The following is a 129191-nucleotide window of genomic DNA, read 5'->3' as shown; positions in this document are numbered from 1 at the left end:
AAAGTAATTGTCGACCAATTTTCTATAATTTTTAAGTTTTGTAATAATAGCAATATAGCAATATAATTAGCTGAAAGTTTACTTTTCCTGCTGTTATAATATTTTAATCGTGTGACATTTGAACTTTGTTGCCTTTAGAATCGTCGTGTTTTGACACCTCCGCACAGAAAAAAGTCAAAAAGTTAATTTCCAACATATGTGTGTGGGTCCACGTCTATTTCGTTAAATATCTCAGTATAGGTAAACATTAGAAACCGAAATTTGCACGGTAACTTGTATAATAACGGACACGGAGACGGTTCAATTTTGATGGTTGAAGGTGAAAGGGTAAAAAATAGAAGGATTTCGTGGACAGTCGGTCTTAATGAAGATTTTACACGTTATTAGCACTTACAATTTTGTATACAACGCATCCGTATTTTCAAGATTAAGCTTTGTATTCTTTGAGTGTATGACGTAGACAGATAACGTATAAATGTAAAATAAACGCTTGTATTACAATGAGATATCGTGAACTAAATTCGAATTTTTTTGTTATGTGAAACGAAACGTAAATATAATTTTTCTGTATATAAACTCATTGGAATTATTATTAACATCCGATATATTTAATAGAAGTGGTAGTTTGCGCCTGTATTCAAATCTACTCGAGAAAGGAGAAAATTTGTGGAATGTGTGCAGATTTTTCAATTAATAAAGCTTATCAATTGTTGTATTGTGTGTGCAGTGTTGGCTCTATTATAACTTGCAGCTAAGGCAAAACTGATTTTTCTTCTCATGAAATATATATACAGTCGACTCCGCATAAGTCGACACCATCGGTTAAGTAGTCACTTTTCTGTGGTCCCGGCCCTACTAGGCATCAGTGGCGTGCCGTCATTGGAAGCGGTGGAAGCGCTGCTTTCACCTTCCAATGACCTTCCCTTGTAGTTTCTAAAATGTAAATTTTCATATTTTAACGTACAATACTTTGAATTAATTAAAATTAATATTTTATTATAACCGCATTATGTATCTTATTACAAATTTCTATACTACATGTGAAAAAAAAACGACAAGATTGCTATTGTATATTCGAATATCAGTGGCGAAATGGAAGCGCTTACGAGACAGCTTTCACAACGAGAATAACTGAATGGTTTAAAGCAGCCAGAGGGCATTGGCGCATATGCTTTACAGAGTACCAACCTCAGACGGTTTAGCTGGTGGAAACTACACACGTGTGACGCTTCCAACGATTCTATCCCTTAGCCACTGGGTAGGGAGCTAGCTTACTAAGAGTATTCAATGTTATTTTTATGTACGTTTTTTTGCAAAGTTATATTTAATTACAGTATAATTAAAAGAAAATTATAATTATATTGACAGATTTTCAGACATAAAATCTTTAGAATTTTTATCACTTTTAGATGTTTTTCATAATATTAAAATTATTAACAATTTTTCTAAGCGTGTTTTAATTCTTTAAATTAAGTAAATTTTATGGGAAATTTTTTGATTTATCTAAATTACGTAGTGAATCGCAATATTTATATTCGTGTCCGGACTATATTGACAAGTAACTCTTAAACATAAAACATATTATAATTAATGTCGATCCGAACAAAGACGTACTAAAAGAATTATATGATTTAATATCATTAATTTTTACGGATCCATCTACCAGTGCGTCTGTTGAGCGCAGTTTTTGGACCACGGAGCAAATTTATACATGGCCAGGAACACTCGGTGGGAGGAAAAATTGTCGTCGCTAGCGTTGCTTTCGATAGAAAAAGTGCTTTTAATTACGTTGATGGAGTCGACGACCAGCGACTTTTATGATAAAGTAATTAACGACTTTGCGGAAAAAATCGCCGAATAGAGTTAGTTTATAAAAAATTAAAAAACAAGTTTTTCTATCATTGTTTGTATCGTATCAATTTGTATTACGTATGTATTATTTGTATTTTAGAACTAAAATACATAAATTGTTTATTTTTGTCATTTCCAGTATTTGTTTAAAACTTCTATGGAAATGTCATGTACCGGACAGGTGTGACCCGTCACGAAAGACGCGAAAAAACGGTTAATTTAGAGAAAAATTTATTAGTTTAAAAAAACATAGGTAAAAGTCGTTCATAGTCGAACACCCATTGTTTATATCAAACTGCCAGGCAGAAACCATAAATTGTGGAAGGAAGTCGTCCTATGATCGGTGAAAGATCGAATTCGTCTTTGATTTTGACTTTTCTCGCGCTCCAGGCAAGAGTCTCGTTACGCTCAGTAACGAGGGACCAACCACTCGGGAAGGTGATTGAGGGAGAACGACCAATCAAAATGGATAAAAGAAAGAACGGAGATTGATATAATCTCCGACAATCGAGGACACCTGGCACTCGGTTAACGTTCCGAATAACCAAAACGGCGTGTGTCAACGCGCAAAAAAAAAAATAAAAAATAAAAAAAAGTCTATTGTGCCAACCTGTCACCCGTGCCACTTCGTACTTAGACCGTGTCCCGGACGCAAACAGAGGAAGTCTCCCCGTATCCTACAGACTTGTAAACGCCATTGTCCCGGGGCCACCTTCGATCGACCATCGAAGAACCACATCGAGCATAGGATGTCCGAACGGCTGATTGTCCTAAAGCAAACTATTTTGTACATAGTATATGTTTATTTTATGTTTCTTTTTTGTCGGTTTTTGTCAGATACGTCTCTTCCGCCACCACGCACGTACGAATGGATCCTAGGCCATCACTGACGCGCAATAGAGAGGTTTCAAGGTCGCATGTCACGTGATAAAACACACGTTTGCTCCGCCCATTCGTCATTTTTGTGGTAGTTTTCGCTCGCTTAGCTTGCACGTGGTCTGTTATTCGACGTCTTTTTTTAGTTTAAACGTACAAAAATACTGCAGTTCTATTATCATGGATTAAGTTAAAAAAGATTCTTTTTTTGCGGGCTATTCTAGCAGTCTAACAGGACGAAATGCAGCTCTGTACGAAGAGAAAATTTCGTTATTTCAAGGCGATCCATACGAAGCCAGTTTATCAGACTTCGTCGTAGATCAAGAGTTGTAGCCGAAAGTACAATTTGGTGACATTATAAACTATTTGGTTTTGACAACAAATTTCTACACCCTGTCACAAATGAAAGCTTATAAATGTTTAGAGGCCCATAACTATTTAACAAGTGGCTGGGTTTCTCCTGATATAAAAGTAAAAGTAATGAATAACACGAAGTAATATTTCTCGGAAAGATATGTTTTCTTTTGTTTGTTTAAACTCGTGTTTTTACGTATTTCTTAACTAAGAATTTTTGTCTGAAAGTAAAAGTCTAATTAAAAACAGCTGTGGAAATTTTTTAATTCAAATTGTTCAGTACCTTCATTTTCTAGTTGAAACAAGCATATAATAAGCCTCTTGCTTTTAGTTTTAACGTGTAATGTTTATAAGTTTGCACTAGCTAAAGCCTGAAATTACATTAGTTATTCGTTTATAAATGCACTATATCTAACTAAATTAATATAAGCAAATCAGTAAACTCTTTTAGGTTTTAAAATATAACTTAGTGTTTATTAATGTAAATATTGAAATGAAATGTTTCTGACAAACTCTCGTATTGATATTCACTTTATACGTAACGAAATTTTTCCGGTTAATTCTCGAGAGCCATGCAGTTTGCCTTCGTCGTGAAAGCTCCTCAGTTTGGGATCCTTGATGACAAATGATGCCGGGAATTTTAAAAAATGATGTTCCTTTGTTCTTGAGTGAACTAGCATTACACCCAATTACACAACAAATCACCATAGTGATATTCGCGACGAAAAAAAAACAACACGAACTCCAGTTAAAGCGTACGTGAACACACACAAAACGTAAACAAGTCACAAAGATGGCGCCGGACAATTGCGCATGCTCATGACGTCACTCGTGATGTCGACGTGAAACCTCTATTAACTGATTGCCCCTGGAAGTCGGCTGCTTACAGAAACACAGCTTCCCTATCATCAAATGTCACGGCACGCCACTGATAGGCATTAATGTTAAAAAAAGTCCGGTTTACTCGAACCGTTTAACTCGTCACACCAGGATAAGTCGACATACTTTTGCTGTCCCACACTCTGATAAGTCGTCACCTCCTCCTGAAAAAATAAATTCACTCCGCACGTGTGGTGCGAATTCATTTTTTTCAGGAGGGGGAGTTGATTTATTTATCAATATATAATTAATATATTAATATATATATACATATTAATAAAAATGCCTTAACATTTTATGTATTTTTATGTATAAAATAATAACAGATAAACAAAAAGAAAATATACAATCTACATGAACGTCACACCAGAATCCAATTTTGCATTTCCTCACGCTAGAGCGAGGACTATATACTACAATATAGGGATTTTCTACAACATTGTAGAATAGGGATAGCCGGATCCCTATTCTACAATGTTAGCCAGGAATGAGAAGTTAGTGACGTCAGCACGAGACTTGACCTCTTTGTTTACGTATAGCAGCGTGTGCACGTGTTTAGTTTTCGCTTTAATATTCGTCCAATTTTGTTATTAACGAAGTGATTTATTCTAATATTTCTGTAATTGTTTATTTGACTAAGTTGTTTATAAGGTAAGATGATTTAAATATAAGTCATTAAATATTTAAAGCTATATTTTTCAGTGGCGTGCCGTGACATTTGATGATAGGGAAGCTGTGTTTCTGTAAGCAGCCGACTTCCAGGGACAATCAGTTAATTGCGCGTCGGTGATGGTCTAGGGTCCATTCGTACGTGCGTGGTGGAGGAAAAGACAAGGACGACAAGTAACTGACAAAAACCGTTTATTTTAACATAAAATAAACACACTATGTACAAAATTGTTTGCTTTAGGACAATCAGCCGTTCGGACGTCCTAGGCGTTGATGTGGTTCTTTGATCGTCGATCGAAGGTGGCTAGGCCCACTCTAGGGGCGGGCATCCCGGTCATTTGTCCGGAGCGCCAAAGTTTAGGGGCAGCACTTTAGCCGTAAGTATGAAAAAATATTGATGTGTTAAATACTCAATTAATAGAAATTTTCACATATCGATTTTTTCGTTCTCTAAAAATTTACAGTGCGTATCGTATTTATATTGTTTATGTTTGAAAGTTAAAAATATTTACACTATTATTGAAAAATTAACGCAGAATTGTAAAGGAGACGCTTGAACTTGTTTGAACACGCATAGACTCGCTTATACTTACCTCTAAATATAAAAGAGCGGTTTCATTAGACAATAGCATTATTCTTGCTATTAGGTCTGTAGTGATAACAAGTGGAAGTACATAAAATTTACTTAAGAGCGATTTCTTAATGTTAAAAGGTAAGTACATTTATAATTAAGCTGTTGTTTAGTTTGATAGATAGATACTAGTTTATCGTAAATCGATTAGCGAATCGAAACAATGAAACCGTTTTTAAATAATATAAATATTTAATTTATCCAAAAAGGCTGTTCATTTAATCAATAAAATATTGGGTTGATGCTACCTTAGGTAGCCAAGATGATGGCTCGTCTCTAATTTCAGCAAGGAAACAGTGGGACGCACGTTCTAACCTAACTTAACCTATTCTAATAATTTGGTTGCTAATAATTATGGTAATTTATTAGAATAGGTTAGAACGTGCGTCCCACTGTTTCCTTGCTGAAATTAGAGACGAGCCGCCATCTTGGCTACCTAAGATAACATTATCCAAATTTTAAATTTGGATAATGTTAATTATGGATAATGTTGGAAATTTGAAAGTATTAAATTTGAATGCATTCTATAGGTATAATTATTTATACTTTTGTTTTATGAAAATAATTATTTGAATCAATAATATAAGATATTTATTAAGTTCATTGCTTCGATAAAACGCGTTTTATAAAAATATATTTGAATAATTGAACTGAATAAAATCTCAAAATCGAGAATTATAAAATTGTTTTTAATGACTATTTATGGTTTGCTGAAATATTTGTTATTATAAAATACATATATAAAAACACTAGACTTTCTCTACGTTCACAGGATACGAAAAATATTATGTGTAAGCCATAAATATTGTTTACGTCCATTGACAGAATATAATTATGAAGTTATGTTAATTACGGTTTTAGCTTATTTAGAACAAGGATAAATCTTTATTTTTTAAAAATATTATTTGATAGTTTACATTGTTTAATTTGAGTTATGGGCGTGCCTCTTTCAGAATGTCTAACGGTCAAAGAAAACTGTCTGGTTACCAGTACAAAAAAAGGCGAAAACAAGCTGGCGCGTTAAAAAAATATATCTAGAGTTGTACCAAAACAAATGACGACTCTGACAATCCGACATGAAGTCCGGTTATAAAAGAAAAAACAAAATCGTCAGAGGATGAGGATGTGACAAACAAATAGACAAAGTTTCTAAATCAATTGGAACTGACGACACTCTGACTCTATCATCGCCAGATGAAAGCATTGAAAAAATTGACACCAACAGAAAGCGTTCTACAGACTTTGAGTACAGATCCAGCATTGTGGCCAAGATTTTAGGAGACGCCGAAAGAAGATTTTTAGTAAGACAAGGTCCACCTAAACCATTGCATAATTATAAATTTCTTTCAAAATGACACTGGTCGACACTTTAGCGTAAATTATTATACACGAATTTTAAGCAATAGAGAGAAAGTTTACGAGACTGGCTAGTGTACTCTCTTTCACAAAACTGCGTTTACTGCTTCTGTTGCAAAATTTTCGGCTGTATAGTTAGTTGTCTTTCAGAGGAAGGTTTTAAATGTTGGAAGCACCTCGGCGAAACCTTAAAAGATCATGAAATTTCCAAAAATCATATTTAGGCTCAAATATCATGGCTACAGATGAACCTGAGGTTAAAGTGTTGTAAAACTATAGATGCGGCCTCTCAAAGAATTATTAATGCCGAAACAAATCATTGGAACGAAATGCTTCTAAGCTTCGTAGCAATTACTAAAATGCTTGGTAAAAGTGGTCCGGCTTTTCGAGGTACAAGCGACAAGTTGTTTTAAGAGAAAGTTTTGACTGTCGATATATTTTTTATACGAGAACAAATATGCCAATAATAATTTATTCTAGCGTGTAAACTCTTTCATCATCTCTGTTTGCTTTTACATTGACAGCTAGCGGCTAGCCGTTTTAACCCAGTGGTCCTTAACCTTTCTGAAGCCACGGAACACCATTCATATACTTTTTATTACACGAAACATTAGCATCAATACATTCAAAAATTGATAAGTAATTCCGGGATTACTATTCTCGGCAAACAATGAAGCAATAAAGAAATGAACTTTAATATATTAAATAAAATAGAAACATGAAATTATCTAGCAATATAGCAATGGAAATAAATTTGAATAGAAACTTAAAATCTTTTGTTTCGTGGAACGCTCGAGGTAGGTTTGCGGAACACTGGTTAATTAAGAACCACTGGGTTAAGTGATTTAGCGATAGTGACTCCATACACCGCACTGTTTGTTAATATTCTTCACTTGTATATCCATTTTTTCATCCCCTCACTAATGGCCAAATGTATACAACTACCGAACATTGTATTCTCAGCGTGGCTAATGGGCTGACTGCGTGATGTTTTCCGATATTTTTTATTCTCGTGTCTAACAACTAAATAGAGACTGGTTTTTTCATATAAGACCTTCCTGCAGGCATCTTTTCCTTTATAGACAGCACATATATATCGATGCATTAAACTGTCAATCCAGTATTTATTTCTCTCATTAGATGATTTATTTGTAAACTCTTAATTTACTAGAAAATATTCAACTAGTTATGAAACACAATTTTAGCTGAACACGGAAGACACTATCGGGTGATGTGGAAATCAACAAGCAAATTCTGTACCAAGTAATTAAACAAATAATAATCGATCAACGTGTCTCTAGTACTGGAAAACGATTTTCCTTATTCGGCAAGAGTCAGTTGCATCAAGTGACAAGTCTATGTCTTAGAACATTGAAGTCCTGCTCAGGCTTTCATAAGAGCGAGCAACAGAACAAAGTAACTACCGACAACATTTTCATTTTCTGGGATTTGATAAAAACATGAAGGAGAACGGTAATAGTCTAGTAACTAGACTATTACCGTTCTCCTTCATGTTTTTATCAAATCGTTTTATGTCTCGTTTATCAATTTATTAGTTTCAACAAGACTCTAGTTGAAACTAATGAATTGATAAACGAGAGATCTCATCTCAAGCTAAAAAGGGTGAGGAACCCATAAGACATTTGGGATATGAAAAACCATGACTACACCTTGAAAATTTGCCGGGGGAAAAAAGGAAAACGTAATTCTTTTGAGTAACCTTCACTCGCGAGAGGGCATCAGAACAGACAATAAAAAGACATCAGACTGGGCAATCTTTTCCAAGACAAATTACGAAGTAGACGTGCTTGATCAAGTCTTGAGATAGTGCAGTGTAAAAACACGAAGTTCGTCATTAGGCTATGCAGGTTTGACTACGCTCTCGTAAACACGGGGATCCTCAACTTCAACTAAATGGTAATGGAAAATGTCAAAATGCGTGTTTTGCAAGGATTGTGCATAAATAAGCTTGGAAGAAAAACATTTTACTTTCTTCCATTTTTATGTGTTTATATTGATTTTTTCATAATTTTTTAATTTAATTACGTGGATGCATAGGAAAAACGAAGGATGTTTCAGAAGAATGTATATGCTTCTTAGACAATAAAACTTGAAAATATTACCCAGAACAAATGCCACATTTATTAACTAAGATCATTTTTCCGTTCAGTACATTCTGCAATGACTCGGATTTTTCGGGAACGCATCTGTTAATAATAATATCCATTAATACAATAAAATTAAATTGTTAAATAGAATACGAAGCTATATAGCACGAGTGTCTGGAGTAAATAAAATGCTTGTTGCATGCAGCGCCAAAAGTGCCAAAGCGATGTGTGTTGGTAAAAATATTCGTACGTCTTCCGCGTGTCCCGAAATATCACCATACAATGTTTGGTTGCATTTGGTTGCAATAACAGTTGAAGCTAATAAAAGTTATTAAACAGCTCTAGCTATCGTTAAATTTAATTACGATTAACCCTTAAAGTCAATACTGTACGAAGGTTTTTATAACGAAACAATACCGTAAATCCGACAATAATTTTCCTTACATTATTTACAGTATTTCTCACATTTAAAATTGATTTAAGATAAATGGATCTGATTACAGTGTTCTGCAATGACAGACAACAGATCGATTTCTCAAAATCCATTTTGTGTGAATGTAGTGATAGATTGAAATTCATGCTACTTCCTTCAAAGAAACCATCAGTCTCTCTTTACTTACCGTACTCCTCGGATATTTTACAACAAATAAAAGAGTGAGTTTCCGTAATTATCTTTTAAATATTTGCGTTGGCATATTCTAATTTGCATTAATATTGTTATCGGAAGAAGGACGAGAAACTATAAAATCAATGCAGAATGCAACGGACATATTCTGCATAAGCAAACGATTATGCCTACGTAATTTAAATAAAGCATGTCGAGATTTCATGACCGATCCGTCAAGAGTTAAAAACGTGTGTTATGTACTGTACATTACCGAACGACAAAATTTTCTCTAACTCGGAACCGACGCCATTTTGTCATTACAGATCAAACGAACTCATCATCTCCACCGATACTACTCGTATCCCTCTATTACTAACGTCGTTTGGTAATCAGGGGCGTTGCTATTATTAATTTGCATAATAAGATATGATACTTCACAGCTCCCTCTAATGCTAACGTCATTTGTTACCATGTTTCGAAATTACCGGAAGCGCCGCCATTTTGTATACCTAGGGTAACATTAACCGAAAAGGGTATGTTCATTCACTTCGAACTGTAACAAAAATATAAGGGAGATATACATAAATGAAAATGAAAAGTAAAAAGTAAAAATTTTTATTGTATAAAAGAAATTATACAAAGATATATGGAGAAAAAATTACATAATCAACTTAGTTATTGTACACTTTTTTTTTCTTCTCATTTAATGTAATTTTCTTCAAACAAACATTATTTGATATTCTATAAGGGAATATAGAATTCCGAAGAGGAACTACGAAGAAAGGAAATTAAATTCTTATTCATTGTAAAAAATTTTTGAAAGTTATTTTAATTTTTCATCCCTATGAGCACTTAACAGGGCCTTTTCATCAGGCCCATTACGGGTTCGGTCAAACCTAATCCACGGTAGGACAGACTACTAGTGAGGAATAAAGCCCGATATATCTGAACGGCCCACCCCCCAAAAAATTCAGGGAGTTTTTCGACCTGTTCGGATTCGATGTGGTGTTCCCTAGCGTGATAGGCTGATATCTATCTCTATCAGACCAGGCTTATATCTATGCAAAGAAGACAATTGCCTATGTCGCAGATCCGATAGGATTCCTTAAATCCGTTTGCAAATTCACATATAAACAAAAGTATACGAATTTAAAGTGTACTGTACAATGAACGAATCGAACATAGTGACATTAAATTAAACTATAATTCTTCATAATAAATGTAACAAAACAATTATTTTTTGAAAGTCCGCATTCCAAGCTTTGTCTAGGACTCGAAATGTTCTTAACCTGGAACTTCCTGTAGAGTAATTAAAGCACTCGGAGTACGTAAATATTAATAAAATAAATTATCTTAAAAGTATTATGTCGGAAAACTTACCATAGAATGATTTTTTTATTAACTCGTGTCGACTTTCGGTAGTGTCGAATCTTCAGACGAGAATAAAACTGATCTTTCAGCTGTTAAAGATTCAATGAAAAACAACTTTATGAATATTAATTTTGAAATTTTTATCGGGCAACGAAGTTTATAGAAGATATCTAAAATAATTGTTCTGTAAATACAAATTTTCCAGATCAGATCACACGAAAATCCTTTCAGTATAAATTTATATTATATTGATAGAGTTTTATTGAAATTTATAAATGTGAGCTGCTGATAAATCCGTTAGACTATTATTTTGGTTTTCTTGAAGGATTTTGTGCGAGATAGGGCGTGGCAAGTCTTGTGAGAAAAGTATGCGACGGCTGTTGGAAAGGAATTTCATGTAAGTAGTGGAATTTCAAACTCCAATTTATGGGTTTGAGAAATTCCACAACAGTTCCTCAAGAGGGTTCCACAAGAAAAGTGAATGTGTGAAAAGATCAAACAGCACCCATTCGAGTCAGGACTGACATCACCTGTGACTTCTGGCTCAAACAAATCTTTCGATAAACACGCAAGAGGTCATCTAAAGATAAAAACGTTTTAGTAAATGTGTGGTTAGCTTGAGAAATCTTATGTGAATCTTACGAAAACTTGCAATTTGCATTGTGACTTATGATTTCGGCTTCATTACTCAATGTTCATTTCTGACTATTGACTTTACTACATTATAAAGCAGATAATTTGAAGTTTATTGCATAATAGTCAGCAATATAATTGACAACAATTTAGATCACTGCAGATCGCAGTTAATCCATTTCTTGAATATACACAAACACACACTATATATATAGATATTATAGGATTAATACAATATAATTTGTTTCTGAAAACACGTAAAAAGTACCAAATCAAGTTTATATACCTTCCCACGATGCTGTTTAGCTGTAGACAACCTTCACAGCATCATGCATATACAAAGCTACGATGTATTGAAATTAATCATTCAGTCATACAAATTAAAAAGTCAAGAAACAAGTTGTGTAACTTCCTCGGTTGTTATGAAATTTTATTTAAAATATAACTGTTAAATTATTAATCCTAATTAATAAAAGTTTGTATGGCGCTATCTATTATTAGATTTTATTTTAAAAATTTGATATTATTAATTGTAATGAAATCGCAAAAGGCTTAATTTTGATGATAGAGATAAGTTTTAAAAAAATTATAAATGCTAACAATGAGTAAATGTTCCTTAAGTCCAACCTCTTTCGAAGGATGAGACATAACTCCCCTCTATTTCTCCATCCGCTGGATCTGTAAACAAAAATTTAATAACATCGATGCCCCTCAAATGCAAGCTACCAAGCCATATTTCGTTTCTTAATCATTAGCCTATCCTTGGGCAATCTGACAAGTGGGAAAGACTCCCGAGAGGAGTTTTTATGGGAAGCCAGTTCCTATATACGTATTAGACCCGTAAAGAAAGTCCAGAAAACTTTATGCGGTCAGCCCGTTCTTTAGGCGCAAACCGTACCGTAACCAACTACCAGCGTGAGTGGATTTATCAACTCGGCCACTGCTGGACTCCTTTCTGATATTGAAAAATGATTTTAATATATTTTAATAACAAAAAACGTAATTATCGGGTAAAAAGTTTTATAAGAGAACGGAAATTCGTATTGCTACAAGGACACGAACAACACTCATAGAAGACACGAATAAAACTGATAGAAGACATAATTAAGAATAACATTGAATAATATAATAGTTTCTAATTATATTCCGATTATGTGACGTGTAGAGATAATTTGTAATGATATCCAAGATCACAAGAAATACTCAAAAGCAATACAAAAAATAGTTTAAAACATACGAAAATAAACAAACAATAATTCAAGTAATAATAATTACCTGTATTTTGTGAATCGTCGACGTCATTACCTTGCATTCGAATTTTGTTGAAATTACTCTTTATAAAACAGAAAGTTAAGGAGAGAAGACAACAAAATACTTGAAATATTCCATAAAAGAATGGAAACAGCATAATTGATGTTTGTTTCTAAGTGTAAAGTCTCTTTTAGTTAAAAAAAATCAGAATCTTACAATCTACGATATAAATCAAAGACATACATACGGAAATATCGAAGGATAAAGCAATAATGCCGAATGCAACAACAAAATTCTGAATCCCGCTCTCAATAGCTATTGCCGTGCAAGCTGCTTTGGAGTTTTTACTGGCGAAAGCTATGACGTATCCAGTTATAATTCCAGTTATGGGAGATAATAAAGAGGTTATAATTACTTTCCACGATACTATAGTAAACATGTGTTGAGAGGAGATTATCTCCATTGACACGAAAATTATAATCAGTATCATACTTGTTGCACTTCCCCACTATTAATTAACAGAAACAAAAATGTAGTTTAATAATATAATATAAATGATTAAAATTAACACCTTAACCATTTAGGAAGTCATGTTTTATACCTTAGTTATATAAGAAGACACTTTAGGAGCTTTCCATTTTATTATCATACCCAAAATCAAGGGAGGAACAATTATTAATAGTGATAATGCAATATTGTCATAAGGTATTTTTAAGTTCTTGGCTTCTGTATTACTTGCATATATCCAAAGGTTCAAAGGCATCAAGCCTAGGGATGCTACGATAGATATTGTAGTCATAGTCACACTACGAAATGGTAAATGCAAATTTTATGGAAAATATTCTTTGTAGCTAAATATAGTAAAACTATTCCTACATACCTCAGAGAAACATCACCATCCAAATAATATGTAAATACATTAGAAATTGCACCTCCGGGGCAACATGATATAATAAGCAAACCAGCCGCCAGACTCGATTCGAATTGAAATATAACGTTATAAATAAATCCAATCAATGGCATTATAACAAATTGGCAAAAGAGACCAATAGCTGGACCAACGGGTTTTCGGATTCCTTTATAAATCTACTAACATAAAAAATGTAATATTTACCGTTAATTAAACAAGAGATAAAGAGAAATAAATGTTAATACCTGATCCCGAGAGATGTCTGTACCCATAGCGATCATTATAATTATTAGGGAACCTATCGTAATCACATTCTTAGTCATTTGAAGATCTTTGTTAATGTAATAACTGGATGTAGCATTAGATGTTGAATTGCTTTCCAGGAAATCCAATGTATTGTTTTCCATGTCGTATTCACAATACCAAACTTAACAAATAGAATTATACATTTGCTTGAGTTATAACTTTTAATACTTAGATGTTTACGCTTATCTATTATTAAACAAGTTTTTGCAAAGATGATGATGATAATGAGGATGCGGGGAATATTGAAAAGAGCAAAACGGAATTTCTGTTTTATTATTGTAAAAAATAACTGTTATTTTTCTAGTAACGTTATAAAATGTAAGCACAATTTATGAAGTTATTAACATTTGTTTTTGCTCTGTGAAAGAAAACAATAAATTTAATATATAGTCCTATATTTTCTGAAATAAATACAATTGTAAGCATTTAAGTCAATTATATAATTATTAAAATAAATGTTTTATTTTCAGTTGTTTTTTTGGAAAAAGTATCTACAATTGCTTGTTAATGAGACATTAAATTTATTGATATAGGCCATACATGCCAGCTTGGTGAGTCTTAAGGTAAACTCACAGTTGGAACAACCGACGAGCATTGGGGAGGGAGGACGGAGGAAAAATTCGCTTTCTCATAAGTCATGAAGCTAATTAAATCCTTTTTGAGGGGCACAATTAATTTTTGCTCATTTCTTCTACCACGGCAGATGCGGCTTTAATTTGAGTGCAAACGAAGAATTACATAGGACTAATTTACAGCATCATCATCCAATAATAGGCGATTCAGCTCAGCTAATTCTTCGCAGATGTTACTTACATCGAAATAAGTTACGTCTGATATTTTCAATATCTTTTGCTGTAAATTCTAATCTAACCGCTATTGCAACATGCAAGAGAAATTTAAAGCGAAACGTTTTATACTTCAGAAGTCAAATAGCCATAATAGAAGAAATAAGCACAAATGACAGTGGAGATTTGGACAGCTGGATATCTGCTTTAGTCCCCTTTCTGTGTCGAGACGGACCAGACCTTAACTTTTAATGCACAGGAATTATCTTCTCGCCGTCTAAATGTGCTTTTACCTAATTTCGGTTACAGAATGGGATGTTTGGGAAGTCAATAAGTATCTGTATCACGATCGTCTTTAGACGAGGTAAACGGAGCAATTTGTTTTCCTTTAGGATCGAGTAAAAACTTCCACGAATTATAATCATAGATGACTGTGATGCCTTCTTGCATTCTATCATCTATTTGTGAAAACCCGCTAAAAAATTAGATAATGTAATAAAAATTTCTTGATGTAATTATTTGTCTCCAAGCCTTGTCCTCCCGTGGAAAATTCTGCCAACGTCCATTATCTGTACTATGCTTTAGATTGACATTATAATATCTATATATCCTATAGGAATAAATATTTAAAACACAAAGATGTTATGGTATTCTAATTTTACGTACCTTTTCCTTCTTACAATATGTTAAAATGTTTCGTGAAAACAATATTTATATATATGTTACACCATATACTTAGCCCAGAATTCAACCGTGCAGAAAAATTGTATTACTATTATTAAGTGATTATTTTTGTTTTATCATCAAATATAATTGACGTTATTTCGCAATATATTTAATTTTTTATATAAGAGGACAAGAGTAAAGCCCCTTTCTCCTTTACCCTTTTTACCCTCTTAATCGAAAATAAATAATTGGAAAAGGTTTTCCCTTTACTTGTGAAAATACATACGAACAGAAAGTAAAAGCAGAGAACACTAGCATTATTTATAATCGCTTAGTTATTGATCAATTTTAAATTAGCCTTAATTTAGCTTTGATGAAATTATTATGAGTCATCAGTATCACGTTGCATGCCATTAAAATTGACAGAATGCCGAGTTCGGTATGAAGACGTCAAACGAAGATTACACAATGAGCCACTTATAAAAGAATATCAAAGACAGAAACTTTTTCATATTCTTTTTTAAAAGCGCATTTTTTTATACAAAAAGTTTCACCTCTCGTTGATCTACTAGCCCGTAACAAAAAAGTTAATTTGATATTGTTATTATGCAGTTATTAATTTGTTGCGATACACAACAACAGCGGATAACGAAGCGAAATTCGTTTATTTTTCACCTTTAACATCGTCGATTCAATTTCATATAAAAAATATAATACTCGAATTTCGTCAACCTATTCCTTCAACACGTAAGGCAACACAGGAACATCATATTATTTACTCATAAATAGTTGATTGGATATAAAACCACTAAATATTGTAGCTGGTTTCGGGCCCTGACCAATTGCAGGCACGTGACGTTTACCGAATTTACTGTCCGCGTCTAACATCTAAACACAACAGTCACCTTACAATAGGAAATCTCTCCCTGCAGATACACTCCTTCGCAGATTGCACTCGTCTTACGTTACGCTACCTCACACAACAACACTTTATTCACTTAAAAATCGCCAAATATAAAACAGTAGTAAAAGTAGACCAAGTATAAAAGTCCCGAACATAAAGTCAGAGAAAGTCAACCGCGGATCAAATTTGTTCCTGTTTCAATTCTATATAAAGAGCTGTAATTCGACTGTAATTCGCAATACTAAATTGTTTCACCCAGAATCTCCCGCTGAAGAGGGAACGTTAGAAGAATTCTTTTACAATCTATCAAGGGAAGGCATTGCTACAGCCCTCAACTACAAGAAATGCATTCACAATTTCGAAATCTCTACTTTCTCTTAAAAAGTATTTCGTCATGCTTATCAAGGGAAATTGTAATATATATATATTCAGTACAGCAAGAAGAAAAAATACACCTTAAACATAAAGTTACTGTATATATATGTTTAAAGCTTGTACGTTTAAATTATATTTTAAGCTCAAAAAATGAATTATAATTTATTATTTTTATAGTAATTTTTATTTACCATTGAAAACTATAATACTATTATAGAATGACTTTAGATAATTTTTGTGAAAAAGCCGATTTAATAATTCATTCACAAACTTTCATTCAAAAGATTTAATTTATTAAATACATCTTTTTAACATTAAAACATCACATATTTATTATTCAGTTAAAGATTCGGGAAGCAACTGAACAAAATAAATCAAACAAATGTCGATAAAATTCACAAATTTCGCTCAATGTAATTATTTTGGTTTGTAAGGTCCAATAATCTTGCGAAGTTCATCCAATTCGGGAATTCGTTCCCATTTTTGATTGATCGTAATCAGCTGGAAAATATATGTATATGTGCTTAGTTAAAATTTATATTTAAATTTCACTCAGAATTTATTCTTCAGATCGTTTCAAAAAGTCATTTTGTTCATAATATCTGTTGAATAATAATACAATTAAGACATTTTTAATTTAAGTGCGTCTACACTTTTTTCATTCGTATTATTTTTTCAAGAGGAAAATTATTGATCTTACACAATTCTAATTATCGCTTTAATCTACTTTACACTTTGAAAGTGGTATTTAAAAATAAAAAAAATTGTAATAGAAAATTCATATTAAATATAAAGTAGCTATTATACAGGAAACGTCGAAGGAAAAATGCAGAACGGTCAACTTTTAGATTAATTTCAATATTTAAATAGTGAAGAATCCGGAAAAGGGCCTATTGTTCTATTTTTTAAAAAATAGATTATTTCTATAACAGAGCTTTTCTAAATAAACTGCACTTCATATAGTTAATAAATCAAACTTTTTAAAACGAATAAAAATCCATATTAAAATCCTACCTTCTGTGGTTTCTCGGGATCCACCAATTCCCATCTCGGACAGCCTCCTTTTACAAATCTGTAATTTTATATTAGAATAAATTTGTTATTTAATTTATAATCTTATACATTTCTAATTAAAAATATCAAAAGTAAATATGAAATGAGACATAAAAAAAAACATTTTTAGTGTAATAAACGTTTTGTGTATTAAAAGAAAAACGTTCAATTCATTTAAAGTAAAAACATGTTCAAAGGAATTTTACATTTTATGAATCGTCACGTACAGTACCTTGCATCCAAGTTGTAAAATAAATGATATATAACAGAAGAGACCATTCCTGCCGCAGCGCCTGCCGTAATAAAAACTAATGGAACGAGCTGTAAAAAATCAAAAAGTCATTCACGTTTCCTTTTATTTAAGCAATTTATGATAAATATTTCAATAATAAATCATACAGAAATAAATGAAAATATACAGCACTAAAGAGTTACTACGATACGATTTATAAGATAATTGTTTTTTACCAGTTTGTATTATAAAAATAAAAAATATTAACGTCGTTTATTTATTTTAAAAAATCCCAAATACAATTCATCGATAAAAGAAAACATCATCGATGACTTCTAAAGTTACTAAAATTATTTCTATGACTGCATTGTGAAAACCACGGATTAATATACTCAATAAATAAATATTTATGTGTTCGTCATAATTTAACGATATTTTACATATAACTTTCATACATTCTAACTCAAGTAAAAAAGTATTCATTCCAATTCACTCGTTTTCTTTTTACTTCGATCATTTAAAAGAGGTTTAGGAATAAGTCTAGAATATCGAGTTTAATAACTATTTTAAGTTGTAGCTAGTAACATTTTTCGGGATTTCAATTATCTTATAAATAAACTGAAATACATACCTCCGGATGTGTTCTCATTGTGCGCAGAGAAAATAACTTTCTGAAACTGTCCATTAAGGGATCCCGCCCGGGACAGGTACCACGAAACTTTTCAAAGCCCATTTCAACTTTATTCTATAATTTAAAAGAGTATTGAATATTAATTTATCGTCAACAAAACATTTCTTATTTAAATTGCTTATGTCTAATATATTTCAATTATCTACATAAATTTTAAAATTAAACTTTTTCTTACGTATAAAGCCTACCGCGCACTAAATTCAACGTTTATTTACGAATCCGAACTATGTAAACTGTCGCTATTCAGAGGGAAAGTACAGGAAAGTCTATTGTCAAAAACACTTTAATTTCGAGTTAGCTAGGTACTGTTCACAACAGTTATGATACGCGATCCGCGTTACAAATCGTACTGCAGCAAAAAACGTGAAACTCGGATTCAGAAACTAATTCAGAAACTCGCCATGCCTTAGCCTATCTTAAAATTATGAAAGCAGACATAAGAGATATATAGAAGAAACTAAGTGAATTGATACCTCTTGTCTCAAAATGGTGAGTCTTCGTTGGCGATCTTCTCGTCGAACGTAGTCCTACACACGAATAGTTTTCAATAAGTGGCTCGTATTTACCGGTCCACCGGTATATATCCTTCTGTCCAGCTTCCCCCGCTGGGTTTATTGTCCCTCTAGGCAACATATCGCCAATACAAAAGCCATTAGGGAAGACACGAAAGAGTACCACAGAACATTCTAGAAATGTATATGAACAACGAACAATGGTTGCGTTAACTGAAAAAGCCTCTTTGTTAAAAGACAGTTAAGCTATTTCGCTTTAAGTTCAGTTAGCAGCCGTAGCGCTAAATGGTTAGCAGGGAGGTTCACAAGCGCCGAAGACAAGTTTGGATGGCTGCCACCGTAAATTATACGCATATTACGTACTATGTGTCCAATGTAGCTTGTCACATACGAAATTCCATTTTAAACTGGTTATCGGAAATATTAGAAACGCAGTTTTTCGCATAATCGGGCATTAATATATTCCGATTTATTAGTAAAGGCGCATGTTCTATTGTTGTTGTTTACAGTTTTACGCAATTTCGTATTTTCGTAATCGACTGACTGCCTACGATATTTTACAGTCTGGGCGACAATTATGCATCGTTTTTGACTAAATATTTTACTCGTTTAAACAACGTATACACAACAATAACCAGTAACTGAAATGTACAAGTGTTTCCCACTAAAAGCGGAAATTGCTTACAGCGCCTCCGGCGGCTTAACTAAAGTAGCTTTACGCTCCATTATCTTTAAAATCGAAAACAAAAGATTTCATTAATCATTCAATATGCCACTTTGAAATCTGATTGAATGCTGAAATGTCGTTGTTATAATTTTTTAAATAAATGAATATTTATAAAAACACTATAGAATAGTTTTGAAACATTTTAAATTATATTATAATTGAAAATATTTTAAAATAACTATTATTATTATTAACGCTAAAATTCCCGAAAATATCTGCCAATATTAGAACATTGCTTTTAACATATAATACAGAATATTCCTCGTGTTTCTGAATTTATCCCATTTTGACATTCTTGGTTGTGATCCTTATTTCAGCGGCGCACTCAATATTTTATCCTGGTGAGTCGAGTTCAATGGACAAAATATTCTTTAATGCGAATTCAATAAAATTATCAACTTACTTGACAGCCAATTAATACCTAATATAGAAATTGAACACACGACACAATATAAATAAATAAATAAATAATTTAATAAGGAAATGACTTCTGGAAAATTCACTAGTGTTTCTTTTTCTTTTACTTCGTAAAGATGTCGGGGTCCCTTTGCCCGTCCTTGTTCTCCACGGGATTAGTCATGCTGAAGTTATATTTCTACGAAGCAATTAGTTTTAGCGATTCCAATTCTTTTCGAATCTTTTTTCAGCTTAAGTATTGTAATTGTAACATCCTGGCTTAATCGCTAATATCGTCAGCTGTACTTAATTAAACCGACAATAAATGTCGCTTTAAGACGCTTCTGAAAGGAATGTGGCAGAGGTTGCAGCGATATCGCAATACACTTTTAATATGAGAAAACTAATTATTAATTTTATATTAATGGCTCCACCATACACAAACGTCACTTTATAAGACAAAGCTGTTTCCACGGAGATTCCTTTCTTCGTATTGAAAGTTAGTTTCCGGTGGCAATTTGCGCAGAGTCGGATTTACATTTTACATTTTACGTTTACCAAAGAATTACAAGACCTTCGCCAATAGGTATAGCCTTGGAAAAGGAAATATGAAGGGTTATAACAGAAGTGAGAAGAATGAAGAAAAGAAAAAGAATGACAGGAAAGTGTGAAACGTGAGGCTTCAGAGCACCCAGCCGATTGCCAATTATTTAAAACATTATATTTAATAAATGTTTTATCTTTATACAGGTTATGTAACATTGTGACAAGAATTCTTCTGTGTATTTACTAACGTATAGAAGTAATTGATAACAAGGAAATTGTAAAGTATATATTATTGTCGGGAAAAAATGATTATAAATTTAATTTTTTTGTAAATTTATTTTAGCACCATGTTTTTGTATATCCGCCGAGGAGGGACCAGAAGGTCCGAAATACAAAGAAAGTGTGTAAAGTGTGTACCGGTATAATACAAGTTGATCGATAAAGATTGTTTGTTTTCTCCGAATAAAGTTTTCCTCTATTGCTAAAGCCAAAACAACATTGCAATACGTCCTATTAATAGGCTAAGCCCTAGGAGACAAAATATATAATAAACAGAAAATAAGGACATAGAGGCATATTAATTAATGCGTATTAATTTTCTCCCGTGCAGTTGGCAACAATTCTCTGTAGTCTTAATAGAAGAGAAGGTTAAAATGGTGTCCGGTAGACTCAATCGTCGATTTGGAGACGCCGAAAGTCCTATCAATTATATTCAAATAGACGGATTGGTAAATTTTTCTTAAAATGTTAGATTGTAATTATTATATATTTAATTATTTATTTATAAGAAAATATGGTTATTTACAGTTTATATATTTACAGTTTAATATATTTTTCAATTACGTGTATCTATTTCAGGCAAGCATATTGTCTCGATTATTGTTATAATTGAGGAATATAATTGATGTGTACATTCTCGTTACATAAATTATTATCTGTACATTTACCTTTACCTTAAATTTAGATTAATATGTTTTAAAATATAATTTTAATGATCAGTTTGCAAGTGTATATATTCCAGTGGCGTGCCGTCATTGGAAGCGGTGGAAGCGCCGCATCCACCTTCCAATGACCTTCCCTTGTATTTTCTAAAATATAAATTTTCATATTTTAACGTACTTTGAATTAATTAAAATTAATATTTTATTATAACTGCATTATGTATCATTAAAAAATTCTATACTACATGTGAAAAAAAACAATAAGATTGCTATTGTATATTCGAATGTCAGTGGCGGAGTAGAAGGGCATACGAGACAGCTTTCACGGCGAGAATAACGGAATGGTGTAAAGCAGCCAGAAGGCATTGGCGCATGCGCTTTACAGAGCACCAACTCAGCCGGTTTAGCTGGTGGAAGCTACACACGTGTAACGCTTCCAACCATTTTATCCCTTAGCCACTGGCAGGGAGCTATCTGATTAAATGAATTGTTTAAGATTTAAAAAGTAAAGAGTATTTAATGTTATTTTGGGGATACTATAGATAACCACCTATGGAATTTCGGGTCTTTGAGTACATATCTGAACTCAGGAGACCGAGACGAGTTCAACGATACCCTACTTTTGGACCGGAGACGAAAAATAATAAAGTTATCATACTTTTTCCAGCGATCGCGCGATGATAGGGAGTCGCGTCGCTCTCCCCGCTAAGTCGGCCTCGCTATCGCGATCGGGAGTCGCGTCGCTTGCCGTTAAAATTGCCTTTAGTAGACGTTTTCCCCCTTTTTTTACTTTGTTCAAGAACTACCGTGAATCAATAACTAGTGACGTTTAGCACATGGCAGCCTGCTGGCGGATCCTCTCCGGGAGGTCAGTCGGGAGCACGAACAGTGGGAACGGTTATGTTCGCTGCCATAAGTAGCATTATCCGAAATGGCAATCGCGCGATAATCGGAAGTCGCGTCGCTCTCTCCGCTCTCGTATCGCGTGTTTAACCCTACTGGAGATGACCGTAGTCCGACGTCACGGTTTGCAGACTTTACCGCAAGATGGCAGTACTAGCAACTATGGTGCCGTCTTTATGAGAGCATTAAAAAAGCATGGTAACTTAAAAAGTAAGATAACTTTTTTACTTTTCGTCTCCGGTCCAAAAGTAGGGTACCGTTGAACTCGTCTCGGTCCCCTGAGTTCAAATATATAATCAAAGTCCTGAAATTCCATAGATGGTAATCTATAGTACACCCGTTATTTTTATGTACGTTTTTTTGCAAAGTTATATTTAATTACAGTATAAAAGAAAATTAAAAGAAAATTATAATTATATTGACAGATTTTCAGACAAAATCTTTAGAATTTTTATCACTTTTAGATGTTTTTCATAATATTAAAATTATTATACACTACATGGTACAAATATTCTTCAATTGTATGACTATACTTTTAAAGAAAATTATAATATCGACAAGTAACTCTTAAACATAAAACATATTATAATTAATGTCGATCCAAACGAAGACGTACTAAAAGAATTATACGATTTAATATCATTAATTTTTACGGCACCATCTACTAGTGGGTCTGCTGAGCGCAGCTTTTTGACCACGGAGCGAATTCGTACATTGGCCAGGAACACTCCGTCGGGGGAGAAATTGTCGTCGCTAGCGTTGCTTTCGATAGAAAAAGTGCTTTTAAACACGTTGATGGAGTCGATGACCAGCGACTTTTATGATAAAGTAATTAACGACTTGGCGGAAAAAAATTGCCGAATAGAATTAGTTTATTAAAAATTAAAAAATCAAGTTTTTCTATCATTGTTTGTATCATATCAATTTGTATTATGTATGTATTATTTGTATTTTAAAACTAAAATACATAAATTGTTTATTTTTGTCATTTCCAGTATTTGTTTAAAACTTTTATGGAAATGTTATGTACCGGACAGGTGTGACCCGTCACGAAAGACGCGAAAAAACGGTTAATTTAGAGAAAATTTATTAGTTTAAAAAAACATAGGTAAAAGTCGTTTATAGTCGGACACCCATTGTTTATATCAAACTGCCAGGCAGAAACCGTAAATCGCGGAAAAAAGTCGACCTATGATCAGTAAAAGATCGAAATCGTCTTCGCTTTTGACTTTTCTCACTCTCCAAGTAAGAGTCTCGTTACGTTTAGTAACCAGGAACCAACCACTCGGGAAGCGTGATTGAGAGAGAACGAACAATCAAAATGGATGAAAGAAAGAACGGAGATTGATATAATCTCTGACAATCGAGGACACCTGGCACTCGGTTAACGTTCCGAATAACCAAAACGCCGTGTGTTAACGCGCAAAAAAAAAACAGTTTCTCGTCTACTGTGCCAACCTGAAACCCGTGCCACTTCGGACTTGGACTGTGTCCCCGACTCCAACGGACGAAGTCTCCCCGTGCCTTACAGACTTATCAACGCCACTGTTCCGGGCCATCTTCGATCGACCATCGAAGAACCACATCGACGCTCAGAACGTCCGAACGGCTGAATGTCCTAAAGCAAACTATTTTGTACATAGTATATGTTTATTTTATGTTAAAATAAACGGTTTTTGTCAGATGCTTGTCGTCTTTGTCTCTACAGCCACCACCTATGTACGAATGGACCCTAGATCATTACTGACGCGCAATTAACTGATTGCCCCTGAAAGTCGGCTTCTTACAGAAACATAGCTTCCCTATCATCAAATGTCACGGCACGCCATGATATATTCCTTTTCCCTTTATAAGTGGCCATCTCTTGGTACAATTGCAGATGTGTAAGACACCGTTGGGATCTTAACCGAGCTGTAGAGCATGCCCATTGGAGCAAAAAAGTCTACGGAACCGTACCACTCTGTGACCCTTTGCGAGATGTAGCCCCCTGAAATTAACTTATTTCCGGGTGTGATTGCGTTACGTTTCACGCTTCACTGACTATTGCGTTTAACTATTCTGTCCAGGTGACTATACCAGCTTTCGGTAGTCCCCTTGACTGTTCGTGGATTACTTGGACGTTATCAGCCGATTGCAGAGACAACGTTTAGACGCCGACAGCGGTTTAGAGATCGGGTAGACTGAGTTCAGAAAAATTTCATTGCAAGACAGCGTTTCTGTTACAGTGAAACCTTTCTTAACGAGCGTTTCGCATAACGAGCAAAATAAATTGTGAAAAAATTATTTGCTTAACAAGCGAATTTTCGCATAACGAGTGGCTAGGACAGCATACGAGGACGCACAACGAGTAGCTAGTGGCATGCGCAATATCCAAGACAGGAGAAGTCCTGGATATTGCGCATGCTCCATCTAGCACTCGTTCAGCTAGCATCTTAGTGTTGCTTGTGATCACACATTTTTTCCAAACTTTTTCCAACATATTACATATAAACATCAACAACCATAGCCCGTTATATAATAAACACGCCAAACGATATGCCAAATTCTTGGGCTACGTAAAGGCTATAAATAAATATTAGAAATTAATTAATTTGACTAGAAGTAGGCAGTTTTGCTGCCATCTCTTATTAAATTTAATGACCAATTCCAAATTAAATTTTAGAAACGTCTGAATTAAGAATTAACTATTTATAATTATTAAATTTAATACGAGATGGAAGCATAACTGCCTACTTCTAGTCAAATTAATTAATTTCTAATATTTATTTATAGCCTTTACATAGCCCAAGAATTTGACATATCAAATGGTGTGTTTATTAGTGTTGCAACGAATAGTATATTCGGCCAGGAGCGTGGCCGAATGGCCGAATATTCGGTCAAACTATTCGGCTTGATTAACAGAGAGAACTTTTATCTTCATTTTCTCAAAATACTAATTTTGCTTCTTATTCCTTTCTTCCACAGATCTCTTAAATTCAAATATCACATCATACGGCAATTAATATCTGTCAGATTAATTAACAAAACAATAAAAAAGAAAAAAGAAAATTACTAAAGTTCACATTAGAGAACTAAATTTAAAATAGAGCCAACTAAGGTTTTATAACAGAAGATTGGTTAGAATGCAACACATCACTATATAATTAACCACAGAAATTAAATTGAAGCCAGCCATTTCTCTTTCCTCCAGGGTATTGTTCATTTCTGGAACGAATAAAACTTTGTACCTGGCGGCGCAGTAATATAGGTAAATATAGGTAACACTACACCCGATCACACAACAGTTATTTTTTGAAGTTTTGTGTGGCAGAAAGCTGTAGTTCATTATCACAGGAAGAAAACAATCACCGCGTTTCAGTACGTATCCAACCCAAAGACGCACGTGTTTTCCCGAAGCAGTTTTCTTTGCCTGCGTACAGGTGGCGCTCAACTCAGTTCCACTAGCCCTATAACACGGTGCTTTTATAGCACGGGTTCACTCTAACACGGTTCGGGAATTAGGTAAAACCCTCGTACAACATGAAATGTATTAAAAACTGTTACCAGTTGATGATTCTCATGCTCAGATCATCATATAGGATGAATAATCTCTGGTAAAATATTTACTTAAATAAGTATTTTACCCATAAAAAAAATCTACTATATAAAGCTGAAAAACTGGATTCTATCACTGTATGCCAAAAATGGCCACTAGGGGCGCCCCTAGCAATTATTTAAATTAATTTAAATTAACAATATAAATTATTTTATATTTTTACAGTATAATATTCAGTATATTATTATTTTTAATTGTAATTTTGTATGCCCCGATGCAGGCAATTTTGTATGCCCCTTTTGTGAATCATAAATCCGATTTAAAGAAGGATTTATTTTTTAATTTTTGGAACCTAACTTTCCCTTTTTGCATTAGTTCTTAGTTTCGTATAACACGGATTCGCATAACACGGCAATTTTTTGGAACGTAATTCCCGTGCTCTACAGGGGTTACCTGTACTAGAAATTTTTTTGTTAAGCATGACGAAATACTTTTTATGAGAAAGTAGAGATTAGAAAATTGTGAAGAGTAGAGATTTGAAGAAATTGAAAAATATTTGCCAATATTTTTTCAAATAAAGCAGTCTATACTGTATGTTGTAACACGAAGAGCAACAAAACAAAATTTCACCTGGAGTGGATAAAAATAGTAGGAGTTTTAAAGATTTCACTTACGTACACATGTCCTTTATATTTAAGTAATAAAAAATCTTATACAAAATTTCTTTATGCACTGCATTCTGAGTAATCACTCTATTGCAGGGATGGCGTATTTCTTTGAACTCGCGTGCCATATTCGCCTTTTTCGTGAACTATAGAGGGCGCTGCATTTTCACAAAATGGCTACTTTATCTGGGTCACTTGTAACTAGTAATGTAAAATTAATCATGTATTACTGTTTGATATAATGATATATGCTGCTTGTATCCAGTGCTGTAACTAGGGCGGTGCCATCGGTGCCCAGGCACAGGGCACAGTCCCTCCAGGGGCGTATAAATGACTTGGACCAAGTTTTATATCATAGTTTTGGGGCGTAGTTACAGACGCTCGCACCGGGCGCAAAAAAGACTAGTTACGACGCTGCTTGTATCAGTATATCGAGAAATTTTATAGTAGGAGAACAATTATTGCTAGCGGGACACGTCATTATGCGGTATCGAAACAAATAAGCGAGATCGTTCTATACATATTTGTGACCTTTGTGTTAAAAAACATCATCTTTGACATTGTCCTATCAGGGCCGGATTTACAAGTAAAAAGCTACGTAAATTGTTGCTTAGGTCTTCGACTTTCAAGGGGCCTCAAACATTTGTACAAGAAAAAAAAATTAAAGTCGAATTTTGTAAACATTTTTTTACAAACCCACAAAATATACTTCATTTTTAATTTTGTTTAGTATTTCATTAATTTTTTTTCTAAGAATTAACACAAGGTCTTTAAAAAAAATTGATAAAACTAATTTTAAAAAAGATTTTTAATGGAATGGATATAAAAATTTAATTAAATTCAGTTATAAAACAGAATACTATTGAAACCTCGCATCTTTTATCTTCCAATAACCGTATTGAATCAGAGAGATAGTCTGATTTAATTCTTTTCTTTTTATGATTGACTTCTAAAATTGTAAAGGGTTGGTAATGGGACTTGCAGAGTTCAGCTTTTTGTTTTTTTTTTTTTTTTTATAACTCTTTCCGCCCTGTGGGCACTAAGAGGGCCTCTTTTAGTAGGCCCATTATGGGTTCGGCCAGGCCCACAATGGGGCGACCGGGTGGTGAGGGACGGGGCCCGACATATCCGAACGGACCACCCCCGAAAAATTCCTGGGGATTATTCGACCCGTTCGGATTCGATCCCGGGTCCCCCAGAGCGGTAGGCTGCCACCTTTGCCGCTCGGCCATCCGGCCGTCTGAGTTCAGCTTAGGGCTTCGAAATGCTTAAATCCGACCCTGTATCCCACACAAAATTACTGGCATTTTAAACTTTAAGAAAATATCTTTTAAAATTGACAGCATAACTTGTTCGTGTAAAGTTGGACAATCGGGAACCCGCCAATTCTTAACAGTCTAATCCACACTTTCACAATTCGGTGCAGCTCATAAATATAACCGACCGATTTCCGAATAATCATCTGTTTTTCGTGTGGGAATAGACGAAAACTTATATTAGGCTCCTCTTCGTAAGTCTTTTAAATTGCAATTTGGGACGTTGCTTTTTCTATTGCTATTCATCTTTACTGTTGTAATACATAAGAATTAATCAAACGACCCAGATAGAATAGTTTTGTTTTTAAACATCAGAAGGCGAGCATCCGGTGAAAAATGCGAGTAGTAAACATACTTAGCTTTGCAGATGTTTCTGTGTATCAAAGTTTTACACTTCGTAAGGAACCGCTACCGCGATAAGAATGTCGTCGCCTGACTATGGTCTGCCTTAAGTGGAGGGCACAATGACCCCCGCTCTTTCCTGCGATCTGTCAGGATGACGCGAGAAGTCTTTTGGGCATATGGGGGGTAGCGGTTGCAGGACACAGAGACTCACATGGAAACCGGAGTAACAAAATTATTTGTGTTTATTAAGATATAAGACACGCTTACATATGTGGTACTACGGACGTTTCGTGGAAGGTGATCACTCACAAATAGAAGAATGTTCATCGACGACAAAACTACGTTAGTTAGATGAGCGATAACACTCTAAAGGGTTCGCTAGATCGTCACTTCTGATTGGATAATAGAACGTTACGTGGTGGCTATGGAAAGTTTTTTTTTTAAATTTGTTATAGAAATGACAGGATGCAGCTATCTTTTTTAAACTAAGTGCGATCACCGATCCGAAATGGATAAAACGTTTATTCTAAAGTTAATATTCCCGCAAAATAAGTAGCCTATACCTTCCTTCGGAATATAAAACGAATGTACCCAATCTCACTTGCGGATGACGTATTGCTGTTTTATTTTGTTTCACGTTGCATCCATTGTTTGCATTGTTTTCCAGAGTGTACGTGTATCCAAGAGTAGCCTATACTTAGGAAATCTTGTTGCAAATAGTTTTGCCTTATTTGATGTACATTTTTCACATTTCGTAAACAGTAGTAGTAAATTAATTTGATAAAGCATTTGTAATTTTTGAAATTTGCCGTGCGAATTAAACAGAAAGTTTACATAAGTGACATCGATCGAACAATGTCACTTACGACAAAGGGAAAATGAAATACAGAAATTGAATTTATCTATTGAATTCCAATTGTAAGGTTGTCAATAATGTTAAGAATTTCACAAACTTAACTTTCTGTTTACATTCCTTCTGTAATTCCACTTCCCTCTTCCTGTTTGCAAATGGCAAATTTCAAAAATTGAAAACATTTCTCATATTCTACGGGATTTAATAATCGAAAATCAATATCAACATTACGAAATACGTGTATCATTCTATAAATTGAACAAACGTAGCTTATTTATATTGAATGAATAGTTTAGTCGATCGAAAAGTAATCTCCTTCTGAAGAAGTAGCTGCAATTTTAGTTTCTCCAATAAGAATTTAAACCAGCCATGTGCATAAATTTGGTGAAGAATATGCATTAATTAGATCACCACAGAATTCATTTGTTATCGTAGTTGTATCAACAATTATCAAGATGTACGCAGGAATAAAAGAAGGAATTTGTATGAGCTGCTTTCTAAAACCATGCAGGATGATGGCTTTCGTCTTCGGTGTGGAGCCATATTTCATTTGCAAATGCCAAAATATTTCATTTAATATGGAAAAATTTAAAAATTTCTACATTCGTTTTATCTTATTTTGGCAATATTCCGTCTTCTTTGTCTTGCATACCATTCCTATTGTAAACGAGTTTGTGTTTTGTGAGGGATTATATTTATTCATCAATGGAAATGCAATAAAAGTATCTTTGACAATATTTTATTTAATTTATTTATCCACTTTGATTTTCTTCAAAAATAATAAAGCAGATCTTAATACAGAATTGCGAGACAAATACTTTGAAAAGAAAATGATAAACGGAAATTCTGTAACGAGGAATTTCTCTCTCCTCTTTTCTTTCGTAATAATTCTATTTATATTGTGTATACAAATCTTGAATTTATTTTATCATCCCTCATTGATAAAGAAGCAGAAATTCAAAGGGAAAGCTGCATTGTGTAGTGTTCAGATTGGTCTAAATATGAATCTGGGTATAGGCGGAACTGCCTACTACTTCTTGTTAGGTGGTGTATTGTTATTAATTGCTCAGAAAGAATTTCACCGACTCGTTTGCGACTTCACTATATTAAAAAGAAATACGAAGAACCTGACTTCTAAACTGAATGAATTGGTAGCGCATCGACACGAATTGTGGAATTTTGTCGATCAATTCAACACCAAACTCAATTTCCCACTCGGTGTCATTTACTTCGGTATTATATGGAATACGAGCTTTTTTATTATTTCTATCTGTTTTTGGAATTTAACAATTTCATGCGATATTGGTTTATGCTGCTGGTGATGTTTCACTTTCATTTGTATAATAGCCGCCATTTTGTTATGTTCGTTTGCATTTGCGGTATGCAAATATGTATTAAAATGAAGATGATGCAAGGAAATTCGCTAGGGAAATAACATTTTCTGCATTTCTTTCAGATGAAGAATGGCTTTCAAGATATAAGACAATTTGCTGTTTGCAAATTAAAATTGGAACAGAAGCTAAAGGTAAGCTTTCGGAATTTATTATTATTATTATTTTTTAAATGTTTATTGGATTAGATTTACCTTCTTCTTCTTCTCTCTGGCCCTCATAGTTCTTGAAGGACCTTGGCCTCATCCAGGATTTTCATCCATTCCTCTCTATCTTGAGCCTTCCTTCTCCAGCAGATCACACCCATCCTTCTCAAATCAGCCTCCACATCCTCATCCCATCTTTTTCGTGGTCTCCCTCTCCACCTTCTCCCTTCTGGTCTTTCTATATACACTTGAGACACAATTCTCTCCGGGTCCATTCTTTCCAAACGCCCAATCCATGGAAATCTCCCTCTCTTGATTTCTGTCACAATATCAGAATTTTTATATAAATCTTCAAGTTCTTTATTACTTCTTATTCTTCACTCTTCTCTCTCTTGTACTAGTCTTGATTCTTCTCAAAATCTTCCTCTCAAATCGTCTCAACTGTTCTTCATGTTTGCTTGTCAGTGTCAAAGTCTTGGAGCCATACTGATTACTGGTCTTATAATAGTTTTATATATTCTAATCTTACTGCATCTTGATATTTCTTTAGATGTTAGAATTCGTCTTAAACTATAATAGCTTTTATTTCCTGCTGTCACTCTTGCCTTAATTTCTTCATCAATTTCGTTCTTTTCTGTTAGCTGAGTTGAAATTTATTCACCTGTTGAAGTTTATGCTCCTTTATATGTAGAATTTGTCCACTTGGCCCCTGACAATCTTTTCTAATTAACTTCATATATTTTGTTTTTCCATCATTAACTGTTAGGCCTTTATCTATTGCTACTTCATCCATTATTTTAAATGCCTCTTCGATTACCTCTTCAGATCTCCCCAATATAACTATATCATCCGCAAATGCTAAGCACTGTAAATGTTTCTTAAAAATCGTTCCTCCTGCATCTACATCCATTTCCTCATTTACTTTTCTCATTACCATCTCTAATACTAAGTTAAATAAAATTGTAGAAAGTGCATCTCCCTGTTTGAGTCCTTTCTTTATTGCAAATGCTCGACATATATCCCTGGATCTTAACTTAACTTTAGAGAAGACGGAAAGCAAACTTCGTTATATTTATAAGTTTTTGAGGTATTCCCAATTTCTAGAGACTCTCCCTTAGATTTACCTTAGGTAGCCAAAATGGCGGTTCGTCTCTGATTCCAGCAAACAGAAGAAAGGAAACAGTGGGGACGCACTGTTTCCTTTCTTCTGTTTGCTAACCTAACCTAACATAACCTATTCTAATAATTTGGTTAGTAAAAATTATGGTAATTTATTAGAATAGGTTAGGTTAGGTTAGAACATGCCTTCCCACTGTTTCCTTTTTTCTGTTTGCTGGAATCAGAGACAAACCGCCATTTTGGCTACCTAAGGTAAATCTAACCGTTTACTGTACTTAATAAATAATTAATTTCAATTTATTTAGATTTTGAACTTTATGAAAAGATTTGGAAGAGTTTCATTGTATCTTTCGATAGGTGGTTTCTACATTATCGATAAAAGAATTCCTTTTAAGGTAACTGAATAAATTTTACTTCAATTTCTTGACTCCATGATTTCAGCAAAATTGAAATAAATGACGAAAGAGATTCCTTCAGATCGAATTTATGAAATTCGTTTTGAAGGAATTTAATGTGCCTATATGTTGTATAAAACTTAAGTTCTTTTGAGATAGTTAAATTTGATTTTTGCCATACTCTGAAAAAATTTTACAGAATAATCTGTATGTAGGAACGAGTGATGAATTTGTTTTTCAGATGGCGAGTACTTTATATTCTGTTTTTTCTGGGATGTTAAAATTGAAAGGAGTGTCTCGTTGGAAGAACTGTGATAAGAGTTTCACTAACTTTACCGAAAATAATTAATATATTTAAAACTGTATTATAAAAAATTGCCTTTGATGTGTTTTCTTTCACTTTTTAAATTCCTTGTAAGATTTATCTTAATAAACAGAGCTGAGAACAGATATGCCTATTTTAATTTTTTATTCTTTTCACATTATTGACAGTAAGAAAGGCTTTCAAAATCATCTCCAAAAATTTGGAATTGAAAGAAAAAATTTAGAAAGACAGAATATTTTGTTTGGCATTCACGTGGTATTTAAACCAAGATAAACAATATAAGTCTTAAGATCAACCATCTCTGGTTGGGAGCAGAATTTGAAGTCAAAGTAAACGTCAACATCGATCTCTACCGCAGGTTGAATTGAACTCAAATTTCCCCAAAAGGACTGTAAGTCAAACAAGAATCCAATTGTCATCAAGGTGATCGAGCGCATCAAAAACATTGAGCCTGTTCACTGGTAAAGCAGCTTTAATGCAGGTGGCTAAGGATAATGTTAAACATTCTGGCCACATAGACATTGTCCTAAATACGTTATCAAAAATTCTTACATTACTTCAATAAATATGTCATGACAATGAACATACAAGAATTAAGTTCGAAATTAATTAATGAAAACAAGCAACATTGAGTGTTAATTCATACGTCTTTATGAAGAAAATAAGCTAAGTAGAAATGTTATCCATCGTTTGCTGTTGCATGCACAGTTATGTGAGTAAAAAATATTTTTAAGCATTATAATTTTTATAAATGTGTGTTTTAACTTTATACAGGTTTTGTTGTATTATGATAAGAATTCTTCTGTGTATTTATTTACATATTGGAGTAATTAACAAAAGAGAAATTTTAAGTCGGGCTAAAATCTATATATTATTGTCGGGTACTCTTAATATATTGTATTGTTGTAAATTTTTATAAATTTTGTTTTTAGCACTGTGGTTTTGTAAACCTGCTAGCAACTAGTATCTCACCTGTACACACTTTATTTGTGTTTCGTGACCCGAAGGTCCAAAACACAAATAAAGTGTGTACAGATGAAATACCAGGTGAACAATAAAGATTGATTGTTTTCTCTGAACAACTTTTCCTCAATTGCAGAAACCAAACACCATTATAAGTCATATTAATACGTTCTGTCCTAGTAGACATTTATATAATAAACATTGAGTAATTCTAATTAAATGAAAAAAAATATAACTTTATGAAAAACTTATTCTTTCTCACTTTCTTACTCCTTGATAGCAATAAGATAAAACTGTAATTAATTATTCTCAAAATTTAGTAAATTATGTATGAAAAAAGAAGGTGAATTTTCTGTTTTTCAGTGCTTTTATATTTCCATTTTATTAATCATCTGACAAGGTATAATTAATAATATAAGTAAATAATTAATAACTGACAATTTTGTGAGCAGAGTAAGCCCAAAACATTGTCAATTTAATGAAAAAAATCTCTTCAACTGATGGGAAAAATGCTACTGTTTAGTTTGAATTTATAAAAGATTACATTTTGGAAAAATTATTATATTTTGATATTAATTTACTTATTGTATACCTTTCTTTCTAAGCTTAATTTAAAAAGCAATAGTTTTTTTCAAAACTTAAACTAGTAATTTATTCTTAGAAAATGTATTTTGTCTTTCAACATTAGTCATTCAAAATTTTTTAAATTATTATAAAATTTGTTTTATTCTAAATTGGTAATAAATACTTTTAAATTACAGTAACTTTATTACTAATAAAAGTTAATCATCTATATTCTGTGTTCTATGAAACTGCCTCCTTTGTCTTCTCCTAATTGATAAATCAGAAGCTTCTGTATTTTCGTCTCTAAATAAATTTAAATAAATCAAAAAATAATTTGATTAAAAAATAAAATAAAATGCAGTGGAAATTCAACTATCCACAACAATTTTCAAAATACACGAGCAATTATTTATTGTCACATCATCACAATGCCGGGCTGCAATTTTTAATCATATTTTTAATTTTTTAATTTAAAATATATGCTCTCCACCTCAAAACAGTAGTGGCTTGCCCCTATACATGATACTTTTCCTTTAACAATAGAGTCATGCCAATCATTAGGGGCAGGAGGCCCCGATTAACTATACATTAGTTTCTGATACAAACCAGAAGTCGCATTATTTCAATTCAAACATTTTCCCCTGAAAGGAGTTAGTTAGATGACTGGCATGACTCTGTTGCTAACAGGAAAAGTATAATGTACAAGATACTACTAATTTGAGGCAGAGAGCATGTATTTTGAATTAAATAAATTAAAAAATTGCAGCTTGGCATTGTGATGACGTCACAATAAATAATTGCTCATTACATTATAGTATTTACTATTCTTTCAATGTTCTTTAAAACTTTAAATAAACAGTACTTGATGTACCCAAAACAAACACAAATGTGTTCTTTTCTGTATTTTGGATTTGTATTGTTCGAAACTTCATTTATCTGAAAGATTCCTAGTCTTTTGGATATATGTAAGACAAGGAGTCATCAAGTTTGGATAATCAAGTTTCCACTATAAAATTTTATTAGACTTTTCTGAATGTTTTTTAAAGGAACTTACTGAGAAGTATTTTGTTGAGAACTGTCTTCCGGAGCAGATATTATTTCTAAGTTTCCTGTTTTTGTAAGGACGGCAGTAAGCTGAATAAAAAGCGTAATTAATTAAATAAGTGGTTCTTAAATTTTAATTAATATTAAAAATATTCACAGTTTTTATATTCTAAATTGTAAAAATTTTTAAATTCTATTTTAAAACAGCATTACTTTGAATTTAAGATGCATCTTTAAAAACAGACTTTAAAGAAAAAAACCTTGGATTATACTTATTAGAAAATATAGTATAAGAGAACTTATTAAAGAGCAAAAACATTAATAACACATTTAAAATTGAGCATAATTAATAAAAAAAAAGAAAAATAAAGCAAAGATTTAAGATTCCATCATAGATATATCTCATTAATATGGCAGCTTTGGTTCACATCATCACCATAAAGTGAATATCGCCTTAAAGCATATTTACATCATCATTTATTAAGTGTACAATAATTTTAACATAAAACAACTGATGCAAAAATAACAAATAAATAAAAAAAATATGTCTTAAGCAAGACAAGTGCAGAGAAAATAAACACAAACAATAAAAAAGTGTCATATTAATATATTGCTTTAAAGCAAGATAAGTCTATATATGTACTGTACATTTTTTATGGTGACAATGAATACCTGAATAAAAAGGAACTCCAAATCTTTAACTTTGGAAACATGTGAGGAAAATACATCTTAAAATCAAAGTAATATGGTATATAAATAAAATGTCAAAATATATCAATTATTACACAGATCTTTAAACACAGATGATCTAATTTAAATTATGGATATTCAATTATTCAAAAGATTCTTGTCAAAACGTTTAATTAGAAATATTTACGAAATAATTCCTAAATACTTATGTACTTTTTCTTCAGTACATAAATTTAATTCTGATTTTTCTAGTCTTGAGATCTGATCTTTACACTGAATTATATGAAAGAGCCCAAAGATAATTTGCTTTACATAAAATAGTTCTCTCTTCTAACTTTAATAGTAATACAGTATTTTCAGGTACCAATGTTTCTTTTCTTATTTCTAAATCTAATGATATTCCTTTATTATAATGGGCCAGAACTATCAAAGAAAGCAATTTTTTCATTGTATGATAGTATATCAGTTTAATAATTTTAAAACGGTCAAAAGACTATGCATTAAAAAGTGTATTTTAAAGTGCATAGAAGTCAAATTCTATCAATTTAAACATTTGCTTAATTTAATATTTATAACATCTTGGCCATCTTGTATAGTGGTTATCAATGATCACTGCTATATAAAATGGTTTATTTATCCATATCAAAATAATAATAATAAATTATATTTATAACATGACATTTGCAAAAGTATTTATTAATCATATTATTAAATAAATTACAATATAATTTTAGAAATAAACCACATAATCATTTTTTAAAAAATCTAATTTTTAAGAGGTTATTAAGTTGACATTAATCAGACTTTGAAATTAAGAGATTACCATATATTTCCATGGATAAGACGACCTTCAGATAAGACAAGGTATAAATTTTCGTCAAAGTTTTATAGTTTTAGCATATATCTATCTATAAGACAACCCCCAAACTATCAATGGCCTATGAATTTAGTTTAGGTCAGTGATCAACATCTGGATAATAATACTGTATAGCATATACGGAATTATGTCCTATTCCGTAATTTTTCGAGTGAACAAATTTTATTTTCTGCCTTGTTATTGTAGCAAACGTTCGCATTAATTCAGGCATTCGGGTAATGACCTTGACTATTCACAAAAATGTGGTATGGGCTATTCTATTTTGTGGACATGCCCTACTCTCTACTAGTAAATAATTATGGTTTTAATTTATATAAATTTCAATCTAATTTTTTTGTATCTGTCCTATAAAACGACCCCGGATTTTTGGGGCCTTTTTTTATGATTAAAATATCATCTTATCTGTGGAAATATATGGTAAATTATTTAAATAAATTTCGACAGTTCAAGAATAAATTTAAATAAGCTTTCATTAAGATAGAGTTTAGAAAAAGTTTTTATCTTAAAATACTTAAATGGGTTTAAACTAATGGAATTAATAATGATATATAATTTTTTAAATTTCTACAAAGAATAAATTATTTTTTGTATTTTTATTGAATATGCATTTGCAAAATAATAATAATAATTAAAATTTTTTAAATAAATAATTTGAAAATTACATTTCTTTTGGCATTGTATGAATGGTCTTGTTCATCATGTTTAGTAATGTAGTCTCCAAATTCACTTTCCACTGTAAACAATAAATAAACAATGAATTAACTTTAATAGTTATTTGTATAAATTAAGTCGTAAATTACATGAATTAACTAACAATAAAGTTCAAATTCTTTCTAAATTCGTTCTAAAGTTCAAATAAAGTTCAAAATCATTAAATACAATAATTTACTAGCACTCACTTTCGTAATATAATATAATGAATTTCTAAATTATAGATATTACTAATAGATAATAAATGTTTATTCCAAATGTTAGCAAAATACTTTATTACTTATCAAAGTATATGTTTTTAATAAATTTATTAATTATAATTAGTATAAAGCATTCATATACAAAATGTTTTATTTTATTAAGTATTCTTCAAGATTTAAAATCTAATAAACCAAAAAAATAAATAAAATAATCTATTATTTTAATTAAATTTCAAAACTCATTGAGAAGTGTAACAGTGCAACTTTTTCTTGTGGGTTCTCAGTCTTTAAATTATGGAAGTTATATAAATTCCAACTACAAGAAAACATTAAAGCACTGATTTATGTAATAAACCAAGTGCAAAAACATCCTCCTTCAAGATTTCTTTTCTCTATATAAAGTGTTTTGCATTTGTCTAAACAAAAGTTTATCTATATGTCTAGACAAATGTAAATACAAACATCCATTGTTTGTATTGTTTTCTAGAGTGTAAGTGTATCCCAAGTATGCTTAGAAAATACATTAAAACAAATCAAATACACATAAGGCAATGCATGTGTTATGGAATCTGAGAGGCAGTGTTGTTCTCTAATGTTGCATTAGTTTCTGTAAATGTAATAAGTCTAGAATATGCTTTGTTATGTGTAGTGTATGCAACAATCATGGCTGTAAGATGCTGTCAGATACTTTGCTGTAATCTGTTTGTTACATGTAGGTTTCTTTGTGATAATTAAATTAATATTTATTAAATAATTTAGAATATTCTGGAATATATTCTAAATATTTAATAAATTATGTAATATTTAATCATTAATAGTAAAGAAGCCTGAAAATCTGCCAATTTTTTGGCTTATTACAAAATATCAAGTGTTTAGATATTTATATATGTATTATTGTAAAGGAAAGTTCTCCATAATATTGCAATTACTTTGAAAGGAACTGAATGTAATTTTATACACAAATTTAAAAATTTTCAGAAGAAACTTATTTCTTGAAGTGTGTAGAAAGGACAATATGAAGACACTTTTAACATATTGTCTCATTTGAAAATTTAATGTTCTATATTACATATAACATTGTATTCAGTATTAGAACACATATGTGAAAATCAAACTATTACAAAGTTTTGTTACAATAAAGAAAATTTAATTAAAATTTCAAGAAAATTTCAAATTATATAAACATATATATATAGTTACGTTTTGCCCAAGAAACACCGGGCTCATCTGCTAAATGAGCTGGCGTTGCTTTGGCAAAAACTAACGATAGCTGAGATGAAGATTATTAGATTATAGCCAATCTTATCCATTTTTACCAGATGCAAGAATTAGGTACCCCCTCTTCTGAGATTAATTAGAGAATTTTTAGATGGGTCTAAAAATATGTTCAATTTCCCACAAAAAAAGCAAAAGACTGCATCTAAAATAGTTCAATAGAAGTTCTTCAGGGTAATCCTTAACCCTCTCCCTCTCACCCACGTGGGGAGGAATTTCAAAAAATCCCTTCTTAGTGTACATTCTCATGATGTACCCTAACTGTGTACCAAATTTCAACTCCTAACCATTTGGGCTCTATACTTATTACTATTATGTTGGGTTAAGTGAGATATACTCGGTTAACACCGGTGGCTGTGTACTATGCCGGACCAAAGTCAAGGCATAGTAACCAAAACAGAAATTAAAGAAGTGTATCAGCGTGTGTGTGTGTATTCAGGAATTTTCTCACAATATGACATGTATTCAATATAGTGGCCTTCTGTAGTGTGATGTATGTGTTTGTGAGGTTGCAGACGAGGTCCGTAAATCACAAAATTCTTCCATTTAAATTACAACAATAGATTATATAGAAAAGAGAGAGAGAGAAAAAGAAAAAACTCTTGATCTAGACATCGCAATGCAAAATGTAAACAACGAGTGTCAGAACACGTGTCGGAACACGTGCCAAAACACGTGTTCAAAACGATCCATCTATGTCAAATGGAAGAGTTGAACTCTGACACGAAAGTCCATAAATAAATGGAATTATGACAGAAATCGCAATTAACGGGCTAAATTATGAGTTCGAGACATGTAAATCTGTCAACAGCCTCCAAACACAATGGTCAAAAAGACGCCAGATGGGCACTCTGAATCGGACCTTTCCCATGACCCGGGTCGTCCCGAGTTTCGCCTAGAAACAAGGGAAAGACCAATCGGAAAACGGAAAAGGGGATGAGGGGCCAATCGGAAATCGGAATAGCGAGCGAAGAACTATAAAAACCCGGGATCCCGAAGATCGAGAGAGTCTCCTCCGCATCCCGCAAAGAGCTGTGACCTGTGTTGTGTTGTGTCGCCGCCGATGACGTACGATGCCTCCGCACCTCTGCGACCATCGGTCCAGCGATTTCATCTCGTCCGCCCCGGGGCTTCGACGGAAGGGAAATCCTCGCCACTCTGTAGAGAAGTGGACTGTCTATTGTGGATGTAAGCCTATATGTTCTCCAATAAACAGGTTTCCTTATGTAAAACACTTGTCATCATTTGCCTCCTCCGCCACACCCACATGCAAACGTCCCTTAGGTTCATCCTGACACAGGGATTCACTTATCCCCACCTGTCGGCAACCTTACATGTTTATATTCAATTGCAAATGTGCCCAGGCTTATATGTAGTGTGTGTGGTATGACACCTGTAGAGGAGAGAACAACAGGTACAATAAGCACCCTATCCATCCTCCACAGATGCCTTATTTCCTGGGCGAGTTCTGTGTACTTGCTAATTTTTTCAGTGCATGCGTTTTGTATATTGTGAGTGTTTGGAATGGATATGTCTATAATGTATGTGATTTTATTGTGTTTGTCAATAAGTGTGATGTCTGGTCTGTTGTGGTAAATTGTTTTATCTGTAATTATGGCTCTGTCGCAGTACATTTTGTGCGTGTTGTTTTCCAATACTGTCTGTGGAATTTATTTGTAGTATGGTTCGTGGATGTCTACTAATTTGTGTTTCTTTGCAAGCTCTTGGTGTATTATATTTGCTACTTGATTATGTCTGTGTAAATAATCTGTCTGTGCCAAGAGCTTGCAACCAGAGGTGATGTGTTGTATAGTTTCTGGTATGACGTGACATTTTCTGCATGTGTCATTTGTGAGTGTTGCATCTTTGAACATGTGTTTTCTGTAGTTTTTAGTATTTATGACCTGATCCTGTATGGCGATCATGAATCCTTCCGTCTCCCCAAAGAGGCATCCCCGAGCTAACCAGCTGTTTGACGCAGTTTTGTCAACAAAATCCTGGGTCAGATCATAAGGATGCCTGCCATGGAGTGCCTTTTGAGCCCACAATTGCTTAATGGTGTCTATGCTTTTTATATGATGTGTTGGGTCCATATGATGTGAGTGTAAGTTTAATGGTGTGTTATTTGAGTCTGCTAGAGTTACTGCTTTATGTAATTGTGATGTTTCTTGTTTTTTGTAGAAAAACTCTCGCAGTGACTGTATTTGTTTGTAGTGAAGGTTAACTATGTCAATCAGGCCACGTCCACCATCTTTACATGGAAGGGTTAATCTTTCTGTGGCAGATTTAGGATGATGTTGTTTATGCTTAGTAAGTGTTGTTCTTGTTTTCCTTTGGAGTTGCTCAAGATCTGTATGAGTCCAATGTGTAACTCCAAAAGAATATGTGAGTACTGGGATGACATATGTGTTTATTGCTTTAACTGTGTGTTTTGCATTTAACTGTGTTCTGAGAATAGCATTTAACCTACTTTGGTATTCTTTAATTAATCTTTGCTTTATTTGTGCATGTTCTGTTAGTTTGGCCTGTTGGAATCCTAAATACTTGTAGAACTCGCCCTCTTCCATGGATTCAATAACATCTCCATTTCCAAGTGCAAAATCTTCTTTCTTCAGGATTCCTTTTTCTATGTGAAGTGTTTTGCATTTATCTAGGCCAAATTCCATTTGTATGTCCTTGGTGTATGAATGTGTGATTTGTAGGAGTTGATGAAGTTGTTTTGTGTGGATGCATAAAGTTTTATGTCATCCATGTACATGAGATGTGACAGTGTAAACTGTGTTGTTTTTTCATGCCTGATATTGTATCCATATTGTGTGTTGTTTAACATGTTGGATAATGGGTTCAGGCTAAGCAGAACCAGAGAGGACTCAAGGAATCTCCTTGAAAAATTCCTCGCCTAATAAAAATTTGCTTTGTTTGTATGGAAGTGTTACTAACCCTGAGATGTAGTGTTGTTCTCCAGTGCTGCATAGTGTTTTGGAAGAATGTAATGAGTGATGGATGTATTTTGTACATGTGTAGAATATGTAGCAGCCAACTGTGTGGAACACTGTCGAATGCTTTTCTGTAGTCGATATATGCCATGTGTATGTTTCTGTGTTGTTTGTGGGCTTGCCATAGAATGACTGAATCTATGTGTAACTGTTCTTTGCATCTCTTGTGATTTCTATGGCAAGCTTTTTGTTGTTCCGTTAGAATGTCGTGTTCTTCAATATGTTTGTATATTTTGTTTGCTTTATTATTATTATTATTATCAACCTATCTTGATTATATATATAGATAATTTGGCTTAAAATTTACCATCATAAACACTTGTGTAAAAATATTCAAATAATTCAAAATATGAAGATAAAACTGAATTTTTAAACACTTTCAAACAGAATGAGTTAAATTTACAGAATTCAGTTTATATTGCAGATTTGACATAACATAGGCCAACAATTTCCAAAATTGGGTCTGTAGATTAGTTAGAGTATTTACAAAGTGCTCAGAATCTAACAATGAGTTTATTTTCCTAACAATATACTAATAGTGTTAAAATGGATTTCTTTATAGAACATTACTTACTTTTGATAAAATTATATGTATACAATTTACTTTCCTTACAGAGTGAATTCATTCTTTATTAGAAACTTATGTTTATATTTATGTACATATTAATCATTTACTTATAAACTCTGCTAAAGAAAAGTAATTTACAGAATGAAGCAAGCCTTTGTCACAGCACATTAGGTAAATGCTAACCTTTTATGACTCTGTTCATTATTTAATACACACTTTCAAATACTTTCCAACACTTTTATTGGTATCTGTAATCAATTGTTAACATTTAAAAAAAGAGACTAAATACAATTTTCAACAGATTTATCAGATTTTTTCCTGTAAGTATCATTAAAAATTCTATACTTATTATTTGAACATTGGTGTCTTATAAAACTCACAATCTGTGTAAAGACATATGCATAAAAACCTACTGATCAAATATATCATTATAGATACATAAACATATACATATATGTGACCATAGGGCCGGTATCTCTTTGATACCACGTCAGGATGACACCACTGTATCCTTAGATTGATACAGAAAATCAATTGCGCGAGCGGTTACGTATGGGTTAGACCCGGAATGAAGCGAGTGGAGAGGATGACGGAAAGAACGCACCCAGAGATTTATATATAAAAATATACCCGTTTATTCTTTCCATAGGACTAATTAAATACAAGCGATTACTTTACAGAGAGACACGTGATAAGGTACATGGCTCACGATCCGCGAACATAAATTCTACGCGGATTAGAGAGAGAGAGAGAGAGAGAGCTTACAAATATTCGCGTGTAGGATAAATACCTTAAGATATGTAGTCGAATGTCGATGTAATAATCGATGATATCCTTATAGACCGTTGTAGGCATTCGGGCTAACAATAAATGATCTTGTAGTAGATCGTTGGTAATGACTCTGTCCACTAACAGGTAATAGTTGTTCAGATAGGAAGTGTAACGACGACAGTTCGGCTTGAATATCGATGATGAGGGAGGATCGGCGGCGACAGGTAACTATCCTTTTGAGCGCACAAACACACGGTCAGTAACAACTTCTTCGTCTTACTCATCGTGCTCCCTTTTTATATGGGGAGGGAGTTTGCAGGCCCTTCTTTGATTTCGTCAGAAGAGATGATCTTCTTGGACCAATAAAATTATTGGTGACGTAGTCGTGTCACCGAAATTTGACTCATCTTAACAAGGAACTCAACTCGTGGGAATCGAGTTTAAACTGTTCTTATCAACAGAATTTATCAGTTGATTTCCCGTTTAACTAACCCTTTTTGGTCTATTTCGTTCCGTTTTTGTATAAAATGTAGAGTTTGTATAAAATATAGTTAAAAGATTATAAAGGTACATATAAATGATAAAGTTCACAATATCCCGATCGTCACATCACCCTGGGTTTTCTAAAATCAAGCTTGGTTTTATCGAGCAAGCTGGATTTTCACCTAAGGAATTGGTTTTACAGATTCGTTCCGGCTCTCTCTCTTTTGCATTATATTGCGATCGCGTCATAACGTCACATATGTTACCTTTTCCGTTCGCGGAGGTTATTAATAAAGTACGGAAATTGGCAATTTCCTCACGATATTTGCTCTCTCTCTTTCTAGTAGAATAGTAAAAAAAAAAATAATAATAAGGAAGTCATGGAATAGGTTATCTGGAGTAAATATGATTTATTGATATATAAATGCTACATGCATAGCAAAATTATAAGGATAAATCGTAGCAAGAGCTGTATATGCATAATGCCTGGAGTCTCGTTGGTCGGAGTATTCTGGATAAAGGGGAAAAGTCGTTAGATGAAGAAGGTAACAGGACATATTATAATTTATATTAATAAAATTTTGATTTCGTAGCTATTTCGTTTCTTAAAAAGGATTAAGTTTACGATTTAGAGAATTTTGCGATTTAGGTTCCCCTTTTCGTTACCTTTGGGGGTTGTATATTGTTCCTGCTTTCCCTTGGTGAGCTAGCTTTCCTTTTAGGGATTCGACTTCGTCGTGGAGTTGGAAGGATCCAAGGTCGATCTTCCACAGGTCCTTGACTTCTTAAAGCATAAGAATGAGATGAAGTCGGTTGTTCCTCTTCGATAGTGGATTCTACTTCAGTTTCCTGTCTCTCCTTCAGATTCCGATTCCGATTCAGATGTGGGTTCAGATTGTTGTCGTGACATCTCGGAGAAGATAAATTCGTCCCAGGGGTCTAAATAGGAACATTCCTCTGAAAGAGATTGATTGATCGATGTGGTAGGGACAGGTTGATGTAGAGTGTTCAGCTCAAACTCTTGCCGCGCAATTGCGTGCTTGAGGCGATTAGCATGTACTTGCAGTCTTTTCTTGGTAGTTAGGTTTTCAATGATAAAGGTAACAGGGCTTAGTTCAGCCACGATTCGGAATGGCCCTGACCACCTCGGTGCCAACTTTCGTTTAAGTCCTTGAGGTACAATTACTTCGTTCAAAAATACTCGATCGTCAATATGATACGTAGGTATTTTGTGAGTTTGACGATGTCGTGTCTGTCTTTTTCGGGCAGCTTGTTCTGCATGTTTTTGTGCTACCTGATGAGCTTCCGTCATTCGGTATCTAAGTTCTGATGCATAATTGTCTTCAACATCGTATTTAGTTTTCGTGGGACTAGTTATTAGATCAAAAGGAAAGGTTGGATCTCTCCCGTATAATAGAAAGAAAGGGCTGTCGTCTGTAGAAGCATGTATAGTTGTATTATAAGCAAACAACGCATAAGGAATCCATTCGTCCCAATCTCGTTGGTCCTTAGCTACATAATGTGCAATGATATCGATAAGGGTCTTGTTAAATCTCTCCACTATTCCGTTACATGCAGGATGATATGCGGTAGTAAGAAGTCGTTTTATTTGTAATAATTCGCATACTTCCTTAAACATCTTAGATATTAGATTCGGTGCGCGGTCAGTAAGTAATTGAACAGGTGTGGAATGTCGTAGGACGATATGTGTGACAAATGCTTTCGCAATAGTTTTGCTCTGAATATTCGGTAAAGGTATGGCCTCGGCATAACGACTGAAATGATCGATGAAAACAAGTATATATTTGTTGCCATTTGACGTGACAGGTAAAGGTCCTACTACATCCATAGCGGTACGTTCGAACAATCGTGTTAGAGGAGGAAATAGCTGCAATTCCGCTTCTTGTCGTTTGTCCTTTCTTTTCATTAAAGCACAACGTTGACAGCTCTGACAATAGGTTTTTATATCCTGTTTCATTGTTGGCCAGTAGAACAGCGATTGAAGTTTTTGTTGCATTTTCTGTGATCCCAAATGGCCTCCAATAGGTGTGTCATGATGAATTCGTAAGATGTAGGGAATTAAGATGGACGGAATGACTAGTTGTTCTATGATTTCCCCTTGAGGGGTAGATTGTTGATGATACAACACTCCTTCTTCATCTAGGAAATAATGTTGTGTCTGATCTGGAGACGTATCGCTTTCTAGATAATGAATAATGGTATTCCATTTCTCTTCCTTTCTCTGAAATTCGCCAATTTGAGACTTTGAATAGATTGGGTCGAAGTTGTTGGCAGTCGAAATTTGTCGAATAGGAATTCTACTTAATGCATCTGCATTTTTATGACAACTTCCGGCTCGATGTTTGATATCAAAGTCAAATTCCTGTAAGAAAATGACCCATCGTGCAACTCGAGAATTTGAAGTAGAGTCTTTATTACTGATAAGCCATCTTAATGGTCGATGATCCGTTATTATAGTGAATTTTCTCCCATACAGGTATGGTCGGAAGTATTTGGTGGCCCAAACTACCGCCAAACACTCCTTCTCCGTAGTACTATAGTTCTTCTCTGGTTTTCTTAATATTCTGCTAGCATATGCGATAGGTTTTTCTCCGTCTATTTCTTCTTGAGACAAGACCGCTCCAATTGCTTCGTTTGATGCGTCTGTGGATAGAATAAAGGGTTTGGAAAAGTCTGGAGATTTCAAAAGAGGAGCTGAGGTGATTATTTCTTTGAGTCTCTCGAAACTGCGTTCGTGTTCTTCTTCCCATTGGAATTTGTTATCCTTTTTCAACAAATCGGTTAGAGGTTTTGCTATCTTTGCATAAGAATCAATGTGTCTTCGGTAGTAACCCGTTAATCCAAGGAAAGATTTGACATCGTGTTCGTTTGTAGGACGAGGGAAGTTCAGAACACATTTTATTTTATTTGGATCGGGTCGTATTCCTTCAGCCGAGACATCATGTCCTAAGAATTTTATTTGTTGTTGAAGGAAATGACACTTCTTGGGTTTTAATTTTAGACCCGCTGTAGCCAGTCTCTGAAAGATTTGTTCTAAACGAATTAGATGCGTTTGGAAATCGGAGCTAAAAGTTAGTATGTCGTCCATGTAAACTAGACAGGTTTTCCCCTTTAAGCCATGTAAGATAAAGTCTGCGGCCCTTTGCCAAGACGCTGGGGCTCCGCAAAGGCCCATTGCCATGCGATTCCATTGGTAATGACCATCAGGGGTTGAGAACGCTGACTTCTCCTTGTCGCGCAATCCTAATTGCCAGAATCCTGATAAGGTATCCATTGTCGAGAAGTATTTCGCCCGACCTATAAGACTAAGCGCTTCTTGCACCAAAGGTAAAGGATAAGGATCTGCCCTTGTCACTTTATTCAGCCTCCTATAATCTACCACAAGACGCCATGTTTGATCCTTTTTCTTCACTAACAAAGCGGGGGCTGACCAGGGAGATTTCGAATGTTCTATTATACCCTGTTCCAATAGTCCGTCAATGATTTTATTCATCTGTTCTCTTTGAGCATAAGGTATCCTGTAAGGTGGTTGATACACAGGAGAGGCATCTCCGGTGTTTATCTCATGTTCTACTACTGGACAATATCCCAAATCATAGTCATTCGCGGCAAACACATGCCTATATTGGTACAATAGATCTAATAAGGGACGCTTCTTGTCCTTTCCAATGCGGGTCCAATCGAATAGTTGACCGAATTCCTCTTTCGTTAGAGTTGCAGTTGCACTCGAATTCTGAGCGTCAGTAGATTTGATTGTGTTCGGGTTATCTTCTTCCTCTACTGCCTTGTGGAAGGTTCCTACACACTCGCCTTTGGATAATTTCCTTGGTTGAGTAGATAGATTCATGATTCGGATGGGGACTTGGCCTCCTTTTCTCGTCTTTACTAAGGAATCGACACCTAGGACACCCTCTGGATTAGATATTCCCGATTCTATAACTCCTATTTCTCCTCTCCGTTTTACTCCGGATATTCTCGCGGTAGTAATAATCTCTGTTCTTGGAGGAAGATTGCAGTCTGTTATCAAGATTACCTCTCTTGCCTGTTCTTTAGGAATAGGTTGTTGTGAAATATTAGATTTGTCGTTTTTCGAAATTATAGAGTTAGTAGGAGGTCGTATAAACGTACCCTTACGAGTTCGTTTCCCATTTCCTCGGATTGATCGTGTTGTCTCCACTTCTGGCTTCCGAAAATCTATTTCCTCTCCTCCTGGAAGTATTATTTTCTCTCTTGCTAAATTTATGAGAAGTTCTTGGCCCTTAATTATATCTCGTCCTAATAGACCGTCAAAAGGATGAGGTATTTGATCGTCTACTACATAACAGGAGTAGTCGAATTGTAAAGGTCCTATTTGAAACCGGAACCTTATAGTTCCATACGTTCTGATGCCATGTCCCGTGACACTTTGAAAGAGTATTCTTCTTCCCCTTTTATTAAAATTGATTGTAGTTGTTTTCTTAGCGAAGGTTCGAGATATAAGTGTTACCGTGGAACCAGTATCTATCGCCAGTCGAGCTGGATAATCGTTGATTGAACAACACAGACTAGGTTCTAGATTATCGCCTATCCTTCTAGCTCCTATTCGATTTCGCACTCCCAATTCATTTCCTTTTTCTTGTACATCTAAAGTCATGGTCTCAGATCGGATATTTTTTTGAGGTCGACGTGTGTGTGTATTATCGTTCCTCCATCGCCTATTATTCTGTCGCCAATTCATTTTGTTTATTCTCCCCTGTGGTGGGTTTTGAGATGGCGCTTGAATTAGATTAGGTTGGAAGTTGCCTCTTCGTCTGCCTGGTAGATTGTTTGATCGATACGGTCGGCTTCTGCCGCGCGCTCCCCTGACAGATGAATCAAATCGAGAATACCCATGTCCTCCTCTCGAGGAATAATAGTGTCTTCCCCTGCTTACTGGATGTGTGAATCCACGCCGCTGATGATCCTCCTTAAATTTTAGTTCGTTTAATTGGCTTTGTATGTTAGCTAACGTCGCTTCGAGGTTACTTGTGCGTTCGTCCTCGGGACTGCTTATTGCTCCGACTATCCCTTGTAATTTCCCGGTCAACTGCTCTATAGTTTCCTCGCTGATTGCCACTTTAACTGCCTTATCAAAGGAATCTGGTTCTCTGGACATCACCCGTCTTTTAATTCTATCGTTGAGACCGCTTAAAAATTGGGCGAGTAGCCGCTCGTCTCGCTCTTTATTTTGGCATCGCTTGATTATTTCTGTTTCGCGAGCATCGGCCCCTGTCTGTTCGATTATGGTCTCCGATACTAGGCCTTGCAACCGAACTGCGTACGTCTGTACGTCCTCGTCGCGTTTCTGAATGCATGCATGGAATTTCTGAAGTCTAAGCGAGTATGGTTCTTTCTCAAAGCGTAAGATCATTTGTCGTTTGAACTCCTCGTATGTATCAATTGCTCGCATTCGCGCATCCTTCCATGCGAAATCCCTCGCTATGCCCGTTAATTTTAACTTCGCGACGCCGAGACTTTGTGCCTTAGTCCATCCAGTTAGTTTTGCTATTTCGTCTAGCGAGTCAAAGAAGTCCCTGATGCGCAATCCTGATGTGTCGCCCGAAAATGAGGGGGTTAAGGGAATCATTCCGGATAATCCCGAAGGTGCACTTCCTCCCGGATTCTCTCCACCTTGAGCCTCCATTCTTTGTTAGATTATTTCCTTCAAAACAAAATCCCACTTCCGGGACACCACTGTGACCATAGGGCCGGTATCTCTTTGATACCACGTCAGGATGACACCACTGTATCCTTAGATTGATACAGAAAATCAATTGCGCGAGCGGTTACGTATGGGTTAGACCCGGAATGAAGCGAGTGGAGAGGATGACGGAAAGAACGCACCCAGAGATTTATATATAAAAATATACCCGTTTATTTTCTCCATAGGACTAATTAGATACAAGCGATTACTTTACAGAGAAACACGTGATAAGGTACATGGCTCACGATCCGCGAACATAAATTCTACGCGGATTAGAGAGAGAGAGAGAGCTTACAAATATTCGCGTGTAGGATAAATACCTCAAGATATGTAGTCGGATGTCGATGTAATAATCGATGATATCCTTATAGACCGTTGTAGGTGTTCGGGCTAAGAATAAATGATCTTATAGTAGATCGTCGGTAATGACTCTGTCCACTAACAGGTAATAGTTGTTCAGGTAGGAAGTGTAACGATGACAGTTCGGCTTGAATATAGATGATGAGGGAGGATCGGCGGCGACAGGTAACTATCCTTTTGAGCGCACAAACACACGGTCAGTAACAACTTCTTCGTCTTACTCATCGTGCTCCCTTTTTATATGGGGAGGGAGTTTGCAGGCCCTTCTTTGATTTCGTCAGAAGAGATGATCTTCTTGGACCAATAAAATTATTGGTGACGTAGTCGTGTCACCGAAATTTGACTCATCTTAACAAGGAACTCAACTCGTGGGAATCGAGTTTAAACTGTTCTTATCAACAGAATTTATCAGTTGATTTCCCGTTTAACTAACCCTTTTTGGTCTATTTCGTTCCGTTTTTGTATAAAATGTAGAGTTTGTATAAAATATAGTTAAAAGATTATAAAGGTACATATAAATGATAAAGTTCACAATATCCCGATCGTCACATATATATATATTTGGTCTGCAAACAAATTTTGATTTTTGAAGGTCTTTATAGATTTCAATAGTTTGGAAACCTACGAGAGAAAGTGGAACCCAAAAATATGATTTGTATTATAAGTGAGCTTGCATTATACTCTATCCAGTTTAAATATTTTCCTATAATAGATACAAAAAATGTAATAACCTTATATTGTACAATTTTTTTGGGTGATGCAAATAAAAATTTTATTTAAAAAATTCTATTGTATTTGAAAAGTGTGAAATGAGAATCAACCATTGATTATATTATAAATAAGTTTGCACTATGTCAAATCATGTTACTACAGCATATTAAAAATAACATTGAAATAATAATATAATATACTTCATCAATAACATCATACTTTAATCAAATAAAATTATTTATTAAACGTTTATGTAATATAATTATGTAAATATATCTGTACTTAAGGACCAATTAATTATAGTTTACTTTAGATTATAAAATTATTTTATGTTTTAAATAGAAATTATAAAAATATATCAAATTTAAATTCTACCTGAAGTAACATAGTTAGAAGGAAAATATCCATCAAGGTCAGATTTTTCTAATCTACCAAACCACCATCGAGAATCATCTCGATTTATTACATTGATGACTTCTCCTTTTTGTAGAGGTAACTCATTTGGAAAATTAGAGTTATAATCGTATAAGGCAACAACCTAAATTTTAAAAATATGTATATATAATCTTTACAAATATCACACTTGCATCTAAACTTACAAACTCTATATCTTATATAACAATTAAATAATTTTTAAAATTCAAAATCATTATTGACTAAATTAAAAGTGCTTTAATCAAAAGACCAGAGTTTTATAGAATTTAAGTTCATAAATTTGTTTTTAGAATGAAAAGATTATGAAATTTATATGAAATATATAAAATAAATTTTAATGAAATTCTGTAATTGAGACCAAACGTTTAATAGCTGTAAATATATGACTAGAAAATAAGATACAATATATTCTCAATTTTCAAGAATAAATAAATAAAAAAATAATTCCAAACAAATTCCTAAATAATTCATCACATACTCTAGTTCCGGGGTTCCCAACTTGTGTTCTACAGAACCCTAGGATTCTGCCAATAAAATTTGAGTTTCCACAAAATCTGTTGAATCCAGTGATATATGAATGTGCCAATGCAGTTTTGGGATGTGAGGTGTAATTGTTTAAGTCTCAAATCAAGTCCTCTTATGATGTCCTATACACATGCTAGAGTTCTTTATAGCTTTACGAACAGTGGCGACTAACCGAAATCATGATATAATGTTTGATAAGATAATGAAAACCATAAAAACAGTAAAACTTAACCTAGAGCTAGAAAATAATTTTTAAAAATAAGCTTTAAATTATCCAACATATAAATAATAATACAATTTACAATTTTTTCATTATTTGTATTTAATCATCCTGGCTTATTTTAAAAATAATAATACAATTGTTAAATATGCTTTAATTCATCAATGTCTACAACATAGGCCTATTAAATCTAATGACAGGAGAGGCTAGTCAAATTCCCTATTGTACCATACATACTATGATACTGGTGAAGAGACACTCGTGTCAAACAAGCATCACGTGTCACCAAGGAGTTTTAATTTAATTAATTAATGGCCCATCATCTGTAGTGTGTTGTAGTACAACAGTACAGTGTACAAGCAGACATATCAGTCAAAGATTATTAGAGTTTTGCATTGTAAATCTTTTGTGATATTTTAAGTACTTTTCATATAAAAAGATGGGAACCACATAAATATGTGGTTCCCATCTTTGATTTTAGTATTGTGTATACCCCAAATTAAAAAATCATGGAGCATTGGCTGAGAGAAGAGTTTTGAAGAAAAATGTAGCAAGTACTTCAAATGTTTCTAGTGACAAGGAGATTGAAAAGATGGATACAAACAAAGGTACAAATCCAGGCACTAGAACTATTTAAAATATTGAAAAAAAAGTTTAGCCCTTCACATTAATGACCAGTTTGAATTAAGTAATAATATTTTCTTTCCATTATTAATCTTTTTTTTTTTCACTTTCAATAAATTGTTTCTGGTGTTTCTATTTGCTGTTTTATCTATAATCATTAAAAATTGTCAGAGTTCCAACACTTTTTATTAACATGAAAAGGGTTCCACAATAAAAATAAGTTGAGAACCCCTGCTCTAGTTCATAAAACTTGGCATCATGTTAATAAATAAATAACTGCTTAGAGATTTTGAATTATAAATGCCTGAATTAGGAAACCAACATCTCTAATAAAAACAAAAAACATTTTCAGTTTAAGTTTGACCATTTACAGCTACAACCACTCAAGTATTGTATGCTGATGTTGTCAGATATACTTAAACAAAATAGTTTTTTTTATGAGAGTATTGACTTGTTGAATTATGTAGTTATTTAGTTTATTTATTTATACATTTGACTAAAAGACCAATAAAGTGTTTTGAAAAAAAAATTTCATTTAATCTTCATTGCTTCTCAATTTACTTAACTTCAACAAAGTAATTTTTAAAAAGTAATGTTTACAAGAAATATTTTGAATATCTGGAGAATATAATAGTATAAGCAATTTAAAAATAAAATTCAATAATAATAAACGTTGAAATTAACTCAATAAAATTTAGAATATTATAAATCTTTAAATTTTTTAATAAGAAATCACTCCATATATAACATTACAAGACCAAAATCCTAATGATCATTCAAAGACTGCCTTATTTTCAGATCCATACACAAAGCATATTTGAACAATAATTAGATACTTATTTTTAAATACAAATAGATTTCAAAACATTAGAATAAGATCACTACAGTATGTGCTAACTAAATTACATTATGTTCTTAAATATTGGTAATTTATTTCATCATTCACTGACATTTTATTAATACACGAAAAAATTAAACTAAAAATAAAACGATAGATAACTGTATGCCGTTAGTAGTTCAGACTAAAGAATACAAAAATAGAAATTAGTTTAAAGAAGCTATTGATAAACCTTAAATCAATGCTGCTTAACACTGACTTTTCAATATTGTTACATTGTGATTTTTATCTGTTGCAATGACATCAGCAACCATATCCAATATTCTAAACTGTTCTCTTTATGTTTCCTATTCACACTCAGATGAATGTTCATGTCAATGATGAGCTTATCTGCCATTCTGCCTGGTAACAAAATATCCTACTAACACAATAAACGTTGTGTTACCAGATTCAAAAAACATTTCTTTGAGAACAACAGAAAAGCTCATTTTCACTACAAACATTAACCTGAACATGAATAGAAACTGTCAAGGAACAACTAAGACCAATTGATATAGCTGTAGTGATGTCACTGAGATAAATGAAAACAACAATGTGACAATATTGTGATGTAAATGTTGTTTAATGCATTGATTTAAGGTTTACCAATAACTTCTTCAAACTAATTTCTATTTTTATGTTTTTCAGTCTAAAGTACTATACTACAGTTTTATAGTATACTAAGTGCTAGATCTCTGACTGTCTTCAGCAGTTCAATTCCAACATTTCATGTTGCTTTATGATGTGTGTGTTCTCATGTGTTGAATTTATAATAATTTTTAAATGATATTAATTAAATACATAATCAAATAAGTATAAATATGCTTAAATTAATTATCCAAAAAACTTCACAATGTCATATGAGATGTTAAAGATCAAACTTTGATGTCTCATAGGGCCAAAATATTTCAATATTTAGAGATTTGATTTTTCTGGTAATATCCTCAATGCCCACTTTTGAATGCACTATTGAATGCACTATATCATTTTCCTGTAAGAAGTCTGCTTCTATTAAAATATTTCATTTAAGTGGGTGAATGATTGAGTCAATCAGTGAGGCCATATAGTTTTATTATTTAGATTAATTAATATGATTGTTGGTAATATTGTTACATATAGGTAGGGTAAACATTGGTAATTTCTTGATAAAATTAATTATTCTTTAATTATCAGACATATATTTCGTAAATGGAAATGTTAACTGTACTTTGAAAATAACAGCATTGCCTTTTGTCTTTATAAACATATTTATATTTTAGTTTTCTAGGGATGTATTTTTTTATGTTGCATACAGATGGTTATTTTGTGATATCATGGCTAAGTTCATGAGAGGATATCTTAGCCTATATATTGTTAATTGAATTAAATTTTATTGTAGTACATACAATGTTTTCTCTTACACTTTTTATCTGCAAACAGATATACACCTATTGTTATTGTGCCTAGTTTTCTTAACATTTTAAGTAAAATTGTGACCATACATTCTTTAGATGACTTGTATATTAAGCACTTTCTTTCACTTACCATCCTGGTGACTTTAAAAAGTATCTTTTTCATATTGACAATATTGCAAGATGGCATCTCAACTAGTAATTTCATAATATATCAATTATTTTGTCATACCTCCTTTTTAACCTAAAGAATATGAAAGAAACTTAGGATGTGTTCAACTAACATTAGCTATAAGTAACATAGATTATTATTTTACTTCTCTAATTGGCAATAATTAATTATTAAATAGTCATTGTATTTGATGTTACAAATTTCTAAAAGTTTACTGGAACAAACAAAATTTTCAAATTCAATACATTCAAACTATCTTCGAGCAAAATTTCAAATCTCATTTTAGATTACTTTTTACATTCATCTTCATCAAATAACTATCATGAAATTATCAATAACATGGAATTACCAATGTTTACCCTAGTTTATTTTATGCCATTTAATTAAGACTTACTATACTAATCTTATTATAATGTTTTTTAAGTTTGTATTTAAATATATGTATCTGATAGTATATTTTTGTTCTACAAACCAGATTTGTAAATGGATCTGTGATGTAAACTATCTTGAAACACATTTATTGAATTATTAAAGTGACTTCTTGAGTGTTTATTAGCATTTTGGTCTTGTGATAATCTTTAAAACAGAAAAACATATTAAAATAAAATATAAAATATTTTAAACAACCTTGTCATCAGGAGAAATTGATGAATTCTTAACATTTTGCATAGTTGAATCTGCAATCTAAAGGAAATTTTATATTAAACCATTAGCATTCTTATTATTCTGCAGCATGATAATTTTAATATAATATATATTAGATTACTAATGTAAAATTTTTATACCAAATATCTTTAATATTTAAAATTTCTTACAAAAACTATTGCTACATAAAGGTTTTAATAATTTCATTTACGAGTTCACGTATCAATATTATTACCTAAAATAAGAAAACTATACTAATTATCTTCTATCATCAAAACAAATTAGCTACTGCATTCAAAATATTAGTTTCATAAGAAAAATAAAAAAAATTTCTGTTCATAAACCAAAAGCAAATTTAGTTTGAAGAAACAGACCTTAAAATATTTAAATTAAATATTTTCAAAGGTATTTGCATTTGCTCAATAATTTGCAAGAATCTGAATATAATCTATTTGAAGTACTTTGAATGAGTTAATTCATAAAAATTCAATTATGAATTAACTCATTCAAATATTTGAATAACAAGCAACTTTTAAATATTCTCAGGTGTTGAAATATATTTATTTTATTAAAGTTCAGTCAAGGATCTAACAAAATCCTTTCCTGTCTCTATTAATTATACATTTTTCTACACAAGCTAAACAACATTCTTCTCAAACAGCTTCAGAATTGTTAATCTAAATATTGTAAGAATGATTTTTTTAAAGTAAGTATGCTGTTTGGCTTTTTAATTAATATACAGAACTGTTTATTATATCAAGATTATTATTCTGAATTTCTATTATTGTTAAATAAAAATATGTATCCTTTCATAATATTAATATTTCTAGGAGAATGATCACTCAATTCAAGGAAGTTGGATGTCTGGAAGTTCAACTTGATTCAGGGCACAAACCTATCACTTCACAAGTGATTGAAAATATTATCACAGCTGTTGATAAACAGTCAATGAATAACGTTGCAGGCTCCAATAGAGCATATGAAGTATCACAATAGTTGTGTGTAGTTCCTATAGTAATTATAAGCAAAGTATTGAAAAAGTTGGTGCATTGTTATCCATTTAAATCAACCACAAACAGCAGTTGCTTGTTACCAAGAGAATTTTTCCACTGATTTTTCTTGCCAGAATGGAAGTGGATGTGTAATGCCATGGAAGATCCTGTAGAGTGACAAAGCAATTTTCATCTCAGTAAAACAGTCAACACCCACAACTGTCACATTTGGCCACGAAAACTCATATTTTACGACAGAGTTCACTACACTTATCTAAAGTTAGTCAGATATGAATTCACAGCCACACTTATCCTAGGATCATTTTTCTTTAAAGAAGGTAATCCTAATCGTGTGACCAAATGACTGAGCAGTCAAGGTGATAGCCTACTGCTCTGGGGGGACCCAGGATTGAATCCAGACAGGTTGAAAAACCCCCAGGAATTTTTCAGGGGGTGGTCTGACCGAATATGTTGGCCCCCATCCCTCACCACCTGGCAGCTCCGTTGTGAGCCTGGCTGAACCCATAATGGGCTTGCTAAAAGAGGCCCTCTTAGTGCCAACAGGGCAGGTGTTTAAAAAAAAATGTTCCAATGGTTCTGTGACACGCTCTGTAACAGCCCAGAGATACTGAAAGATATTCAACACTTTTGTTGTAACCCAATTACATCAGCAACAATGTCTTGAGTCAATCACTATCTTACAAGACGGAGTGCATCCACATATCACATTGCATACAATAGTTTCTGTGACAACATTTCAAAAAATATTTCAAAAGAGTGATTAGTCATGCATTTCCTACTTCCTAGCTATCTTGTTTTCTGAATCTCAATCCATGTAATTTTTGGTTGTGAAAACACTAAAAAGTACAGTTTATTGAGAACATATTGCAAATCTTGTAGCATTAAAAGACAGTATCATACTGTATGTGAGAAGCATTGCAAAGTATAAATTATAATCAACTGTTGAATACATTGTTCACTGCCTTCTGCTTTACATTAACCTTCAAAATGGAGATTTATTGAGCAATATTTCTGCATCACTAAGACAACTATAAAGCTTGAGTGTATTTCACAAATAAAATGTTTATTATTTAAATAATAATGACCATACAAATAACTTTGGATCAATTTAAATCTTTTATCCTTTTTTAAATTCCAGCCAGAGATAGATGGTAGATAACTTGAAGATAAAATACAATTCTTTATTACAATGACCAATGATATGACATTAAAAACATGTACTTAATATACCTGATACTTAATACATCTTACTACCTTTCTATTGTAAGATCCTGCACCAACTTCCCACAGCACTAAAAGTTTTCACAATATCGATCTGGTCACAGTTGTATTTAAATGATGAAAAAAATCACTCTGTATTCTGATGGAAAATATTTCTCAAATATATTCCATCAGAATCATGTACAAAAAATGAATGATATCTGATAACCATAACAAGGCATTTTCTGAAAATTTTTTGACCAACCCCCATACATTTGAATTTCTTGAAGTATTTTTCCAATAGGTTTTTCATGTGATAATGCTTAATTTATGATTATTTTGTATAGTTTAAGAATTTTCAATCTGTAATGAGCTGACAATTACTTCATCGGAACAGAAATGGAATTTTCCAGCTAATGTCCTATGCAATATAAATTTATCTTCAATCAATGTCTTATATTCTGTTAAAGGAAGGAAATCTTTCATCAAACTGATTGATAAAAATATATTATAGTAAATTTCAGACTTTTTAATATATGTTTTATTTAGTCACAGAGGTATATTAGATGGTACATTATTTAGACCCTATCAAAATGTATTTTAAAGAAATGTAAACTGTATATGATAACAGATTAAAATTATACTTCACCTGTTTTGGAAACTTATCTTTATAAGTTTCAAGTTTGGATGGTAAGTACAATGCAGAATTTTCTTCAGAATTATCTAAGTAAGGTAGTGCTGACTTTGTTTTCAATATAGACTGAAAATATATAAACATATTTGTAAATTAACAAATAATTTATCTTAATAAATTCAATTTGGAATTTTTACATTGTCATTGTAAATTGAAGGAGAAATTTTACAGAGATTTATTTCAAATGGATCCAATTATGATATTCTTATAAATAATTGATACAATTTTAAAATGAATGTAAGACTATATAATTTCTTCACCAAATACACTATCCTTTGCAAGAAGATTAATGAAGAAACCAATGATGTGGTCTGTTTGGCAATTGATAGCCACCCTTTATATAATCAAGAAAGTTTTTATTTATTTTCACAGAGTCAAATTCTAATTTATAAATTTCTTTATGTTTCTTGTGACTCAATTTAGAGTTTCCCTTGTAACAGGATTAATTCCTAAATATGCTAATAAATGTTTTGATTTGATTTGATTATTTGAATTTTGTATATTGTTTATTCATTTAATGTCATTTTATTTTGGTGTATTACTATTCTATTATTTTGTTCCTCATAGAAAAGGTGAAAAACCTCATTCTAATTTAAATAAAATGAATATAAGATACTTTTAAAGATAAATGCTCTTAATTAAATACTACCATATTTACTCAAATATAAGATGATCTCGCATATAGGACGAGGTGTGACTTTCAAGATCAAAATAAAGAAAATTAGATTTATTAATACAATTCTAATTTTATTTTGTTTAATTACAAATAAAATATCAAATGCACGTAATTGCACACGTTTTCCCGCAAATATTACTGGCATTTAAAACATATAAAAATCTTGTAAAATCGATTACATAATTTGTTCATGCAAAGCTGGACAATCGGGAACCTTTTTTTGCCAATTCTTAACGGTCGAATCCACTCTTCGTCGATTACACTTAAGAGTTTCTTCAAATTCTGATTTCCAAATAATCATCTGTTTTCACATAGGAATGAATTAAAATTTATACCTTGTTCCCATGTAATTTTGGAATTCAATTCTTTGCTTTTCCTATTGCTATTCATCTTTACTCTTGACAATACACAAGAACAATTCAAACGACCCAGATAAAATACTTTTGTTTTTATACACCAGAAGGTGAGAATCCAGTAAAAAATGCGAATAAACAGTTTAAAAAAAATTGTACAAAAATGAAAAGAATCCTTCGCTCATGTGTATAGGACAATCTAGGTTTTTGAAGCAGTGAAAAATGGATAAAAACCTCGTCTTATATGCAAGTAAATATGGTACATTATTATAACCTTGAATAAGAAAACTAGTTGAATTTTTTCATATAGCATTCATTTTTTGTAACTTACCTCAACAGCAAGTACAGAATCTAATTTTTTCACCACTTTTTGCAATCTTGTTGAATTTTCTTTAAACTCTTTCTTTTTTAATTTATTACTTAATTTTCTCTTTGTAACATTTATTAATGGAGAGTCATTTCGACTGCTGTCACTACCTTTTCTACTTTCAATTTTCACTGGACTTATGTTTTGAGGAGTTACAGCTTGACTTCTAGAAATATCACCTTTACCTGCACCAACTGGTGGTTCTAAAACAAAGTAATTATTTCTTTAAAGCATAGATTATTTTTTGTAGAAAAATTTATATAATAGCAAATATTTTTACCATTGTAATCATATTTATATGCAAGTATTGGTGCATTATCTTCTAATGAACACATGGCCACAATATGATCATGAGGATGATAATCAACAGCTGTTACTGGACCAAGATAAGGAAGATTATCATACACAGCTAATTTTTCAGCTAAAATAGAATAAAATTGTAAAACTTCATTAAACAAAAACCAAAATACCAATTTATTTTATAAGCTACTTTAAGTTAAATTCAATTAAATTATAATGAAATTTGATATAACAATAAGCAGCACACAATCATATTTTTAATTTCACATGGATATGCTTAAATCAGTTTTTAAAAACTGAATAATATATTAATTTGGTTCATAAAGTTGTAATATTTGGCATGTCAAGTTCATCAAAAAAAAAAAAAAAAAAAATTAATTAGGCAAATTATAACTACTGCCAAAACAACAGCATAAAATCAGAAAAAATGTCTTCGTACATGATGTTGCTCAACACATTTTAAACAGTTACAAGAATTTAATGACAGAGCAATTAAAATTAGATAATTTCATATAAACAGATTATTTTATTACACTTAAAATTTTAGAGTTTTATTTAAAAATAAAAAATTATGCTATAAAACTTTAATTGGTGTTTTCAAAACAAAACGAAAGATTATTCATTTGAAACTAGTTTTCTATTCTTGGAATTTTCCAATTTTTATTTAAATTTTTGATATTCTAAAAATAGTATTTTTTTTCAGTTCTTTGTGTTATTCTGTTCCTAAAATTGAATTTTTAAGAACAGACTTATCAAAGATGATTTTTGAAAGTATCTATACTTTTTGTGTTCTTTTTAATTACATATTTTCTGGCATATAAGACTTTTTAACCCAGGGAAATCTTCTCAAAAGTCGGGGGTCGTCTTATAGGGCAAGTATATTCCAAACTCTATATTTTAACTGTAAAAGTTGGGGGTCATCTTATATGTCCAGTCATCTTATACGCTGAAAAATACGGTAATAAATATTTTTAATTAAACATTCCTTATTCTAAATTTACATTTCATAATTAAATTTAGTATAAACGATACAAAATTACTTTTTAAAACTAAAGCAAATTTGCTGAAAATTAAATTTACCAGTATTTGTATTCCAAACAATAACTTTACCATCTTCACCACCAGCAAATATTAAATTTCCACAGGCAGATAAACAGCATTTCAAATGATGTTGAAAATTAATGTATCCATAATAGTGTTGAATTATTAAATCTCTGCAAAATTTAAAACTTTGTTTGAAATGTAGAGAAATATCAAATTTTATTACATTATTTTTAATATAATTTCTTAGCTTCATTTTGTAACCCATTTCTAAATTACTAAAATAATTCAGCAAGTTTTGCTTAATTGCAATAATTGCTTATCTGAAATTTAAAAAATACTTTTGTACTTTTTCAGCAAAATAAGTTATAAAAATGAAAAACTGAAAAGGATAAGAAGAAAATAAAAACATTTTTCAATGGTGGAGAAATTGTTTGAAGTTATGCAAGACTCGGAACACTTATTTGAATAGATATTCACAGAAATTATACAGTAGTTGAATGACAAACATCAATTTTGATATTTAAAAAATTATGTGCGTGTGAAGAATAATTCAAATATAAATAAATGAAGTAGAATTGTAAATAAATAGTAGTATTGAAAAAATTAAACTAGTATTAGATATGTTAAATTCCATAAAATACAGTAATAAAGGTAAATTCACAAAAGTAGTTTAATTCTGAAATGTTTTTACAGAATTTCTACTCATCTTGAATAGATTTCTAATATTTTTCTCTTTATCTTACCATTACCAAACATATATTTTCATTTCAAAATCTTTTCAAGAGTATTTTTAAACAAAATTTAATAACAACTTTAATAATTTAGATTAATTCTTATAAATAATTGAATTAAATCATATTTTAATTTCATATCAATTGGTATTTTTATACTTACACTGTAAAATCATAAAGAAAAATCATGGAATTGCGACAATTAAACAATATCTTTTTTCCTGAATTGTGAAGATGAAGACTGTTAATTGGTATATCCTATTAAAATTCATTAAATCTCAATATTAATTTATTGCAAATATTAAAAAGTATACAAAATTTGAAACATTATAATTCCTTTTATATTACATATATTTTTTTATTTGATGATGTCACATTCATAATTTTGATATGAATATAATAATAATAATAATAATATGCTGAATTATCTATTGGGCTATATTAGGACTTATGTAATTTAATTATTAATTAGTTATAAGTACATTACTATTATAAGTAAAATTTAAATCAATTATTATATTAAAATGGGGATTTTTCATTTTACTTAAGAAAAATTATTAAAAATCCTTACTTGAGTTTCTGTTAATTTAATTTCTTTATCCAACATCCACTGACTCATAATTTCTACATTAGTTAAAATGTTATTGTTAAAACATATTGAATAATTTTTTTAAAATAATAAATGTAAATAAATTTATAAAATAAAAAATTAGCATAAAATCAAATTTTATATTATATATTAGAGTACTTAAGTACTTACTACATGCACAAAATTATATTTTAAAATAATAGACTGTTTTCTTTGAAATAATATATTTACAAAATCAGTTTAAAAATTATGCTATTATTCAATAGTTTTTGTAATTATACTCATTTTATCAAAGTAATTTATAATTCTTTTATATTAATTGTCAATCAAGTACATTGTCTGCTATAATCAATTTAATACTTTGTTATAATTCAGTATTATACAATATGCAACTATAGCAAAATACTATTTAAATTGTCACTGATATGATAAAATATATTTAGAAAATGTATTTATATTCTTGTACGAGATGGTTTAATTAAACACAAGGTATTTAAAACTCTGTGTAGAAACAAGTATTGGACCAAATGCAACCAAATTCGGTGCATACTTTTCTAACTGTGGAATCTTGATTTTTCAAATAAAAAGTTTAATTCTGAAATTTTTCGATGGAGAAATTTGGTGCTAATGTTGCTACAATTTGCATATTAGACAGGTTATAAAAAAATCGGGTAATGTAGAGAAGTTAAGATTCAAACTGCAATGATTTCATTGAAATTTTGTCAGGTAATTACAAATTTCTTGAGTTGTAAATGACCACAGATTATAGTGGCACATATGGTAATTTTACACGTAACAAATTGTGCACATGGAATTGTTCAAATAACCAATAAATCAGACTAACAGTTCCATTGTATGTACCCTCCATCTTGTTATAAAGCATGTATTCAATAACAATGTACTTGACAGCGGAACGTAACTGATTTGAATACAGTTGTGTCACATGTAGTAAAATTCTGTTTTTTAAGACAGCTAAGTTAAAAACATTCCCTGATAAATAAGGCTGTTCAAATACCCCATAACTAAAAATCACAAGAGGTCAAGGGGTGATATTTGGTGGCTATGCCATTGGAAATGATTGGCTAATCACTTTTTTCATTGGTGAAGTGCTAATGCAATAACCTTTGTACATTGACATATATATATGAGGGATGCTCCATTATGTGTAAAGATTGTAGTATTCAAACAATTCTGTTGCTGAAATGCAGGGACGATAAAGTTTTGAATCGTGTCTTCATTCCATCCTGTACAGTACACCAGTAATCCAAAACTATAAATGTGATATTATTAACTATCAAGTTGTATTTAAAATATAAAGTATTTTAAACTTTAACATTATTTAATGTTTTATCATACTATTTAGAAATGATTATTACAGAAAAATAATTCATTTAAATTTTATTACTTTATATAAAAAGACAATCAAAATATATTAATTATTTAATTTTATTTTATAATGAATTTTTAAGTACGCTTACCTGTATTATCATTGGACAAATAAACATTCCATAATCTAATAATTCCAACACTATCTGCTGAAAATAATTTATTTCCCTTAGTATTCCAGCATAATGCATTGATGTTTCCATTATGACCTTCTAATTCCATATGAAGTTTTGATTCACCATTTGATTCTACAGTCCAAACTCTAATAATTTTATCATAACCACCACTAACTATAACTGAAGGATACTTTGGATGAAATTTTGCACAATATACAAAGCATGGATGAGGCAAAACTGATATTAATGAAAATGCAAAATCATTTATAGACCAAATCCTATAATGAATTATTAAGAAAACTTTATATTCATTTTAAACAATAAAAATTATGGTTTAAAGAATGCAAACATTTATTTATTACTTTAAATTTACAATTTTCATATTTATAAATAAGACTACAGAAAGAATTAAGTAAATTAAAATTGAATGTATTACCTCACAGTACTATCACCAGAAGCAGATGCCAGTAAAGAATCATCATTTGACCAATCTAAATCATATATAATACCAGAGTGAGCTTTTACTTGATTGCGTAAAGTTCCTGATGGAATCTATTTAAACAAATTTAATTAGAGAAATGCATTGAATTTGACTTTATATTAATAAACAAACATAATTATTTAAATAATTTACTTTTATAATTATAACTAATATTATCAAATTTTAGAGATAGATAGATATGTGGCAAAATTAAAATTTTGTAGTATAAATGTCATTAATCCGGAAAAAGTGGAGAGAGACACAGACGAAACACATTGTAGTGGTCAAGGCATCTTCATTGGATCAAGTGATTAATGTGTGAATAAGTCCTTACACAACCGTGGAGAGTACATTCGTTCGTGTTGACAGATTGCAGTCGAAATAAAGAAAGGGTTGAAGACAAAGAACCATAAAATATTTTATGGTTATTGGGCAGGTCCCTCAAGTAGGTCAAATTGGTTTGCATCAAGAGTACTGACAATAAAAAATCTTCAAATTCAAAAATACTATTATTTATTTCAAAATAAGAACTCTACTTTGTACCTTTACATAGATTCTAATTAAAAATTATTAAAATCTTTTAATTATATTGTACAATTCTATTCTATAATAATTTTTATAGTAAATATAACAAACAATAAAAGTAATAAATATTGCTTCAAAAAATGAATGTTTATTTATAAATGACTAAAGACATTCAGATTAAGTAATATACATGATTAAAATTAGCCTAATAGAGCTAGTGGAAGGAACGGTAAAACTAGATCAAGGTGCCTCTAGCGACAATGCCGGGTAACAGAATCAGGGCTACAAAGGCCGCACCACCTAGTACTTTTGTACTAATCTAGTACCTTCTTACTTGTTCCAGTACCAAGATACCCAACACCATTTTCCATTCATGAAATCCTAATGCCTTCCCTTTCAATTTAGTACCTTTCAAAACATTCATTTTTATTCTATATTTCTATATTTTTTTACTTTACTTTGGCAGTAAATAGATATTTTTATTGCTTCCTCATTCAAGTGCAGCAGTTGAATGTATTTTTTTTTTTTTTTGCAATTAAATTTAATAAAAACTAAACTACAAAATCGAGTTCTTACCAATTCCTGTGAAGCACTGTTATTAGCAAAGGAGCTACTTAAAAGCAACAACAATAAAACGTTACACTTGGAAACCATCATCTGCTTCAACCATACAAAAACATTCTAGTGAGGAAGATTGTGATGATGATGATCTTACCAGTGATTTTTCAATGTGATAATTTTAAAGTTTAGTACTTCATGTTCATTACTTTTGTTTCAACATTTTGTTCACTTGATTGTCGTTGAGGAATAATAGCATTCTTGCAATATATGAATTTATCCTGTATAAATTTTGTATGTTATGTGTCACACTACATATATTTTAATAAATGGAAATTTGATAAATTATAAATTTATATATTATTTATAAGTATATATTTAAAAATAATATATAATATATACATACATTCAGCAGTTTACGGTCAAAGTAATGCCTGCATTAGTGAATATAATCACTTCTCAATTTACGATGGGGTTCAGTTCTGCAAATTTGGATGTAAGTCGAAATGGTCGTAAGTCAAGAAGTGACTGTACTTAACAACAAAACAGTTAGCCATCTTACACAAGCACATGCGAAGGGTAACTAACTGCATAACAAAACTAAAGATGACGCAATCAATCGCCAGAAGTGTGCAAGATATATATGTATATGATATATATTTGACGAAAACTATAAAAACATTGATACATTTTAAAAATTTTTTAATGAAATTTTTTTGTCGTAAGTGAAATCAATGAATTCTTATGATTTAAGATTGAAGACTTTTTTACTATGGTATCTGTCTTTTGCCTGAAAGTTGGCAAAAGATGGTAAATGAAGGTGGAAAATATGTTGATTAAAAATATTGTTTTACTCATAATAAAAGTTGCCTCTAAAATGATGGAAACTTTGCATACACCTTCACATTTGTTATGCTAAAAATTAATTATTATAAAATGATAAATGTTATATAATTATATTCTAATCTTAATTTAATAAAATTATTCAAAATATAATTGCTGCTTTCAAAAATTTTGGCTTTATGATTATATTTAAAAAATTAAAAGAAAAGCATAACAAAAAAAAGGATTATAATTATTTATGGTTAAAATATACCTCATGAAGAATAATATAATGTCCATTTTCTAAACTGCAACCATAAACTAATTCTCTACAAAAGAAAGAAAAAATTAAAAACAAATTAGTTTAATTCATAAAAATAAAATAATATAAAATAATGTGTTATTAATGCTAACTGTTTTGTTTCTTGAAATTTAATAAAAAAATGTAATTTAGAATTTTAAATGAATATAATCACATTATTATTTAATTATATCAATATCTGTTTAAATATTACATATCAATAAACAAAGTACACCTAAAGTTTTCTTATATGAGTTTTTAAAACTTGCAATTTATTAAATTTTATTTAATATTAAAATATTACATTCACAAGCACAATACACAAAAATATATCCTTAGTGTCTTTATGTTCACCATTTTCCTACCACAAGAAATAAGTCACAAAACTATAAGTAAAAGAGAGAAAAAGATAAGGAAAATATTTAAAATCATGTTTGATTATTTGTAACTATATTTTCATCCAGCAAATTTTATGAACTGAAAATATTTTACAAGAATTCATTTCCAGGGACATCTTGAAATCTACATACTACTAGTGTTTCTTTCAATGGATAAAAGTTAAAGCAATAAATTAGTCCCAATGAGATATGAATGGAAAAATAAGATATCTATTTTGTTCCCACACTAATTTTAGAAAGTGTTTTATCTTTTAATCGAATATTTTTTCATGTGTAAAGGAAATTTTTAAACTTTGGCAACCAAGTAATGTAAAAGAAAGTAGTGAATAAAAAGGTAACTGTTTTGATGAACTTTATCTTCAACTTTAATTAATTAATATGTTACCTTAATAAAAGTGTGAATTATAGAAATATATTAGTAAAATACTTTACAGTGTTTAAAATTCATAGCAGAAATACACCACTGAATTTCCAGCAACTGATGGTCTGGCACTTCTTTTAATCTGGACAAAATTACAAGGGGAAACTTGAAATTCCTGTGGTCACCAGACTAGTATGCTGAGCAACCACAGATGACACTATGTAGAGTGCACTTATTTACATTATTTATACTGCACTTGTTGGTGGTGTTGTGAGGAGTTGAGCCCAAATGTTATTTTGTGATCTGGAGATGTTATGTTTCAGTGTTTTCTTTATTTTGGGGAGTTTTTGTTAAAAGGGCAAAATCTGTACCCTCCATTCACAATTAATCTCCATTTAGAAAACTGAGAACTACCCCATGCTTATTGTTGCTTACATCAGTGGGTCTCAGTCAAAAAATGGCATTTACAATCTGGAAAATTAAAAGAAAAGGATCATTAAAACATTATGCCTCAAGTTAATTTGATCTACATAATATTGGTAATATGTTGTTACTTATTATAAGGAAAAATTGTCAGTAAAACAATTTTTAGCAAATAATTTTGTAGATGAGCAAATAATGATGTTAGAAATGTGATGTTACATTTGGTGCTTTTAAAGATCATGAAAGCCAAGCCAAAATATAATTCCAATTGAGACCAAGTGTGACAAGTAGGTGATTTGAAAAGTTGCAATTGTAAGGTAGAAGTTAAGAAGTATTTTTTTGTTGGATAAATGTTATTGAATTCTTTTGCTATTGTTGTTTAAACTAAGTAATTTTTTTTGCATTTATTGTTGTATCACTTAATGCATTAGTGTTAATTAAAACCTTGCCAGAAATTTTCTAATTATAAACTAACTATTGTAATTTTGTAAAATGTTAACTTTCACTATTAACATGATCATCTTGTTAATTTTTGAAGTTTTTATGTATAAAATGGATATATGGTTAAGATTAGTGATCTTATAGTAATAGCTGCAATTTTATATACTTAGTTTATTTTGCATAAATTTAACCCTAGCTATGGCTTCTAAGAAAGATAGTGTCAATGGTGATGTTAAAAGTAAACACCAGTCCATATCAGTCCAAGATAAAAAAGAACTGTTGAAAAATGGATTGTGGTGTTTTGGTGCATAACCTATATGACATTTATGGTACTGATTCATCAATTGTTTATAATATAAAGAAGCAAAGAGTACTAATGTATTAATGTACAAGTACCTGTATTATATTTATCTGTTTATTAAATTTACATTTAATATTTATTTAATTTAAATTTCTAGCAATCCATGGTATACTTTACATGGGAGGTGTATACTTAGTGAGTTAGAAGTGCATTGATGAATTATTATTATACATGACCACAATTGGTGTGGCAAAATGGATAATCTGGCAAGGTTTGGAAATTTGGTGATGTACCTATATAAATAAAATGTTTATCTTATTTTTAAAAACTTTCAAATTTCAGAAAAAGATATTAGTAATATTTTCACAAATAATCTATATTAGAAAAAATATCATACCTGCCACAATGAGAAAATCTAATAGCATTACATCCAAATGCTGAAACTTGTGATGCAATGAATATTTGATTTGGAATTTTGCATGTTTGGCCTGCAATACGAGACCATAATTCAGGTTGTATTAAAGATTTCTTTGGTGAGTCACTAAAATAATTTTTAAAATGTCTTCAAGTATTTATAAAATATAATAAATCATTTAAAATTAAATAGAATTTACCTGTGACTATTTGATGATGTTACATTTTGAATCTGTATATGTGCACTGAGACTTTTCTCCTTCAAAAAATAAATTTTAAAATTCAACTTTATTTAAAATTAATTTAAATTGATTGAAAAAAATTAGGTATAAGAGAAAAATTAACAATAAAAATTCAATAACTAAATTAATTTAAATAAAAATAATCTTAAGTGAATTTTCTAATTAACTTACTTCAATGATTTCATATTCATTGCAGTCTAATATAGTAAATATAAATGTATATTTTTAAGAAAATTCATTTACCAATAAAAGTAAAAATATGTACTGTACATCTATTTTTTATAATAGTTTTTGTGTGTTTTCAAGAAACATAATGAAGTATTTATTAGAAAAATTATTATTTCATATTTTTAGTATTGTAATGAGAAAGTACTTCTATATTTTAGAACAAATAAATTATTATATAATGCCAATGTATCAATCAATGCCTTAGAATATTACTTTAAAAGTACCACTTTACAACTAATTTTCTCAAATAAAAGAGTAATCTAATGGGGTATCTTAATCAGCCTTCCACATCAAAAAATTATAAAATAATTAATTTATTATGATTTCTATTAATAATAAATATGAATAATTTTAATCAAGTATGATGATATAATACCAATCAAACAATTTTTAGTCTCATGTTAAATCAATATACAATTATATTGCAAGATTTACAAATTATTTATAATTATATAATTATTTTGTGCCATAAATATGCAAAAGAATGGCAAAGCTATAGGACATGACAGGATTCATTCTGAAGTTCTGAAAGCTATAGCAGAACAAGAGGGTACAAGATTGAAATTACTAACAGAATTCTTCAATACCATCTATAAATCTGGTAGAATACCTAGAGTTTGGCTAAAGTCCACCTTCATTCCTATACCCAAAAAGATTGGTTCTTCTTGGTGTGATGACTACCGCTTGATAAGTCTAATGTCTCATGTGCTCAAAATCTTTTTAAAAATCATCCATAGACATATATACAGGAAATGTGAACTAGATATTGATGAAACACAGTTTGGATTTTGTAATGGGCTTGGTACACGAGAGGCACTCTTTTGCTTAAACGTATTAGTTCAAAGATGCAGAGATATGAACGCTGATGTTTATGCCTGCTATAAAACACGATGTTACAATGTTATAGACTATCGTAAAGCTTTTGACTGTGTAAATCACCAAAAGATGATGGAGATCTTAACATCAATTGGCATTGACAAAGGCAGTCAGTGTGTCATCGGCAAACTGTATTGGCATTAAACAGCAGAGGTCAAACTTGAAAAAGAAACTTCTGAAACCACGTTAATTAAGAGAGGAGTGTGCCAAGGTTGTGTGCTATCCCCCTCCTCTTTAATATATACTCAGAGGCTATATTCAAGGAAGCGTTGGAAGACAGTGATTGTGGGATCAAGGTAAATGGCAAATTAATTAACAACATTAGATATGCAGATGACGCAGTGGTTATGGCAAATAGTCCAGAAGAATTACAACAACTGATGGACCATATTGTCAGTACAGTGAACTGCATGGTCTCTTTATGAATTTTACCAAAACCAAACTTCTTGTGTTCTCAAAAACAAGGAAAAATGCAAATCTTGTCATTCACAGAAACACTATTGAGCAGGTATCATCTCTCAAATACCTCAGCACAATAATAAACAAACAATGTGACCAGCGTACAGAAATAAGAGCAAGGATCAAACAAGCCAGAACATCGTTTATGAATATGAAAAAATTTTTCATTAGATCTGATTTGAGTTTATGTCTGAGGATTTGAATGTTAAGGTGCTACATCTTCTCTGTCCTGCTGTATAGATGCGAAAGTTGGACTCTAGACCCCCAAACTGAGAAAAGAATTGAAGCTTTCGAAATGTATTTGTACAGACAAATACTTCGAATATCATGGGTGCAAAAGATTACTAATGTTGAAGTCCTGAACAGCATGAACAAACAAACAGAACTCCTGCTGACCATCAAGATCAGGAAAACACAATACATTGGTCATATAATGAGAGGAGAGAAATATCAAATACTTAGACTAATATTACAGGGAAAAATACAAGGAAAAAGGTCTGTTGGGAGGCCAAAGAATCATTGGTTGAAAAACATCACAAAGTGGTTCAGGAGAACATCTATGGAGATATTCTGAGCTGCTACATTGAGGACAATGTTAGCTATATGGATCACCTACCTTCAACAGGAGATGATGCATTAAGAAAAATTATATACTATGTTAAATTTCATACTGTGCAATACTATAAGGTTAATTAGAAGTGATATTTTATTCATTGAATTATTTATTACAGATATTTGCACATATAACAAACATTGCAAAGCCCAATACATGTATGGAAACATCTGTAAGGAACTGAGTCCAAACGTTATTTTTATTTTATTATTATTTCCGTTTTATTATCTTTTGTTTGGGGTTTATGTTTATTTAGGACGAAGGTTCCCCACCACTCTCTTGTTAGTAATGAAAAATGAAGATAAAACAACTCATGGAGAAATAAGCGCCGTAGGAAAAATCTTGTGCACTTGCGCTGCCCGGCGGAAGTAACAGTCCGCAGAAAAAAAAATGGAGGGGGGAGTCCCCACAATCACTAGTAGAGAAATACTTGATAAACCGTCTTAAACATCCCAGAAAATTATGATAAATATTTTGTAAACGGTTTATAAGCTTTGTCGGAAACTTAAAGCTGCCAGAACAGAAAGTTAATGTTAGCAACTAAGTATGTAAATAAGAGGAGTAACCCAGCTCAAGTGTGACGTCACCTCACAGTATAAAACCCGTACGTTAACCGAAGAAGGAGAGGTGATTTCCAAACCGAGGTGAATTCCAAATCGAGGCGACTGTGAGAGCGAGGTAGATTCGAAAGCGAAGTATTTTCTGATAGAAGTCCAGATTGATAATTGGACGATCCAAGGTGTTAAAGAGGAGTTCGATTGACGATTTGACGATATCGAAAGGATTGAGGAAATAGTTTTCTTCATATAGTGAGGTGACGGATAGACGTTTAATTAGTAAGAGATTTTGTTCATAGTTTCTAAGTATTTGATTTGTCGAATTTCAAAGGGGAATTACTATTAAGTTAAGCTAAGTAGCTAAGTTTATTGTCGGGTTGACTTGTTGATTTTCGTTAATAAATTTTGTTTGGATTATTGACATTTGTACGTAGTACATTCTAGTTGCTAATTAAATATATTTGAACTTTTGATCTGACTTGATATTTATCGTTGTTATTACTAATTTTTCGGTGCACGCTTAAAAGCCCAGGCCTGGCAAACTAATCTCGAATCCGCGTAAAGTACCCGTTAGGTTAACGGAAGTTTTACCGACCGCAATTATAGTCGGTTTCCTAAAGATACTAAAATTAAGTACTTTACACATCATCAAATGATTATAAACAAATTAATTTAGTTAAGAGATGGTACCTAACGTCTACCTCTAGTAGCAAAATTACTTTGTATTAATTATTTAAATTAGTGGAATTATAGCCAGATTATTTAGGAAATCATTTGGTGATGTTTAGATATTTGCACTTTGTCAATTTTTAATTTTTAACATTATTTTAACTTAGAGCTTTTTTTATTTTTTAAAACTCTTTTCACCCTATGGGCACTAAGAGGGCATCTTTTAGCAGGCCCATTATGGGTTTGGCAAGGCCCACAATGGAGTGACTGGGTGGTGAAGGATGGGGCTTAACATATCCAAACAGACCCCCCTGAAAATTTATGAAGATTTCTCAACCTGTCTGGATTTGATCCCAGGTCCCCCGGAGCAGTAGGCTGCCACCTTGACTACTCGGCCATCCGGCTGTCTACCTTAGGGCTTGAACAACATTAGTTTTTTAAACATAATACAGTATTTTTACACTTATATATATTGAATAATTTATATATTACCACATATTTACTTAAATTTTAAGTACAATAAGATCCCGCTTAACACTGCCTCGATTAATGCTGATTCAATATAACGCAGTCTACTTGAAGCCTAAAAAAAGCTCAAAATTTATGCTGATTCAAACTATCGCAATTTCATTGGTTCGTATATAATACAATTATTTACAAACACAAACATACCAGCAAAAGGTGAAAATTTGTCGTAGTGCTGTACTTTCCTTAAATCTATGTTTGTTTGGTGCAATTTTGGAAAAAATATAATATCTTGAATGCCATAGGCAATATTGACTTCACTTGGCAAGAATTAACTGATAAGTGCATGAACGGAGTGTGGAAGCAGTTATGGCTGAAAGTATCCAAGAATTCTCAATGAGAAGAGCCTATCACTGTATCGTTAGGTTGACCAAATTGTCAACATAAGGACTAGGAGATGTAGATGGATATTGAGGATATTGAGAAGTTATTGCAGGTTTCTGGTCAGAGTCTTACCAATGATCATCTTCAAGAACTGGAAAAACAAGGAATTCATGTAGAACTGGAAAATAGTGATTCTGAAAACGAAGAACCCAAAGAATCTCTCTACATATTTCCTTACTAAAAGTTTGGTAATGATAACCAAAATCATTGATCAAATTGTAGCAAATGATCCAGATTTTGAAAAGAGTACAAAAGCAAAACAAGTCGTTTTGGACGCGAACTTCTGTGTGAGATCTGGGAGTTAAGTACAGGTAACCCCCGTATAACACAGCACTTCTATAGCATGGATTCACTCTAACACGATTCAGGAATTGGGACCATACCTGTATAACATGGTACTTTTGTAGCACGGATTCACTCTGACACGGTTTGAGAATTGGGTAAAACCCTCGTACAACATGAAATGTAATAAATTTTTACATACTTAAGTACTAATAGTTCATGAAAATTATTTTCGTAAACTATTAGTACTTAAGTATGTAAATTTTCTTTTCTGTCGATACACATGGTCCTTCTTGAAACTTGTTTCAATGTTGCCAGATCTCGACACTTCTGCTTTTGATGTTGCCAGATGTTTTTCCCTTATTCCATACTTGCTTTATTCTTCATAAGTGCTTAGCACCATATAAGAAAATTTATAAAGATTTTTTAACTAAAAGCAAGCAATCTAAAATTACATACTTTTTGCAAAAGGTAAAGCATGGATTTGAAGATAATGCAGAAAAATGCTCAAAGGATAAGGATAACTTGCCAAAAAGAAAATGCCCTCGGTTAATAGTGCTTAGTGATGATGAAGAAAACATTGTTTAATTTATATTAATATGTATCACTTAAGAAAATTTTAATAGATATTTATCTTAATTATGAAAATATAATAACATGTTTTTTAATTTTTGGAACCTAACCTCCCTTTTCGTACTAGTTCTTTGTTTCGTATAACACAAATTCACATAACAAGGCAATTTTTTGGAACGTAACTCCCGTGTTATACGGGGGTTACCTGTAATTACTTAAGTATAATGTGGAAGATAATTTTTTAGGTGATTTATGATATTTATCAATATCTAATTGTTGACATTCAGAATGTCAAAAGTTAAACAATTTCTTGGTGTGAATCTGACAACAAATCAAATTCCCATTGCCCTAACTGGCACATTGATGACACATCTGGAGTGTCATCACTAGAAAACATAAGGTAACATGATCTAATTCCCACACCTAATAGGAATATAATGGCCACACACCCAATCTTTGGGGCGGACATCCCCAGGAGAAAGAGCCACAGATTGTGGCTCATCTCACCATACTCCCGGCAGACCTACAACAAAGTGCGGACACTTTCCTAGAAGCAATCGTTCATCAAGAAGTGTCTTTTACATTGTGACTAGTGACACTGTGGCATACCATCCAGATCACCTCCTCGTTCCCCCAGATATCTGCCACCCTGACTACTAAAATAACTGTAAAGAGATCTACAATCATCTTGCCGACATGGGACGAACAGATCAAGAAACATCGTCTACCCAACAAAAGTATTTTAAAATTGTAAACTCTCTCTTGGTTGCTTAGTAGTACATAGTAACGCAAGAACAGTATATCTAGAACCTTGCGATTGAGCATTTAATTAACTGTACATCATAATCTGCTTATGTATTTAATCCCTTTATGTTTCTTATTAAATTTATTTTTTAACCTGTCCACCTGTCTTTACTCGGAGAAATGGTTCCCCTGTTGAGACTCATCGCACTTCCCACTCGACATATAGCCCTCCTATTTAATGATAAGGTAGCATTATTGTGAGTTAGGATGCAAACTACAACTATCCTAACTGGTGTCAGGAAAAACAGTCCTTAAGATCTAATGATCTTGAGACAACTGTATTTAATAGCCATCCAGTAAGGCTGAGACTCCACTAGCATAAAAACAGGCATAAAACCCCTCGCCGTAAATGCCTTTAGTCACATGACCATGATATTTAATGTGTGAGCAGGTCATAAAACCAGCGTAAAAGCAAGTTGAGCAGTGTTCAACTTTCGACACAAATATGACCATAAAACTGTACCATCCACCAATCAGAAGTCAGTGAAATCTAGGTCATTGTGACACGGTGCGAAAATGGCAGAAAACAAGCTTTTGTGTATGTTCTCTCATGACTACTCTAGAATAGATCTGGAAAGATTTATTGAAAACATCCAAAAGTATTCACGTATCTACAACAAGAGGTATCCTGATTATAATAATGGATGCCTAAAACACGCAATATGGATGGTCAAAGAAAATCCTTCAATTTCGAGGAGTATATAATAAAAAAGCTAAGCTTATAAGTGCTGTATATTATCTTAATAATACGATAATAAAAATTAATATATGAAAGTAAAGATATTATTTTTACTACATTTGTAATTGTAGTACAAAAATACTCATAGAATATAATCATTGTCTTTATATTGATATATCACGTATACAACCGTACAGGTGTAACTTCGACAGCACCATCGCCGTATCTCCACCGCAATCAGAGAGCAAATGCAAATAGGTCATGTGATTAAAAGTTTTTATGGCGAGGGGCTTTACGCCCGTTTTTACGCTAGTGGAGTTTTGGCCTAACAATTGAGTGGTCCTCACCAGACCGTCGCTGATCAAAAGGGGTTTAAACCAATATTAATCAACTTCCCACATCTGCTACTCACATTTACTTAAGGAATGAAAAATAGTGACAAATGAAACTACATGACTTTATTGCAAAAAACAAGAATTTCAAAAAAGCCAAGACCTTCATCACAAAAACTGAACTTTACATTTCTGTGTGCATATGTTTATCTGTTATTTAACATATATTATTATGCAAATTAATATAAAAATAACTTAAAATTAAAGTAAAATCTGTTTATTTTTGTTCGCATGTTTCTCTTTCCCTATTTACTCTATGTTAAAATGACCTCATTTAAAGCTGTTTCGTTTAGTGCTTTGTGAACTTGGAGTGCATTTCGTGCATTAAGCAGGAGCTTACAGTATAACTTTTTATTTCTATGGTCTCTTATTACAATGAAATCATCTAATTTAATATTGTGAATGAAATATTGTAAATCCTATAAATAAAGTTTAAAATAACAATTTATAATAAATTAGAAGATAATTATTTCTTAACACTACTGTTTATGAACTAAATTTTTCTATAGTAAAATTAAGCCAAATATTTTCTAGTAAAACCAAAATTAAATTAATTATGATTATTTACTTCTTGAAATGGTGCCATTGAACGAATGGTTGAATCTACAGATTTTGGTAAGATAACTGGCTTTACAGTAACATAGAGTGTTGAAGGATAATATGATTTCTTGAATTTTGACCACCAGTTAAATACCTGCAAACAGTTAAAAATATTTAATTATTACGCCTTTGTGTCCTTTTTATCTAAATTTAATTTGTATACTAGTACTTTCTATATATTAACAGGATTTATTATACTGGAAAATATAGATACAGATATTTAGTCTTACAGATCAAAAATAATGTTTTTTATTTAGTTCACCTGAACACATACACTTTAAACTTGTGTTTTGGACTTGTTCGTCCCTCCCCGTCGGATTAGTTAAAAATATTTCTTGTTTTCAAAATATATAATAAATATCAGACCAAATATCCAAGTTAAAAACACATAATCATAACTATTTATTTATCATTACTAATGAATATTAATGTTAAAAAATTAAAATTGGTTAAAATATTTCATTTTTTTAATAATGATTATACCCTTCAAAAATGAAAAATTTAGTTAAATTTAATTAATGATAGAAATTTAAGCCTCTTCTAAACTTGTATGTTCCATATTTTAATGATATTAACAGATAAAAACCAAAAATATGTTTATTTACTTATTTATTATTATTATTTATTAATTAACAAAAATAACATTCTGTAATAATAGTTGTATTCTGTTTGCTTAATAAATTACATCAGTCATATGACATTTGGCACATTATACAGAAATAAGTAAAGCTTGAATAATTTTAAATTCGGTAATTTGACATCATGAATATTTTGTCCCCTGAATTTTGAACTAACAAGGATTTCCTGTATATAGTCAAAATGATATATGAAAAAACAAAATTAAGTCAAAATTATTATTGTTATTATTTATTATTTTATTATTATGTTGGGTTTAGTGAGTTATACCCAGTTGACCACAGGTTGCTGTGTACTATGCCAGATTGGAGTAAAGGCATAACAACGAAAACAAGACAAAAATTTATTATTATTATTATTATTAAAACAAATACATTTATTCAATTACTTTGAACAGTAAGTAATTAATAAAAAATAATTTGTGGTACCTCTAAGCCTTCAATTTTTTTCCAAAATTGAAATTTTGGTGGATTATATAATTGTAATCTCACTTTCTGCTCAGTATTCAATATATCATTAGCACCCACCAGCTACAATGAAATTAAGAAAAGTTAATTGAAAATATTTTTATCATTAGAATCAATTAAATAATGTTTTATTTATAAAATTTGAGTTTTAGTTATTTGAAAAATCAAATTATGTTAGTCTTAATGATTCCAACTGAAATCATAAAATCCTTTACTTCATTTAATTTCAAGTTCTCAGAAAACACTATCTTCAACACAAATTTGTAATTTTATCAAAATCCATTACATAATAAAAATTGTAAAATCTATTCAGATTTGTATCATATTATCAAAAATAAGATATTGTGTTGTACTGTTTCTAAAATTATTTGTCAAAAAATCGTAAAATAAAATTTAAAAATTCTTTTAAACTATTTTTATGGTTAATTGGTAAAAATTTTCTTTTTTTAATAAAATGTTGTGTAAATAATTTCATTTTTACAAATTGAATCACAAAATATTTGTACAATGTAATTTTCAAGCCAGTTTGAAAATTTATTATTTAAGAAAAACACTTTACTGAGTAAATAATTTTTATATGAATAATTATAACAAAATGCTTAATGGAATAAGAAGTATAAAGAAAAGGTTCAAGGGCTTTTGAATTAAATATGCATTGCCAAAATTTATTATTATAATTCTAATTACAATATTATTATTATTATTATTATTATTAGATTATTAATCTTATTTTATGTGACTAATTCATAAAAACAAGAACTATATGAAAAATATATATTTTATAGAAGTTTTATTTTGAGAAGAATTATTTAAAGAACTGACTATAAGTTACTGTAAGCTATTTTTTGTCAAAGAAAACAGGTTGAATATTTTTTAATTAAACATTTATAACAAAATAATTTTACAGCTAACATGTTTTACTGTTTTATAAGTATTTTAATAGGTTTTAGTTTAATATTTTAATTGACTTTCAAACTAAATATAGATAATATAAATAACAAATAAAAAATAAAATAATTAGATGTCACAAGCACGCACGCACGCACACACACACACACAATGTACATAAGTTGTACATATAGTGTACAAGCAATTAATTAATATTTTACCTTTAAAAATCCCCAAGCAATTTTATGCCAGCCACCTTGATTCTGAAGTTTTTTTAGCCATTTATTACTAAAATTTGATTCAGGACTAATAAAATCTATGAGCTATAATATTAAGAAAAATGATCTTACATTAACTTGCTAATTAAATAAAAATTACATATACTTTATTTCAAGTAAATTTCTTAAAATAAATTATACTAATCCTAAAAAAAAAATTAATTTTAATATTGTTATATGTTAAGTTATATGTTATAAGTTCAAAAAGAAAAAAAACTCAATTAACAGTATCAAACAATATATGGTATTAGGATTTAGAATTATATTGGACAAAATTGAAAAATCAAAATAATGTTGTGAATGGCATTGAATTAAAAACTTGAACTAAACCTATATAGCAGCCTAAATATGATATGTGCAATGCAACATTGTGTTGCAATGAAAAAATTGTTTTTGTTTTCATTTCCAGCATGTCATCGGTATGGCAATAAAAGCCTGATGGGACCAAAAAGTCTCTTTTAATTAGTTTTTAATATAATTTATATTTTATTAACAAATTTATGGTTGCGTTTGCATATATGAATATGTGAATAATAAGTACGTTAAAAAGTGTTATGATTTAATAATTAATTTTGGTCTAAAAGAAATAAAATCAGAATAAAAGACTGATTGTCACTATACACATTCAAATAAGTAAAAAAAAAAAAACAGCCAAATCTTAAAATTTACTTGAATATGTGTTAAATGCAAATTGTAAGAATTTTTTTTTTAGAAAAAAGAGCAATTTTCTAGAAAAGAAAGTATAAATCCTTTTTTTGAATAGAATTAAAATGAAATGGAAAATTTTAAAAAGGCAAATTTATTGAGATGTGTTAGTTCAAAACTATGTAAAAAGAGAATTGAATTGTGTTAAATCAAAGTCTTTTATAAACAGAATTGGGATGTGTATACATTAATTATTACCTTGCAATGAATTATATAAAGATTTGTAATAAAACTGTAATTAATATTTATTTATATTATTAAAAATATCACAAAAATATGAGAGAGAATAGCTATTGTGATTTATATAAAAGAATATTAAATATTAGCATACTTCAAAAAATATGATGACATCAGATTCTTTATTGATAAAATAGTTAAAATCTTCATTGAATATTAATAGTTCCTCCCATAAAGGCATTAGATATCTGAAATTTAAATTTTTACAAAATGTATGTATTATTATTAAGAAAAGTTTCTAAAACTCATAAAAATAATTTTACTTCTTTTCTTTTAGGTCATATGGCTGAGTCATCATAGGGATTATATGTTCAATATCATTATTTTGAGTTTCATAGTAAGAAGTTACTGATCTATCACTATCAAAAGAAAAATAATGCAAATTTTATTTTTGATTATTAAATTACATTAAATGTAGTAAAAAAATTATGTAATCTACAACATGTTTATATAAAAATATGTTAAGATTATATAATTATATATTTATAATTATAATTAAAATAATTACTTGAATAATTAATTAAAAATCAGGAACACAAATTTCACTACAAAGATCAATCATTAAGTATTTTAAAAGAAAATTTATAAAAACAACATTAATTTTACAATAATTAATCACTAAGAAAAAAATGTCTCAGTAATTTAAATTGAAAAATATCAAAACTTTTTGTTAACAGCCAAAACTATTGTGTGAATACATTATATTTATTGATTACAAAGTTATTTTATATTGCATTATTGAACTAAAGTTCTGTATTCTTTTTGCAACAACAAACTTCATTTACTTCACAAATATTAATAATTTTTCTATTAAAATATATTTTGAAAATTTCAATTTAAAAGATTTTTGTTTTCTGAAACCAAAATGTGATATGATAAATGTGATAATCTCGATACAATATTAAAATATACAGTAATTTTGTTAATTAGTGAGACTTTAAAACTTCTCTTTTTATCTATCATTTCAAACTGCTTTCTCAAAAATGTTTTAATTTTGCTACATATGTAATTGAACAGAAAGTTCTCGCCTTTTTGGAACTTTCTAGAATGTTCCATGGTAGTATATAAACAGGTCGAGGTACTGTACATGCTATAATACCAAATCCAGTCCTCTCTCTTTACTTTACCATGACCAACCAACATCCACTAATCAAAGATCAACTTCGCCTGCTCCTCGTTTATGACTATCGTTCCAACAAAAAAGCAGCCAATTCTATCACTGACATCAATGTTGCATTAGGCCCTGACACTGTTGCCAGAAGAACTGCATACAGTTGGTACGAACGCTTTAAAAGTGGAGATCCCTAACCCAAGATCATGCTCTAGAGATCCCGAACCCAAGAAGATCATGCTCTGTCTTCTAAGATTCTAAAGGAATCATCATGTTCAAGTTGTTCTCACAAAATACAACCATCAACACAACTTTCTACTGCAAACAACTCGACGTCTGCAGAAGAAACTGGCAGAGACCCACCCAGAACACCATCCTGCTGCATGACAATGTACAGCCACATACAAATAGGCAGACCTGCCAGAAGCTACTGGACCTGAACTGGGAGGTGGAGGACCCCACCCACCGTATAGCCCTGACATTGCACCTTCCGATTACCACCTGTTCGCCGTGCTGGACCACCACCTGGCTGGCAAGGAGTTCAACAATGAAGCCAACTTGGAGACCAGCCTGACCAACTTTTTTGAGTCACAGCCGCTAGAGTTTTATCAAGATGGCATCCATTCCTTGCATAAGCATTGGCAGGAAGTGGTCAACAACAATGGTGATTACATTGATGATTGAAGTCAACTCTGTACATAAAATTTTCTTGCCTAAATAAAATACGTCCAAAAGTGCAAGAACTTTCTGTTCAATCATATAAATTTCAGGACTGATAAATTCTATCTTTATTTATATTCAATTACACAATTAAAAATTTACTTAAATGATCTGAAATACTGTTTCTGAGTTGCTAATAGGAAAAATATTTTTCAAATGGTTTTACTATATTAATTTTTGTTTAGTATGCTAAAGTATATGTTATTAAAGATATACTTAAAAAATCTCATTATTTATAACGTTTAAAAATCATTCATTTGTATTTATAAATTCTAATTCATCATATTTAAAAACTTTTCTAGCCCTGAAAAAAGTCCTCTTAGTACCCATAGAGTAAAGAATTAAAAAGAAGTATATTCTATTAGAAACTATGTATGAATTACATTTTCTTTAATATGTTATACTATAGATATCAATGAAAACTTTATAATAATACTGTGCATTCTATATAATAAAATATTACAGAACGAAAATTAAAATAAACAGACAAAGTAATGGAACATTAAAAATCAACTCAGAAGATTACAGTAAAGTTTTATGATAAAAATATCACAAAATTGCAGAACTTTAGTATAACACAGATACAACAATTGAAAATAAACACTGAGAATAGGATGCCTAAAATATTAAATATTTTTTATTTTGTTATTTGTTTTATTTGTTATATTTTTAAACATACTATAATATGCTTCTTGTCTAGATTGGAATATACTTGTGAGCACTATGATGGCCTCTTTATTCCTAGATTTATTACACCACCACAGACACGAGATCAGCTTTAGAACATCCAATTTATTTTCCAAAAAACAAATGCATTTCAGACCTACCGCCTCTCAACAGCTTCCTTACAACTATTTTAATGATAAATTATGTAAGTTAAATAGTATTAACATTGTACACTTAGTTTACAATGCTTTACATAATAGTGCTCACAAGTATATTTTTAAACATAATTTTTATTATAATAAAATTTCAATATTTTAAATAAGCATTTAAAAATATATTTTAATTTAATTACCTATGAAACTTTTTTAAATATTGACCTGTTTTCATATTGACAATATGAACTTTCACAAGAGGATGACAAATAAGAAAATCCGTTTTCAATTTATCAGTCCCGTGAATTAAAACACCTAAAACAGGATTTTCATTTTCTTGACTTAAATCATTTGGTTGAGTTTCTATAAAACACATTATAATATTAAACTGATTAACAGCATTAAAATACTCTTAATTATTTATAAAAACTTTAATTAATTAATTAATGCTTCTAGTCCTTTAAATATTGTTTTATTGTGACTATAACCTATTAATAGGACTGTTAATCTATTATACTGATTTAACTTGCAGATGAAATTAAAGAGATTGAATAAGTTCAAATCAATTAACGTATTTTCCGGCATATAAGACAGCTTTTTAACCCAGGAAAATATTCTCAAAAGTCGGGGGTGGTCTTATAGCGTGAGTATATCCCAAACTCTATATTTTAACTGTAAAAGTCGGGGGTCGTCTTATACGCCGGAAAATACGGTACTTCAAAATAATGAATAAAAAAATGTATAAAAACATAATTTATTTTATACCTTATTTTAAACAAATAGCTTACTTTCTTTTAACTTTCCTTTCTTTTTGATATCTTTTGAATATTTAGAACTAGGCTGATTTATATTTTCTTTAACTGATAAGGTCATCTTTTTTTTCTTCTTATGTAGATTCAGCTCATCATTTTTATATTTTGGTTGCTTTTCAGGACTTTCTTTCAAGCTAGACATACTTTCTGTTGTATAACCATGATTTGATTGCCCATCATCATCTTCCTGTTGATTAATTTCTGATGAAGGATACATTTTACTTTCATTTTTAATTTTTGCCAATAGTGGTATTTCTTCAACCTGAAAGATTATTTATGAATTTACATTTACTGTATATAAACACACCTAAACATATCTCAAGAGTTACACATAATAAGCTTCATTGCAAGCATTTAAAAGCTGTTTTGGCCAACATTAATATACTGTACATTACACATATCTGTATTTTATAATAAATTATAAGTATTATCATTTTAGAAACAATCAATAGCACTCAACAGAACTAAAAGAAAATGCTTTAATGAAGGAATAACATCACAAAAGATATAAAAATATGCTATATAAAAAGCACTTAAACACTTTTAAGTTATACAGTTTATCATCAAAATTGCTAATACTGTATAATGTTCCAAATGAAATTCATTGTTATGAAAGCAAATGTTCCTGAAGATAGGTTGAATGAACCAAAAGTACTTAAAAACTCTTTGCATTTACCTGCGTAAACTGGAATCACATGGCACTGAATATTTTTTCTGGTTTAGCAAGATTCTATTTTGAATAGTTTTTTTTTTAATGTTGAAAATTGCTCTGTTCCAAAAACTTTCTTCCTTTTGACAGGTTTACATTTATTCAAGTTCTGTTTTGGACAAATTTTACTGTATATATGTAATATTTTTTTTCTTTTAATTTTTTGTGATGTAATGTTATTCTTCCAGTAAAGCAATGTTTTCAAGCTCTTGAGAGTATGAAAGTGTATCTGGTTCAGTATCCAATAAAAAAAACATGCAGAACATTTGGATAGAACATAACATATAAAATACTAAAAAGAAGAATAGATAATTAATTAATCATTGCAGTCAACAACCAGAAAATGGATTTGCTTAAAAAGTTTTTCAACTGCATTCTATAGAAAATTTTATGCATTTAACTTTTATGGAAAAAAAAACGTTATATTAGGAAATGCACATAATTTCATATGTGAAACTTTGGACTGTTTTGAACACAGATTTTTATAACTTTCTTAAGCCTGTTTCACAATCACCCTTTGTTACAAGGCAAACAAGCAGATGGAGTTTTGCATTATAATCACAAGTTTTCTGCTTTGGCAGTTGTTTCATAATTGTGTAAAATCATGCAGATCAATTTCTGCAACTGATTTGTGTATAAATTTTCTACTTTAGTTCTGCTTGAAATCTAGCAGAACCAGAAACATTCCAACTAATTGAAGGACAGTAAAACTGTGAAGCATCCTGGTAAAATGACTTCTAATAACAACTAGGGTTTTACTGTCAATTTTAACCAATTGGTCAATCTGTATATTAACCAATAGGAGTACTTTTAAAGAATTTGCTAGTTAGTTGAGAAACAGGAGCAGAAAATAAAAACCATGCACATATCTTGTGGATAAAATATCCCTTTTTGAATCACACTGGTTCTGCTTTCTCGACAACTGTAAAACAGGCTTTATAAGGTTATCTGGCAACAATGTTCACAACAAACAGTAAGTTCTGACAAGTGCTATCAAACATGAGTGATACTATAAGGGTTAATTCCCACATGCACAGAACCATGATAGAAATTTGATGGAATCATCATCATGGAATTCTGCCAATCTACTTATGATCTACAAAAAAAAAGGGAAATAGAATAGCACCAGAGAATTATCGACTCATATAGTTTTTCAATAAATCAACTGGTATATGCAGAGAATTTTTTAGACTATACGACTTGAATAATTCCGATAATCATCAACCTTCAATAATACCTAATAATGAAACTGATTATAATAAAAATCAAGAAAAATCTTACCTAAACATAATAAATTGGAACTGTAATGGCTTATTGAAAAAAATTGATAGTATTGAATTTAGATATTTATTACATAATACTGATATAATGGGACTAACGGAAACCTGGTTGACTTCGTCACATGAAGGGCTAAAAAATAAATACATTGAATATACTGATATATCAACCGTGGCGCATAAGCCAGTTGGCCCTGGTTGTCCATATGGTGGTTTAAGCTTACTCATTAAGAAAAATATAGGAGTAATTAAAAATATACAGAAATTTGATAACTGTATAGCAGTCTCAATCCAAATTACCAATCCAGACTTACATTTTTTGGTAAACAGATTGATAGCCATTATACTAGTTTATATCCCTCCAGATCAGCTTCAGATTTTAAATGAAGTCTTTAAATTCATTGAACAATGGAAAATCATTACTCCTTACGTTATAATTATAGGCGATTTAAATGCGAGAATTGCAGAAAAAATGGATATGGAATATAAGGGACCCAATTTATTAATCCAAAACACTCGTAAATCAAAAGATAAAAAATATAACAAAACAGGACTTCAACTACTAGAATATATGGATCAATTAAAACTTTATATACTGAATGGTAGAATTAAAAATGATTATCCATCTGAATTTACTTGTCTGACTAACTCTGACTGTTCAACAATGGATTTAATAATATGTTCAGAATTAATTACAGATTTATGTACACAGATTCAAGTATTAAATTATGACCTCTCTGACCATTTCCCCATAAGAATGTCCATTCAAATTTCAAAAAGTCAACTATATAAGATTGAACCAATACCATATCAAATAACCAACTATAACTATCAACATTACCAACTTTCAATTAGTAACAGAATTAAATATTTATTGAACCATGCTCCAACGGAGGGAATAGAAAAATATTTACAATTTGAACTAGTATTAAAAGAATTTATACAAATACGTAATTCAAAATATAATATATCACATAAATTTAAGAAGCCATGGTATGATATGGATTGTTACAAGCTTAAAACTCAGAAGAACAAAGCTCTAAAACAATTTAGAGTAAATTATTCTGATGAATCTTTTAACCATTATAAACAACTTAAAACATCATATTTCAATCTTCTAAAAGTAAAAAAATCAAATTATTTTAAAAACCTACAACAACGTATCCTAGCAGACAAGAATAATCTACTTTTCTGGTCAACACTTCAAAAATTGCAGAAAACTCGTCCAGAACATCAACCAGATATAGACCTTTCAACATGGTCTTGTGGAAAATTGCAGGAACAAGTGTTCACGCTATTTGTGAGTGTAGGTGAATTACCACGTGGGGAAGAGACACAAAGAGACAAGTTGACAATAAGTTTATATATATATATATTAGAGATGATGATACAATTAAAGATATATATATATATATATGGTTAGGTTTACAAAAATACGATTTCACGAGCACCTGAAGTCTCACCGTTACAAAGTTATAGTATAGATGGTTCAACCTGCCGTAACTCAGTTCGTCCTGGGAACAAAGAAATCACAGTAAAGATGAATATTTCACAATATATTAACGTTTGTCTATAAATATTGAGTGACACACGACACTTGGGGGAATAACACACATATGGAGCACACGTACTTGTCCGAGGCGTAGAATGGTCGATGGATCACGATTACGAATTGTCCCTTATTCGCCTGTAAAAACTGTCCTCGTGAAAAAGCTTACCGCACGGGTCCGTATGATTCACCAGTCTTCTCAAGGAAGGACAAAAAGCCCAATAACCGGTTGGTGCCGCCTTAAATACCCCTTTTTCGTGTACACGACGGGTTGCCAACCATCATACCCCCACAACCGAAAATAGCCCAAAAAAAAATACAAAAATAAAAATATATATATATACATATGACAGACGGCTGCAGCCACACAGTCTCAATACTTCAATAGATTTCTGATTAATGAAAATATATCAAACAACTACCAAAGAACCCTAACAAATGAATTTTTTGATCCACCCATTACCTATGATGAACTGGAATACTGCATTGGGAAATTAAAACTAAAATCATCACCAGGACCAAATTTAATTACTAATAAATTCATCAAACTCTTACCTCCGTCAGGAAAGCAACTACTACTTGAACTTTTTAATTATTTTTATGATTCCTCAACTTACCCGTCATCATGGAATTCTGCCAATCTACTTATGATCTACAAAAAAACAAGGGAAATAAAATAGCACCAGAGAATTATCGACCCATCGCACTTTTATCGACTATAAAAAAATGTTTCACATCCATATTAGCAACACATATTCAAAAATGGACTATAAACCAAAATCTAAATTCGAAATTTCAATTTGCTTTCATCAAATCTAAAGGAATCGAATCGGCTATATTTTTGTTAACTTCTCTAATTCAAATATACTTAAGGAAAAAACAAAGGAAAATTTTTGCCGCATTCATCGATATTACTAAGGCCTTTGATTCTATACACGTACCTTCTTTGGTTAAAAAACTAAAAATACTGGGGGCAGGAAATAAATTTGCAACTACTATTATGAATCTTTTTTCCTCATATAAAATCAATATTATTTACGGAAATCAGCGATATCCTGAAATTACTATAAATCGAGAATTCTACAAGGTGAGCCACTGTCTCTTTATCTGTTTAATTTTTATATTAACAATATCGATAAGCTATTTTTAAATGATTCAGAAGGCATTTATATATACAGAAGAACATTTCATTACATTCTATACACAGACGACCTGGTTCTATTGGCCCCAACCAAAGTTACTTTACAACATAAGCTTAATAAAATCAATGACTATCTGAATTCCATATCCTTGTCAATTAACATTGCTAAATCAAAAATAATTATTTTCAGAAACAATATCAAACTTGTAAATCTAGAGAAATCTTTTTATATAAATGATCAACCTTTAGAACTGGTCAACAATATAAAATACTTAGGTACGATTTTCAACTGGAACGGTAAATTTCAGATGCACTTGAAATATCTCAATATAAAAATCAATCAACTAATTAATAATACTCTCTATTTAAGTGCTAGTTTAAAAATTACGAATTTAAAACTTCATATGAGACTGTTTAACTCAATAATAATGCCAGTTATTTTATATGCCAGTCCAATTTGGGCCATAGATATATTCTATGACTTCGAAAAATTTCACATTATATTTTTACGTAAACTATTTAAACTCGAACGTACTGTCCCAGGATATGCAATACATGCAGAAACCAACAGATGTCAACTTTTCCCACTTCTTTATGAAAAGACTAATCAAATTCTATTACCGATTATTGAACACAACAGATGATAATATTAAATTTTTACTTCATATTATGAATACTCAAATGAATAACGACAATATCAACAAAATAACATGGAGCTATAAGTTTAATAAAGTTTTACAGTCATTTGGAGTATCTATTTCCCTATTTGACAACTATACTGACAATTGGAAATATGCCTATACTATGATGATAGACTCAGCATTTTCTCATTCGATGATTGGTGATCAAAACGCAATACTTAATTCAATATACCACCCTTGGTATTTACATATTCTAAGCCTACCTGCTCAATCGAACATTATCACAATGGAAACAACTTTAAATATTAAACGTTTATTACTTCAACTGAGACTCAACCATCACTCCTTAATTGTAAACAATTCATACATTGACTTTTCAAGATCATGTTATTCGTGTAACTCTAATTCTTTTTCTGCACTTCACCTTAGAGATTGTACTGCTTTGAAAAATTATCAAAAAAAATTCCAAACATCAGTCCTATTTTCTACAAATAATGAACTAAATTATAGATCCACACTGGGCAATCTAACAAAAATGAATATGTACAAAATTGTTAATTTTTTTACTCATATTATTAACGAATTGAATGTTCATTGTACGAAATGATTATATGTTTATATTGTCTATTTATCAATATTCATGCAACTAACTTAATGTTTGTACTTAATGTTTTTTTTTCTTGTACATTAACCAATTTCCCCCTGTAACAAAGTCTCCTTACTATGAATAAAGGTTATTATTATTATTTTTATTTTTTTTTTATATTTAAATTCATTTCATTATTTATTATTTTATTTAAAATAGTTGTTTATAAAGTAACTTACATTTTTTTTAGCTGAAAATGTTCCAGGTTCAGTATTTCTATGAAAAATTTAAAACAAAAATTTCTTAATGGTAAATAAATTTATAGTAATGTATTAAATATATATAAAACAAAATATGATATAAATAATGATAAAATAATGTAAACAGATTTTTTGTCATTATCTATACACATATCCCCGTCCTTTACCAAGTTCACTTTCTCCACTTTTCTTCTACAAAATATCTACATTAGAACTTGTTTTTGCTAAGTAAAAGAAATTTGAGGAAAATTTTTGTTTTTGAGCCAGGAAAAAAATGAGAAAATTTTAATGAAAACAAACGTTTTCTTCTGTATTAAACAGACATCTTTAGGTCAAATACAAAAAAGAATAGATATTTAAAAAATGGAACAGAACATAAATATGAATGAACTAGTAGGTAAGCCTGGCATTGCCTAGGAAAAAAAATAAGTACAAACATTAAGACTATTAAAGTATTTCATACTTCTAACTCTTATATTAAATTATAGTATTTGATTTATATAACTACAAATGTTATCTTATACAAGAGTTTATCACACCAAGTGACCAATCTAACACATTTTGAAAATTCTTTAAATTGTGTACAGTAGAGGATGAACATTTTTGAAATGTGTTAGATTGGTCAATTGGTGTGATATTAAATTTTTTAAGATATTGTGTTTTTTTTCTAATGTTAGCACTAAGAAACTGTTTCATTCACAGCCATAAATCAAATGGTAATCTGCCAAGCAATCAAATTTTGCAAAAGACAAACCAAATATTGTATAAAAATATGTAATATTTGTTTATAAATTTTTTACATTTGCAAACTTCCATCAACCCAACGGGTCAATTCTGACCCTATTGGAAAACCCTGATGTAATCTATTGAATTTAGAATGTAATATGAATTCAGTTTAAAAATATTAGTGTTTGGCATATGTCGCATTTAATCTATAAAAGATGATGATTATTATTCATAGTTTACAATCAGTGGAATAGCTAGGAGTGGGCAGCCCCAGACAGAACTTTGTGGGGCCGAGATTTCGCCCCCTTTATCGGCAAAGTGGTTGTCGAGCTAAAGTCGTTAAAGCAATGACTTATTCTGTAAACAAGACCAAGGTGGCCGAGGAATGGGTGCGCGAGACGATTTAATTGTCACATTCCCGACCTAATTGACAGATCCCCGATCGTACATCGTGGGAACGACTGAGGGATCGTTCGCCGGGGTAATTTTGGGTCATCGTTTTACACCAAGTTCAAAGCGGAATTTGTCCGGCTCTCCATCAGAGGGGGCGGTGGTCGGGGCTGAACGGTCCCAGCTGCACCTTCTCCAGAGTCAGAAAAACACATTTAGAGTGTAATTTACGGGACCGTCGTCCGGGGAAGGGCTTGACCCGACTTGGATGGGGAGCGGCCCGGGGGGAGTTCGGGGATCTTCGGCGACCCCGCGGCCCGAATCGCGTCCCTGGCAACAGACAGAGACCAATAGGGTAGGAGTTAGACCCTCAATCGGACCAACCAGAACCCCGAAATTTCGGGGAGAGGTTTGATATAAAAACCCAGAGATCCCAGGATAGAGGGGCAGTGGAGTTGTGGTTGGTGCTGTCTTCGCGAGGTTGGCGAGTCGAGACTGAGTTCGAAGGACTACTATCCGGACATCTAGAGATATCAAGGACGTCGAATCAAGACTCCAAAAATTTCACCCAAGTGCAAGTGCGGACAAAGGGATAAAGGGACACAACCCCCCCGAGGATTTCAGCAATCCAGCCTCCAGCTCGACCAGCCCATGGAAATGAAATTTCCACAGACTTTGGACCGCCCGACTGCGAACTTTTCGTTCATCAGCAACGAACCTCAAACGAGACAGCTACGATACCTACGTTGTAAGCATGTCTTTGTTAAAATAAACGCGTAGAAATGGAAAAGACGGTCTCCGTGTGAATCTCTCTCTGCGTCCATTAAGCCACTACCCCCATACGGTAAAGGCCCTTTCGTGACATCCTGACCTAAAGCGAGAGGAGCGAGTCGGGTCAACTTCGCCCTTCCAACAAGGGCGCAAATCCTTACAACTTTTTTCAGGGCATCATTTTTGGCATTAAAAACAGTAAAAAGTAAAATTATCAAACAATTCCAAGAGTTAACAAATACAAATATTATATGATTGTCGTTGAAAAAATCCAGCAACAAGTTGCATAACTTTCCTGGCTATTATAAGATCTTATTTAGAAAATAACTTTTTAATTTTAATTAGAATATAACTTAACAGATAGTACCAAAATATAAGCTGGAAAACTTCATTCCTTACATTGTTATAATATTAAGAATGTTTTTAACAATTGTGGTTAGTGTCACTAGTTGTAAAAGGAACTTTTCCAAATTAAAACTGATTAAAAATTGTCTTAGATCCAGAATGAGTGATTTGTTATCAGGGAATCTTTCTATATCTATATCTATAGTACATCAACTCGCAAGCAAAATAGATTTTGATAGTGTCATAAAATAATTTTGCTAGTAAAAAAGTAAGAAATATTCATTTGTACTTTTGTATTTTAAATTTATAAATAAAAGAAATAAAATTATTTTTTCTTAAACTTAATTTTCAAATTGTGTCTAAATAGGTTTGATGTGAGTTTGAGCTGCCTGAGATAGTTACAATTTATAGTAAAGAACAAAGCAAAGTCCTTGTTATAAATGACCAATATTTATTTTACTTGAAAAAATTTTAAAAAAACATAATGGTGAAACTTTATAAATTACAAAAATTGTTTAGTAATAATGCTATATTAATAATAAGAATCAATTTTTTATATATTTATATAATTATTAGCTATTTTAAAATTAATTATTTTATAATTTATTATTCAATTGAATAATAATAGAAATATTCTATTTAGAAATCAGTTTAGTGATTTGTTTTTTATTTATTCCTTTTTCAGAATTTAATAAAAATCAGATTTTATAATCTCTTTGTAATCTGTAATATATTGTATAATATTCTGCTGTAAATATTACTGATCTTCAAGTGGAATTCTTATGCAAATGAATTAATTAAAAATTTATTTTATTATGTTAATAATATGATTTTTAACCAGAAATGTTTCCTTCTCTCATGTGGGCACATAGGATGATCATCACAACCCTAATAAATGATTTTTTATAAATAAAACTATAAACCATTTTTCATGGTTAATTTATTATTAAACTACAAGTTTTTAGTTAACTTCTAAATACATATAATACAAAACTATAAAATTTAATGAATATAATAATTTAACAATATTCTAAGAATGATTTTTAATTTAAATTTATATCTACTTTTATTAGTAATTAACACTGGTAGTAAAAAAATGTATTTCCCACAAGAAGGGCAGCAATTGACAAACTACGTCAGGCAGCTCAAACTGTAATTACAATTTATAATAAAGAAAACAATTTTTCTAAGTCTGGAAATATTAAATATTTTAATTTCGGAGAGCTGGTCCTGTTCTTTTTAATTGTCCTGGAAACTATATCATACATGATAAATTAATTACAGTAGACTCTTGTATAATGCGGGGGATACTTTTCACGTTGTAGGAAATCACGTTATACGGGACAGATCAATTTATGCAAATTCAGGAGTCTGTAAATTGTAACGATTGTCAATAACTCTGTACTGTACAACCAATATTAACAAAATGGCATCGTTGGAACTTATTTGTTGATACTTCCGATAGTGAACAAATGTTAAACAGTGAAGTGCATAATTTTATTTTAAGTTGAATAAAATTATTTTCCTCTTATATCTTTAAATGAGTATGTATTATTATTTTTTTATAAACCGCTACTTCTTTAAACTATCAGCTTCACTATTCTTATATAAACAACAGGTAAGTGCCTACATTCGCTTTTCTAAACAAAAAATCAGAAACTATGTGAAAATGTTAAATTTATCTTACGCGTTATACGGGACTGTTTATCGTGCTGTATGAGAACTAGTCGCAATTTTTTCGTCGTGTTGTACGAATTTGCATTTTACGGGAGCGCATTATACGGGAGTCTACTGTACAGTCAAACCTGTTTTTATGCGGTCTTTTTTGTGCGATTTTTTATTTGTGCGGTATAGTTGGCGACTAGTCTCATGCGTTTTGTCATGTCTCACGTTGATTTATTATAGCTAAATAAACTTATTATAGCATAAATGAACTTATTATAGTAATATTATTGCATGAATATGTGAAAAATGAAATAATTTATTTTTTAAGTCAACAAAACACCACCTGGACAAAAATATGTAAAACAGACGATAGACGAGACGATGCAGTCAAGTGCTGACATCTGTTGTCAATAAATTCTACATGTGTTTTAATTACGTTAATTAAACCTTCAAAGTGCTTTCACATTCCTGGACCATTAAGATAAGATTCATTTCAAAGCATAAATTGAAGGTAAATGTACTGTATTATTTTTTCTATTTAGATATAAAATTTTAGGATTTTTATTTTATGTTTAGACATAATCCCTGAAAATGAATAAGGGCAAAAACAAAGCGAAGAGGAAGGTAATTTTCTTAGAAACTAAGACTACGATTTTAAAACGAGTTATTTTCTATGTGAAACTTTTTTATGCGGTCCCTATCACCACATAAAAAAAAAATATTTTTTTAATTGTGTTGCGAAAACTATTTTTTATAGCCACTCGTGAAGTTTCGTGCGATTTTTTTTTATGCATTTTTTTTTTATGCGGTCCCTATCCACCGCATAAAAACGGGTTTGACTGTACTCATAGTAATATCAAGTTTCTTTTTGACAAAACTTTTAAGTATGTATATATATAAAATTATATGTTGTATACCATAGTTACTCAAATATAAGACGACCTCACATATAAGACAAGGCGTGACTCTAAAGATCAAAATAAAGAAAATTAGATTTATTAATACAATTCTAATTTTATTTCATTTAATCACAAGTAAAATATCAAATGAATGTAAATGCACACATTGCCCTGCAAAAATTACTAGCATTTTAAACTTTAAGGAAAAATCTTATAAAATCAACAACATAATTTGTTCATGTAAAGCTGGACAATTGAGAACTTTTTTGCCAATTCTTAACCTTTCAGCAGTGGGAGAGTCAGGTATGGTTCTACCCCTTAGTAGTGGAGAATATACCCGAAAAATTTTTAAAGTATTTTTTCATGCAATTTTTCTCATTTCCGTTTTAGAAAAAGTATTTGTAAACAGTTATGTCTAGTAAAGAAAAGTCTTTTTTTATTGTTACATAATTCATTTTTTATGTGAATTTTTTTTTTGCGGTAGTTTTTGGCTAGATTCTGGTGATACCCCCAAAAGAATTTAACGTATATATACGTCCCTCACCACTGCCACACGATCGCCCTCGACGTATATATACGTCCCTCACTGCTGAGTGGTTAACAGTCGAATCCACTCTCCGTCGATTACACTTAGGAGTTTCTCCAAATTCTGATTTCCAAATAATCATCTGTTTTCACGTGGGAATGGATTAAAACTTATCTCGGGTTCCTGTGTGATTTTGGAATTTCAATTTGGATTTCAATTCAAAAGCTTTGCTTTTTCTATTACTATTCATCTTTACTCCTGACAATATACAAGAATGATTCAAATGGCCCAAATAAAATACTTGTTTTTAAATACAAGAGGAATACAATGTTTCTAAATACAAGAGGGTAAGCATCAGGTAAAAAAATGTGAATACACGGTTCACAAAAAATTATTTGCAAAAACATAAAGAATCTTTCACTTGCATGTATAGAACAACCTAGGAATTTGAAGCTGTGATAAATGAATAAAAACCTTGTCTTATATGCGAGTAAATACAGTATATATAGCATAAAATTTTTATTTAAAACTGTAAGTAATAATGTAACTAAAATATTAATGCTATAAATTGAAATGATTACATACATATTTTGATTACCCATAAGCTGCTGAAATTTTGTCCTTGTTCTCTGTTTTATTCTCTCTCTGCCAGACACAGACTTTGCTTCAAAGAAAAAATTTATAATAATTTTAAATCAGAAAAAACATGATAATTTATTCTATAAATAATTGACATAAACTTTATCTAACTTTAACTAACTTAAAAAATAATTAAAAAATCAAATTCACATTATATTACATTATATGTAAAAGCAAATGAATATAAAACATGAAAAGAAGGCACAGCTCTATTTAAAAATTAATAAACAAAAAACATTTTTGGACCTTTGGTAAAATTGCAGTTTTGAATGAGGAGTTTGGATGCCATCCCAAAATTTCAGACCCCCTCATAAACCAAAAAATGTCAAAAGAACCATATTTCTAATTGTGACCCTTGGCAAGATATCAGGTTGCTTGTTACACAAATGTGATTAACACACCCTGAATGGCAGTGACACTGAACACACCCCAGAAGTAGTCAGTGCAATGGTGTTTCTCAACTTTTATGAGCTTTTAGCCATCTCTAGTAAAATGAAAAACAGTCGAGTTTTAGCTTTGTTTTGAGAAATAGCTCTAAATTTTTTCTCTTTTAAATCTTTTAAATTTTACTCCTTTTTTTTTTTTTGAAGGTCTTCAAAATTCCAGATAGGCTGATTTGAAGGGAGCTATATCTGTGAAGGATCATACATAAACTGTTGGTTCTTTGACTTTTTGGTCTACAGCTCTAATGTGATATCAACCACCTCATTCTGAGCTGCAATTATATCAACCTTTTCTTGTTCTAGCTACAGCTCATATTTTTATTTTTTTTATTTTTAATTCTTTCTGCCCTGTGAGCACCAAAAGAGCCTCTTTTAGCAAGCCCATTACTGGTTCAGTTAGGTCCTCAACGGGACAGTTGGGTGACAAGAGATAGGGCCCAACATATCCAGACAGACCACCACCCAAAAAACTCTTGGGGCTTTTTCAAACCATCCAAATTCAATCCTGGATTCCCAGAGTGGTAGGCTGCCACCTTGACATACTTGTTTGATTCAATGGCCATTGAACCAAACAAGTATTAAGAATTAAAAGAATATAAGTATATTATGGTAAAATAATTTAGATGATTTATTAATATAAAAAATAGTGACTCGTGAAATTGACAAATCTGTTTTTGGATTGTGCACCATTTCGAATGCAGACAACACGTGGGTTGATTCCACGTGTCGTCAATTTACCTACCACAAACTGACGATCCACTTTCTTCTGACATTTCCTTTTAGGCATTGATAAATTAATTTGCTTGGAGATTAAATATCCTGTTCATTGTATATAAATATATTTAATGTTAAAAAATATTTTTAAAAAGACATTCAAAAAGAAAAGAAAGAGATTAAAAAGAAATTTCATATTTACAAGACATTTTTAGATTGTTTAAGTATTTAAAATAATAAATATTGAACACATTTTCGATCTTACAAATCAAAACGTCGTCTGTTTACTTTATAAAGCCGCGTTATTAGCCCTCTATCGGAAAAAAAAAACATTTAAAATTAAAAATAAATCATAATTATTAGAATAAAATCTTAAGGTAATATTGTTGTTATTATCATTAATAATAATAATAATAATAATAATAATAATATTTTAGTTTGTGTATTTAAAATCTATTTTTTGGGAAAAAACATTTTTATCTTAATTTAGCATCTTTTTTTTTTAACTCTTTCCGCCCTGTGGGCACTAAGAGGGCCTCTTTTAGTAGGCCCATTATGGGTTCGGCCAGACCCACAATGGAGCGACCGGGTGGTGAGGGACGGGGCCCGACATATCCGAACGGACCACCCCCCGAAAAATTCCTGGGGATTATTCGACCCGTTCGGATTTGATCCCGGGTCCCCCAGAGCGGTAGGCTGCCACCTTGACCGCTTGGCCATCCGGCCAATTTAGCATCGTTAGAATTTATCATCACCGTCTCTAAATCAAACAATCCACGAAAATTTCCAAAGATCCTACTCGGATTCAAACTTTAATCCCTTTGAACGACCAGGCTTACAAAGATGTGGCCGGATAGTGATGGATAAAGCCAGAAATATCTGGACCTCCAGAATCCAGACCACACCGAAAAAATTTCTTGGGAGTTTTCGAACTGCCTGGATCGCTCACAGAAGTAGGCTGGCGCTTTAACCATCCTGTTGTCTACAGTTCAAACTGGAAGCAACAAGGGGCAAAGTGTTTTACTTTCCGGAATTAACATGACATTGAAAGAAGATAGTGAACTCCTACTTCAAATAAAGCGCCACCAGTATCCAATAACCTTTACAATCACTCTAAACAAAATGCCAAGGTTTGGTTTTGTTTGGTTTGAAGGTATATGGCATCGCAACGCATAAGCAATCTGCCAAAATGTGTATCTCTCGAGAAAACTTTCTGTTTAAAACGGGTCCCTGTTTAACAGAAAAATTCATCACAAAGCGATTATTGATGCGAACGTGTGAAATTCCATTTAATCCATGCAAGTTCTGATTACCAGAGCACCTTCAGCCGTAGGGGCTCTGGTAATCACAACTTGCATGGATTAAAGCAAGTTTTTGCACTTCTTTTTCTCTCTTGACCTTTTCTTGTCGACGCCACCAGGACATGTTTTGGACTGCTAACCGCCTGCGTGCTACACATATTTGACGGCCCCTATCAAGGCTAATCGCGAGTAAATTCAAAACCCATGAGAGCGTACTATCGATAGTTTCATGTAGTTGACAGGGATTAAAAAAATCCATTAAAATTAATTTTAATTTTATTCAAATCAAACCTCCCGGTTAATAATAGGCGCCGTTCTGCGCCGCCATGAAATACAAGCTGCAAATTAAAATGAAATTTTTCTTATTTAGCAGTGGCGTGCAGTGACATTTGATGATAGGGAAGCTGTGTTTCTGTAAGAAGCCGACTTCCAGGGACAATCAGTTAATTGCGCGTCAGTGATGGTCTAGGGCAGGGATGGGCAACCTGCGGCCCGCTACGCATAAAATGTGAATATATAATATTTCCCAGCTTAAGGAAGTATGCAGCAAAAATTCAAACGTTATTTTTACAACTTATGTATGTCAATAGTTTTTTCCGCAATGAATTTAGTAAAAATTGAAACAAGAAACCGGCTAACAAACACATCGAAACTAATTTAAAACTAGCAGTGACGAATATTTAACCAAATATTTCCAATATATTACGCTTACATCAGTTCCAGAAGCTAAATTAAGTATACCTATGCTAATTTATAATTATATATGAATAAATAATTCTGATTTCCCAACATTTTTTTTTCTCTTTCTCTTGTATGCGGCCCGCATCAGTTCAAAAGTCTTAAAATGCGACCCTTACATAGAAAAAGATTGCCCATCCCTGGTCTAGGGTCCATTCGTATTCATTTGTTCGATAAGCCAGTAAAAACTGTGGACTTCTTTAAATGTATTTTTAATATCACAATTACATTCTGAATCGCTAACCACGATATAAAGACTAAAATTAAAAATAAATTATAAAAACTTACTCGGTGAAATAAAATGTGCCGTGGATATACATACCTGGTACAATATATTGTTCAATTGTATTAATATACTTTGAAAGAAAATTATAATTAAATGTAACTTTGTAAAGAAACGTACATAAAATTAACATAAAATATTCTTTACTTTTTAAATTTTAAAACAATCTACTTACTTGTTAGTCAAATAGCTCGATACGAGTGGCTAATGATGGAATCAGAGACGGTCCAGGTAGGTGTGCAGTGCGTGCTTGCCAAATCCCGAGGTGCCAGTACCGGTCAATGTCAAATGCCTCTTGTCGCATCACTAGTGTACCTCAAAGAACGCGATAGGGTTGTTGTAAATTTTAAACGTTTCTCACCATAGCTGTAAAAATCTAAATATGTTAAACTTAATACTAAGTAAATTGTCCGTCATTTGTTTTCTAACTAATTCGTTTTAGGACCAGGGTCCACGGAAATTTCCAAAATTCTTTCCCCGGTGTAAAGGGGATCGACTATAATCTAATAATCTTAATCATACGCTATCGTTACTTTTTGCCCGAGAAACGCTGGGCTCATCTGCTACTATGCATATATTTTGACTTTTAAATTGTTTTTAAAGGGTATTTTTACTTTTTATTGAAATCAAAGTGAAATCTATTGTCCAACGACATTTTTTATTGTATTTGAAATAAATAAATTATTACGGTTAATATACAGGTAAAACATCGTTATAGCAAACACTGAAGTAATAAAATCCAGTAATAAAAAGAGTAGTTGTCATCAGCCATATGTCTTTTCTGACAAGGTGTACTTAAATTTGAGGCAGAACGCTACCTCTGCACCGTGCCTTCCAAGTTCAGGCATGTGTCTCTCTTAGTTGGATCCGGCCGCAACACTCTGACGAAAAATCTCATCGAGACACTGCAGCACAGATCACCAAGCCTCCCCACCACGACAAGGTGGAGACACGACTGGGAGGAAAAATCTACCCCTGCCTTGTTAGCATTATTCCAATCTGACCCACTGCCCGACATCGACCAGGATGAAGAAAACGATGAAAACGATGAAAACGATGAAAACGGAAAACGAAGAAAAGTCCTGGTCAGATTACACGGGAGTGCGGCAGAAAGGAGATAACCCCGGGGGCACCATGAGGAGGTAAGGCTCGGAGGATTTGGGTTTCCGCCTTCATTTAGTCCGGAGAGACGCATATTTTGTCTCTCCGCATTAAATGAAGTCAAACAATTAAATAAGACGCCCGATTGTTATATTACATTCTTATTATTTGTATTGTCGATTGTTTATTGTTTCGTCAATCGGTATATTGATATTTTCACAGAAATTTTTGCAATTTATAAGTCAAATTCTTCACAATTATATTAATGTATAATTAATGAATTAAATTATTGCTGACAATTTGTAAATTCTTTCTAGCAACAACATTCTCCATTGCAACTTTTTACTTATCCTGTTTTAAATTTACATAAATTCATAAACATTCACTTTTTCTAAACATATTTCTTGTCATTGTCTTAACGGTAACCACAAAGAGTTAATTATTTTACAGAGAAATCTTCGTTTTGTCATCTTGAAACACGTTGTTTTGCACGTGGAACAAACAAGGGAGGGTTTTCTCGTGCGAGTCTTAAAAAAAGTCGACAGCCCGATGAATCAATGATAGGACTACCAATTGACAAGTCAGTGGCGCCGAGATCGCCAGTATATTAATAATTATTAGTGTAGTATAATTTTGGCCGGATGGCCGAGCGGTCAAGGTGGCGGCCTACCTGTTGGGATCGAAAAATCCCCAAGATGGTCCGTCCGGATATGACGGCCCCCGTCCTTCACCACCTAGCCGTCCAATTGTTGGCCATGCTGAACTTATGGGCTTAAATCCGTAGTACTCAATCTTTTTGAAGTCGAGGAACACTTACAATATATCAACTTTAACGCAGGGGTGGCAAACCTTTTTGAAATCAACAGTGCACTCGGTCTAGACCAGGGGTGGCCAACAAGTCGATCGCGATCGACCGGTCGATCGCTAGCGATGTCTTGACTTAATGTATTATATTTGTAACCGAACGCAACTGTATGCATGCAGTTATGACTCGACTCATAAGCAATGAGTGCACTTCGTACTGAAACAGTGTATAAACATAGTATGTATTTCACACTTCCCCCTCCCCACTTAGACTATGCCTATGACAACAAGTCGATCGCGACACATTTTTACGATAAAAAGTAGATCTTATGTGCACAAAAGTTGGTCATCCCTGGTCTAGACTATAGTATATGACGTCGTTAACGTTTGCTGATTACATTCCCATACAAAAATTATTTTACATCAGTGGCGTGCCGTGACATGTGATGATAGGGAAGCTGTTTCTGTAAAAAGCCGACTTCCAGGGGCAATCGGTTAATTGCGGGTCAGTAATGGTCTAGGGTCCATTCGTACGTGCGTGGTGGCGGAAGAGACAAAGACAACAAGTATCTGACAAAAACCGTTTATTTTAACATAAATAAACTTACACTATGTACGAAATAGTTTGCTTTAGGACAATCAACTGTTCGGACGTCCTGGGCGTCGATGTGGTTCTTCGATGGTCGATCGAAGGTGGCCCGGGACAATGGCGTCGACAAGTCTGTAAGGCACGGGGAGACTTCGTCCGTTAGAGTCGGGGACACGGTCTAAGTCCAAAGTGGCACGGGTTACAGGTTGGCACAATAAACGAGAAATTGTTTTTTTTTTTTTTTTTGCGCATTTACACACGGCGTTTTGGTTATTCGGAACGTTAACCGAGTGCCAGGTGTCCTCGATTGTCGGAGAGTATATCAATCTCCGTTCTTTCTTTCATCCATTTCAATTGGTCGTTCTCCCTGAATCACGCTTCCCGAGTGGTTGGTCCCTCGTTACTAAACGTAACGAGACTTTTACCTGGAGCCAGTGACGTAACTAGGGCGGTGCCAGCGGAGCCCAGGCACAGGGCGCAGACCCTGGGGAGGCGTAAAAATGACCTGGACCAAGTTTTATATCGTAGTTTTGGGGCGTAGTTACAGAAGCTCGCACCGGGCGCATAAAAGACTAGTTACGACGCTGCCTGGAGCGCGAGAAAAGTCAAAATCGAAGACGAATTCGATCTTCCACTGATCATAGGACGACTTCCTTCCGCGATTTATGGTTTCTGCCTGGCAGTTTGATATAAACAATCGGTGTCCGACTACAAACGACTTTTACCTATGTTTTTTTAAACTAATAAATTTTTCTCTAAATTAACCGTTTTTTCGCGTCTTTCGTGACGGGTCAGACCTGTCCGGAACCTCACATTTCCATAAAAGTTTTAAACAAATACTGGAAATGACAAAAATAAACAATTTATGTATTTTAGTTCTAAAATACAAATTGATATGATACAAACAATAATAGAAAAACTTTTTGTTTTTTTTAATTTTTTATATAAACTAACTCTATTCGGCGATTTTTTCCGCAAAGTCGTTAATTACTTTATCATAAAAGTCGCTGGTCGTTGACTCCATCAACGTAATTAAAAGCACTTTTTCTATCGAAAGCAACGCTAGCGACGACAATTTTTCCTCCCACCGAGTGTTCCTGGCCATGTATAAATTCGCTCCGTGATCCAAAAACTGCGCTCAACAGACGCACTGGTAGATGGAACCGTAAAAATTAATGATATTAAATCATATAATTCTTTTAGTACGTCTTTGTTCGGATCGTCATTAATTATAATACTTTTTATGTCTAAGAGTTACTTGTTGATATAGTCCGGACACGAATATAAATATTGCGATTCGCTACGTAATTTAGATAAATCGAAAAATTTCCCATAAAATTTACTTAATTTAAAGAATTAAAACACACTTGGAAAAATTGTTTTTGTAATATTAAAATTATTAATATCTAAAAGTGATAAAAATTCTAAAGATTTTATGTCTGAAAATCTATCAATATAATTACAGTATAATTAAAAGAAAATTATAATTAAATATAACTTTGCAAATAAAACGGACTACATAAAACTAACATTGAATACTCTTTACTTTTTAAATTTTAAACAATTCACTTGGTCAGATAGCTCCCTACCCGGTGGCTAAGAGATAGATTCGTTGGAAGCGTTACACGTGTGGAGCTTCCACCAGCTAAACCGGGTGAAGTTGGTGCTCTGTAAAGTGCATGCGCAAATGCCTATAATCTGGTTGCTTGGAAGCTGACCCAGTTTCGACACTACAGCGCTTTCATTTCGCCACTGATATTCAAAAATACAATAGCAATCTTATCGTTTTTTTCACATGTAGTATACAAATTTGTAATAAGATACAAAATGTGGTTATAAAATATTAATTTTAATTAATTCAAAGTACGTTCAAATATAAAAATAATCGCCCAATATGAATTTATATTTTAGAAAATACAAGGGAAGCGGCGCTTCCACCGCTTCCAATGACGGCCATAGTTGCCAGATTGGGCTACAAGTAGCGGATTGGGCTACTTTTTAAGTGCCCTCGCTACAAAAATTTCAAATTGGGCGACACGCTACTTTTTGGGCTAGTGATAATTATCTTCAGGCTACAAATCTTAAAAATACGCTACTTTTTTATTTTCATATAAAATCGCAAAACATTTATTGTATCATACAAAACTAATAAAGTTTTATTTAATTTCATTACACTTAATTGTATAAATAAAGTTGCAACGTTTAACAAAGATAAAGATACTTTGCTTCCGTTTTCCATCCGTCGTTCGCTCCAGTAGACAATCCACAATTTCACAAGCAAGGTCAGCTTGTAAAATTGTGGATTGTCTACTGTTTTCCCTCTATTTACAAGTCAACACCTTACAAGTGGTATATTACCTGACCGCAGGTGGGTCCAATTGACAAAGTCGGCGCTTTCTTTGTTTTCCCTCTGTTTACAAATCAACACCTTACAAGTGGTATATTACCTGACAGCAGGTGGGTCCAATTGACAAGGTCGCGCTTCTTTTGTTCCCTCTATGCTAAAAGGTCAATACTTTACATGTTACGTTTTAATAACTTTAGATCTGGCAACGTAGACATTTGTTGAGTTCGCACCTTTGCAGTATAACGGATAAACGGATCGTGTTGTCTCGGTGAGTGCCTAGGTCTAGTAGTTGAACGGTATTTTATAAACGTGAAATTATATTTATAATTGTGTTACTGTATTGGTCATACCAGCATAATAGGTAAGTGGAGTAAATATAATAAAAACTTCCAAAATTCATGGCTGTCAGATAAAGAATTTAGCAAATGGATCGAAGAAGTAGGGAATGACAGTGAAAAAGCATACTGTAAACTTTGTAAAGTGTATCTCAGAGCCCACAAAACTGACTTAACCAAACATGCATCTACTGCAAAACATGCTAAGAATGCTGCGTGCATAACTTCGCCGTCTCAACAAAGGTTGACAACCATATTTTCTGAAAAGTGTAAGGTCACTAAACTTGAACTCAAATTAGCTGCGTTTGTTGCCTGCCATACAAGCATTAGAAATGTTGATCATTTGACAGATTTGGTAAAAAATGAATTTCCTTTGTCGAGTTCATCATCGATGGCGATATACATAAAAAGTTTAAAAATGCATAGAAGTAAGTGCTCTGCTATTATTAAGAATGTCATTGCTCCTGCACTGCTACAAGAATTAATTGAGGATATTAAGAATCACATTTTTTCTCTTATCATTGATGAATCAACCGATATTTCTTGTGTGAAACATTTATGCTTGTGTATCAGATATTATAACTCAAAGGATAATCGAATAGTATCTCAATTCCTCGGATTGATTCCTGTCACAGTTACTACTGCAGAGGCACTGCATGATGCTGTTACACACTTTTTGTCTGATGTTGGCATTGATATTCAAAAATGCTTTGCTATTGCAACTGATGGTGCATCTAACCTGTGCGGTATTAATAACTCTCTTTACACACGCATGAAGAAGGATAACCCAAATATATATAGTGCATCTGTCATTCTCTTCATTTATCCTGTTCACACGCGTCAGAGGAATTGCCTGGAAATATAGATTATTTACTCAGAGAAACGTATAACTGGTTTCACAGATCTGCTTTGCGCTGTGATTCCTATATGAAGCTATATAAATTGATAAATGATGGCGAGGAACCCCTGAAAATTCTTCCTCTTTCTCCTACACGATGGCTAGCAAGAAGCAACTGCGTAAAGAGAATCCTACATCAATGGGATGCCTTACAATTGCATTTTAAAATGGTTTCTTCCAACTGTGATAGATATTATGCAAGAGAACTATCTGCTATGTATTCTGATGCTGCGAACAAATTGTATTTAACATTCATGGAGCCGGTACTGAGTGAGTTTGAAAAAATAAATTTACTTTTCCAAAAGGAAATGGCCGATAGCTGCGGTGTATTAGAAGATTTACGCAACTTTGTTATATCGTTGTTGAGAAGAATTTTACCCCCATCTTATGCAAATGTTGAAAATATCTTAAACAACGTTGATGAAGAGGATTACGTTTCATACGAGGATGCTGATTTCGGTTACGAATTTTCCAATTTATTAGTGGAGAACTTAGCTTTGGGAAAGATTTCTTCAGAACAAGGGCATTACATACAACAGCGTTGTTTCCAATTTTTAAAAAGAGCATGTAAGGAACTATTAAATCGTATACCAAGAAATATGGAGATTCTTCTGAAGATTCGTAACTTTTCTCCTAAGATCTGCTTGTCTCACACACGCCCACCATTTTCCTCTCTATCATTAGAATTATCTGAGAGATCTCAGATTGGTGAGATAGAAAATCAGTGGCGTTCTCTGCTAACGATCAACTGGGAAAATGTTTTTCCTGATGGCATACCGACAGATGGAACAGATTTCTGGTGCAAAGCTATAACTATTAAAAATTCGGCTGGTGATTTTGTTTTGAAAGAATTGTCTCAATTTGCATTGACTATGTTCAGTTTGCCAATTAGCAATGCTACTGTTGAAAGAGTGTTTTCAAGAGTAACTGCAACAAAAACAAAACTCCGAAACAGAATGGGGCTAGAACTTCTTTCTTCAATTCTCCGGGTTAAAATGATGTTTGAAGACAGAAATATGTGCTGTTATAACTTCATACCATCAGCAAAAATGCTCACATTTAATTCGTCAATATATCACAAAGAATCATCTGAAAAGGAAGATGAGGAAACTGATGAGATTTTTTCTGTAATACAATTTTAAATAGAAGATGAATAATAAATTATTTTGTACTTATTATTATTTTTTTTTATTTATCAAAAACACACTGTGGCCAAATAAGCCTTTTTCAAGTATCTTCAAACAAACAACAAATAGAGCAAAACAGTAGGCCAAGAATACATATGCGTAAAATTGTGTGGCAGAAAAATGAATCAGCTTTCAGTTCAGTTTGCTTTACGTTTTTATGCCAGAACACACACGCGTAAAAATTTTGGTCGAATAGGAAACACCATTGCCACTAACACTGCTAATTTTATTAATTTTTTTCCTCTCATATATCTATCAATATGCGCTTATTTTTAATTCTTTTTTTAAACGAAAATATGCTACTCACAAATTTATCTGTACTTCGTTTTCTTGTTTTTTCCTGCTTGACTTCTTGATTCTACTTCTGTTTTAGAACGTTCCTTTCTCTAATTTAACGATTTCACTACATTTTACATTTTTAGTAGACGTTTCCTTTTCTTCTTATTTTAGGTATTCCTTTCTTCCGTTTGCTGGATATATATATATATATATATATAAACATTTTACTTTTATTTAGGTTATGTTAGAACGTGGGTCCCTACTGCCCCCGAATCCAGCAAACGGAAAAAAAGAATACCTAAAAAAAGAAAAAAAAGGAAACGTCTACTAAAAATGTAGTGAATAGGCTCAGTATTGCTCGGGCAAAACGAAGATTAAGATTATTACATTATAGCCAATCTCACCTTTTTTCACAGAATGCAAGAATTAGGTTTCCCTGTTTCCAGACTAATTAGAGAATTTTTCGATGGGTCTGAAAATATGTTCGATTTCCCGCAAAAACGCATCTGCGCCTGTAAATATTGCACGTCGCTTTCTTAACACTTCCATTGTTAACATTTCCCTTGGTTTATATCAAGACTCCGTGATGGCCAATCAATTACATTAACTTTTTTTCAGCAAACCAATTTTTAGTTGACTTTGATGCATGAATGGCAGCATTATCCTGTTGGAATTGCCAATTTTTTCTCCCAATACGTGATCCAAAAGTTATTAAATTTTGATACTGTTGGAATTAACGATCGAAATTATTGTCAAATGTTATACGTCATCGTTACGATGACGTATAACATTTGACAATAATTTCGACGAATTGTGTACAACGAATTGTGTCGCGATGTTTTGTAAACGTTCTTCCGTTACGTAATAAAAGGTTGGTGACGCTGTTGACCCCTCGGGGACTGTGACGTCATTTCATACTCCCCTTTCCAGCGCTGACCTTCCGTGAGTCAAGACAGTGTAATCTTTGTGTATTCTTTGTTGTATAACCAGTTACGCGAGTCTAACTAGTTTTTACTAATCTCTCCGATAGTCTCTAAACTAGTCTAACAGATACAACAGTTCTTGATACAGTGTAAACAGAGAGGGCCTTAAAACTGAAAACAAAAGTCGCAGTCGCTAAGTTTCTAAGTTCAAAAAATGAATCGCCGCGCCTGCGAATGACTCGCTTTGATTTAGAGAAAATTGATGCAGATACACCGAATGTCTATATATATATATATTACAAACTTATTTCATTAGTAAAAGTGCATAGTTGCAAAATAATTCACTTTTATTGTTTGGGCTACAAACTGTTCAAATCCGCTACTTTGGAGCACAACCACGCTACTTTTTAACCTTCAGATCTGGCAACAGTGCTCGGGAGACAAGTCCGACGACAACGACTTGACTCCCGATTGTGACTACCGGACGTGACACTTGTACTCACCGGACGCGACATTCGGCCGACCTTTCTTCCCAAACAGCTGCTATGAAGATTGAGGTTCCGGTTAGGGTAGGTTAGATTAGGCTAGGCTAGGTCAGGTCCTTCGCTCTTCTCATAACACTGTTCGGGAAAGAAAAAACTGATAAAGGTAATAATCTCCACCTTAGGTAATATATGAATCAACATCTCTTTTTTTCTCACTGTCTTTGTGTTTTGTAGGAACATTTGGGAGGGAGATTCTTCTCCCTCCCCAACTTTACCACGAAGAGGACCAAGTGGACAAGTGAATATTTTCCATAATCTCTCTTTTGATGGTAAGAACTCTTTTGCTTTAGTTTTTTAACACATCTTATTCTCGTAACGTAATTTACTGTTTTTCTGTTTATAGACATGCCGAAGATGTTCTTCGATCACAGCACATAAACACACGGACCACAACATCAGTTTACACGAAGATATACACCGTTTAACCTTTACTCGATTTCTCGCACTCACGCACTTGACACTCAAGCGCCTCGGTTCCCACAAATCCAAACCCCTGGGTCCTCGTCCCGGGAAGTGGAAACGCCAAATTTTATAAAGATTAAAAGACTTTAAATTGGCGGCCGAAGGGCTTCTGGTAATCACACATCTTGCATGGATTAAATGGAATTTCCATACATTAGCATTAATAATCGTTTTGTGATGAATTTTTCTGTTTAAATTTAGTGTGGTAAGAAATTATCTGCGCACAAATCTCGCTCATATTTCGGTATTGCTAACTCGTTAAAGATCTTCGTGCTTATCGTATATTTCATCATACTTGCAAGCATCGTGGCAGCTGCGTTTGTGTTCATCGAGACGTGTCTTAATCTTACCCATTTTTGGTTTCTTAAGATCCACAATGTGGGCTGCCGGACTGCATGGAAACGGATCTCGACACATCAGGAACAGATCGCCCTGGTTCTTCAACAGCCCGAATTCGATGTCAGAGCGGTAGACTGAAGTCTTAATCGCTCAAACATTCGGCCGTCACCTTGTTTTCTAGGTGTTGAAAGTAGCAACACTTCCATATAAACAGTTTCTTATTGTACACTAGACACACATAAATTGTTTTTAGTTGGTCGGCAATGTCACATAATATATTATTGTCGGTGAGAAATTGATATTCTATGGTACACCATTTCGTTCACGACGCGTTTTAGGAACTTAAGTATGACATATAAGGAAGACGTTCTATATATTTACATTGATATATATATATATATATATTTATAATATATTATTATATTATTAAATATATTAATTATATATTAATAAATAAATCGAGTCCCCCTCCTGGAAAAAAAAAAATGAGTTCGCACCACACGTGGACGTGAATTCATTTTTTTCAGGAGGGGGTGACAACTTATCGGAGTGTGGGACAGCAAAGGTATGTCGACTTATCCAGTGGTGACGAGTTAAACGGTGTCGAGTAAACCGGAGTTTTTTAACATTAATGCCTATGTAAGTCGGCCGGGACCACAGAAACTGACTACTTAACCGATGGTGTCGACTTATGCAGACTCGACTGTATGTATGTGTATATATATATATATATATATATATAATACATGTATGGAGTTATTAAAATTTGATTGTTATGTTCACCCATTTATGTAACAAGAATACAAATTTGCTATCAATGAACAATTTGGCATATGAAGTAGACCAAGATTTCTAATCATAAGATCAATTTAAAATTTCAAATAATTTTACATGTTAAGGAAAATATTAAATTAATATCTTAAACAATTTATGTTATAAAAGTTTAATGTAAACAAATACAGTCAAACCTGTTTTTGTGCGGTCTTTTTTTGTGCGATTTTTTATTTGTGCGGTATAGTTGGCGACTAGTCTCATGCGTTTTGTCATGTCTCACGTTGACTTATTATAGCATAAATGAAACTTAATTATATAGTAATATTATTGCATAAATATGCGAAAAATGAAATAATTTATTTTTTAAGTCAACAAAACACCACCTGGACAAAAATATGTAAAACAGACGATAGACAAGACGATGCAGTCAAGTGCTGACATCTGTTGTCAATAAATTCTACGTGTGGTTTTAATTACGTTAATTAAACCTTCAAAGTGCTTTCACATTCCTGGATCATTAAGATAAGATTCATTTCAAAGCGTAAATTGAAGGTAAATGTACTGTATTATTTTTTCTATTTAGATATAAAATTTTAGGATTTTTTTTTTATGTTTAGACATAATCCCTGAAAATGAATAAGGGCAAAAACAAAGCGAAGAGGAAGGTAATTTCCTTAGAAACTAAGACTACGATTTTTAAAACGAGTTATTTTTCTATGTAAGACTTTTTTATCGGTCTTATCACCGCATAAAAACAAGGTTTACTGTTAACATTAATTGAAACTAATCACTGTTAATTTTTTAAATGAATAATCATATTAAGACAGAGCGGTATTATACAGTAATATCAGAGGATGATGAATACCATTTTTATCAATCTTATTTACATGAAAACTTGAAAGAGAAACTATAAATCTGTCTTTAATCTCTTCAACGCATTTTTTATTAGTAATGCCATACCTTCCTCTTCTGTCAGATCTATAAATTGATAATTACAAATTTATTATATGTATGATATAAACTGAAAATCCAGATTATGAAAATGAATTTATTCTAAAAGTTGTGAGATGACAAAATGAATAATGAATATAAAATAAATTAAAGAAAATATATTTGAGCAGTCAAGTCAGAAAGCTGAATTATTGACTTTATAAAGAAATTCGATGATTCGGTTTCATCGTGAAAGCATTACTGTTTTAAATAATAGTAGGGATCTTGCTACCTGTAGTTTTTTCACTTTTTTTTGCAAAAAGTGGTGTAATTTAGCAACAACTTTTATTTGAAAATTTGCAAAAAGGTGATGGAAAATTTCACGCTTGTTAGACAAACATGATAGTTTCCTGTACGATAATGTGTTTTTGTACATTTCAGAATTACTTCAAAAATGCTTTAATATTATCTACAGGTAGAAGGCATAAGTGTAGCGAACTGAGATGGCTGTATGATAATATTAAGTGAAATTCTATTATATTAGATAGGCTAGCTTGAAGGGAATTATGTAGTCAATGGTCTGGCCTTTTGTCCCAGTCAGAGTCCCCTTGTTAATGTGTTACCATAACACGGGGAGAAAGAATGAAATGTACTGTGCAGTATTTATCCAATCCACTTCTAGTAAATATATTATGTACCCATCAAATGCTACTTTTTATAAAATTGACCCAACTGGAATAATATAGTGGACCATGACAATATACTGTAGTTTGTTTGTTTAGTTATGGCAATGCAACACTTGGGCGATCTGCCTAGGGAAGATGCCTTCCAGAAGGTCTTTTTAAGAGAAACTGGCATTACAGATGTGGAGAAAAACTGGAAAACAGTGGCCAACCCATCTGAGCAAAACGCAAACCCACGACATGCGATTTAATGCCGGTAATGCGATTTAAATTAAATTACAATTATTGATTAAAAAGTTAATATAACATGTTTACAAAAACATCTTAACCTCAGAAGATATGACAACGAAATTATTATTTTTATTTATACAAGAAATCAAGAGATAAAGATATAAAACGCAATTGCGAATAATACAAGTGTCACAGATCTTTAATACGTACGGTGCCTCTATAGAATTAGTGTTTGAACAACTCCAAAAACAATGGCCCAACAGTGTTAAACAAGTAATACATAGTATATGGAATATTCAGTTATACAAGATATGGAAGACATTCATAAAAGAAAAAAACAATAACTGCTATAGAATGATCTTTCTACTTCCCATTAATTCAATAATTATATTGAAAAACTAATCTTTCATTTTAATTGCAAAAAAATTTTCGCTACAGCTAAGGCTAAAATCAAAATGGATTGATCGACAGGAGACAAAATATAATAGAATACGCCCAATCTAAATGTCCGATAGTGTAAGAAATTACTATCTAAATCACATTTATTCCCAGAACGCGGCGATGGAAGTGAACAAGATTCGGGATCAAATAAAGAGCAAAGTATTAAAGATATGAATGAAATGGAAATGTATATGAAACTAGATAAAGCCAACACTAACGATATCTATATTTTGTTAATTCATATAAGAAGAAATTTTTTGAAAGATAATAAAATCATATAATCTTAACACGAATTTTTAATGTAAAAAACTAATATTATATAAAGTAAATTCAATTATTCTTTTTTGTTAAGTCAAATAGCTTGTAAAATAATACCCCTTGTAACAGGCCTTATACGCAAATAAATTTGAATTTGTAATTTATTCGTTATTTAAAACTATAACAGTGTTACAGAGTAACTTTAAATAATTTTGTTGAACAGACGATTTAATAATTCACTCAGAAACTTTGATTCAAAACATATAATTTATTCAATATATTTTTTAAAATTATAAGATTACATATTTATTATTTAATTGAAAATTTAGGAGGCAACTGTACAAAATAAATCCAACAATGTTAATAAAATTTATGAATTTATAGATAAAATATAAACTTTTTTTAAATATAAACTACAATAATATTATATAAAAAATATACATTTTTTAAAATAATAAATTTAACAAAGATATAGATTTTTTTTAAATATTATTACAAAATATTATATAAAAAATTAACCATTTTTCTTAAATATAAATTTATACAAAATATAGATTTTTTAAAATATAAATTACAATAATATTATATAAAAAATTAACATTTTTTTAAATATAAATTTATATAAAATATAGATTTTTTAAATACAAATTACAATAATATTATAATAAAAAATAAACATTTTTTTTAAAATATAAATTTATACAAAATATAGATTTTTTTAAAATATAAATTACAATAATATTATATAAAAAATTAACATTTTTTTAAAATATAAATTTATATAAAATATAGATGTTTTTAAATACAAATTACAATAATATTATATAAAAAATCAACATTTTTTTAAAATATAAATTTATTACAAAATATAGATTTTTTTAAAATACAAATTACAATAATATTATATAAAAAATCAACATTTTTTTAAAATATAAATTTATACAAAATATAGATTTTTTAAAATATAAATTACAATAATATTATATAAAAAATTAACATTTTTTTTAAATATAAATTTATACAAAATATAGATTTTTTAAAATACAAATGTACAATAATATTATATAAAAAATCAACATTTTTTTAAAATATAAATTTATATAAAATATAGATGTTTTTAAATACAAATTACAATAATATTATATAAAAAATCAACATTTTTTTAAAATATAAATTTATACAAAATATAGATTTTTTAAAATATAAATTACAATAATATTATATAAAAAATCCAACATATTTATTCGTAATAAGGCAGGAGCCAGTTACAAAGGATGTTTTGACAACAATTCTTGTTATTAATACTAAAAAATACTCCAATAATACAAATCAAACCAAGCATTATACAGCACATTGGTTGCCGATTGTAAGTATTTAATACCATCAATTTAAAGACCTTCCAACTCATACTGCAACTTGTAACTTTCTTCACACACTTGGTTCTTAAACATAAAATAGCATTAATTAATGCTACTTATGTCTTTAATGAATTGTTACGTTAAAAAATTTGTGAGCATATTTATATAATCTATAAATTATGTCTATCTTGGCTGAATGGAATATTTCATACATTGCTCTTTCATCAGTGCACCTTGTTAACATATGCAAGTCAAGATTATGTGCTAGTTTCTTTGCATCTTTACAGCCACAAAACATATGAAATTTTGAAATTATTGTATGACATCTAGGGCAGATACTCTTGGAAAACTCAATGAAATTATTATTGATTAATATTAATTCCTTATTTATTCTAAGTTGTATGAAAAATCTTTTGACATTAAACGCCAGGTTAGTTAACATATAGTTATTAATAAATGGATACTCAAGAATTACGTTATACCAATTAGTTTTCTCTCTTATAAATATATCTTCTATGTCTTGTGATAAAGAGATTTCGAGCACGTTTTGTATCAACATTTGGAAATGTTGTTCACTTATTTCAGGTAAATCTAGGAATATTGTAACAGAATATCCAAAGCGCTTTAAAATTTGTGCAATTTGTGACACCCAGTTTGTGCTTTGTCCTTTAATCAAAGACTTTCGATACAATTGGTATAATAATACAGTGGAAAGATTGCGGGCATCTCTTATTTTAAATAAAAATTTCATGTATCTTCTTATTAAGGTAGCACTCAACTTAAACCTACTTAATTCCAATCTTAACGCGCTACCTGGTGTGTTGTAATCCAACAAAAAAATCTTGCGTATAAACCTGTTTTGGATCACTTCTAGTTTTTGAAAGTTCGTAAGGCTCCAAATTGGGGCCGCATAGCCAATAAAATTCATTATAATAGAGTTAAACAGCCTAAAATGAACTTGGATGTTCTTTATCTTTGCTCTGTAAAACAATCTAATCATATTATTTATTAAAGTATTTGCTTCAGCGATGACTTTTTTATACTGTTTGTTGAAGGACAAACTGGGTGACAAGATGATACCTAAAAATTTTATTTCCTGAACTACTTCCAGTTCTTCATTATTAATAAAAAACGACATATACTTTTTTGGTAGGTTAGCACCATTCCTGAATATCATGACTTTGGATTTTTTTGGGTTTATTTTTAATTTCAAGCCATCTAAATAATTTGTCACTAGTTGAATTTTCCTACGCAAGGCCGCGGCAGTTGGGGCAATGATGACTTAAAATATAAATTACAATAATATTATATAAAAAATTAACATTTTTTTAAATATAAATTTATACAAAATATAGATTTTTTAAAATATAAATTACAATAATATTATATAAAAAATTAACATTTTTTTAAATATAAATTTATACAAAATATAGATTTTTTTAAAATATAAATTACAATAATATTATATAAAAAATTAACATTTTTTTAAATATAAATTTATACAAAATATAGATTTTTTTAAATATAAATTACAATAATATTATATAAAAAATTAACATTTTTTTAAATATAAATTTATACAAAATATAGATTTTTTTCAAATATAAATTACAATAATATTATATAAAAAATTAACATTTTTTTAAATATAAATTTATACAAAATATAGATTTTTTAAAATATAAATTACAATAATATTATATAAAAAATTAACATTTTTTTAAATATAAATTTATACAAAATATAGATTTTTTTAAAATATAAATTACAATAATATTATATAAAAAATTAACATAAAATATAACAATATAAAAATTAAAATATAAATTTATACAAAATATAGATTTTTTAAAATATAAATTACAATAATATTATATAAAAAATTAACATATTTTTTAAATATAAATTTATACAAAATATAGATTTTTTTAAAATATAAATTACAATAATATTATATAAAAAATTAACATTTTTTTAAATATAAATTTATACAAAATATAGATTTTTTTAAAATATAAATTACAATAATATTATATAAAAAATTAACATTTTTTTAAATATAAATTTATACAAAATATAGATTTTTTAAAATATAAATTACAATAATATTATATAAAAAATTAACATTTTTTTAAATATAAATTTATACAAAATATAGATTTTTTTAAAATATAAATTACAATAATATTATATAAAAAATTAACATTTTTTTAAATATAAATTTATACAAAATATAGATTTTTTTAAAATATAAATTACAATAATATTATATAAAAAATTAACATTTTTTTAAATATAAATTTATACAAAATATAGATTTTTTTAAAATATAAATTACAATAATATTATATAAAAAATTAACATTTTTTTAAATATAAATTTATACAAAATATAGATTTTTTTCAAATATAAATTACAATAATACTATATAAAAAATTAACATTTTTTTAAATATAAATTTATACAAAATATAGATTTTTTAAAATATAAATTACAATAATATTATATAAAAAATTAACATTTTTTTAAATATAAATTTATACAAAATATAGATTTTTTAAAATATAAATTACAATAATATTATATAAAAAATTAACATTTTTTTAAAATATAAATTTATACAAAATATAGATTTTTTTAAAATATAAATTACAATAATATTATATAAAAAATTAACATTTTTTTAAATATAAATTTATACAAAATATAGATTTTTTTAAAATATAAATTACAATAATATTATATAAAAAATTAACATTTTTTTAAATATAAATTTATACAAAATATAGATTTTTTAAAATATAAATTACAATAATATTATATAAAAAATTAACATTTTTTTAAATATAAATTTATACAAAATATAGATTTTTTTAAAATATAAATTACAATAATATTATATAAAAAATTAACATTTTTTTAAAATATAAATTTATACAAAATATAGATTTTTTTAAAATATAAATTACAATAATATTATATAAAAAATTAACATTTTTTTAAATATAAATTTATACAAAATATAGATTTTTTTAAATATAAATTACAATAATATTATATAAAAAATTAACATTTTTTTAAATATAAATTTATACAAAATATAGATTTTTTTAAAATATAAATTACAATAATATTATATAAAAAATTAACATTTTTTTAAATATAAATTTATACAAAATATAGATTTTTTAAAATATAAATTACAATAATATTATATAAAAAATTAACATTTTTTTAAATATAAATTTATACAAAATATAGATTTTTTTAAAATATAAATTACAATAATATTATATAAAAAATTAACATTTTTTTAAATATAAATTTATACAAAATATAGATTTTTTAAAATATAAATTACAATAATATTATATAAAAAATTAACATTTTTTTAAATATAAATTTATACAAAATATAGATTTTTTTAAAATATAAATTACAATAATATTATATAAAAAATTAACATTTTTTTAAATATAAATTTATACAAAATATAGATTTTTTAAAATATAAATTACAATAATATTATATAAAAAATTAACATTTTTTTAAATATAAATTTATACAAAATATAGATTTTTTTAAAATATAAATTACAATAATATTATATAAAAAATTAACATTTTTTTAAATATAAATTTATACAAAATATAGATTTTTTAAAATATAAATTACAATAATATTATATAAAAAATTAACATTTTTTTAAATATAAATTTATACAAAATATAGATTTTTTTAAAATATAAATTACAATAATATTATATAAAAAATTAACATTTTTTTAAATATAAATTTATACAAAATATAGATTTTTTAAAATATAAATTACAATAATATTATATAAAAAATTAACATTTTTTTAAATATAAATTTATACAAAATATAGATTTTTTTAAAATATAAATTACAATAATATTATATAAAAAATTAACATTTTTTTAAATATAAATTTATACAAAATATAGATTTTTTTAAAATATAAATTACAATAATATTATATAAAAAATTAACATTTTTTTAAATATAAATTTATACAAAATATAGATTTTTTAAAATATAAATTACAATAATATTATATAAAAAATTAACATTTTTTTAAATATAAATTTATACAAAATATAGATTTTTTTAAAATATAAATTACAATAATATTATATAAAAAATTAACATTTTTTTAAATATAAATTTATACAAAATATAGATTTTTTTAAAATATAAATTACAATAATATTATATAAAAAATTAACATTTTTTTAAATATAAATTTATACAAAATATAGATTTTTTTAAAATATAAATTACAATAATATTATATAAAAAATTAACATTTTTTTAAATATAAATTTATACAAAATATAGATTTTTTAAAATATAAATTACAATAATATTATATAAAAAATTAACATTTTTTTAAATATAAATTTATACAAAATATAGATTTTTTTAAAATATAAATTACAATAATATTATATAAAAAATTAACATTTTTTTAAATATAAATTTATACAAAATATAGATTTTTTAAAATATAAATTACAATAATATTATATAAAAAATTAACATTTTTTAAAATATAAATTTATACAAAATATAGATTTTTTTAAAATATAAATTACAATAATATTATATAAAAAATTAACATTTTTTTAAATATAAATTTATACAAAATATAGATTTTTTAAAATATAAATTACAATAATATTATATAAAAAATTAACATTTTTTTAAATATAAATTTATACAAAATATAGATTTTTTTCAAATATAAATTACAATAATATTATATAAAAAATTAACATTTTTTTAAATATAAATTTATACAAAATATAGATTTTTTAAAATATAAATTACAATAATATTATATAAAAAATTAACATTTTTTTAAATATAAATTTATACAAAATATAGATTTTTTTCAAATATAAATTACAATAATATTATATAAAAAATTAACATTTTTTTAAATATAAATTTATACAAAATATAGATTTTTTTAAAATATAAATTACAATAATATTATATAAAAAATTAACATTTTTTTAAATATAAATTTATACAAAATATAGATTTTTTTAAAATATAAATTACAATAATATTATATAAAAAATTAACATTTTTTAAATATAAATTTATACAAAATATAGATTTTTTTAAAATATAAATTACAATAATATTATATAAAAAATTAACATTTTTTTAAATATAAATTTATACAAAATATAGATTTTTTAAAATATAAATTACAATAATATTATATAAAAAATTAACATTTTTTTAAATATAAATTTATACAAAATATAGATTTTTTTAAAATATAAATTACAATAATATTATATAAAAAATTAACATTTTTTTAAATATAAATTTATACAAAATATAGATTTTTTTAAAATATAAATTACAATAATATTATATAAAAAATTAACATTTTTTTAAATATAAATTTATACAAAATATAGATTTTTTTAAAATATAAATTACAATAATATTATATAAAAAATTAACATTTTTTAAATATAAATTTATACAAAATATAGATTTTTTTAAAATATAAATTACAATAATATTATATAAAAAATTAACATTTTTTAAATATAAATTTATACAAAATATAGATTTTTTTAAAATATAAATTACAATAATATTATATAAAAAATTAACATTTTTTAAATATAAATTTATACAAAATATAGATTTAAAAATATACATTTTTTAATACGAATGAAAAACAAACAAACAGAAAAGATTTTTTTTCTAAATTGTGAATTTTAAACTTTTTTTTAAATTTTATATTTTAAATTTTTTTTAAAATTTTATATTTTAAATTTTTTTTGTTATTTTTAAATTTTAATGGTTTTTTCCCTTTTTCTTTAATATTGTAAAATAAAAATAAGAACACACACAAACACAGTGAAAAAAAATAAAATTGAACGTAAATAAATAAAAATAAACTGAAAATAATGACCGAACAACGATGTAAAAGAGGTGAAATCTTTGAATTTTTTTTCTATTCTGGAAAAATAAAATAAAAATAATTAACATTTTCATCTAAAATATTCACTTATTTAAATAATTTTCAAATCAATAACTTTTAATTTTTTTAAGATAAAAATGTGTGCGATTGAAACGATTGAGGCATAAACTCTGAGCATTTAAGCGATACTGCAACCCCGGTTTATAATGTATCGAATTATATTACTATCAATTCATATTCAAATCACATAAAGTTATATGGATGTATAGAAAGATTATTTAATATGTTATTGCTTTTGCAGTGTCTCAAGACTACAGATTTTTGTATTAGAGGGAACATTCAAACACATACATAATTTAGACCAGATAACCGACTAATTCTCTAAAATTGTGATCCTTAAACACTGGTTTAGACTTACACTATCAACATCTGAATAAAATTATCGAACACTAGTAGTTGTCATGGATTCGAATCGAATGTATATGTTATACACAAATTAATTGATATATAGAAATTTAATCAATATTTTGGTGTGGTATGTTCTATATTATCTAAGTTAGAAGCTTCATAACGTAACTGCCGAGTGTCATAGCAATTTGTCGAACGGCCTGTGTGTGCATAGCGAATAAACATATTTATTTATATATACATACAAATTAAAGATACATACCTAACAAATTTTTAATTTTCTCTTAGGAGAAACAAGGGAAAAACTAAAAATAAGTATAAAGGAACATATCAAAGCCATAAAAAGAAATTATGCAAATTCGGCAGTAGTAATAAAGAAGGACGTGAAAATGTTTTAGATACATTAGACCCCCTATAACACGGATTCGTATAACACGGAATGTATCTACCGGGTTAGAGAAGGGTCTACAGTACCATAAATATAAAGAAAAACGAAAGAAACAATTTTGAAAGACAGTTATACTAACGTATTTATAGAAAAAGACAAAACAACGAAATAATAACTTGGGTGGAGAAATCCACCAATCGTGAAACAGTATTTTCCATAATAGAAGCTATAGAACGGAAACGTATAAAAGCAGTATGCTAAGTACAAATGTTATTTGTCGTTTGCTAGTGCAGGCGCAGCTATGCGAGTAAAAAATATTTTTTTTAAACGTTTTATAACATTATATTTTTATAAATGTGTTTTAACTTTATTAGTTATCATAGTAGTTAACAAAGGCGAAATTCTAAATCATGCCAACACCTATATATTTTTGTCAGGTAATCTTTGTTATATAGTATTGTAAATTTTTATAAATTTTTGTTTTACATCATGATTTTGCAAACCTGCTGAAGAGGCACATAAAAGTCCGAAATACAAAGAAAGTGTGTACAGGCGAAATACAAGGTGAAGAATAAGGATTAATTGTTTTCTCTGAATAAGTTTTTCTCGATTGCGGAAACCGAACAACAGTACAATAAGTCCTATTAATAAGCTCTGTCCTAGTAGACAATTATATAACAAATTGTATAAAATAAGACATAATAGCATCTGAAATCGAAGTAAAAAGCTTCCGGAACGACGATAGTAAAGCGATAGGACGATAATTTCCTAAGTTTGATCTATCCCCCTTTTTTTTATAAGATTTGAAATATCACCTTGTTCCACTCAACAGGGACTACCCCCATATTATAAAATCCATTATATTGTCTGGCCAGATAATCAATAGTAGGTATTGTAAAATTTTTTATGACTTTATTAGGAAGGTCATCACATTCAGTTGCAAATCTATTCTTAAGCTTAAGCTTCCCAATGCAGCGCTGTAATTCTTGGACACTAAAAACCTCTTCCATGGATCTCACATCAACGTATGAATTTTCCACATAATTTCGACATATCTTAGCCCGGTACTCAGCTGAAAACCTTTCAAAATGGTTATGTTATTTGGTATATGATACAAGAACCGGCCTCTCCAACTGACCAACGGGTCGGCGAAACCTATTAATAATGCCTCAAAACTTTTTCGAATTTTTAGTTTCTATCAAACTATTATTTAACTCGGAGAAATATCTTTTCTTTTTGGCTTCCAAAAATTTCTATATATTCTTTTATTTTCCACATATTTCTTCCAGTCTGATTTAAGATTTGTTTTCCTAAAATACGATACACTTTTCTGTTTCCTTATCTTGTAATAATAACATCTATTATCATACCAAGACTGTTTGATCTCCGTAGTACATTACCTGGACAAGTTTCTAAAAGAGCAATTAAATTTTCGGAGTTTCTTATCGGTCCACCTCCTTCCTGATGTAATATATCATTAAACATTTTAGGTATTTCTTCTAATTGTCTCCGTGTATTAAATATTTTGCTCCTTATTAAGCTAGACACTATGTTTCTGTGGACTAGGTGGTGAAGTAATGGTGTTTAATTCGTCTCCTTGTAGAGTCAACTGAACTGGAAAATGGTCTGACAGCTCCAGATCAAGCACCGACATCTTAGTATAAAAACGATGCATTTCCTCAGAGCAAATGATGTAATCTATTACTGATTTACGAACATGATTTATCAATGTGTATTCAGCTGGGATATCTCCAGTTACTCTGCCGTTTAGTATAAACAAATTATCATCATGAATACACTTCAATAAACATTCACCATATGAGTGTATCACTTTGTCTTTTGACAATCTTTTATTAGCAATATTTAAACTATCACTTTTATAGGTCTTATTCAATTTATCTCCAATGCGACCGTTAAAATCGCCTCCTAGCAACCATAAGTCTGCGTAGTTAACCAACTGGTTAATCACTAATTGTAATTCATCAAAATATTTAATACTATTTGTTGATGGGGGAATATATATTAATATAGTCACTACTCTCGTAGCTTCCCGTATTACTTGGAGTCTTACATCTAGATCAGCCAATACAAAAATGAACCATGCATAGCATGAGAATATATTAAATGTCCAAATGATTTCTTAATTAATAGTAATGAACCTCCTGCTGGTCGACCAAACTTCTGAGTCCGTTGTGCATCACTGTGTAAAACCCAAAATTCCTCTTCCAGGGACAATTTTCCCATTTTATTGATGCTATCCACGTTTCAGTGAGTCCAACAACTTCGTGTACCGATAAATATTGTTTTAAATCGTGATCATTCATTTTTTTGGCAAGGCCCTGAATGTGCCAGAAACTTGCGCATATTTTATTAAATCCAGTACAAGCTTTATGTTCAAGTGAAAACGGAAGTTTCGTCTCATCATTACTATTATCATTAATGATTACATCTAATTTTTCCACATAATCTTCTTCACCCAATGGAAGGAGAAAGTTATCAGAAGTTTGTTTTCTTGTAAAAAATGATCTACCTGGATCACTTCGTCAGAGTTTGTATCGTACGAATATACAATCAATTTAATAAATTAAGCAACTTTAAAACAGTGTTTCTAGCCGAATTAATTTGCTAATTTTACTCCATAAATGTGGAAAAAAAAAGTTGTATAGTTTACTTTCGGCTAAACTGAAAGCATTAGATAATTGACGCTGTATTGTTTACGAATCATAGAATTTAATAGGAAATATTATTTCGACATCTGTTTTCAGTGTAAATTCAGAGATGTTTCCGTTATTCTTCTCCAACAGCAAACATAAAAAATTTACGATGTTACTACAATGGATGACTTCGATGTCACGTTGTGGCCGATATTTAATGCATGACTGTCGACAAATGTCATCTGGACCAGCAGTTGTATGACCACTAACATATGGCAACGACTAACCATGCTAATATCTAAAGTTATTAATGCCAGTCACAGATTTCACACGCGTTATAAAAATTTGAATTGGTGACGAAAATAAAACTTCCTTCTTCCTTTTACTTTAAAAAAATCCTTTGTTTTTTTCCCTTTATCAGATTTTAACTTTATTACAAATTAGTGCTGTATTTATTGTAAATGCAGATTTAGTCTTGTGCTCTTGTCGTATAAGACACAAGACTAAATTTGCAATAATAATAGAGAGCCTCTATAAAGTAATAAATTTAAAGAGGCCCTAAACTGTAGCAACTCAGGCTCGGATTTGGACATTTGGTATACAACTATAACCTGTAAGAAGCCCTTCTTTCATCAGAAAATAATCAATTTAAAAGTGTAGCATTGGAGCTAGATCGTGAGGGTTGGCGGAAAATTTTCTGGGGAGGGGAAACAAAATAGTTACACCAATAAATTTTTAAGTAATTGTTTAATTTGAGGGGGTTTATTCCACAAATAGAGTATAGAATACAGTATTGTATCAATACAAAAGACAAATAAAGCGTTTTATGGACGAGGATGAAAGGTTACGTATCTCAATCACTTTTACGATTATAACTTGTGGAATTTTTTACTCGATCCCAGTGGGAGCAAGGGCTCTATCTACACGCTATTGGCTAAATTTGTTGGCATATTCTGGCCTTAAACTGTAACATACAAGGGGCTCTTTCTCCGCTACCAAATAATAATGGATGATAAATACAGCAAAACTTGTGTAAACCGGAATCGCCGAATATCTTTTTCGGTTTTAAACAGGTTTTACTGTATTAATTTTTTTGAAGATGGAGCAAGGCCCTATTAGCTCGGAGGTCCTAAGTTATACCTTTGCTTAACCTATGCAACGCTGTGTAAATGCAATCAATACAGCGCTACTTAATTGAGGTGTCGCGCAACAGATACCTTATTATAATTGTATTTTTACCAATTTATAATTTGCGTAACTTACCGTATACGGTCATTACGCCGTTTTTTCATCAGTGAGCTGTTCCGAGGTCACATGGCACTTGTATTCTTCAGTAAATTCCGTTGTTGGCCGTTCGAATATGACTTGCCTGTACTTGTTAAATTTATCGGCATCCTTTAAATAATGCTCCCAAACGGCGATGATTTGAACTGATTAGAGAATGACCTCGAATTTAGATTTGGTATCCACTGATAGGCAACCAGACGGTCGTTGTTAAACTACCATTTTAGAACGAATTTTTTTTCGTTCAACGAATAATCGTATTGACAATCCAACAGTACTCTATTTTCTGTACCATTTCGTACCCAACGAGGAACAATCAAGAGCGTAATGTTTCCTGCTGTGCAGCCTGGAAAATTAATATATTCATTGGAAAATTTCGATATTATGCTACGATTAACATCAAATTGTAAAACGGACACTTAAATGCTAAATAATTATAATCGCGGCGGTAAATAAACCTAGATGAGGTCCGTTGAAATTAATTTCGAACGTAATATTTGCTACAATATAATTGTTATACGGATTTTAATGTTAACATTACTTTCACAATACGGCAATTAATTAATAATAGTAATAATAATATAAACGATTTTATTATGTCGGTTAACCGGCGTACGGCAAAGTTAATCCCTGTTAATCGACGTGTGGGCCACCGTACAATTCTTTACCGTGGATTTTCTGAATGAAAATGTAAATTAATACTTAAGAAATTACAGCAAAAAAGCTATTAAATAATAACCTTATATTTATTTAATAAAAAGAATATATTTTATGTAATGAGATGATAAAGGAGGGATGGGCGTTTACTTAAGAAAAATATGATGATAAACGTACACCGATTAAATTGTTTGAACTCACCGACATGTAATAATCGAAATCCACGCAATCTTCTACAAACTTTCTCAGCCCGCTGCCATTTCACTTTTTTCTTCTGCAACAATAACAGATGATGGATGGAAGTCTGCGGAAAAATTCCACAAAAACGTCAAAACATTTGGTTTCCTGCAAATAACATAAACATTTCGTAAATGAAATATGAAGATCAAATTATATAAAATGTTGATTCGAAAATAATACTACGAAAGAAATGCAAGTATAATTGCAATAAATAATGGGAAATGGCTTATTTAAATCTTTTAAATGAGTTGAAAATTTCCTATTAGAAAGACACGAGTTGTCTTATGTTAATGTTATCAAAAATGGATAAATATGAAAACTAAATTTAAATGCCAAACATTTACAAAAAAACTTTAATCGAATTAAACGGATTTTGTCAACGACAAGCAGAAATGACTAAATGTTCGCTTGTAACGCAAAATTCTCCAATAATTAAATATCTTAATTTGACTTTTCCTAACTTTGTCCATTGTCAAAGTAGTGTATAATGCGTAAAATGAAATAGTAAATATTTATTTTTTTCAACATATAATTTTATAACCCGAATGATTTCGTGCTATTATTTAAAATGTATAGAACAATTATAGACACAGCGGAAAACACGAAAATCTTAAATATTAAAAGTGAAAGTTTAGCAAAGAACGACAATAAATTTATAAGTGTAAAGTAAGGAATATGAAAACGTATTTTCTTACTCCATCATCATCTGCCACGGATTCACCATTGCGTGAAGATCCACCAGCATTTTCTCTTCCGACTAAATTAACACTTCCGACTGAATTAACTCTCCGACTTCCGATTAAGTCTTCCGACTGAATTAACTCTTTATTTTCTTCCGTCGTTTCTTTCTTTTCATTAGTTTCTACAAAGTAATCATTTAACAATTTATCTTTTCGTAATTTTATATCATAATGCGTAAACGTATTCAAACACATTCATTATAAGAAATTTCACCCGGCTAACAAGTTTATATAGAAATACGTATGTATAAGCATAACCTGTATACAGGACGTCAGAAGTATTATCATTGTGTAAACAGTAAAGGAAATAATATAGTTTCAACTCGAATCTCTTCAATTGTGAATGAATCAAAGGAACGAAAATATAATACACTAAATATTAATACAAAAATCTGCCTACTTTCTACGAATTGTCTGTTTTTTATGTAAATTTGAATACAAGCGCAGACTACGACTTGTATTTAATACGCCGGATATTGATGATGATAATCTCACCGAGTTTATATACAAGAAATTATATTTCAGTTTCGTGTCACATATCACGAGAATTCGAATTTAGTTTCCGATGTCTCAATTCTACAAGCGTTTATTTTACATTTATACATTATCTGTTAACGTCACGCACTCAAAGAATCTAGAGAAAGCTTAATTTTCAGAATAAAAATATATTGTATACAAATTGTAAATGTTATAAGGTGTGAAATCTTCATAAAGACAGATTCTTTACCAGGCCTACATCTATTTGTCACCCCTTCGACCTTCGTCCACTCAAATTGAATCATCTCGATATAACTTATTATAAAAGTTACAGCGCAAATGTCGGTTTGTAATCTTTATCTATCCTGAGAAAGACATACCCACATATTTCGGGAATTATTTTTTTGACTTTTTTGTCTGAGGAGGTGTCAAAACAGGACAATTCCAAAAACACTGAAACATTAAAATATTATAACAGGCGAAAAAATAAAATTTACACAATTATATTCTCTACGTATTAAAATTGTAGAAAGATTATAAGAAATTTCTCGACATATACTTTGACGGATCCTAAACTAATTGTCAATTAAATTTGACATCAGAAATTAGTACACTGCAAAACAATGAATTATATCATTAGTAAGAACCTTGTGTCTCTTGCGATCATTTCATTCGTTTGTTTACTGCACCTGAATAATGTTTTCGGTGAATTTTTGTTTAATCTCCGTTAAAATAGTTACTTAAACCGTAACAAAAATAATTATTAATAGTATTTTTGACGACATAAATAAAATCTTTTTAGAAAAAACATTTTGAAATTAATTTTTAATTTTTGAATTGTTTTGAATATAATGAACTACGACTCGTGAAAGACTGCGGATGGATAATTAAGTGTCTTAATTTAAAAAGATTTTAACACAATTAGTTTAACATTAAATCATTCCTTAATAATCGTTAAACAAGTTATTCTATGAATCGGATAATTCTTTGTAATCTCTTTGTGACCTCACCTTGACTCAATACGTTAACTTCTTCAGTTAATTCTAAAGGTGATTGTGACACGACGTCATCGGAGCTGTTTGTTCCCAATTCGTGTTCTTCAAGGATGGCTTCTTTGGTCAAAGAAAATGCATTTAAATATAGAAATGCTCTTTTTAAGGGTCTCCTGCGTTTTTTAAAAGGAGTAATTTGCTCCTCAGTCAAACAATAATAGAACCCCTCTTCGTCGTCATCGGAATCCTGTAAAAACGTAAAAAATTCTGATTTCTGATAGAATAATTTTACAGTACTTGAATGTTTTTTATTAATTGAGAAAAAATTTCATTTATAATAAATAAACAGCTTGCAGCCATTTTAATTAACACATTTTATTAGATTGTGCAATATTGTCATGGCTTTTTCAATTTTAAACCGTTAAATGATAAGAATTATTAGATTATTTTTAAATATTTCGATTGAATATAACTTACAGAAGAAGACAATTCTATTTCTTCCTGGTTATCAGCATTTTCATTAGATGTGAGTTCTGGGATTCTTGTTCTCACTTGAAGTTCGTCGGTGGCAATAGCATTTGCATCTGTGACGAAATCGTCCGCACCAATAACTGTTAGATCAGACGACGAATAATTTTGTGTATCATCAACGTTCATTTGGTTATCAGAGACTACAGAATAAAAGTAATCACAATAAACAGAGCAATTCGTCAAAGTTTCTTCGCGTGAATTCAATAATTATATAAGAATTTGAAAGAAAGAAATGGCAAATAGTTTACAAATGAAATCCTCATTGTCGAAATATATTTTGAAACTTTATTCTATTGCAAATCCACAAAAATTAAACTATAAATGTAGTAAAAGTCTATTTTTGTCACAAAGCATGAATATTGCATTTTGATTTGACATTATTAATTGCGTGGAAGGTGTAAATCGTTTTGATCATAAAGTCAACTGAAAATGTAATATTACCGAAGTGTACTCGATCGAAATAAACAACTGGATGTTTATTAACGTATACTCAGAAGCTTAGTTAATCTCTCTTGGTACAATTTAATAAACATTCTGAGTAAAATGTGTTTTAAATATTCAATTTGTAGATTATGTAACTGCAATATCGACAATAGCTGTTCACATATCAATAAGAACATCCAAGGTTTGGGGTGACAATACATTGATTCTTCTCTACTTCTATCTTGTGTCCATAATTTTTTTTTCTAATATTAATTTTTTATTAATTTTTGTTTATGTATTTGAAACTATTTATATATTTTCTAATATTTGTAATTAGTGTTTGTCATTCAGATATTGGATTTACAATATCGGCCAAAAGGGTAAAACCTGAAATTTTCCTTGTACGGCGGCCATGTGACTTATTTCAGTTTATGTAAATTTGTCAGTATTATTGTTTAATTGTATTTTCATATTTTTATCTAATTAATACTGTAAGGAAATTAATAACACATACCGTTAATGCGCTGATAATTATGATCTGAGGAGCATTCAATACATTTTAACGAAGAAGGTGTTTCTTCCTCAATTCCAGCAATTATTTCATCCGAACGTTCATTTTCAATTACTTCCACTAATTGATTTTCGAATGAATCCGACAGAGGTTCGCTCCTATCTACCTCTGTCGACGAACCATATTGATGGTATTCGGGCGCTTGCCAATATTGATTAAATTCTGGCGCCATCCCATACTCTGATCTTCGAATAGGCGGCCCATATTCAGGTACTTGATTTTGACCGTACCAAGCGCCTTGTATA

General features: G+C 30.7%; 2 protein-coding genes and 2 long non-coding RNA genes across 4 annotated transcripts; 2 read left to right on the top strand and 2 right to left on the bottom strand.

Annotated features, from left to right (window-relative positions):
- Nucleotides 1-16929: 16929 nt before the first annotated feature.
- LOC136976261 (uncharacterized) lies at nt 16930-17867 on the bottom strand. The gene is made up of 3 exons (XR_010880904.1): nt 17818-17867; nt 17547-17604; nt 16930-17033 (listed from the first exon to the last, which is right to left on the bottom strand). It is a non-coding gene; the product is annotated as an uncharacterized lncRNA (long non-coding RNA).
- Nucleotides 17868-30172: 12305 nt separating this feature from the next.
- Nucleotides 30173-32669, top strand: LOC136976254 (uncharacterized). Its single transcript, XR_010880903.1, has 3 exons — nt 30173-30772; nt 32209-32298; nt 32540-32669. It is a non-coding gene; the product is annotated as an uncharacterized lncRNA (long non-coding RNA).
- Nucleotides 32670-33132: 463 nt separating this feature from the next.
- Nucleotides 33133-97087, bottom strand: LOC136976313 (jouberin-like). Its single transcript, XM_067271566.1, has 28 exons — nt 97001-97087; nt 96827-96903; nt 95588-95666; nt 89660-89696; nt 83494-83779; nt 82906-83068; nt 80320-80415; nt 80151-80244; nt 79058-79159; nt 77910-78011; nt 76814-76939; nt 69163-69221; nt 68946-69089; nt 66598-66652; nt 64374-64489; nt 63914-64215; nt 62418-62470; nt 62010-62104; nt 61152-61285; nt 60052-60192; nt 59736-59974; nt 58331-58441; nt 55451-55507; nt 50955-51117; nt 37424-37494; nt 35205-35284; nt 34360-34453; nt 33133-33149 (listed from the first exon to the last, which is right to left on the bottom strand). Exons 2-27 carry the CDS (start codon nt 96855-96857, stop codon nt 34369-34371), a joined length of 3021 nt encoding a protein of 1006 aa, XP_067127667.1. The 5' UTR covers nt 96858-96903; nt 97001-97087; the 3' UTR covers nt 33133-33149; nt 34360-34368.
- Nucleotides 97088-100176: 3089 nt separating this feature from the next.
- Nucleotides 100177-105161, top strand: LOC136976284 (uncharacterized). Its single transcript, XM_067271520.1, has 2 exons — nt 100177-100262; nt 104315-105161. Exons 1-2 carry the CDS (start codon nt 100177-100179, stop codon nt 105159-105161), a joined length of 933 nt encoding a protein of 310 aa, XP_067127621.1.
- Nucleotides 105162-129191: the final 24030 nt, after the last annotated feature.

Source organism: Centruroides vittatus, unplaced genomic scaffold (genome assembly GCF_030686945.1).
Source record: "Centruroides vittatus isolate TY-2023 unplaced genomic scaffold, ASM3068694v2 contig_1110, whole genome shotgun sequence".
Classification (NCBI taxonomy): Eukaryota; Metazoa; Arthropoda; class Arachnida; order Scorpiones; family Buthidae; genus Centruroides; species Centruroides vittatus.
This window is presented reverse-complemented; position numbering and strand designations above follow the sequence as displayed.

Bases quoted from the DNA above. Each gene is read 5' to 3' on its own strand.
- LOC136976313 (XM_067271566.1), bottom strand. From the start codon at position 96,857: ATGTCAGAAGAAAGTGGATCGTCAGTTTGTG. The intron at 78,012-79,057 runs GTAAAATATTAA...ATTTCATTGTAG, and splicing joins TTGCTTGGGGATTTTTAAAG to CTGGTGGGTGCTAATGATAT. The intron at 62,105-62,417 runs GTAAGGATTTTT...GAATTTTAATAG, and splicing joins TTAAATTAACAGAAACTCAA to GATATACCAATTAACAGTCT.
- LOC136976284 (XM_067271520.1), top strand. From the start codon at position 100,177: ATGAAAACGGAAAACGAAGAAAAGTCCTGGTCAGATTACACGGGAGTG. The intron at 100,263-104,314 runs GTAAGGCTCGGA...TGGTCATACCAG, and splicing joins CCCGGGGGCACCATGAGGAG to CATAATAGGTAAGTGGAGTA.